Source organism: Phyllostomus discolor, chromosome 2, assembly GCF_004126475.2.
Source record: "Phyllostomus discolor isolate MPI-MPIP mPhyDis1 chromosome 2, mPhyDis1.pri.v3, whole genome shotgun sequence".
Classification (NCBI taxonomy): domain Eukaryota; kingdom Metazoa; phylum Chordata; class Mammalia; order Chiroptera; family Phyllostomidae; genus Phyllostomus; species Phyllostomus discolor.
In genome coordinates this window covers 167,415,765-167,541,762 of record NC_040904.2, presented here as the reverse complement: position 1 = coordinate 167,541,762, position 125,998 = coordinate 167,415,765, and the positions used below count along the sequence as shown (strand labels likewise).

At 42.5% G+C, this 125,998-nt stretch overlaps 4 protein-coding genes, 2 non-coding genes and 2 pseudogenes across 9 annotated transcripts; 2 read left to right on the top strand and 6 right to left on the bottom strand.

The window, feature by feature from the left end:
- Window positions 1–10,399: 10,399 nt before the first annotated feature.
- KANSL2 (KAT8 regulatory NSL complex subunit 2) lies at window positions 10,400–31,721 on the bottom strand. 3 transcript variants are annotated; one of them, XM_028532617.2, is made up of 10 exons: window positions 31,589–31,721; window positions 30,760–31,018; window positions 29,799–29,977; window positions 29,276–29,390; window positions 22,990–23,153; window positions 22,592–22,758; window positions 21,672–21,768; window positions 15,963–16,216; window positions 11,773–11,892; window positions 10,400–11,106 (listed from the first exon to the last, which is right to left on the bottom strand). In XM_028532617.2, the coding sequence occupies exons 2-10, from the start codon at window positions 31,008–31,010 to the stop codon at window positions 10,975–10,977; spliced, it is 1,479 nt and encodes a 492-aa protein (XP_028388418.1). In that variant the 5' UTR covers window positions 31,011–31,018; window positions 31,589–31,721; the 3' UTR covers window positions 10,400–10,974. The 3 variants fall into 3 exon arrangements, with proteins under 3 accessions (XP_028388418.1, XP_035875002.1, XP_028388417.1); XM_036019109.1 differs by having other exon boundaries at window positions 16,065–16,216; window positions 31,620–31,659; XM_028532616.2 differs by having other exon boundaries at window positions 31,620–31,641.
- On the bottom strand, window positions 11,329–11,463 carry LOC114514267. The gene has a single exon (XR_003685991.1). It is a non-coding gene; the product is annotated as a small nucleolar RNA SNORA2/SNORA34 family (small nucleolar RNA).
- On the bottom strand, window positions 21,447–21,583 carry LOC114514265. Its single transcript, XR_003685989.1, has one exon. It is a non-coding gene; the product is annotated as a small nucleolar RNA SNORA2/SNORA34 family (small nucleolar RNA).
- A 3,623-nt stretch (window positions 31,722–35,344) lies between the features above and the next one.
- Window positions 35,345–71,778, bottom strand: CCNT1 (cyclin T1). The gene is made up of 9 exons (XM_028532615.2): window positions 71,530–71,778; window positions 66,959–67,040; window positions 59,927–60,055; window positions 57,429–57,489; window positions 56,694–56,756; window positions 55,424–55,469; window positions 53,664–53,827; window positions 53,444–53,514; window positions 35,345–41,360 (listed from the first exon to the last, which is right to left on the bottom strand). The coding sequence occupies exons 1-9, from the start codon at window positions 71,685–71,687 to the stop codon at window positions 39,951–39,953; spliced, it is 2,184 nt and encodes a 727-aa protein (XP_028388416.1). The 5' UTR covers window positions 71,688–71,778; the 3' UTR covers window positions 35,345–39,950.
- On the top strand, window positions 67,850–69,177 carry LOC114513329 (annotated as a pseudogene).
- A 6,601-nt stretch (window positions 71,779–78,379) lies between the features above and the next one.
- Window positions 78,380–100,014, top strand: TEX49 (testis expressed 49). The gene is made up of 4 exons (XM_028533003.2): window positions 78,380–79,265; window positions 96,909–97,031; window positions 99,101–99,245; window positions 99,695–100,014. Exons 1-4 carry the CDS (start codon window positions 79,187–79,189, stop codon window positions 99,741–99,743), a joined length of 396 nt encoding a protein of 131 aa, XP_028388804.1. The 5' UTR covers window positions 78,380–79,186; the 3' UTR covers window positions 99,744–100,014.
- LOC114514237 lies at window positions 97,931–98,024 on the bottom strand (annotated as a pseudogene).
- A 234-nt stretch (window positions 100,015–100,248) lies between the features above and the next one.
- On the bottom strand, window positions 100,249–120,122 carry ADCY6 (adenylate cyclase 6). 2 transcript variants are annotated; one of them, XM_036019107.1, is made up of 22 exons: window positions 120,100–120,122; window positions 114,595–115,453; window positions 110,880–111,029; window positions 110,372–110,493; window positions 110,167–110,278; window positions 109,896–110,023; window positions 109,209–109,367; window positions 108,991–109,132; window positions 108,750–108,878; window positions 108,499–108,524; window positions 108,124–108,271; window positions 107,794–107,891; window positions 107,516–107,603; window positions 107,234–107,350; window positions 106,812–106,970; window positions 106,326–106,504; window positions 105,428–105,463; window positions 105,215–105,344; window positions 104,658–104,921; window positions 103,757–103,961; window positions 102,892–103,016; window positions 100,249–102,672 (listed from the first exon to the last, which is right to left on the bottom strand). In XM_036019107.1, exons 2-22 carry the CDS (start codon window positions 115,450–115,452, stop codon window positions 102,547–102,549), a joined length of 3,501 nt encoding a protein of 1,166 aa, XP_035875000.1. In that variant the 5' UTR covers window position 115,453; window positions 120,100–120,122; the 3' UTR covers window positions 100,249–102,546. The 2 variants fall into 2 exon arrangements, with proteins under 2 accessions (XP_035875000.1, XP_035874999.1); XM_036019106.1 differs by lacking the exon at window positions 120,100–120,122 and adding an exon at window positions 119,526–119,668.
- Between the last annotated feature and the right edge of the window lie 5,876 nt (window positions 120,123–125,998).

Below are 125,998 nucleotides of genomic sequence, written 5' to 3'. Positions count from 1 at the left end.
GAAGTGCCAGAATATCAGGATGATTGTGTTGGCTAGGATAAATGACTAAGCTGCTTAACAGAGTTCCCAAAATATGGTGCTCTCACAAAGTAGTCCAAGACGCATAGAAAGGCTCCCTGCCCCACATATTCAGAAACCCAGATTCTTTTCATCTTGTGCCTCCACCATCCTCTACAGCAGTGCTACTCAAAGTGTGGTCCATGGGCCAGCAGCATCAGCATCACTTGGGAGCAGGTTATATTCCTCTTCTAGGCTCTAGGGTAGTCTGTTTCCTACCCATTCAGGTGTTGACAAAATTCAGTCTCCCGCAGTATAGGACCAAGGCCTGATTCTTTGCAGGAAGCCATATTTAGCAACTAGAAACCTCTCCCTGGACCCCATACATAGTCCCCTCCACATCTCAGAACCACCATCAAATCCTTCTCAGTTTTTCTCTGATCACAGCTGAGGCAGCTTCTCCACTTTAAAGGACTTGAGATTAGATTGGACCCACTGGAATAATCCAGGATACTTTTCCCTTCCAAAGCCTTTAACTGCAATCATGTCTATACAGTTCCTTTTGCCAAGGTAACATTCACAGGACCCAGGGATAGGATACGCACATCTTGGGAGATAACCATTCTGTTTCCCACAGGTGCATCTGTGGACTACATTGCCCAACTGTAACTGGGTGCGTGCAGCCACGGTATGATTACCAAAGGCGCAGGACTCTTCAGGAATGAGTCAGGATCACACCACCAAGCCTCCCAAGACCTACCAACACAATAACCAAGAATGAAGGGAATTTAGAACTTAGTGAAGGGAGGTGACCACAAGTCGTGGCCCCAAGAAAAACTGGCAGCAATGGAAGTTTTAATTCATTCCCCTAAGCTATCTTGCTATCTACCTTCTAAGAGGCCTCTCAGGAGTTGTGAACATGCACGGAAATTAATCTGTCTGGCACAAGGTAGAATGTAGTGGGCATTGGAATATGCCATCCAAATCTCAAGGGTACATACAACAAGCAGTTAACAGCTTCCAGCTCCCTCCCCTTTATATGTACAAGGGTTTCGGTCATGGTAGCAGCCTGAGGCCACACTTCCCTCAGGTTGCAAGGTGAATGAAAATAAAAGTACTAGGCCACTTCTAAGAGAAACACTTCTATGGAATCCAGTAAGCAGACTTCCTCAGATACGATGCAGTCTGAGGTTCTCTACCAAATCATGTTTTCCTTGTGCCTAATAGAAGCCAAGACCTTGGAGGAGTGGCAGCTATACGTGGCCTTGTCAAAACACCACTGCTACTGGGTTTGCAAGAGTAACCATCAAAATATCTGGATGCTGCCCCAGCCAAGTGGCTTAGTTGGTTGAAGAATCGTCCTGTATACCAAAAGGTTGTGGGTTTGGTCCCCAGCTGGGCCACATTTGGGAGGCAACAAATCACTGTTCCTCTTAAGAGTACTTCTTTTCGATCATGAGATCTAAGATGGCGTCGGAGTAGGAAGGAGCAGAATTGGCTTTCCTCTGCTCAGGGGAGAAAATCCTGACCAATCTATGGAGTAGAAAGGCAAGCAACCAACATATTTCAGCATTTTTGAAAACAGAGGACCAAGGATTGTGGCAGAACCGAAAGAACAAAGAACGGATCCTAAGGGGAGTGCTACAACAAGGTAGGGTCCCAGGACAAGCGTGTGGTCCTGGGGCTGCAGCCCCAGGCCCCGGGGCCGCGGCTGGGTTTACCATAGGGTTAGTGGGAGAGAGCCAGATCAAACTGCTCCCTCCCCAGCCGAGCAAGGTCTGAGCGGCTCTGGGAGGAATCCAGGTGCTAGCAAACACACCAGGGTGGTGAGCAGCAGAGGCGGTGCCCTGGAGGCGGTGGACACCAGAGCCGAGTCGTGCAGCGGACCCCCGGACTCCCGTGGTCACCGTTCTGGCTGGAGCTTTGGCGGTGAGAGAAGCCAGGCCACTGTGGGGAGCGGCGGGGCTCGATCAGGAGGAATTCCTCAAGAGGAAGGAGTGAATAGACACAGACACTGGGGAATTTCCTAAAGTGATTAGTGGCTCTAGCCTGTCTGCTCCCCAGCTGTGAGAGCACAGGCGCCTGTTCTCTGGAGCACCGGTCGCACCGCGGCGGCGGACGGGCCGCGCCGCTCGCGGGGGCACCGGTCGCACAGGCCGGCGGTGGACGGCGGACGGGCCGCGCCAGCACCCGTCACACTGGCGGCGGGGCCGGGCCGTGGACGACGGGCTGCGCCCGCTCGCGGGAGCACCAGCGTAGGGGAGGTGCCTGCAAGGAGAGCATCCCCGCACAGCAGTAACCCTGGGGAAGGACCTGATTCCCACACCCAGGGCCCAAAGCTGAGGAGCCAGTGGGAACTCCACGGGCCAAGGAAGAAAAGCCAAACAAATCATCCTTCAGTCTGCCTCAACCAGCAAGAGCAGAAAAACCAGTTTGGCCATTTTGAAACCAAGAGACTTTTTAATTTGATTCTATTTTTTAACAATTTTTTAATTTTTTAAGTTTTATTGTTTTTATTCTCTTTTGATTTCTTTTTCCTCTCTTACCTGATTTCTTGCTTTATTCCTTCCTCCTTCCTGTCCTCCAATTTTATCTCTTCTTCCTGCCTTCGTCTGCCTTTTCTATTTTTACTTTCTTAAATTTTTCCTAAATACCTACAAGTGTGACAAAATCCTGTATCAGTGAAAAGACCAAAGTTGAACCCAAAGAAGGGGCATCACAACAGCTGGGACAGTGAGATAAATGTCACTCTGCTATTACAGAGAACCTGCAAGTTATTGCATATTTGTATTATTATTATTATTTTTCCAGTGTTCCTACATCTTTTTTTTTTTTTAACAGTAATTGTATATCCCCTCTTATTTTTGTATAGTCTGCTTTGCTAGGCTGGTTTTATTGTATGACCTGACAGCTTTCCCCTGATATATTTTTCTATACTGTATTACTAATCTACTGTCCATTAACTCACCTGTGGCCCATCAGCCACACTACTAGATGTTCTGTACTCCCTATCCAAGTTACCTAGATCTCATAGACTCTGCCATATGAATGTTGCCATAATATTATTGTAAATAACTGCTGTTCCATGCAATTGTAATTACTTCACAACACCCTCCCCCCAGATCTTAGCCCATTTCAAAGCCTTCCTGAACGCTATTACTGTAGTGGTTAACTCTATTCTCTCCACACACTACACCTATTTACTATCCTTTACTATCACCTTACCCCAGAATCTGACCGCCCCCAACCTCTCTGCTTTATAGATCCAACTCACAATCCTTCCTCCCCCAACAAGAGTCTATCTTCTTTCCATCCTTTCTAAAAATCAGCTAGCTGGGTGGAAGACCACGGTTTAACACTATACATAGTGAAAGGATCTCCTATATCTTCCCTACTTGCTACTATTGTAAATAGCATAGAATTCTCTATTGCTGTCTTAAACCATTTTGCCTTCCCCCTCCAACTGATGACAAAAAAGAATAGGTGGAGGAGGTGAACACCAGGATACCCACTGGAAGAGGAAACCCAACAACAAAGGAACCACTAACAGATAACAGCAGAAGAAGGTGAAGGAGGGAGTAGTAGTAACCACACAAACCTCAATCCAGGACTTATCTGGAAATACAACTAAACAGTAGAGACAGTACCCAATACAAACAACTGAACAAGATTTCTTTAAACCTTGTACACACAGAAGAACCAGCTTCAACACAACCTGCCCTCACCAGCACAGCAAAATACAGAAGGTGGTGGACAGAGTGACCCACATTTAACCAGCTGGTGGGAAGGAACCACCAAAGAAAGGACTCAACAACAATCAAAACCCAAAGGCAAACACAAAGCCAACTTAAACGACAGCCCAAGACCAGCGAGCGTGGGGGTTCAAGGAAACAGCACCACTGAAACTCACTGCTACTCTACTAAAGAAGTTCACATCATAAACCCAGGGAGCCAGAACAGATCAATATAAGAAGCTGAGGTGAACAAGAAGAGTCTCACAAACAATGGGAAGACAAAGAAATAATCCCCAAATGAAAGGAAAGGAGGAAGCCTCAAAAAGAATGCTAAATGAAACAGAGGCAATTCAACTATCAGATATTGAATTCAAAGCAGTGATTGTCAGGAAGCTCAATGAGCTCACAATGAGCTACGAGAGTCTACAGGGAAGCTACAATGAACTCAACGAAAGCTACATCAGCATAAAAAGGAAATAGAAACTCTCAACAAGGGCCAAGAGGAAATGAAGAATACAATTTCTGAACTGAAGAACACAGTAGAAGGAATGAAAAGCAGGATTGATGAAGCAGAAGATTGGATCAGCGAGCTAGAGGACAAATAGAAGAAAACACAGAGCAAGAAAAGGAAAAGAGGCTCAGAAAAAATGAAGAGGGATTAAGAGAAATGCAAAACAATATGAAACGTAATAATATCCGCATAATAGGGATACCAGAAGGAGAAGAAGAAGAACAAGGGATAGAAAACCTAGTTTGAACAAGTGATGATGGAAAACTTCCCTAATTTGATGAGACAAAAAGTCACACAAATACAGGAAACACAGAGTCCCAATCAAGAGGAACCCAAAGAGGCCCACCTCAAGACACATCATAATTAAAATGGCAAAATTTAAAGACAAAGAGAGAATCTGAAAGGCAGCAAGGGAGAAAAAGGAAGTAACATACAAGGGGCCCCAATAAGGCTAATAGCTGACTTCTCAATGGAAACACTTCAAGCCAGAAGAGAATGGCAAGAAATAATCCAAGTAATGAGAACCAGAGGCCTGCAACCACAACTACTTTACCCAGCAAGGCTCTCAATTAAGATAGAAGGCCAAATAAGAAGCTTCTCAGACAAAAGAAGTCTAAAAGAATACACCTCCACTAAACCAGCTCTGCAGAGATGCTAAAGGGACTGCTTTAAGGAAAGAAAGGAAAAGAGAGAGTTAGAGAGGATCACACGTACATAAAAGGCAATGAATAAGTACCTATCAATAATAACCTTCAACGTAAATGGATTTAAACGCTCCAATCAAGACATAGAATAGCTGATTGAATAAGAAAACATGACCCACACATATGCTGTCTACAAGAGACCCACCTCAGGATAAAAGATCTGCACAGGTTGAAAGTGAAGAGCTGGAAACAAATTTTCCAAGCAAATGGACAGGAAAAAAAAAGCTGGGGTAGCAATACTCATATCTGACAAAATAGACTTCCAAAGAAGGTCCATAAAGAGAGACCCAGAAGGTCATTTCATAATACTCAAGGGAAGAATTCACCAAGAAGACATAAATATTGTAAATATATATGCACCCAACATAGGAGCACCCAAATACATAAAGAAAATCTTAGAGGACTTCAAGAAAGATATGGACAGCAACAAAATTATTGTGGGGGATTTTAACACCCCTCTATCAAAAATGGACAGATCTTCCAAACAAAATATCAACAAAGATATTGAGGCATTGAACAATACACTAGACAAACTGGGCTTTACCGATATTTACAGAACCCTCCATCACAAAGAAGCTAAATACACATTTTTTTCAAATGTACATGGAACATTTTCAAAGATAGACCACATGATAGGACACACACAAGCCTCAACAATTTCAAAAAATTGAAATCATACCAAGCAATTTCTTGGATCACAAGGGACTGAAACTAGAAACCAACCCCAAGGAAAAAAACCCAAACACTCAAATTCATGGAGATTAAACAGCATGCTATTAAACAATGAATGGGTCAAGAATGATATTAGGGAAGAAATCAAACGGTTTTTGGAAACAAATGAAAACGAACTCACAGCAACCCAAAACTTATGGGACACAGCCAAGGCAGTCCTGAGAGGGAAGATCATAGCGATACAGGCCCACCTAAAAAAGTTAGAAACATTTCAAACAAACAACCTAACCCTACGTCTACAAGAACTCGAGGAACAACAACAAAGGCAGCCCAGAGCAAGCAGAAGGAAGGAAATAACCAAGATCAGAGCAGAATTAAATGACATAGAGACTAAAAGCACAATTCTAAAGATCAATGATCCAAGAGCTGGTTCTTTGAAAAGATAAACAAAATTGACAAGCCTTTAAGCAGACTCATCAAGAAAAAAAGAGAGAAGACCCAAATAAACACAATCAGAAATGAAAGAGGAGAGATTACAACAGATACCACAGAAAATACAAAGGATTGTAACAAATTACTACAAAGAGCTGTATGCCAAGAAATTTGAAAACCTAGATGAAATGGACAAATTTCTAAAAAAATATAACCTCCCAAAACTCAACAAAATGGAAGCAGAAAGCCTGAACAAACCAATAACAGCAAAAGAAATTGAAGCAGTAATCAAAAAACTCCCACCACACAAAAGCCCTGGACCAGATGGTTTCACAGGAGAATTCTACAAAGCATTTAAGGAAGAACTAACCCCTATCCTTCACAGACTATTTCAAAAATCCAAAAAGATGGAAGACTCCCAAACTCTTTTTACGAGGCCAACATCATCTTAATTCAAAAACCAGATAAAGACACAACAAAGAAAGAAAACTACAGGCCAATATCGCTGATGAACATTGACACTAAAATCCTCAAGAAGATACTGGCAAACCGCATCCAACAGTACATTAAGAAGATCATACACCATGACCAAGTGGGATTCATTCCAGGGATTCAAGGATGGTACAATATTCGCAAATCAGTAAATGTAATACATCACATAAACAAAAGCAAAGACAAAAACCACATGATCATATCAATAGATGCAGAAAAAGCATTTGATAAGGTACAGCACCCATTTATGATAAAAACACTCAGTAAAGTAGGAATAAAGGGAGCATTCCTCAACATAATAAAGGCCATATATGAGAAACCTACAGCCAACATTATACTCAATGGGCAAAAATTAAAATCTTTTCCACTAAGAACAGGAACAAGACAAGGATGTCCACTTTCACCACTTCTGTTCAATATAGTACTGGAAGTTCTAGCCACAGCAATCAGACAAGAAAAAGAAAGAAAAGGAATCCAAATCGGAAAGGAGGAAACAAAACTGTCACTGTTCGCAGATGACATGATAGTGTACATAGAAAATCCTATAGACTCCACCAAAAAACTGCTTGACCTAATAAATGAATTTGGCAAAACAGCGGGATACAAAGTCAATATCCAAAAATCAAAGGCATTTCTGTACACCAACAATGAAACAGCAAAAGCAGAAATCAAGAAAAAAATTCCATTTGAAATAGCAAAAGAAAAATAAAATACCTAGGAATAAACCTAACCAAAGAGGTAAAAGACCTGTATTCAGAAAACTACACAACAATGAAGAAAGAAATCAAGGAAGACACAGACAAATGGAAACATACACCGTGTTCATGGATTGGAAGAATTAATATCATTAAAATGTCCATACTACCAAAAGCAATTTACACATTCAATGCAATACCTATTAAAGTACCAATGGCATATCTCACAGACATAGAACAAACACTTCAACAATTTATATGGAACCATAAACGACCCCGAATAGCTGCTGCAATTTTGAGAAAGAAGAGTAAAGTAGGAGGGATCACAATACCTGGCACTAAACTATACTACAAGGCCACTGTAATCAAAACAGCCTGGTACTGGCATAAAAACAGGCACATAGACCAATGGAACAGAACAGAGAGCCCAGACATAAACCCAAGCCTCTACGGTCAATTAATATTTGACAAAGGAAGCAGCAACATTAAATGGAATAAAAATAGCCTCTTCAACAAATGGTGTTGGGAGAACTGGACAGCTACGTGCAAAAAAATGAAACTCGAGCACCAACTTACACCTTATACAAAAATAGATTCAAGGTGGATAAAAGACTTAAATATAAAACGTGACACCATTAAAGTCCTAGAAGAGAACGTAGGTAGGAAAATCTCAGATATTTTACACAGAAACTTTTTCACTGACTTGTCTCCTAGAGCAAGGGACATAAAGGAAAGAATAAACAAATGGGACCTCATCAAAATTAAAAGCTTTTGCACAGCTAAGGAAAACAGTATCAAAATAAAAAGAGAACCAACTGTATGGGAAAACATATTTGCCAATGATACCTCAGACAAGGGTTAATCTCCAAAATATATAAAGAACTTACACGACTGCACTCTAAGAAGACAAGGAATCCAATTAAAAAGTGGGCGAAGGACTTGAACAGACACTTCTCCAAGGAGGACATACAGAAAATCCAAAGACACATGAAGCGATGCTCAATATCGCTAGCCATCAGAGAGATGCAGATTAAAACCACAATGAGATACCACTTCACACCAGTCAGAATGGCCATCATAAACAAAGCAACAAACAACAAGTGTTGGAGAGGATGTGGAGAAAGGGGGTCCCTAATGCACTGTTAGTGGGACTGCAGACTGGTACAACCACTATGGAAAGCAGTTTGGAACTTCCTCAGAAAACTAAAAATGGATCTGCCTTTTGACCCAGCAATTCCATTGCTGGGACTCTATCCTAAAAACACTAAAACACCAATACAAAAGAACCTTTGCACCCCGATGTTCATAGCAGCACAATTTACAATAGCTAGGTGCTGGAAGCAACCTAGATGCCCATCAGTAAATGAATGGATCAAAAAACTATGGTACATTTACACAATGGAATTCTATGCAGCAGAAAGAAAGGAGCTCATACCCTTTGCAACAGCATGGATGGAGCTGGAAAGCATTATGCTAAGTGAAACAAGCCAGGCAGTGAAAGACAAATACCACATATCACCTTTACCAGGAATCTAAACAACAAAACAAAACAAAAAAAAAATAGCAAAATATAACCAAAGACACTGAAATAGGGGATAGTCTGACAGTGGCCAGAGGGGAGAGAAGAGGGAATTTCAGGGGGGAATGGGTAGGGGTTACAGGAACAAATCTGGAGGACACATGGACAAAAAACTAGGGGTGGCGGGTAACGGGGGGAAGGGGGGAGGGTTGGGTGGGTGGGCTGGAATGGGAGTAGGGGGGAGAAAACTGTACTTGAACAATGATTAAAATTAAAAAAAAAAAAGAGTATTTCTTTTCCCTTCCTCCAAAAATTAATAAACATACCCTCAGGTGAAGATTTTTTTTTTAACTTCTGGGGTGCTAATTCCCTGGCCTCCACTTCCTCTCCCCTATCCCAGAAGTGTTCATGGGCCTGTTCACAGAACAATCATGAGTAACGGGTTGCTGCTAGTGGTTTGTAGATCACTCACAGCTGCACAAGTCATGTCTCTCCAGTGCATAAAGTATACTAAGTACTAGACAAGAAAGCAGTAGAAACCACAAACTGAAAGAGCATATTGCAAGACCTATGCAAGGTCCCAGGAATTCACCCCATGGGTCTTCTAAGTTACTTTCAACCATTCTGTGAATGTATATATTTAAACTAAAGCCAAAGTGATGGTGTAAATTAGCCATTTTCAACCAGTATGCTGCAAAAATTTTCAAAATGTCCAATACCTATTTAGTCAGGGGCACTGACCTTTGCCCTTAGGTTGTCAAAAAAGAAAAATGGCAACAGCCAGCATAATAGCCAACCAGTGTCAATGACTCCAAATTATACTTTTTTTTAATCAGACCAGCAAGAATATATTTCCTGGTGTGCTGCAGAATTTGTCATTGTGTTATGAGATGAAAAAGGTTGAAAATCATTGGTTTAACTATATATAAACTTCTCCGTTCCTCAGTTTGGCTCTTACTGGAGGTAATCTTTTGGCCTCCTTGTTATAATGCATCACGATAGGCAACTTCTAGCATAGGTAATTTAACCCCAACTGAATTTCTTTTAACCCCACCCTTAGATTCATCAAAAAGATCTTGAAAATCTACACCTATCTCTGTGATCCAGCATCAGACCCACCATCTCTGGGAGGCTTTTTTAAGATTTTATTTATTTTTTTAAACAGAGGAGAAGGGAGGGATAGAGAGGGAAATACCAATGTATGGTTGCTTCTCATGTGCCCCCTTACCAGGGATCTGGCCCACAACCCATGCATGTTCCCCGACTGGGAATCGAACTGGCAACCCTTTGGTTCACAGGATGGTGCTCAATTCACTGAGCCACACCAGCCAGGGCTGGGAGTTTTATTTTTATGTTTATGTATATATATTCCCAGACCTGGAGAATTTTTAAATGACAATCAGACATGGAAAGATGCACACGGGAGTGGGAGTAAGAGCAGGGAGCACCAAGGACAGGCAGGCTTTAATAAGGCCCCACCCCTTTCCCTTTACTCCTAACACGTCTTTATCTTATCCTGCAAACCAAACCCCAACTAAGTTACTAAAAATGTATTTACTTCTTGGGATCGAAATCTGTCTTGCCCCATTTTCTTTCCCATCAGAAACAGCTTAGGACCCCCCAAATACAAGCCAAACATTCAATCAAGTGATTGTTTTATATTTTCATAACATTTTAACATTTAATAGAAACTATATACAATAACTTTTTATGGTATTTTACATAAGATAGTCACCACAGAAATTTACATAGGTCAGAAGCAAGATGGATGGTTACCCAATTAGGTGAGAGGTTGAGAAAAGGCTAAAACACAAGCTGTCAGATAGCAATAACCAGATATTGTGCCCATCAACATCCGAAGAGTACACAGCTCCCACCTGAACACCCATCTGGGTTTATTCCAAGACTCAGGAAACCCCCTTACAAAGATAGCTTTCCCGGTAAGCAGAGTCCCAAATATTCACTCAATCCCAGCAACTCGGACAGCGTTCTCCTGTTTCTCTCTTCCTTGCCCAAAGTGGGAAGACACCCACAACTTTTAGACACTATTGGTCCCTTCTGCAAAAATGTAGTGGCTATTTGACTATAGTAGGAAATAACCCATAAGAAAAACAAACTAGTCTGGGTTGTCCTTTAGAGAGAGAGATGGTCGGAAATACTTATTTAAAAAATGAGATATTCAAATCCTCCAAAGTCAAATGGTTCCCAAAACAAACTATCAGCTGATAGAAGTGTGCTCTGGCTTCCCATTTGCAGTAGCCACTCCACTTCGAGGCAATGGTGCAGAGGCTTTCTCAGAATTTCGAGATCCTTGCGACCTGCACCCATCTCCAGCCATCTGCATCTGGCCCTGTTAAAAGAAAGTCACTTTGGTTATAAATGCATTTATTGTGATCTGAAGCGTGAATCTGACTTAATAATGTCCATGTATCGGAGCAACAAGGACAAGACAGTAGAAATAAAATAACTGTGGGCAGCAGTTCTTCCCCATACTAACTGTCCCTGACTCTTAAAGTCAGAAGTCATTACTTGAAGCATTCCTGAGGCTCTCCCAGTGGGAGGGAGAGCTGTGGGTTGTCTCTTCCCAATGAAAACAGCCATTCTGTGCTCATTTTCCAGAACCAATGGATCACAGGAAGATAGTCCTTTGGGCCTCTGCTTGAAACCAACAGCTATAGTGCAACTGCTGGTCTTCAGTCAGGGCCATTCAAATCCCTCCCAAGGCTCAGAGAAAGAAACCAAATCACATTACCTATCTTCACCCTATGATGAAAATAATCCCAGTGCTAACCTCTCCCTTAAAAGGAACAATTTACCTATATTCTTTGTCTAGTTAACTAAATAAATTTGGGTCCTGCTCTCTGAGATACGAGAAACAGGAGTTCTCTCTGGTGACCCGTCATCCAGGGCACCTTTACAGTCTCTGTGTGTGACAACCACACTCACTCCCTGTAGTGCACACTGCTGGCTGCGTGACTACATGAGGGAAGCCTGGCTGGGGTTGTTCTTCACTTGCCAAAATATCCACGGGAACTTCAACAGTGTCTTTGACTGAATGATCTTCAAGGGTGAGTGAAGGATCAAAAAGCAAGGGTGAAGGAGGATACTGCATACTGTCACCCACAACATCCAAGTCCTAGGAAAAGAAAGAGAAAAGCCTATCAGCAATACCAAAGGCACCAATCAGCTAAAGTTGGCATATGTTTCAGCAAACCACAAAGCAATTTTCCCATACTTCCCTTACCCCTTGCCTACCCTGAATAAAACTTTCCCTTAATGTCCAGAAAATGGGATAAGATCCAAAAGCACTAAGACTTTTCTCTTGCTGCCACATACAAAGCAGACAACCATAGTAGCTTTAAAAAGCATGTTTTTTCAATCAGCAAAATTGCAAATTAAAGTAAACAACTGCTTTAAAATACTAGACAATATGAGATTGCTTGATTAATGTCTTACGAGCCACAAAGCAAGCCAGTAAGCAAAAGTGGGAAAGGGAGAGAAAAAAAATGAAGGACAAAAAATTCAGTCCCTCTTAATGGCTACAAAATACTGTTTTGGTTAAGTCCCTATACCCACAGAGCAAGTTCCTGATTCTTAAACTTTGAACATAGTCCAATTGCTGTTTTAAAAAAAAAAAAAAAGCCGTGATATTCTGTAGGCTGTTTCCTCTAACTGAATTGGTCATTCCCACTGGGGTTCTGAATGGCCAACAACTACGATAAACCACTGGTCTTGATTCAGGGCCTGAAGCACTGCAAAGGCTCTGAAGATGTGTAGGAGACTTTCATGTCACCACTTTCTAAGAGGCTTCTCTTAAACTCTCCTGCCTAAGAGTGAAAACTACCCAAGGGCTTGCACTCCCTTAGGTACAATCTGCTTTATAGAGGTTCCATGTTTCCAGTAATCTAATTTCACAAGAAGCTCCCGTAGCTCACTTAGTTTATGCTTTTAAATAAGTCTTAGAGTTTCAAACCCTTTCTTTGGTGTGCAAATCACCAGAAACAGGAATCACATCTTCAAAAGGATTAAGGTTTAAAAAAAAAAAGAATGTAAGTAGAGAATATTGGACTTAAAGCTGCTCAATTTAAGCAGAAACACAGGGAAAGGGATACAGTCAGCTATATAACTACCTAATGTTCATCTCAGGTGTGTACTGTTCAGAAACTTCTGTAATATCCACAGAAACCAATGTTCTCACATGGTTAAGACAGTTAACTATTTTCTTCAATGTTTTTACTATGCACAATTATGATATAAGTAACTTGGAATTCAAAAGAACCCATTTAAGTGGTAAGGCAAAAGGTTTTGAAATCTCAAGATGATAATGGCTTGGAAATGTTTTCAAAGACAGACACTGAAAAGGCTTTTCTTACACATTCAGTGTTGTCTGTTACAAGAATTAAAATTGGGGAAAGGGCTCCGGCTGGCATAGCTCAGTGGATTGAGCGCGGGCTGCGAACCAAAGTGTCGCAGGTTTGATTCCCAGTCAGGGTACATGCCTGGGTTGCAGGCCATGACCCCCAGCAACCGCACATTGATGTTTCTCTCTCTCTCCCCCTCTCTCTATCTCCCTCCCTTCCCTCTCTAAAAATAAATGAACAAAATCTTAAAAAAAAAACTTATAAAAAAATTGGGGAAAGGATCCTAAAATAAGAGAGGAAAAAACAATCAGCAGAAATGCTTACCACAACTGGAATGTCTAGAGACACAAGGATCAAAACATTTTAAGAAAATCCATTTTTCTTCTGCTCTCAAAACCTCACTCACACACAAATAAAGCAAGCTCACAGTAATAGGATTAAGTTAGTAGGTTGTTACTTGCCAAACACCCTTGAATCAAAAAGCACAGAAAACAGACAAATGTAATATCCAGAATGAAAAGCTGAATTTTTACACATATTAATAGCTCATAACTGTCCCTCCCATGATAAGTTACTAACAAGTTATAGAAATGATACTAAAAATACACATAACAAAATTGCTTAGTGAAATTCATATAATTAAGAAATCGTTTCTTCCCAGCAAAATTTTATACTAATATATGATGAATTTGTAGAAAGACAAAAATCCTTTTCTTAAAACTGAATTTTGTCTCATCATTTTCTGGAGAACTTTTACCTCCAAAGATTAAGAATAAAACTACTTTTTAATAAGCTATGTAGTTTATCAAAAATACATTAACACGAACAATATAGAGTGCCAATTACAGATAGCTCATTGTTTATCATTTTTACTTCTAACAAAGGTTCACCTTAAAAACCCACTGGATTCTCAAAAGTAAGGTTTTTTCCTCATACATTCTTTTAGAAATCCATGCCCAAAATAAAGATTAAAAAATTTGATAACATATATTTTTAAATATTTTTTTAAAATTACGAGCCCTAAAATGTCAGGTTTTGCTTATGGTCACAACTTACAATCACTAATATTTTGTGTAAATATTCCCCAAAGAGCAAATACAATCTTCAAACATATTGGAACAGTCACACTTTCTTACCTCTAGATTATCAAAGGTTTGAGAAAGAAAACATCATTTAAAACATGGGGAAAACAGGTGAAAGGGGAAAAGCAAATGGTCCAAACAGAAATGGTTCTGGACATGACCAGGTGACACAACATTAATAATCTAGTACATCTATGTAAAACACATGCTAATTTTTACATATGTACATTAATATTTGAAGAGAATTTGGTGATGTAGTGGTTATTTTTTACACCCTATAAAGCTTTTTGTGTTACTAAGTTTTAAAACTAAAGGCGCCCCTCTGGGTTTTCTTCATGTGGAAAATGAATAAAGTGGACAAAAACCTGTCCTCAATCGGGGGTGACCTGTTCATTCCCTCTCTTCAATGTAATCTCAGTGGAAGTTTGGGAAACACTGGAGTATATAACCTCTAAAGTCTTTTTCTAGTTCTCACAGTCTGAATCTGTGTGAAAGAAACTTTTAAAACAGTGACTATAATCAGGATAACAAAAATTTTATTATGAATGAATAAAAATCACAAGTTTATTATACTTGTACACTGTATTATCACCCCCAAAAGGGAGTCGAAATCATGAAAAAAAATGACCATCAGTTTATTCTTAATGCCTTGTTTTCAGATATTACCCTAGCCTAGTGCATCTTTTTTAGCACATCATGAGGCCACCGGAACCTTGCTTCTATCCTTGGAAAACAATCTTGCAACCTACATGGAATTTCCCATTTATATTTGTCCCCTTAAACATATCATAGTAATATATGATACCTTTATTATGAAATGCAAAAGACTTGTTTTCAGAATAATGAAGACCTTTATCCAGAAGATTAAGCAAAGTGCCAAGACAGAGATGCAATGTCAACTGATCCCTAGGCAAGTAGTAGGGTAGTGCCAATTAGGGAAACAAAATCTGAGCTGGTTTACAGGCTGGTACCAATGGGAAGGACAAACTTCTGAGAAAGGCAGAGTAGTGTACATACTTAGAAGGCTATAAAAGTAAATACTCAGGGAGATCAATGTTGTTCTAGTCCTTCACAACAGAATATGTAATAACATATCAAAACTGAAAATCGGTAACCAGGGCTGATATGGCTCAGTGGATTGAGTGCTGGCCTGCAAGCCAAAGGGTCGCCAGTTCAATTCCCCGTCAGGGTACATGCCTGGGTTGTGGGTGAGGTCCCAAGTAGGGGGTGTGCAAAAGGCAACCACACCTTAATGTTTCTCTCCCTCTCTCCCTCCTTTCCTCTCCTCTAAAATAAATAAAATCTTAAAACAAAAACAAAAGCAGTAACCAGAGGTAAGTTTACAGTAATTTATTTGGGACACACATTAATCTGAATATGAAACCACTTACTATAGAGCCAAAATACAAATTTACACTGTCAAGAGCAGAGAGAGATATCAGAACTTGTTGGTTATTAGTAAGATTCTGGTGAATCACTCACCTTGTGGATGAGTACCGAATTTTCTGGCTACACCAAATCCAACCATAATCTTGACTTTCCAACTTCCCTTAGTTTAGAGTTTCGCTTATCATTTTCTCAGAAAAACTTCTGCCAATTTAAGCTGTCTCTAAACGAATATGCTAACATACACATACAACCATGTATATATCATTTCAAAAACTTTATCAACTCTCCTGACCACAAAAGACTAACCTATTCTTACCATTAATAAATAGGGCCTTGCCTCAAGGGCCAACCAGGGCAGAGCTTCTCTAACTTACATCACTGAACTCCAGAGGTAAACTCTCAGTGGGCTGAAGCTCAGCAGCACTCAAGTACAGATCCATGGGGCCGGCTTCCAGATCGTCTGGCACAGACAGTACCTGCTCGGGCTTATACATCTGGGGAGGCAACTGGAAATGCAGTGGGCAGCAGGGATCCTCAGAGAGGCTTACAGGAACTGGTTTGTTGCAGGGTACCTCTTCAGAACCCTGGCAGCATTTGAAGAGAACTTGATTCATGTCCTGACAAATATCTGTAGAAAAATGGTCAAGGGAAATAAAATGGATCTACGGGAGGAACAAAATAGAGGAGGTGTCTGCCATGAAAACTCAAAGTCTGGACTACACAAGATAACTGGTTACATTTGATACAGAACCAAATGCAGTTGGCAATTTTTCTAATTCTAAATCTACCAGTAATTTAAAACTAGCCCCAAACCTCCATTTCAAAACCCTAGTCATTTAAACTGGAGACATTAATCTTGTTCTCTTTATAAGGTCAAACACAAAACATTTGAAAATACAGTGCTAAGCAAAGAGTAACAATCCTAGGAACCTACACTTATTCAGAAGAAACATGTCAAGAAAAATACAAATAGCTTACAGAGTCCTTTCCCAACGCCTTCTAAGAGTCAAGAGATACAAAGTTGTCTGTGCTCCATTAGGCAGACTGGCAAAAAGTTTGCAAAATCTCTTTGAACCTTGTTTCCAAAATGTTTATTTACATGATAAATTTGCTTAAAGCAACAGAGGACTAGGGAAAATGAAAAATCTAGTAATAGTGACTGGCTATCATATCCTGAAAGGAAGTAAAAATATTATTTCTCCACCCTTTTTTGGGGAGGGGTGTTAGTACAGGGGAGTCTCCTGTTATTATCCCAAAGAGGAAGGGAAGAAGATAATTTTGCTTATGAAAGCCCATGGAAAGAAAGTACCCCAGGATGTTCCAGCGCTAACACGACAGCCAATGCTAAGGCTAGAAGCGGAAAAGGGCTATTATTTCCAAGTTGACAAGAAGCTCTGTAAGATAAATCAAAATTGAAATCATGATTAGATAAAAGAACAAAACTCCAGTTCAAGTTACTCTACAAAGCACATTTTACTGAAGTGTTACCATTTCTAAAACTTCTGACTGCAAGGTTATTTTCCTATTATTTCAAATGTAGGCTTATTTTGAAATAAGAAAGCACAACTGTCTATAAACTGATTGTATCCAGGATTATTGATTGTCACCTGTAATTGAAAAATAAATTTTAAAAAATAAAATTATCCAGTCAGGATGGAGGCATAGGTAGAAACCCTTTACTTCCTCACACAACCAAAAGGAGGATAATGACCAATCTAAAAACAATAAACAACCAGAAGTGCCAGAAAATCAAACTGCATGGAACTCTGACAACAAAGGAATTAAAGAAACATTCACCCAGACCGGTAGGAAGGAGACAGTCAGCCCAGTAAGCAGAGAAGACCCGCAGAAAGGTGGAGGACCATGAGGACCATGAGGGCCTGTGGGCCGGGCTGGCTGAGAGGCCCTGTGGCAAGGCAGCGGATGGAATGGAAAACTAAGACTCGAAGCTAAATATAAACTACGGTAGGGGCTGCAACGGTGGGAGAAACTCCCATTCTCATAGGGAGTCCGGTGGAAAGTGGGGCTAGAGCTGAGTAAGGGAGTAGCACTGTTCCCTCTCTGGCCCTTCCCCCACAGGCAGTGCCACAGGGCAGCTAGCAGGGCTGCCCCACCCCCTTACAACATAACAGGGCATCAAGACAAAGATATGGGACCCAAATGAAACAACAGATCAAAACTCCAGAGAAAGAGCTAAGTGACAAGAAGATAGCCAATCTATCTGATGCAAAGAGATTAAAATTCAAAACACTGGTAATCAAGACGCTCACGGAACTGACTGAGCTTGGTTGAAAAATTGAGGAACAAATGAAGGCTACCCAAAGTGAAATAAAGCCAAATATCCAGGGAACCAACACCGATGGGAAAGAAACCAGACTCAAATCAAAAATTTGGAAGAAAAGGAAGAAATAAACTTCCAACCGGAAGAGAATGAAGAAACAAGAATTCAAAAAAAAATGAGGACAGGCTTAGGAACCTGTGGAACAACTTTAAACATTTCAATACCCAAATCATAGGGGTGCCAGAAGGTAAAGAAAAAGAAGCTGAAAACTTATTTGAAAGAATAATGAAGGAAAACTTCCCCAATCTGGCAAAGGAAATAGATTTCCAGGAAGTCCAGGAAGCCCAGAGAGTCCCAAAGAAACTAGACCCAAAGAGGAACACACCAAGACACATCATCACTAAGTTACCCAAGATTAAAGAGAAGGAGAGAATCTTAAAAGCAGCAATTAGGAAAGCAGACTGTTACTTACAAAGGAGTTCCCATAGGCTATCAGCTGATTTCTCAAAAGAAATCTTACAGGCAAGAAGGGGCTGGAAAGGAGTTTTTGAAGTCATGAAAGGCAAGGACCTAGATTACTCTATTCAGCAAAGCTGTCATTTAGAATGGAAGGACAGATAAAGTGCTTCCCAGATAAGGTCAAGTTAAAGGAGTTCATCATCACCAAGCCCTTATTATATGAAATGTTAAAGGGACTTATCTAAGAAATTGAAGATCAAACATTATGAATAGCAAAATGACAACAAACTCACAACTATCAACAACTGAAAAAAAAAGAAACAATGAAAACAAAACTAAGCAAACAACTAGAACAGGAACTGAATCAGAGAAATGGACATCACAGGGAGGGTTTTCAGTGGGAAAGATGAGGGGAAGAATGGGGGGGGGGAGGTACAGGGAACAAGAAGCATAATTAGTGGGCATAAAATAGATGGGGAGAGGTTAAGAATGGTATAGGAAACAGAATTCAAAGAACTTACAGGTACAACCCATGGACATGAACTAAGGGGGGGGGGTTCTGGAGGGCTGGGGGCTGCAGTGCAGAGGGGGAATAAAGGGAGAGAAACTGGGACAAATGTAATAGCACAATCAATAAAATATACTTAAAAATAAAACAAAATAAAATTATAAGGTAATTTTTAAAAACCAAAAAAATCTAATTAACACATTTTAATTTTTAAACCACATAAAAATTCTTGAATAAAGCCATTTCTTTCAATCCATTATTCTAAGACAGGGCTTCACAAACTTGGCACAACTAATGACATTGGCTGCCCTATGCACTGCAGGGTGTTCAGCAGCATTCTGGCATCTACCCACTAGATGTCAGTAGCATCCCTATTCGAGTTATCACAAGCAAAAATGTCTACACATTGCTAAATGGGACAAATGAGCCCGGATGAGAATCTACTCTAAAGGAAGAATAAATAGTACAAAATAAAGAAATACTTGTTGAATGGAAATGATGGAATGAACATATGAATCCAATGGGAACACAGTTTCTATGTGCTAAAAAAGCCCCATCTTAAATTACTAGTATTTAAAAATGTTAATCCATTAAAATTAAATGTTTTAATCAAAATTTTTTCATGGAACTTAAAAGACTTTCACAAGCCTCTTATTTAACACCACATATCCTGGAAAACCTTCCCCTCATCCTCTCCACCCCCTTTCCTTTCAGATGGGGACAACAGAGAAGGGAATGGCTGACCTACACCTAGTCTGTGGCCTTCACTGTCAGTCCAGTGCTGTCTCCGTTAGACCACAGCAAAGAGTTAACAGGTCACCACTGGCAGTTGCATCTTCCTCTGGGATAAGGACTTAAGGAAGGGTAAGTGACTTAAGCAACTATGGAGTGGAAAAGAAAAGAGCATAAAAGAAAAAATATTTCCTTCCTCTTTTCAAACATCTCATTCTCAACTTTGCTTTTTAAAATATTACTATTCTAATAAACTGTTGAGTATAGTACTATAAGAAGTCTAAAATACTCCTTAATACCTGTAAATTGGGTTTTTTCTTTGGTCTTATAAAGTAATCCAAACCCACTGAAGAAAACCTGAGTACAAAGCAGAGGGGAAAAGGGCATTCATAAACCCACCTTCCAAAAACAGTCACATTTCTATTATACTCCCTCCCACTAATTTAGTTCCATGTAGTTAAAACATACTTTACAGAATCCCATACCCTATTTTTGTTATTATCAAACGTTTCCCATGTCATTCATAAATTGTTAAATGTTTAATATGCTGTATCATAATTTTCCTCTTCTCCATCTTTAAAAATTTTAAGACAGCCTCCAATTAGAGAAATTTTATGTAATACTGATCTGCATTTAATTATCTCCTTCAAATAAATTCTCGGATGTTATCATCATATTAAAGAATCTGAGTATTATCAAATTGTTTTATAAAAAGCCTATAGTTTATATTACTACTGGCAGCATTTAGAGGGCCCATATCACCATACTGTCACCAACTTCTGAAATTGACTCTTATTAAATATCATATATAAGTATCAAATTTATAGATTAAAACACTTGTTTTATTTCCTATTTCACTGACTTAAAAAAATGATAAGCACTATTCAACTATCAGCCATTTCTATTTTTCAATCTGTCCAAAGGTAACCTTTGCCCAATTACATTTTGGGAATTCAATTTGAGTTTTTAATTACTTTGCACAAGCATTTTATATAAGGACAATAATCTCTTAAGCTGACATTTGTTGCAATAACAAATAAATTGGTAATATATTTGATCAAAATAGAAAAAAATAAGTTTCCCTTTCAAAAAACCAAGGGATGGTTCTCCTCTTTCTATTGAAAAAAAAAAAAATACTTTTTACTTTCCAAATGTTTTATCCCTTGCCAGGTAAATGAAATCCAGCAACACTTATGCCTTTCATATAATAAAGATCATACTGAACAAAGGCTTTTAGAGTGAAAAGTAACTTCCTTAAACAATGTCCAAATAAAGATGTACTTTCAAGCCCTGGCTGGCGTAGCTCAGTGGATTGAGCGCGGGCTGGGAACCAAAGTGTCCCAGGTTCGATTCCCAGCCAGGGTACATTCCTGGGTTGCAGGCCATACCCCCAGCAACCACAAATTGATGTTTCTCTCTTTATCTCCCTCCCTTCCCTCTCTAAAAATAAATATAAATAAATAAAATCTTAAAAAAATGTACTTTCAGCCTACAATAAACAGTTCAAAAAGTTTTGTGGCCTGATAGCAGGTGCAATCCCAAAACACAATCAAAAGATGCTATGATGGTTCAAAGGCAAATTAACTAGAGGGTAATCATCCCATTTTTGTAAATAGGAAGCTTCCAATTTAAATGAAGTCTAAAAATACAAGTTAGGGTTCTGACCATATAAAAGGGTAATACTCAAAGGAAGCTCACAGTTCAGAACTGTCCTGTTGTTATTGGTAGAAAACTCACAGTAACTTTTTTTTGTAATAACTGAACTTAACAGTATTATAATTCTAACAAAACAGGTTAAATCAGAGACCTCTGTATTTTGGAATCCCAGTATTAACTGCCTACAAATAAATGCTAGCCCACGTCTATCACCAATGACCCAGATGTTTCTTTCCAATGAATTGACCATTACATTTCCTAAGTTCTGAAATGGCCAACAGACCATAGAAAGACAATGCTTTAGGCTCCTGCTTGAAACCAGCAGCTTCAGCCAACTGCTGGCCTTGATTCAGGGCCAAAGGAAAACAAAGTCCTTGAATTTCGCAAACTATCAGTTTCCCACTAGCCTTCAGTCTAGCCAGCAAACTGAACAGAGTAAAAAGATACGGGTAAGGCAGTGTCTGGTCATTGGAAGAGACTGATTAGAACAACGAACATCATCCACAAAGGCCAAGCACCTCTGACTGGAACGAGTGGTATGGGCCTAAAATGGAAAAAAAAAAAAACAGGTAAGTAAAAAAAAAAAAAACAAGCAAATAAACAATAAAAAAAATAAAACAAACCCAACCAACCTACATAAGAACATACAACCAATTATCTGAGAATATTTAGTTGTAATATATAAGAAAGGAGCATCTTTAGAAGCTAGAAAATTCAGCATTTAAATTCATTCACCAATACTATATAAAAGGAAAAAAATTTTTAATCAAAAATTTAAAATTGGCAAACGAAATCAACCCTAATTTGATTTTTACTTCTCCTTATTATGAAAATGTGATATAGACTAATGGTTTTAAACTAGTTTGCTTATCTATTAGCAGAACCCTTTCCAAATTTTAATCTTATGTGGAATCTCAAAAACATAAAAATGAAATGACTCTTAAGGGCGTAAGAAACAAATTGAACAGCGATCATGAATTCCTCTTCCTATCAAGCCTCACTCTGCCACATTCATTGCTCCTATTATTCTGCCTATCTTCCTGCCCTCTAAAACAAGGTTCCCAAGGAACTTGGGCTTAACCTGTGCCTATCTCTGAACTGATTTTCTGAACCAAAGAGCTGAGAACTCTATGGCAGCCCCTCAATTTGCAGATGAGAACAGAGGCCCAGAGAGATTACCAGTGCAGGCACAGAACTGGTCAGAAGGAACTGAGATTAGAAGCCAGGTCTCCAGACTTCCAAATAGGGTTCTTTTCAATATATACCCCCGTCCAGTAAGTCAGAGCCGAGACTGTCCAACAGTGCTTGGATGATTACCCAACTTTTAAAGCAAATGTATACACCTTAGATGTATACACACAAATTACCTGTTGGGCAGCACCATCCGTGGCCAGCATTCTACGTTCCTTCAGCTGCCTATGTAGTAAGGCTTCCACTCCATAGCGCTGACGATACCTCCTAAGACATTTTAGACGCTTTAAGTTCTCTCGTTCTTTGGCTAAAAGTCCCTCTGGACCAGTCAAGAGACTATTACCTAGAGAGACACAACGGTCAAGATGTTATCTGCCAAGCAACCAATTGAAGGCTCATCTCCAAAATAACAAGAAGTAAACAGAAAAATCTTGGGCCATAAGATAGGCAGTTTCATCAAAAGCAAACTCTTCTCCACTACAGATACCAACACAGAGATATAACTCTAACTAATACCCACATGCAGGTACACAATGGACCTACAACAGGTTGTTGGAACTAGCATAAAACTTACCTAGAGCTTCGTGTTCCACTTTGCGATTATGTAAGTAACGTCGCTTCTTTTCTTTGAGCAGATGCTGAAGTCGTTTAAACTGATCAATGTATAACGACTGTAAGCGAATTAGTTTCTCACGCATGATCAGGGCCACTTCTTCAGCTGTGTAGACACCAGCATGCCTGGAATAAATAGAAAATTCAGCAAAGCATAAGAAAACACAGTAATAAGACCTAAGCTTAAAAAGAGAAAAGGGTAAATATTAGACATTATTTAAAAAGCAATCAACTGCTGAGGCAATCACCTTATTAAAAGCAATTTTTTCACACATTTTACCAAATTGTTATAAAAAAAATCTCCAAGAATGAACATTAATTAATGTATGATATCACAATATGAGGAAGGAAAAGAAAGATGTTTCATTATTCTCCCCAGTTATTTGCATTATGTTTAAAAAGAAGTAAAGATATAGTACATTCAAAATTTTTACTCATCTACATCTTATTTCATCTAACACAGAAAAATCACTTATCTGTCAGGACAACCTAAAAGTGTTCAATTTATTGTAGCATGTAACTTAACGTATTTTAATTAAAGTACAAAAGATTAAAAAATTACACCATCTAATTTAAAAAATATGCCCCTATTTAAAAAAATACATTCCTATATTGGAGGTTCCTTATGTGGCCCCTCAAACACTGGCCACAATGGTTTGGCTAATCACTGTCCTCAGCTCATTTTCTTGATAACATTCTCAAAATACAGTACCCTGGGTTAAACCTAATTATCAAAACTCTTAGATGATCCACATCAACTTTATTAAATTTTGCTGCCAATTATAAGTTAATAGATCTTTTTTTAAAAGGCTATTCCAGTGACTAACGAGGTTATAAAGAAACTCAAAACCAATAGTAACTACAAATTCAAAAGATTTTCGGTTCTATCTGTCCTTTGTGATCATTATATAACAGGAAAAGCAAGCCTGCTATATACCCTAACCTGGTGTTTTCATATTTTAACTCAGAAAAATTGTTTCTGTTATTTAAAAAATAATACACACAAATTACACACTTAAATTTTAAGTCTAAAATTATGCTTTCTTTAAAAATTAGCTGTTAAGTCACTGAAACACAGATAAATAAAATTATTAACTTTAGAACTGAATGCATAAGCTCTGCCACAATTTTTTCTTCTAGGAACACAATTTTTTCTAATAGGAACCAATGATACCTGTGTATAAATATTGTATAACTATAAAGTACTCTGAAGTAAAAATAAGCCAAGAGAAATTAAGAACAGAAATATGAATAAAACCAGCAAATTACAGAAGTGGTAAGACCCAAGGTTATCAGAAAATATGAAAAGGTCTTAAAACTAATGTCTAAATCAGGTGTCTAGGTTAGGTCTTCAGAAAAATGAGGTATGCTTGCATTAATTTGTCTGCCACCCTAAAATAGACAGGCCTTAACCTAAGTGTTCAGTTTATTAAAATAAAATTAATTTCACTGTACCCTATCCAAAGAGAATTCAGCTAATGGTTTGAGAACTAGAATTTATAAATGGAAAGACACTACAATTAGAATTTACTACAAATCAAATAGGGAGATGAGGGGTGAGCACCCTGACTAACATGAATTCCTGGTGCACGTGACAAATGTCATATATTTAAATATGGATGTTTTATACAGTCACAGCTACTTGTACAATACTAAATCCCCTTACTCCAACATGCACAAATATAAGTCAAGGTTTTCTATCTTTTTTTAATCCTCACCTGATGATATATTTATTGATTTGAGAGAGAGAGAGAGAAACATCAGTGTAAGAGAGAAACATCAATCGACTGCCTCCTGTACATGCCCCAACAAGGGACTGAACCTGCAAATCTAGGTGTGTGCCCCAACCAGCAATCGAACCCATAACATTTTAGTGTACAGGACATCACTCCAACTAAGCCACCCAGCCAGGGCAATGTAAGTTAAGGTTTTAATGTTAGAATTCATCCTCAAGAAATAAGCTTCCAGTCAAGATGGAGCTGGTAAATGTGGTACTCAGAACCTCCCACAAGCACATCAAAATTACAACTCAACTACAGAACAACCATCATTCAGAACCACCTAAAATCAGAAGTCTTGCAACTAAAGATATAAAGAAGTCACACAGAGGCCCTCACCAGGTAGCTCAAATTGGTCAAAGTATCATCCCAACAGACCAAGTTGCGGGTTGGAACCTGGGTCAAAACTGACCGAGAGGTTCCTAAGCCTCTCCTCATTTTTTCTGGATTCTTGTTTCTTGTTTCAATCCTGGGTCAAGGCACATCCAGGATTCAACCAATAAATGCCTAAATAAGTGGAACAACAAATTAATGTTTCTCACTCTTTAAAAATCAGGCCTGGCTGGTGTGGCTCAGTGGACTGAGTCTCGGGTTCCATTCCCAGTCTAGGGCACATGCCTGGGTTGCAGGCTAGGTCCCCAGTAGGGGGCGCATGATAGGCAACCACATATTGATGTTTCTCTCCCTCTCTTTCTCCCTCCCTTCCCCTCTCTAAAAATAAATAAACTTTTAAAAAATAAAAAGTAAAAAAAAAATCAATCAATAAAAAAAATTTAAAGAAGACATCACATAGAGACTAGAAGGGGTGGAGACACTGAAAGGGCTAGTCCCCAACCCACATGCAGCAGTTAAAAATCAGGGGGGATATCTTGGCCTCGGAGGTCTCCCTGAGGAGTGAAGGCACCAGCCTCACACCACATCCCCCAGCTCTGGGTGATCCACAGCCAGGAAGACAAGTCCCCAGACCTTCCGGGGTAGAAATACTTAGACCAGACAAAACAGACTTAAAAAGGCAATAACAAGAAATAAATAAGGACGGAGCAATTCCACTTCTGGGTATTTATCTGAAGAAACCCAAAACACTAAATCATATATATGAAAGATTTTATACACACACACACACACACACATACATATTTCCACATATTCATTGCAGCATTGTTTTACAATAGCCAAGATATGAAGCAACCAAAGTATCCATCAACAGATGAATAGGTACAGTAATAGCACATAACAATGAAATATGACTCAGCTATGAAAAACAAATTTTGCCATTTGCAACATGGATTGACTTAAGAGGGTATTGTGCTGAGTAAAGTTAAGTCATACAGAGAAAGGAAAATGCTGTATGATTTCACTTGTATGTGCATCTAAAAATCAAAATAAACAAAGCAGAACAGAAACAGACAGATGCATAGAACATTCTGACAACTGTCAGATGAGAAAGGGGATAGGCGAAAAAGGTGAAGAGATTAAGAAGTACAAACTGACACATGAACAAAACCAAGGGGTAGGGTGGAAGCAAGGGAGGGAGGTGGGTTTGGAGGGGGTAGGGGGGTGGGGAGAAAGTACAGACAACTGTAATTGAACAACAATAAAATAATTTAAATTAAAAAAAAAAAAAAAAAGAAGTAGTACAGCCCTGGCTGGTATAGCTCAGTGGATTGAGTGCCGGCCTGTGAACCAAAGGGTCCTGGTTTGGATTCCCAGACAGGGCACATGCCTGGGTTGCAGGCCAGGTCCCCAGTAGGGGGCATGCAAGAGGCAACCACACATTGGTGTTTCTCTCCCTGGTATTTCTCTCCCTTTCTCCCTCCCTTCCCCATTCTCTAAAAATAAATAAATAAAATCTTAAAAGAAAAAAAAAAAGAAGTACAAATAGTCATGAGGATGTAAACTACAAATAGTCACGAGAATGTAAAGTACAGCATTAGGAATAGAGTCATAATACTGTAATGACTATGTATGGTGTCAGATGGGTACTAGGATTTATCAGAGTGATCACTTTGTAAGTTATATATAAATGTCTAATCACTGGATTGTACTCCTAAAACTAATACAACAGTGTACATCAACTGTAATCAACAACTAAAATAACTTTTTTAAAAGGAGTCCCCTTATATTCCATTAAATAGTGTCCTTATTGAAAGGCATTCTCCCAAATTTCTTTATTTTGGTAACAATGTAGACACAATAACCTGAAATGACCTTTACCAAAACAAGTTCTGGTTGCTTGCAAAGTCATATGATAAAACTTCCTCCTCCCCCCAAAAAGTGAAAGAAGCTCTGGCACCTGGTGTGTGGCTCAGTGGATTGAGTGACAGCCTGCGAACCAAAGGGTCACCAGTTCAATTCACAATCAGGGCACATGCCTGGATGCGGGACGGGTCCCTGGGACTAGTGAGAGGCAACCACACACTGCTGTTTCTCTCCCTTTCTTTCTCCCTCCCTTCCCTTCTCTCTAGAATAAACAAAATCTTTTTAAAAAGTGAAAAATATTTTAACAATTACTTTTAAGCTAAAACTTCACCAGTATTGGATGTTGCTATAAATGAGCTTTTAAAGATCACTTTTTACAAACCAATTAAGTAAATGGTCACTCTGAGGGAAATCACATAAAGATATATACCGACAGGAGAGGGGGGCTATGCCAACAGTAACTCCAGTTAGAATACATCTCTAATGACATCATCATTAATACAAATAATACCCTTTCTGAAATAAGCAAGTGAATATATATACTGTAAATCATCAATCATTCAAAAAGTGGCCTCAGTTATGACCAACACTGGCACCAAAGATGAACATTTTTAGTTAGAAGAATTTCATTAAACACTTGTATTAAATATAAGAAGGCAGTAATATGTAACCACATAAGTACGAACAGACATTTAACTCTATACACATTCCTAAAGATGCAAACTTTTTAAAAAATAATCTCACTAAAAATTAAAGACAGCCTTGTATTTCATTGCTTAGTAGCTGCACGTATTTAAGGTTTTATTTTCCCCTTTGGATGTTCCCTTTAGGAGGAACTGACATCAAGTACCTAGTCATTTTAATATTTATACATCTCATAATAACTTAACTCGTATTTGGTTTATATAGCAGTCTACTGTAAGTTAGGTTAGTGTGAATGTGTCCCCTAAAGACGAATCTTCTCTAGGTTACTGACAAAATTAAGTTTCCGGACTTTCCAAGCTAAGTGTGTACTGCACCAGCAGTTACTTTGTGACCCCTCAAAGCAGCAAGTTTGGCATTTCTAGAAGCACAATGAAAAATTTTTTTAAAATACACTTGGTATAAAGTTACTACTTGTGAGAGAATCTTGCTACAAATCAAACACTCCTTCTTGAACTACTTAGCTGACTGTCCACAAAAGTACTCCCCGAACTGCTGACTACGGAGATTACTCAAAAGACAAAGATGAAATTACTCAGAAAATGTAACCCTAAATGACTTCTTATAAACCTCAGAGTCCAAGGTAATGAACAAAACTCTAAAAAACTGAAATTCAATACAATCTAATCTAGAAATTCATTACCTCTCCCACTACTTACATACTTCTACCTAAACTTTTGGTGAAAAGTGTTCAGAGACAGCAGTCAGAAAGGGAAAAAAAAACCCTAAACTAAACCCAAACCATGAGACAGAGAAACAGGAGACTTTGGAGTAGCAGTGCTTTAACATTTCTGCAACTCCTAAGATGATCATGGGTTAGGTGAAGAGAGGAACCTTTAAGTAAGATATAATTAGGCTGATTACTCACTTCCTGGTTTCTAACTCAGTTTGTCTGTCTTAGGCATGAAACCAAAGGAAACTCCTGGCACATCTTTTTATTTTTCTTCAAAACAAACAAACAAAAAACACAAACATAAAATGTAACTGCAAAAATATAGCTATTCAAATAAAATCTCCTTATTATTCCTGGGGTTTTAACCAAGAATGCACTCTCATCAACTTTTTCTTCCCGCCCTGGCCGGATGGCTCAGCTGGTTGGAGCATCACCCCATTCACTAAAAGAATGCGGGTTTGATTCCCAGTCAGGGCACATACCTAGGCTGCGGGTTCAGTCCCAAAGGGGGTGCATAGGGGAGGCAACTGATTGATGTTTCTCTCTCTCATAAAAAAAAAATCCTTTTATCTAACTCATGTAAGCATTCCTCAACCCACCTCCCACTCCTATGTCCAAGAAATTTCCTATTTTCTCCCCTATACTTTCTCAAGTATAAAATTTGACATCCAAAATTTTCCCAAATTACAAGATTTCTAAAAAAGAATCAACTCCTGCCTTGAAACAAGATGGCAATAATTTGTGACATTTTAATTTAGAGAAGCTGTTTCTGCTCACAAATAGCTAAGCTATCTTCAAACCTCTTAGGTTATTAATCTTTTAGTAGTATGCAACACTACATTCCACATACTAACTACATAAAATACTTAAAAGCCTTATGTGGAATTACAACTTACTTTAAGGGATCTTCTTGATCACTGTCTATGCTATCAGCTTCACTGTCAGGGTCACCTCTCCATGTCTGATCCACAGTAATGGGTTCCTGCTCCCCATCACTCCAGCTGTCTTCATCTGAGGCAAGGAAGGGAGAGCAGCCATTAAGACTTCCCACCTCTGTAACTCCACCACACAAAACTAGATTACTCAACACATCAACCCAAATCTTAAAATTAAGTGAGTTAACCATGCTCTCAAAAGGACAGGAAGTCCAACTCAAAACTGTTTCCTGAAATTACCTTACCTAGCAAAGATAAGTATAAAAACAGCAATGGAGAAAATAGTCACAATAAACTCAGGAACATAAACCTAAGCACACACTACTTCAGAATTGGTGAACAGCACAGCAATCCTGGAATCTCACCAAATTGATAATGAATTATTGTTATCAAGCACCATATATGTTCAAGGTACTGTGCTAAACCAAAATAAGTTTTTTGTTACTTTTCTTCCTCCTTTTTAATTCTAGGAGAAGATCCTTACCCAGAATTCGGCTGGCTTCACTGCGACTACTTTCTGGAGTCTGAGACCCCAGCTCTGTCTTAGCATATGAGCTCAGCTGGCACAAGAGAGTTTCACCCATAGGCCCTGGATTGTTCTTCTTCATTTGAGCATGAAGTGCCAGGGCATTTCTACGGGCATGTTCAGCACAGAAGGACACCCTATGGAGACAAAATATTAACATTTTATACTGAGTTTCTTTCTTGAGAAAGTTCAATGATTTTCACATTCAGTGATCTTTAGATCGTTTTTAGGAAATTAAAATGACCATTATCTTCATTTAGAAATACTTAAAAGTCCAGTGAGGCAGAGTAATGTACTGGCCCAAGGTCAGCTCAACTATGGTTTTACTAAAGGGAAATGCTGGTAGCATAATCTAATGTTCTACCCATTGAACAAAAATTCCAACTATAAAAACGATGACACCTCACAACAAATCAAAGAGATCCACTTTCATCTTTCAAAACTGATTCTGGAAGGAAATTCTACATTTCATTTCATTATCAACACAAAACAGGTAATATGATGTTGCACACAATTTTAAAATCAAAAGGGTATACACAAAATTACCTAGCCAAGTTATGTTTCCGCAGGGATATTTGCACATAATGAAAGCCATTAAGTCTTTCCCAGAAAAATAAACACTTTGCATATTATTTAACAAGGTTCAGAAATGGCCAAAAGAGCAAGGGACGTCAGGGTTAAGAAAAATTTAGAATATCCCTTTACTTTAAAGATAAGAAACGATCCAAAGAGATGATCCTATCCTTCCGATTTTCACCGTTTTAATTATTTTTACTTTCCAAGGATATATTCATAATCCCAATTTTACATGCAGGTAAACTAAAAACTCGGCAGCTACACCCAAGCACACATCTTACCCCGTTCCACTCTCTCTTTAAAATTACAAGTACAAACGACAAAAACATTTGCACATATATACCCATCCTTCTTCTCAGGCTTTGGGGCAGCACAAGGGCATCTCTTCCCATTCTTCGTCGAAATATAACTACACTGCTTGAAGGGTGCATTCTTGTCTTCAAGGATATGCTTAATGCAAAACTCCTGCCCCTCCAGACGAGGTAGTGAGCATGGACGATGAGTGAATGAACAAGAGAGGGGCTCCTGAGACCTAGGTACTGGGGTGATCCTCCCCCTATTGGTCGGCAAGACGTGGATCCGAATCCTGTTCATATCAAAACCTGCAGGATAACACAAAAGATCAAAAAGCCCTCACCCGTGCCAAAAATGCCTCCTCCACAATACCCAGGCAGACTGCGGGTAGTTTCTGAAGGACAGAGAGAAGTCACTCCCCGCATCCCGCCTCGGTCCAGGTCTCCCAGGCATTAGTGATTTTGCCTCACCTCCACTTCTCCCTCCAGGCCATCTGCCCACCCGGAACACCAACCACCACGCTGAAAGTAATATCGCAAGAACTCGCAATGAAGCAGCACGAGCAGGAAGCGTCAGCGCCGGCCCCACGCGGCAGCAGCAACGCCGCAAAGCCGCGATTCGTCTCCGCCTCCGTGCAAGCCGCCTTTGTCCCGGCCCGCCTCAGAGCTCACTGCTTAGCCTAGCCATTCCTCAGCTACCCGTGCAAGCGCCATTTTGTACTTAGGCTCTGGGCACCAGAGAGAATCTGGATTCTACGAGCCTATAGGAGGAGAAAGACCCCGATGCTGACCGAGGCAGCGTAGCAGCCCAAAGGGGGCAAAAGTGGTACGCAGCAGCCTCACAGCAGAGACGAAAACCAAGTACAGCGGCCTTCTTACCCCTGCCGCCTCACCGCGCCACGCTGCTCACCCTTTCTGGCGCCGTCAGCCGCTTCTAACTGGGCCACGCTCCTTTCCGGGCTCCCAACCGCCGATTGGCTACAGAGCCTGCGGGGCTGCGTCACCATTGGCTAAGGTCAACTACCTATCATGCCTGGGGGCGGGGCCCTGAGAAAAAGTGCGGCAGGGATAGATGAAAGGACCTATCCGTCTGCCAGCGACTCCGCCCCGGGCAGAAGAAGGTGGCCCGAGCGCGGGTTGCGCGGTGTTTCCTCCCCAGAGCGTGGGTGGTTTGCAGACTGTTTTTGGGCGCTCTGTGGCTTTGCCTGTAGTTTCCTCAGCACACCTACACCACAGGTTAAAAAAAAAAATCAGATGTTTGACACGGTCTATACAGGAAAAGGCCTTAGTTTTGTTTTGTGAGAAGTTCATTTACTGAAACATTTTTCTGAGTTCTGAGTGTGGAAATTACATATGTAAACACTTAATTTTCCAAACAATTTTAAGAGGTAAAGGCTATTATTAATCCATTTTACAGATAACAGAGGAAAAAAATGGGCTCACATGTAGTAAATGGGGGAAAGAGGCAAATTTGAACCCAGCCCTCATTCTTTATCCCTTTTTGCCTCATCGTAAAGAGCATTTGCCTCTAACAATAATGGAATACGAGTTGCGGTTTAGGCCCTGATTCTCTAAAATTCTCTACAGTTCCATGCCAAATAATGTAAACGGCAGGCACGATCCCAATTTTATCATCCTTTGAGAGGTTTTTGGTTGTTAAAAGAATGTCTCTTTTTCATCTCTTGTAGAAATGAACCAACACTTTTTCCCCATAAATTTTCTGGCTCTTTTTTTGCACTGCAACCTTCTCAAACACTGTTATCTGTGGTTTCATTTTAGTAAGAGACTTCTCCATTATCGATGAGGAGGTGAGCATAAAGAATTCACAACACTCAGGAACAGCAGTCAGTTTAGCCACAAGAAATGATTATAACAGCAGGCAAGTGGTGGGGCAGGTGAAGTGCTGTTTCCAAAGATTAGAGTGGCCTTAGGCCTCTTCTGAAATTTACTCATCTAACAAATTATTTACTGAGCACCTAAGTGCCAGACACTGGAGATGCAGAAAGAGCAAGAAAGATAACCCTGCTTTTTTGGAGTAAACATTCTACAGCAGTTTGGAGTTGTAGACACAGTACAAACATAATAGCAACTATGATTTATACATATAAGCAAACACTCCAATCCTCAGAGGGGTACAAATAATATATTTGTTATAAATACCCTGACAAGGGTGTCCCACCCACGGGCTGCATGCAGCCCAGGATGGCTATGAATGCAGACCAAGAGAAAATCGTAAATTTACTTAAAACTTTTTTTTTTTTTGCTCATCAGTTTTCGTGTTTGTGTATTTAATGTATGGCCCAAGACAACTCTTCTTCCATTGTGGCTCAGAGACGTCAAAAGGTTGGACACCTCAAAACTAGCCTGAGGTAGTTACATTACAGAAAATCCTGGAATCAGAATCTGCAATCAAATATGGTAATATCAAAAAGGAATATTAAAACTACTATAAGGAGCAATGTAAAGAGCCATTAAGAATGAGATAAGGATGCAACAAAGATTTTGTAAGAGGTTCTTCTTCAGGTCTTAGTTTAAAAAAAAAAGATCCTCTTGCTAAGCCTAAAACAAACAAAACATTGCTATTTAGAACCACTTCATTCTAAGTTGGGAGGGACAAAGTATTATTGACGGGTCAAGATGTTAGCAAATTTTGTGTTGTGTAGCAAAGTAGATAACCATTTTTAACCCACTGAACACTTTGTTAGCTGTTAATTAAATAGGTTAAAGTGGACCTGAGTGAGGGTGTTTGTAAATAGAGGTTGGTAAATATAAATTCTGGAAGAAAATTTGGAGCTTTGGGGACTAATTCTAGAAATTGTGTGTGTGTGTGTGTGTGTGTGTGTGAGAGAGAGAGAGAGAGAGAGAGAGAGAATAAATGAATGCCAAACTCTTGGCTCTTTCTGTAGTCATCCTCATCTCAGTATGACAACTCCATCCTTCCAGTTGGTCAGGCCAAACACTGGGAGTCATCCTTGATTTTTTCTTCCAACCTTGTAACAGATCCCACTGCCTCCAACTTCAAGGTACATGTATGTAACTTCTCTTCAGCACTCCCAACCTGGTCCAAGCCACTCTTAACCTCTCACCTTAATTATTAGGAGCCTCTTTAACCTTGACTCCTACAATCCACTTTCAACACAGAAGCCCAAATGAACATTTTTAAACCTAAGCTAGAGCAAGCATGTCACTTCTCTGCACAAAACTTTAAAATGGTGCCCTATTTCAGTCTTCATAATGGCTTACAAGGCCCTACAGTATCTCAAGCCTGTTCTTTCTCTGGTGACCGCATATCCTACTCCTCTCTCATTTATTTCCATACTAGCTACACTGGCCTTCTTGCTATGGTTACCTCAAAACCTTTGCACTTTCCTGGAAAACTTGCCTGTCTCCTGGAATGATCTCAACCCAACTATTCCCATAGCCTGCTTTCTCATCTCTCAGGGTCTTTGCTGAAATTTCATGAGGCCTTCCTCCCTAGCCATCTTATTTCCAATTTCAACAACTCTACTTACACGTGCACGCACGCACACACACACACACAAAATCCCGTCCCATCTTCCATGCTTTACATTCTCCAAAGTACTTATTAGCTAACAGTTTTACTTGTCTCCCTATAACCAGAATGTAGGTTCTACAGGATGCTTGTTTTGTTTACTGCCATATTCCCATCAGTAATCAGTACATAGTACTTGGTAGTTACTATTTTCTTGTGAAGGAATAAATGAAAGGCAACAAAGTGCCTGAAACTACTTTTCAGAAAAGATGTATCTACTATAGCAGGTCCTCAATTGACTTCTTTGTGTTCAACATCGTTTCATTGTAATGTTGAGAGAAAAAAAGATCACTTCCCCATAGGGACCACTGTGTGTGGAGTTTGCATGTTCTCCCAGTCTGCGTGGGTTTTCTCTAGGTACTCAGTTTCTTCCAATGTCCCAAAGATGTCACCAGTCTTGTCTAAATTGTCCCATCCTGGCACTGGCTGGGTAGCTCAGTTGGTTAGAGCATCATCCCAGTACACCACCATTGTGGGTTCATTCCCCATCAAGAATCAACCAATGAATGCATAGGTGGAACAGGTCAATGTTTCTCTCTCCCTAAAAATCAATAAGTAGTTTTTTAAAATTTGATTTATTTTTAAAGAGGAGAAGGGAGGGAGAAAGAGAGGGAGAACATATGCCTCCCACTGGGGACCCGGCCTGCAACCCAGGTATGTGCCCTGACTGGGAATCGAACCAGCGACCCTTTGATTCACAGGCTGGCACTCAATCTACTGAGCCACACCAGCCAGGGCAAAATTATGAATCATGTTGATAGTGCTCGCTAGATAAGCAGTACATATTGTGAGCATTTGTTTGAGCTGTGCATTTTTTGTGTGCATGTAGCAGTTACTCTTCCATGTAGTCACACAATATTAAATGAGGGTTTTCCCCCACTCTGACCACATCATACTTTATACTTTCAGGTTCATTGTAATAACTAAATCTTAGGTCTTTCCAGTAGACTCAATCCCCACAGGATCTTGTGCTGTAAGAAGGTACATATTATCAAAACTAAAACAAAGTTATAATCATATCAATAAAATGACAGTTAGAGACTAATCTGAAGACTCAGTATGCAAAAACAATAATAATCAGATAAGTTTTGTAATGAACATTTATTGATGGGGTGGATAAATACAGATTGAGAAACATACTTGACAGCAATATATCAAACTGATAGCCAGACTATAAAATGTATACAACATTCTTTTTTAAATTTAAAAAATTTTTTTTAAATTTTTTACAAAGAGCCCTTACTGTAATGGTCACGTACATCCTACCATTCACATAACAGCAGTAGAGATACCAGGGGTAGCATTCAGAACTGAGATGCCCCAAGGAGGACAGAGGCCACAGCAGAGTAATGTGCTGAGAAAAGACTCAAGAGCAATATAAAGAAAACAGACAAAAATATCACCACAAAATTGTACCTGAGTGACAGATTGGTAAAGTGTTTTGCTTTTTTTCCTTTTCCTTCTTTTGCTCTTTGGTCTGACAAGAAACGGACAATTTTAGGTGTGTGGAGTAAGGTGGGGAAAAGGTCAGTTTCAAATCCAGAAACCTAGGTTAACATTAAGTTAGGCTGCTGCATTCTTTTCTTTGGGTGCTTAACCTAGCCAGCACCTCCATCTTGTAATCAATTCTAATGTGATCAACCACTAATCAGATCCTCAGCTTTCCTGTGAAGACTCCCTGATAATCTGATGGACATGCACTTGCTCTGGCTTCAATTAGCATGCTGTCAAGCATCCCTCTCCACACTTAACACGACAACAGAAAACCCAAGAGTCTTTCTCTTTTCATTCAACCAGGAATACACACTCATAAAGGGGACGAGTAGACACTGCTTTTTAGTAAACATTCTCTTTCTTTTCCTCCCTTTTCCAATGCCAAGTTCATATTAAAATCTTTAGAAACATTAAAATGGAAGAGTCTCCCACTAAAAAATAATTCTCATTCTAGACCATTCTATCAGGTAGGATTACAGTACCATGTTTGTTTCAAACTCACATCCAGAGGGATACGATAAAATAAAATTTGACAGAATGATACCACATGAACATTTAACCCATCAGGAGCAAATATTCCGTTAAAAGCTAGGTGTTAACAAGCAGCAAGATGAGAAATTTGGGGAGGTATCGAAGTCACTGAAGGCCTAATGGGATTGCAGAGGGCTTATTTCTCACCCTGTAAAGGGTTGCATAGACTGCTTCAATTCTCCCAAACCCAAGAATATCTTGAAATTGTAGTCCAACTTCAAGATATTCTCAAATCTCCCTTTTCCTAGTATTAGTACTAGGAAATTTTCCTAATATTTTCCTAGTATTAGTTATCAAAATAACTCATCAACAAAAGAACTGTTCTAAAAAAAGTAATAATTTCCCAAGTTCCCACAGTTCCCATGTTTCTGTGGGAAACACAGATATGTTTAAAATTCTACCGTACTGGGATAAAACCACCCCTAACTACTGCCTTTATCCAAGAAGCAAGGTATGAGGGGAATTTAGGTAGCAGAGGCTTAAAGAAATCCAGCACTAATGTTACCATGATTTTATTCCTGTATCCTACCTAATCCATTGCTGTTTCCAACTGGAGAATTTAAAATTTTCTATCAGCACAGGTGAAGCCAATACTACAGAACTAAAAAAAGAATACATTAAACCAAAAACACTAAAATCATTAACAAGAAAAAAAGAAGCTGAGGGCCTCAGATATGGAAACACATTGATTCATAAATTAAAAGACTAAACTAATTCCTATGTATTTTCTAAACCCAAAACGCAAAACTGATGCTTCAGAAGACCAATTCAGCTTTAGATTAATGCTTCATTACAGTTCAGCTAAGAGCAACACAGGTATTGATTAAAAGCCCTAAGGACAGTCCACAGGTATTTGTTTTTGCCAACATGAGATTCAAACACAGTTTACAATCAGATCCAGAACTTGAGGCTTCAGGCCCACTTACCACTACTTGCCCTCAATAGTTTAAGTTAAAAGGAGGAGGGAAAAAAACAAGTTTACTAGACTAACTTTGGATTTATAAACCCCATTTCTCACCCTTTGAAGGTATGAGGATAGAGAAGACACAGTTTAGAAACTGCACAGCCCTTCAACTAAGTTTGTGCGAATTTGGACAATATACATGCTAGCTGACAGGCACACTGCTCCCCAGTGACAATGCAACAGCTTCATGCAGAGCCCATAAGGTGGTTCAGAACATATACACAGATCTAAAAGCAGACATGGTAGGTATCTTAAAACATTATCAGGAGGCAATAATATAAAGTCTCTAAACTGATCTATACCAGCAGTGATCTAGTTGTGTGCATAGGCCAGACTACACAGCATAAAGCAGCTCTTAGGCTCTAGGCTCTAGTAAGTACATTTTTCTAATTCACTCCTGACAAAGTTCTAAGGAACTAACTACACTGCTGTGGAGCACTGCTAATGAAGCCAAGCAGACATGTATGTCTCTGTGGTGAGGGAGTCCATGTAACTAGAAAATATGTGACACTTGATGAGAAAAATCAAAAGCTGAAAAGACATTTTCATACTCAAATCAGTGATCAACTCCACAAAAATACAAAGCAAGCTAAATAGCCTTCTGGGAAGGTCAGGAAGGCAGGCAGACACCACCAAACAAAACCTAAACAAACAGAAAGCCTATATTTAGTAAAAATATCACAGATCTACTGATCAGCACAAGACAAACTATCAAGGAGAAAGACGACGTCATCTATAAAAGTGAAAGTGACATTCCAAGTAAAAATTATACTAGTTTATAGGTTGGCAGAGAGCTCATTTTATACAGCAATGGCAGGCACTCGAGACAGTTCAAATATGCAAAGATGCTGGACACTAATTCATCTTTGATTAGGTTTACTATACAAATTCCTTCCTGTATTAGGCCAGTGCATCATTAATTCCAACTGCTTCAGTGTTCTCCCCAAACTGTTCCTGACAAGCAGCAGCGCGTGTACAACTCCCATCTCCCTATGACTTCCAATAACAATTTTAATTTGTCCAGAAAGAATATTTGGTGTGAAGTGAATGGCATTAAAAAGATACATTCAAACTGCATCATATTTCCACAGCAAAAATTGCCATGAAGACCAAAGAATATCATATCAAATGATCTGTGGCTAGGTGGCATTCTCAGGTAACTTGATTTGTTAGAATTCTTCTAGCCCCTTAAAAGATTTCTATTCTCAACAAAAATGTTCACACCTATAATCTGGGATAATCAAGCACCCATGAGAAAAGATACCTCATCCATTTTTTAAAAGGATTCTTAGAAATCTGAAGAACCTCTGCCTATCATCTAAAGCCACCAAAAATGGACAATCCCACATAATAGTGTATGTGGGCTAGGACTACTAATTTTCATGGCATCAGTACTATTAAATTCACAAGCTCTAATCTCTGAAGACATGTAGGCTGCAAAAACTGAGGATGCAGCTGTTTCTCTTTAGCTATACAGATAAAAAAACAAGTCTCACATTTATAATATAAAATACATTGTCCCAAAAATTCCAAGTCACAATTTCATTGTTTTCAGGATCCTCTAGCTCCATGGCTTCTCCCAGAACTATTCCCACACATGGTCTGGGCTTTCACAATTATGATGTATAGCACATATCTCTTCCCATCAGAGACCCTGAGACTGCTCTCACTTGAACACTTCCCCAAGGCCCAACTTGAAAAAAGACACACCAAACCAGCCTTGCTCTACAAACCTTCCTCAACCCTACCTTTATTCTGAATCAAAAGAAACAGGATAAAAAAGTTTTCTAGTGGAGTCCAAAATCAGGCCACTGGCTGCATTTGCCCAAACTAGAATTTAGAAGGCTACCACTCAATTGCAACATAAAGAAAGGGGAAAATATCAAGATGAATACATGCCTCTTCCTTCATGTTCTAAAGGCCACACTGTATTCTCACTAGTAGACTGTTGGGGAAACAGAAATGACGAGGGACAGGAAGGGAAAGAAAAAACATGATATTTAAACACACACACTCAAAAACACACATACCCATACTTACATACACTTAAAAGGTCTCAACACTTCAAGTGGCCAGGGACTATCTCAGAACTCATGGCCAAAAGCCGACCCTCCCATCCCCCCTACACACCCTCCACCCTCCAATCCCACCCCCAGGACTCACTGCTGTGTATCCCATACACACAGCAGAATCCCTATCCCTTCCCCATTATATAAAAAACTAAACAGATAACTTACTTTCTTTAAATTATTTTTTTAAAGTCTCTTAAAAGATGTTGATGTTTAAATACTTCCTCTTTTCTGACATACCGAACACCAAAAGGATCCACAACTGTTTGACATAACAAACCCTCCATGTTTTAGTCCTGGCAAGAAGAGGGAGGATATCAACTCTAAACAGCCTAAGTAGGAGGTGGAGAGGCCAAGAATAGAGAAAGTATTCTTAATCTTTCACAGCTTCAACACATTCTCAGCTCTCTAATACCAGTAAAAACTATAAAATAGTTAAATTTCAGAGGCAGCAGGTACAATAACCAAGGCCCTCTACCATCCTCCCACCTATGTCTCAATATTAATTTATTCCCTAGTCCAAGAAGGGAGACATATTTCATTAGGGAAGTAATTTTCTTAGTCCAGAATCAGTAGTTTAAAAAAGTGTGTTTTTAAAAGAAGTTTCTTTTTTCCTCTTCTTTTTCATTTTTACTTAGGAAGGGGTGGAAGTGGTGGAGGAGGTTCTGAAGGTAGAGGTGGTGGTCGGGGTTTGTCTGTATTGCCAGATCTGGAGGACATTCCTCCACTAGCCCGTGGATTCAGGTATTCACCGTAAGAATGAACAAATTCAAATGGAGGGGGCGGAGTGGGCTGAACACCCTGGGCAATGAGGAGGGAGTGAAGCATATTCACAGTATCTTGATGGTCTATTGTCTGGGTTGTATTGTGACCATTGGCCCCAGTGGGGCCTTTATCCAGTTTCATATGAGGAACTCGAGTTTTACAGCTAGGCTGTGAATAATGAAGGCCACTTGTGTCTGAGCTATGCCCTGGCAACTGGGCCATTGTAGGAAGAGAAGGGAAAGAGAAATTTATGGAAGAGGATTTAGTACTTTTGGCAATCTTGGCGGGATGATCAAACACAGCCCCTCCAGTCTCTTCAGGGGGACCCCTTTTACGAGCAGAACTGGAAGAGGAGAAAGAACTAGACAAGCTATAGGTTTTGTGTGCTAAGGAGCTTGTCTGGCTACTATGTTTTGGATCACCTGGCCGTTTGTTCCCAGTACCAGCTGGAAGCTGTGAGTGAGAGTGCTTATGTGAGTGGTGATTATGATGATGATGATGATTAGATGGGTGAGTTTTGTGCTTTTCTTTGTGCTCTCGGCTCTTTATGATACTGTCATCCACAGAATTGTGCTTGTCAGTTGCAGCATGGACTTTAATGCGCATTTTTATCTCCTCTGGTTTTGAAGAGGCAGCTTTATCCCCACTTGCCACTGGAATTCTCATTTTGAGAGCTGTTTTGTCAGATTTTTCCAGAAAAGGACGCTCAGAATTTTCCGAGCCCTCTATGGGCATTTTCAGAATGACTGAAGAATGGCTATCATGTTGAGACAGGAGATTCTGGGCAGCATATGCATACTGTGACTTCACATTGGCCTCCATGTTCTCCAGTTGCCTCTTCTGGGCAGCCAACTCTTCTGCATGCTTTGCACGGTATTCTTTCAGTGATACTTTAGCTGATGGTGCACTCTTACTATTCTGCTTCTGGGAAATAAATGCATTTGAACTATCCTGCTGCAAGGAATGATCAACTCCTATAAGTGCTACATTCTCACTAGTCCGATGACCCTGGGTGGATTCTAGTTTAAAAGGAGGTTGGGAGGACAGCCAACGCTCGCCCTGCAACATCTCCGCACTGCTTATGTTGCTGGATGACTCTTCAGTGGCTGGAACAGAAGGCACTGCACCTGTGGTGGAAGTTGTTGACATGCTCATTAAACCTGCAATAGTTTTGTCTGAAGAGCTTTGGGAAATCATATTGAGGATTGTCTGCTCCGATGTGTTTGCATCTGCTCCTCGGTCATCTGCTTTTGTTTTCCTGGCAGCTTGGCATGCCTAGAATGAAGCAAATGATGTATCTTTACTTCAGGCAACTTATTATATGGAAAAAACACTGAAATGAGTAGACTTTGCTTGCTATGACATTGCAGTTTTTCACAGTGACTAAGCAGGAGGCTACTCTAACATAACATTGATAATTATTACCATCAGGAGGCATAAGATTTTTAAAAACTTCAATAAAGAGTTAGCCCTGGCTGGCGTAGCTCAGTGGATTGAGCGCGGGCTGCGAACCAAAGTGTCGCAGGTTCGATTCCCAGTCAGGGTACATGCCTAGGTTGCAGGCCATGACCCCCAGCAACCGCACATTGATGTTTCTCTCTCTCTCTCTCTCTCTCTCCCTCCCTTCCCTCTCTAAAAAATAAATAAGTAAAATCTCTAAAAATTAAAAAAAGCCCATTAAAAAAAAAAAAAAAAAAAAAAAAAGAGTTGGACAAACAGGATCTCAAAGAGCTACCTGCATCCCCATGTTCATTGCAGCAGTATTCACAATAACCAGGATATAAAAGCAACCCAAGTGTCCATCTATGGATGAATGGATAAAGAAAATGTGGTGTGTGTATAACTGTGCATACACACAATAAACTATTATTTAGCATTAAAAAAGAGGAGAAAGATTCTAGGAAGATGGCAGAGTAGGAAGCTCTAGGAATCTGTCTCCCCACCTAAACAACTGCATTGGCAGAATCTGTCTGATGCTAACTATTATTTTATTTTGAAACTCTAGAGTCTGCTGAAGGCTTGCAACCTCCAGGGTAAGCCTTGAACAGAAAAATGGGGTTAATTTCATTCCTCAGCACAATAGAAACTATCCATCACCCACTGCCAGCTATACAGCAAGCAGCTGTGCACCTATTTCTGGAATAGCTTGCACACAACCTTGTGAAGCCAGGGTGAGCAAAAATTACTCTTTCCTCCAAATATTGGAAATTTGTGCTGTGATCACTGATTGCTTCTTCTGATCACAGAGGTACACACCAAAGGCAGGCAGCCATTGTTGTTGCAAGGCCCTCCCCCTCTGGCTGAAGCAATTGCCAGGGGATTTAAAAGACCAACGCCCTTCCTCCTCATCAGTTTTTTTGTTTTTTCCCCTTTGGGGAGCCACACATTAAAGAGAAGCACATTCAAAAACAACTCCATATATAGGAAAAATTAGGAAACAACTGTACATGTCCTAGGAAAAGCTCAGAAAAGACCTTAAGTTATACTCCAGGCTGATCCTCAGCAGAAAAACACCCTACAAAATCAAGCCCCCCACCCCAAAGAATGAACAAAACAGTAAGGAAGACAGCAAACCATGGGGGAGAAAAATCTGACTTCCAGAGTTACCACATCATTAAATTCTAATGTCCAGTGTTCAAAAACACTGAACAAAAACAAAAACAAAAATCACAAAGATTATTAAAAAATAGGAAAGTATGGCTCATTCAAAGGAAAAATTTAATCAACAGAAACTGTCTCTGAAAAACACCTGCTAGCAAATCTACTAGACAAAGATTTTAAAATAACTCGCTTAAAGATACTCAAGGATCTATAAAAAAAGATGAGGGGAAAACCAGGATATAAAAGCAACCCAAGTGTCCATCTATGGATGAATGGATATCTTCTTGTTCACAAGAAAATAGCTTGTGAACAAAATGTAAATATCACTTATCAATAAAGAGACAGAAAACAAAAAGAAATGCTGGAGCTGAAAAGTACAATAACTAAAATGAAAAATACACTACAGGTATTCAAAGACAGGTGTGAGTAGGCAGAAGAAAGAATCAGCAAACATGAAGATACAGCAATGCAAACTATTGAATCTGAGGGACAGAGAAAAAAATTGAAGCAAGTAAACAGAGCCTAAAGGACCCGTGATAACACCATCAAGAGGACCGACTTATGCATTGTAGGAGTTTTGGAAGAAGAGAAAGGAGCACAGAAAATATTTAAAGAAAAAATAGTTGAAAATTTCCCAAATTTGATGAAAGATATGAACATAAATATTCAAGAAACTTAACAGACTCCAACTAAAAAATTAGAGACTAACACATTAAAATCAAACTTTCAAAAGCCAAAGACAATGAATCCTGAAAGCAGCAAGCAAAGCATATCATCCCATACAGAATCACAAGCTCAGAGCACGTGTTTTCTCATCAGATACTCTGGATGCCAGAGAGAGACAGTTAATACAATCCAAGTGCTAAAAAGAAAAAAACTGTCAAACAAGAATCTAGAAAAAATATCCTTCAAAAAAGTGAGGGAGAAATTAAGACATTTCCAGATAAACAAAGCTGAGGGAGTTTGCCACGACTAAACTGGCCATATATGAAATGCTCATGGGAGTCCTCCAAGGTGAAATAAAGGAGACTAGACAGTAACTTGAAGCCACATAGGGGAAAAAGGATCTAAATAAAGATGAAAAACATGGGCAAATATAAAAGCTAGTATTATTTTAATAATGGTTTGTAACTGCACCGTTTGTTTTCTACATGCTTTAAGAGATTAACAAATTTTGCCCTGGCTGGTATAGATCAGTGGACTGAGTGTGGGCCTGTGAACCAAAGGGTGGCTGGTTCGATTCCCAGTCAGGGCACATGCATGGGTTGCAGGCCATGGCCCCCAGCAACCGCACATTGATGTTTCTCTTTCTCTCTTTCTCCCTCCCTCTCTAAAAATAAATAAATAAGATCTTTTAAAAAAAAATTATTAATGTAAAACCTAGTATTACTGTAAATCTGGTTTATTATAACTTCAAATCTTATTTTCTATATACTATAAAAGCCTAATGAATTTTAAAGAATTATCAGTTTATGTTTTTGGGTACACAATGTATAAAGATAAACCATATTTTGCCATGTACAATGCACATTTTTTGCCCAAGTTTTTGAGGGAAATATAAAAGTCTACATTATACATGGGTAGTAGTAATTCCCCTGTATAATGCGAATTATATACGGTAATTTTGTCACATCAAGAACTGAAAGGGGTAGGAAGGCGGGTATAAAGGAGTTTATATTTTATTGAAGTTAAACTGGTATGAATTCAAATTAGAGAGTTGTAACTTTAGGGTGTTAAATGTAGTGCCCATAATAACCACAAAAAAAGAGCTGCAGAATACACAAAAAGGAAATCAGATAATTTTAAATTTCACTATAAAAAAATCAACTAAACACAGGACAGTACTGCAGACAATGAGGAACAAAAAAGCTAGAAGGCACATAAAAACCAAACAGCATAACACCAGAAGTCCCTCCTTATCTGTAATTACTTTAAGTGCGACTGGATTAAATTCTTAATGAAAAGACAGAGATTAGTAGAATGAATAAAAACATATGATCCACCTGTATAATATCCAAAAGCACTGAGATCCATCCAAAGACCCAAACAGGATGAAAATAAAAGGATAAAACAGATATACCTGGCCTTCCGGTCAAGATGGCAACATATGTAAACACAGCTCACCTGCCCATACAACCACATCAAAATTACAATTAAATCATAGAACAACCATTACTCAGAACCACCAGAAATCGAGTTGAATGGAGGTCTGACAACTAAATTAAAGAAACTATATCCTTCCAGACTGGTATGAGAGGTGGAGATGTACAACTGGCTGGTTCCCCATTCACATGTGGTGAATAAAAATTTGGGAGGGATATCTCAGGAGCGAGGAATCCCAGTCCCATACCAGGATGCCGGGGAAAGGTTCCAGTGCCATAACTTCTGGCTGCAAAAACCAGTGGGGACTGAAATAGTAGAAGAAACTTCTGGAATCCCAAGCAGTTTCTCTTCAAGAACCCACATACATACTTACTCAGATTCACTCCCTCTGAGCTCCAGCACCAGGGTAGTAGCTTGAAAGACACCAGTGGCATACAAGGAGGAAATGAAGTATATGGCATCAAGGTAAGAGCAGGGGGACAGCTTTCTCCCCCACAGAAAGGCAGGCACAGGCCATTGTCCCTTTTCTGAACCCTCTCTGAACAGACCCACAGAGCCAGCAAGTGGGTGCCATATCTAAGACTCTATCAACCTGGCTAACACTGTTTGCTCCATCCTGGAGGTCCCTTGAGACTCTGCCCCACCCAACTTATAGACCCACCCAAGCTGTTAACAGAGACTTTTCCATTGAATGGCTGGTCTTGGCTCATGCTTCACAATCTCATAAATACTCTCAAACAAGCAAGAGCTGACCTCAGTGAGCCCCCAGCCTCAGTACCTCTTGCTAAGTGGTCCCAGGCCTGGTACTAGGAGCTGCCAGCCTAGATTCACAGCTTGACTTTGCCTGCGAATCTCTAAGCCCAACACAAGCAGCAGACATATTACATTGCTTTCCAGCACAGGCAGGGTGGCCCTGGACAGAAGACAGGCAGGCAGAACACAAGAGCTGAACTTGGTCTACACTACCCCAGAAACCCCAGAGCCTGCATACTCAGTGGATAGCTACAGACCACAGTGGAGCGCCACCACCATACTCCTGCATAGCTGATCATCCACAGACAGTGGAGGTTGGTGGTCAGTAGTCATAGCCAGTACTTGCAGCTGACTGGCCTGGGTAAATCCCTCAAGTACCCAGCTTGGGTGATAGGGGAGGCTGTACCAGTGGACCCTAGAAAATACCTACCACCATAGGCCACACTACTGAGAGAGGGAGTCATAGCAATTCTATTTAGTACACAGCAACAAACACACGGAGGCTGCCAAAATGAGGAGACAAAGAAACACGGCCCAAATGGAAGAAATCAAAACTCCAGAAAAAAGAACTAAACAAAAGGGAGATAAGCAATCTATCGGATGCAGAGTTAAAAACACTGGTTATAAGGATGCTCAAGGAACTTAGTGAGGACATCAACAGTATAAAAAAAATCAGAAATGAAGGATACACTAATTGAACTAAAGAGCAATTTACAGGAAAACAACAGTAGAGTGGATGAAACTGAGAATCAAATCAATAATTTGGGACATAAGGAAGCAAAAAAATAACCAATCAGAACAACATGAAGAAAAAAGAATTAAAAAAAAAATGAGAATAGCCCTGGCTGGTGAGGCTCAGTGGATTGAGTGCAGCCTGTGAACCAAAAAGTCACCAGTTCAATTCCAAGTCAGGGCACATGCCTGGATGGCAAGCCTAATCTCTGGTTGGAGGCATGCAAGAGGCAACCAATCAATGTCTCTTCCCCTCTTCTGTCTCCCTCCCTTTCCCTCTCTCTAAAAATAAATAAATAAAATCCTTAAAAACAAAAAAGAGGATAGTTTAAGTAGTCTCTGGGACAACTTCAAGCATTCCAAAATTTGCATCACAGGGATGCCAGAAGGAGAAGGGAAAAAGCAAGAAACTGGAAATCTATTTGAAAATATAATAAAAGAAAACTTCCCTAATTTGCTGAAGGAAATAGACATGCAAGTCCAAAAAGCACAGAATCCCAAACAAGATGGATGCAAAGAGACCCACTCCAAGACACATCATAATTAAAATGCCAAAGGTTAGGGATAAAGAGAGAATCTTAAAAGCAACAAGAGAAAAGCAGTTACTTACCTAAAAAGGAGTTCCCATAACACTGCTAATTTCTCAAAAAAACTTTACAGACTAGAAGGGACTGTCAAGCAATATTCAAAGTCATGAAAAGCAGGGACCTACATCCAATATTGGTCTACCCAGCAAAGGTATCAATCAGAATGTAAGGGTAGATAAAGGGCTTCCTGGACAAGAAAAAAATTAAAGTAGTTCAAAATCACCAAGCTTTATTATTTGCAATATTAAAAGGGGCTTATTTAAAAAAAAGAAGATCAAAATAATAAACAATGAGAGCTTCTGGGGACTTTCGGCCAAGATGAAGATGTAGGTAGACACACTGTGCCTCCTCGCACAACCAAAAGGACAACAAAAAATTTGAAAACAAAAAATAAACAGAGCTGCCAGAAAATCAAACTGTATGGAAGTCTGACAATGAAGGAGTTAAAGAAGAAACATTCAGGGGACTTCTGGCCAAGATGGAGATGTAGGTAGACATACTGTGCCTCCTCGAACAACCAAGATAGGGACACAACAATTTAGAAACAGAGTAACAACCAGAAATGACAGAAAACTGAACTGTATGGAAGTCGGACAACCAAGGAGTTAAGACAGACACATTCATCCAGACCGATAGGAGGGGCGGAGTCAGGCAGAGAGGGGTTGTGGCATAAAGAGTGGTATAACAGGGTGCGTAAGGCATCGGAGGCACACAAGACCACAGCAGGCAAACCCTGGGCACCCAGGCAGGGCTCGGGGTGGCAACCTGCAGACCCAGCAAGGAGGCCATTGTGAAGCAAGGCACTGTGTGCAACCCAGGATCCCAGTGCCAGGAAATATAGCCTCGGGGCACTGATTGAAAATACCTGTGGGGGTTGAGGCGCAGGGAGAGACTCCCAGCCTCACAGGAGAGTTCACTGGAGAGACCCATGGGGTCCTAGAATGTGCACAAGCCCACCAATATGGGAATTAGCGCCAGAAAGGCCAAATTTGGTCTTCAGCAGAAGGAACTGAAGTCCGACAGAGAGCAGAGTGGGCCCCACTGTTCCCTCTTGACCCCACCCCCACATACAGCATCACAACCCAGTGAACAAGCATCCCCACCCTGGTGAACAAGTAAGGCTCTGGCCCTCATATGTAACAGACACAACAAGACAAAAAAAAAAAAAAAAAAAAAAAAAAAAAAACCCAAACGGAAGATCAAAGCTCCAGAAAAAATACAACTAAATAATGAAGAGATAGCCAACCTATCAGATGCACAATTCAAAACACTGGCAATGAGGATGTTCATAGAAATAGTTGAATGTGGTCACAAAATAGAGGAAAAAGTGAAGGCTATGAAAAGTGAAATAAAGGAAAATGTACAGGGAATCAACAATGAGGGGAAGGAAACCAGGACTCAAACCAACGGTTTGGACCAGAAGGAAGAAATAAACATTCAACTGGAACAGAATGAAGAAACTAGAATTGAAAAAGAAAAAAATGAGAAGAGGCTTAGGAACCTCCAGAAAAAATTTAAATGTTCCAACATCCAAATCACAGGGGTGTCAGAAGGAAAAGAGGAAGAGCAAGAAATGAAAAACTTATTTGAAAACATAATGAAGGAGAACTTCCCCAATCTGGCAAAGGAAACAGTCTTCTAGGAAGTCCAGGAAGCTCAGAGTGTCCCCAAAAAATTGAACCCAAGGAAGCACACACCAAGGCACATTATAATTACATTACCCAAGATTAAAGAGGAGAGAATCTTAAAAGCAGCAAGAGAAAAGGAGACAGTTACCTACAAAGCAGTTCCCATAAGACTATCAGCTGATTTCTCTAAAGAAACCTTATAGGCAGGAAGGGACTAGAAACAAGTATTTGAGGTCATGAAAGGCAAGGCCTACATCCAAGATTACTCCGTCCAGCAAAGCTATTTAGAATGGAAAGGCAGATAAAGTGCTTCCCAGATAAGATCAAATTAAAGGAATTCATCACGACCAAGGCCTTATTATAAGAAATGTTAAAGGGACTTATCTAAGAAAAAGAAGATCAAAACTGTGAACAGTAAAATGACAACAAACTCACAACTATCCACAATTGAACCCCAAAAAACAAAAACAAACCAAGAGAACAACTAGAATAGGAACAGAATCACAGAAATGGAGATCACATGGAGGGTTATCAGCAGGGAGAAGGAGGGGGGACAATGGGTGACAAGGTACAGGGAACAAGAAGCATAAATGGTAGGTACAAAATAGATGGGGGAAGGTTAAGAATAGTATGGGAGCCAAAGAACCTATATGTATGACCCATGGACATGAACTAAGGTAGGGGAATGATGGTGGGAGAGGCGTACAGGACAGAGGGGAATAAAGAGGAGAAAAAAAAACGGGACAACTGTAATAGCATAATTAGTAAAATATATTTTTTAAAAACTATGAACAAAAGCCCTGGCTGGCATAGCTCAGTGGATTGAGTGCGGGCTGCAAACCAAAGTGTCACAGGTTCGATTCCCAGTCAGGGTACATGCATGGGTTGCAGGCCACGGCCCCCAGCAACGGCACATTGATGTTTCTCTCTCTCTCTCTCTTTCTCCCTCCCTTCCCTCTCTAAAAAATAAATAAATAAAATCTTTAAAAAAAAAGCTTAAAAAAAAAAACCTATGAACAATAAAATGCCAAAAATATGTATCTGTCAACAATGGAGTCTAAAAAACTAAGCAAACAAGAACAGAGACAGAACCATGGATATGGAGAGTATTTTTATGGTTGCCAGGAGGGGCATGTGGGGGAATGTATGAAGAGATCAGGGAATTAAGACATACAAATAGGTAGTTACAGAATAGCCATCAGGATGATAAGTATAGTATAGGAAACAGAGTAGCCACAGACATGAACAATGGTGTGGGGATTGCCTGAGGGAGTGGGAGGGTCCTTGGTGAAGGGGTCAAAGGAGGAAATATTGGGAAGACTGTATAGCAAAGCAATAAAATATAATTAAAAACAACAATAACAACAAAAAAACAAGATATACCATGCAAAACAATAACCAAATAGAGCAGGGTGGCTATACTGCTATCAGACAAAATAGACTTTAAATTAAAAAAGGTTTCAAGAGCCCTGGCTGGTTTGGGTCAGTGGATTGAGTGCTGTCATGCAAACAAAAGGGTCACCAGTTCAATTCCCAGTCAGGGCACATGCCTGGGTTGTGGGCCAGGTACCCACCATGAGGCACGTGAAAGGAAACCACATATTGATGTTTCCCTCTCTCTAAAAATAAATATATTTTTTAAAAAATTATATGATCATCTCAATAGAAACAGAAAGCATTTGACAAAATACAACATCCGTTTATGTTAAAAACTTTCAACAAACTGGGACTAGAGAGAACATATTTCAATATAATAAAGAGTATATATGACAAATCCACAGCTAACCTCATACTCAATGGTGAAAAGCTAAAAGCTCTTCCCGTAAGATCAGGAACAAGACAAGACTCTTATTCAACATAGTATTGGAAGTCTTTGTTACAGTAATCAGACAAAAAAAAGAGAACGCAACCAAACTAAAAAGAAGCAAAATTGTCACTGTTACAGATGACATGATACTATTTATAAAAATACCCTAAAGAGTCTACCAAAAACAAACAAAAAAACTATTAGACTAATAAATGAAAGTTACAGGATAAAAAGTTAATGCACAAAAACCAGTGGCATGTCTACACACTAATAACAAATTATCAGGAAAAAAGATTAAGAATACAATCCCATTTACAAAGACCTGCTGTACTCTGAAAACTCAAAGACATTAATAAAAGAAACTGAAGATGGCACAAATAAATAACAGGATATACCATACTCATGACCTGGAAGCATTAATGTTTTTTAGATGTTCATACTGCCCTCATACTGCCCAAAGCAATCTACAGATTCAGTGCAATCCATATCAAAATACCAATGGCATTCTTCACAGAATTAGAACAAATAATCCTAAAACTTACATAAACTCACAAAGACCCAGAATTAGTCAAAGCAATCTTAAGAACAAAGTTGGAGGTATTATGATCCCTGATTTCAACGTATACTACAAAGTTATATAATCAAAGCAGTATGATACTGGCACAAAAACAGACACACAATTCAATGAAATAACATAGGAAGTCCAGAAATTAACCCACACTCATATGGTTAACTAGATCACTTTCTTATAGCATATACAAAAATATTTAAATGTAAGACCTGAAAACATAAAATTCCTAGAAGAAAATATAGGCATTAGATGCTTTGGGATCAGTCTCAGCAATATTTTTTTTGGTATGTCTCCTTGGGTAAGGACAACAAAAGCAAAAATGAATAAATGTAACTACATCAAACTGAGAAGCTTTTGCCCAGGGAGAAAACCATTAACAAAATGAAAAGACAACCTACTGAGTGGGAAAAGATACTTAAAAATCATATATTCAATAAGAGTTTAATATCGAAATCATAGTAGCTCATACAACTGAACATCAAACCCCCCTCCCAAACAATCCAATTTAAAAAATGTGCAGAGGATCTGAACAGAAATTTCTATAAAGGTATACACATGGCCAAAAGACATATGAAAAGATGCTCCATGTCACAAAGTACCAGGGAAATGCAAGTCAATACCATAAGGTTATCACCTCACACCTGTCAGAATGGCTGTAATCAAAACGTCAACAAAAAACAAGTACTGGCAAGGATGTGAGAAAAGGGAATCCTCCTGCACTGTTGGTGGGAGTGTAAACTGGTGCAACCACTATGAAAAACAGTATAGGGGTTCCTCAAAATTTTTAAAATAGAACTACCATATGATCCATCACTTCTGGGTATATACCCAAAAGAATCAAAAGCAGGGTCTTAAAGAGATATTTGTACAACCATGTTCATAGCAGCATTTATTCACAAAAACTAAAACTTGGAAGAAACCCAAGTGTCCTTTGATGGAAAAACTGATAAACAAAATGTGGTATATATATATATATATATATATATATATATATATATACACACACACACACACACCTATTGCATAATGGAATATTATATTATTTGGCTTTTAAAAGGAACAAAATTATATAATATGTTACAATGTGTATGAAACTTAAGGACACTGTGCTAACTGATATAAGCCAGTCACTAAAACACAAATACTGTATGATTTTACTTAGGTGAGGTACTTAACAGCAGTCAAAATCATAAACACAGAAAATATGATAGTCATTACCAGGGCCTGGGATCTGAGGAAATGAGTTATTTGTTAATGGAAACAGAGTTTCAGCTTTACACAATGAAAAGAGTTATGAGGATAGATGGTAATTTAGATGGATGCATAACAATATGAATGTATTTAATATCAATGAACTGTGTATTTAAAAATGGTTAAGATGGTAACCTTGTATTTTTCCACAATAAAAAAAAAAAAGGAAGGAAATACTGCCATTTGCAACAACATAGATGAACCTGCAGCCTTTGGCTAAGTGAAATAAGCCAGACACAGAAAGACAAATACTGCATGATCTTACTTATTGAGCAATCTAGAATAGTCAAACTCAGAGAGGCAGAGTAGAATAGTGGTTGCTAGGGTCTGGGGAGAGAGGGAAACAAGGATGTATTAGTCAAAGGGTATAATTTCAGTTATATAAGATGAGTAAATCCTAGACATCTACTACACAGTATAGTGTTTACAGTTAACAATACAGTAATGTATGCTTAATCGCTTCTCAGCCTTTTGGGTAAGATTGTGTAGTACTGAACACTTAAAATTTACTTAAGAGGTCACCAATTTACTCACCAAAAAGAGGTCACAGCAATCTATACCAATGCTACAAAGCAACTTAAAAAATGAGATACATATATAAAATTCATTCCTGAACATCTATGCCTAATGACTGCTTGTGACTGCATTTAGTCCAAAAGCAAATTCTAGAAATTTTAGTGAGGTTTTATACACAATTAAAAGATGACCTATTTGCTCAAGTTTCCACTCAACCTTAGGCAAGCTCATTTTCTGCAACTCATTCAACTCAGAAAAAAAATTAAGTTTATCAGTCTGGATTTCTGAGAAATATAGGAAATATTTCTAAACAAACTTTCTTGACATTGGAAAAAAAGAGAAATGATTCCATTATTCATGAAAGACTTTGAAAAATATTTAAAAAACAATTTAGACCTCAATCTATATAAAAAAATTCTAAAATCCATTTCAAAAGTAGGTAATGTCAAAGACAAAATTATGGCATCAGCTCTAACCTTGTAACTCTGTATCTTTCTTCTACCAGAAGCCAACACTCTATGACTCAAAGAAGCCACATTTTTTCCCCAAGAGCCTCCACAGAACATACTCAACCAACATTGCTGACCAAATGACTATCACAAGAGTCGCAAAACACAAAACAAATTCTGCTATCACCTACAGCCACTGACGCTCGGCCAGTACTCAAGACATGAAGCTGAAATCATGATTACTACATGACTACAAAAAGGGAAATTCCAAAACTAGGTACATATCCAGTTCCAGTTTATTCACTGATGCAGTCAAAAAAGAAATTGGTTTGTTCATAAGCTGACAACAGTAATTCTTACCCTCCAATTCCGAATTCGTTTGAGCCTGTTGGGGGTTTTCTCCAGAATCTGTAGAAATTCATGTGTCAGTTCTACAAATGAAATAGGACATTTAAGAAAAACAAAGAGGCAGAAGTAATGAAACAGGAATAACCTCAACTATTTTCATCTGAATCAAGTCACCTTCGACCAGACAGTGACAGAGCAAGTGCTTTTCAAGGACCCTTACTCTAAAACTTACCATCTAAAAGTTCCAAGGTCACAGTGGCGTCAACATACTCCCACCAGTGCTTCCCATCAGTTGAGACTGGGATCTCCCAGTTGGACCACTTGCAAGCCAGATGAATGCAGACACAGGCCACTACAGGAGGTGTGTACTGCAGGCTAAATGTGGTCAAATGCAGGCTGACATCAGAGGAAAGGAAACAAGAGAGTATCATGAGCTCTCAATTCTGAACCCAAAGTTAAAACTCTCCATTATTTAAAAAAGAAAAAAAAAAGTAAAAAAACACTGGCAAGATAGAAGGTTAAAAAAGATCCAGTGCTCTGATCCAGCACTAAACATTACTTTCTATTAACCCACCTGCTCAGTTAACCCTTATAAATTTTCTGACTACACAACATTCAATCCACATAACTGACAGACAAAAACATTAAAATTAAAACAAACTGAGTACTCAGTTTTTAAAAACAAGGATCAATTACTCTGAGACTAAGCTCAGAACTTAAGGAAAATGATACATTTTTTAATATGTATGATCCCTATTTCAAATACTTAAGGGAAATACCCTAAAAATTATCTTGTGTCTTGTCAATCATAGGTCTGGGCTACTGAAATAATAGACAATCTCTCTCAAGTGTGAATATGCCTGACTGATGGTTTATTTTAAAATTTCTCCTATCAGCCCTGGCTGGTGTGGCTCACTGGATTGAGTGCCAGCCTGTGAACCAAAGAGTCACTGGTTCGATTCCCAGTCAGGGCACATGCCTGGGTTGCAGGCCAGGTTCCCAGTGAGGGGGTGTTGCACAAGAGGCAACCACATACTAACGTTTCTCTCCCTCCCTTTCTCACTCACTCTCTCTCTCTCTAAAAATAAGTAAATAAAATCTTTAAAAAAAATTTCTCTTATCAGTCTATTAAAAGGAACTTTTTAGCCCTGACAGTCATTAAAAATATCTCTGGTTTCCAAGAACAAACAACTGATTGTAAATGAGAATGAGCAAGTCATCTGGTAATACAAGCTATGTATTAATTTTTTCTTTAAAAAGGGAAGAAGAAAAAGTATTACAACTCTTTACACATATACATGTCCATTTATCTGGGAGTATGGGAAGAACAAAGAGTCTTTCAAAATATCGTAAATATTGCCCTCACTGGTGTGGCTCAGTGGATTGAGTGCCAGCCTGTGAACTGAAAGGTTGCTGGTTTGATTCCCAGTCAGGACACGTGCCTGGGTTGCAGGCTATGTCCCCAGTTGGGGGCATGTGAGAGACAACTGACCATTGCACATCGATGTTTCCCTCCCCTTCCTTCTCCCTCCCTTTCCCTCTCTCTAAAAATAAATAAAGTATCTTAAAATACCCTAAATATTACAGAATTCTCCAAATCAGGTTTTCAGGTTTTCATTTCAGAATTCCTGATTCAGAAAAGGAATCGGGAATTCATTTCTGTCAATAAATTCTAAGTTTACCAACTTTCAGGACCATATTTTTGGATATTTTAAAGCTAAGTAACATGCAGAATTAAGTAGGTTATCAATAAGCAGTAAAAGATTACATCACCTTAACAAAAAAGCACTATGGAAATTTAAGGCAGAACATTAAAACTGCATAAAAGTCAACATTTATCATAGAATTATGGGTAAGATACTGTATCAAAGATCCATGCCTGGGTTTTTGAGTTCTAGTTTACTAAATGCCAGACATCTTTCCATATGCCCCTCAAAAAGTGACAATCCCAACCCAAGTAAAATCCTATCCCAAAAATATTAAAATATAAACCTGTTGGTTGCCATGAAGTAAGAAGTCTGTGCTAAGTCCTTGCTTGCTGGAAGAAAAAAAAAAAGGTGAAGGGGAAGGAAAAATTATTAGTTCCATTTACTCTCAACAATAAATTAGTAAGCATTTAATATGTGCAAGGTAGAGAATACAGTGATAAAAGAGGCTGGCATGGTCCCTGACCATCTAAAGTTTACATTCCACCGAAGAAAGATAAGCAATTTTTAATTTTTAATAAATGGATTGCTTACAGACCTAGGGACTCAAGCTTTATCCTGTGTACCGAGTATCTGACACTTGTTTTAAAATGCATCATGGGCATCCTCCTTAGAGTTTGACTCAGATTCTGTTGGGAGAAGGACGTAAGCATTTTTAACAAGTAACCCAGACATTCTGATGCATGGGTTCACTGAGAAATACTAAACTAGGGAACAGACTAATTTGGAGGCAAGATCAGAATCCAAAAGACCTTGGTCTGTTTGGAAAAAGTGATTTGTGATTTGTTTGTTTTTTTAAGTTTTAAATTGAGCAACCTCTGACTTAATCCTAACATAACCAAGTAACAAAATACTTAATATATTACCAAAAGAAAGTTCCTTCTTCTAAAACAAAACAAATGCTCTGGCTGACAGAGCAATTTTTAATCTCCCCTAGATTAAACATTAGTATAAATCCATCTCTGTTTAAGCCTATCTTTGCTCAATGTCAACCATTTAATGCTTTCAAAATATAAAGAACTCAGAAAACTTGGAATTTTCAGATAAAATACACATAAGCTAAATTCAAAATAAGACCAATTATCAGTTTGTTCTACAAAAGGCACTGAAATGCATGATGGTGTATTGACAGTCTTGATACTACTATTTAAACTGAGTAATAGAAACCAGGTTTCATGCAATTATAGCTATTAAATTAAATTAAAATAAAAAGAAAGTTCTGCCAAAGGATTGCCAATCATGGGAATAAGTTCAAATAATTTCTAAATGATCCTCTGAGTGGTCTTTAAGAATGTCTAGAACAATCAACCCTAGTATCAAATTAAGATCACTGACTCCCAAGACATCCTTTGTTAGTTATAATCTTAGTTATAATCTAGTGATTATTCAAAGTTTGCCTCCAGCTTTGCCAAATATTCTCAAGAAGATCATTCTCTTTAAATAGAGATCACCTGAACATATTAATTAGCAGCTGTGTTATGAATTTATACACAGCAATCATAGCCTCTAAATGGTAAAACAATTCAAGAATACCGTTTCAAGATGGGATTCCTTACCTCGAACAAGTTGAGTGCACTTTACCACATGTGTATGTGGGTGATCAATTGTTAGCTCAAAGCCTAAAAAAAAGTAACTGGTTAACAAGCTAAAGTACTCCAGGTATTTTATACATCTTTTATCTGAGTCGTCATTAAAGGTCTCCCTCATTTTCATACCCCAAAATTATTATTCAGAGGCTAAGTCACACAAAGTATGCAGCATGTTCTTCTCCAAGAAACATTATCTCCAAAGCTGCTTGTGTTTTGAGCTAGAAGGTACCACAAAGACAATAAAGCTAACGCAGTCTCAAGATCCCTGAAAACCAATAACCTCTAAACACAAAACAGTGTACATGAATTCTCCCACCGACATTGTTGTTCTAAACTGATTACCAATTTAAAAATAAATGCTATTATCTAAATATGATGACAGACTATAAAAATCCATGGAAGGAAATGAGTTCTTTAAATAGTTTCTGCCATTAGTTACATTAAAATTAAATACTGCCAAACCTTAAAAAGCAAATCATAAATCCCAGGATGGGCGGGTGGGGAGACTGTGCTATTTCTAAGGTCAGCTGTGCCTTCATTTTTTTTTTTTCAGTATAGGCCACGGTAAAACTGAGCTCTGTAACCTCAAAATTTGCAAACCTTTCCAAGAGATTTTTCTCCTGCTTCCTATTTTGCAAATTTTAAAAACTGAATCATATTACATGTAAATTTCTTTAATATTTTAAAGGGAAAGAAACTTACCTAAAGTCTGCAGAATTATACTTTCTAGTATCACCAGATCTTGAACTTGTTGCAGGTAAGCCTGCAGGTAAGAAGACACAGAAGGTACAATATATCAAGTATAAGCAACTCTAACAACCCTTTCCAGAGAAACAAATGCCACAAAAAGCAGGGATGGAGTTATGAAGTAGAGTAGGAACTGAAATTATGCTTTATCCCTAATCCAGTACAGATTCTCCTTTTAAATGAGGGGGGAAAAAGGTTGGTATACTAAGATAAAACACTTTATTCATAAATAGATACAGAAAAAGCACCTGAGATTTGGTTCATTTACAGACTGACGGTTTAAGTTTTAAAGTTCATTTGCTATAGATACAAGAAAATTAAAAAATATCTCTTCTTAAATATAATGAAAGGACATCTGCAGTCTTCCTATAGGCAGTGTAGGCAGTCTGAAACATTTGACTCCCGTTAAAACTTCCCCATTGGGCCCTGGCTGGTGTGGCTCAGTGAACTGAGTGCCAGACTGCGAACCAAAAGTCACTGGTTCGATTCCCAGTCAGGGCACATGCCTGAGTTGCAAGCCAGGTCCCCAGTGGGGGGCGCACAAGAGGCAGCCACACACTATGTTTCTCTCTCTCTTTCCCTTCCCCTCTCTCTATAAATAAAATTAAAAAACAAAATAAAAACAAAAAAAACCCTTCCCCTTTGGGATAATGCTATATTTCCAAAACTTTATAGGAGAGTTCAAAGAAAAAGGAACAAATATTAATAATGTAAACTACTTCATTAATGATGTTTTAATATTGATTATATACTGAAGTGATATTTATGATTAAATAAAATATATTATAAAAAATACATTAAAATTAATTTCACTTTTTTAAGTTAAAGATTTTAAATGAAGTGAAATTTTTTCAAATTATGTCCTGACAAGTGTGGGTCAGTGTGTTACGCACTGTCCCATGAACCTAAAGATCACTGGTTTGATTCCCTGTCAGGGCACATGCTTACGATGCAAGCCAGGTCCCCAGTTGAAGGTGTGCAAGAGGCAACCTATCAATGTTTCTCTCAAACATCGATGTTTCCCCTCTCTCTCTGTCTCCCTCCCCTCCCCATTCTCTAAATAGAAATAAAATCTTAAAAAGAAATTTGTTTTTTAAATTCCACATGACTCCCCTTATATTTCCACTGGACAGCACTGGCCTAGAACTCTAGGAGAATGAGACTTAGGTCAAGAGTTAAGAGACTTTGTTAGTTAACATTCCACTTAACTTTATGATCTTTAGTAAGTGAGAACTTCAGCTATGCTAGTTCTCTGCTCCATATAGTGAAGAAAATATCTTCCCCTAATCACCTCACAAGGAATTGAGACTCAGGTGAGAAATTATATAAATATTCTTCAGAGAAGGAAAAAAACACAGGAAGTTTTGTTTCATTTTATTAAAATAAAATTGTTTTATTTGGCCAATTCTATAGACCAGTGATTTTTAGTAATTAGTCTCAAACCTAAATGAAAGTCCAGAGCAATAATTATTTTCAAGAGCTACTGGTATAGCCCAGAGAGAAAATGAAGGAAGTCAAGACAAATGCCATAGAAAACACTTAATCCACATAATTAGGGCTTATTATCAACACACACAAAAAATAAATACTCCCCCCCCCCAAAAAACCCACTTTCTCCATTTGATCAGAATGCACAATTCTATTTATCTATTTGATAAAGAGTGACTCATGCATCCACTGTAAGAGACTTAATCTATAATTTTTCTCCAAGCACTTCTGAATGTCAGACTTCTTGATTTCTCACAACTCACCACTCCCCAGTCACTGACTTACAAAGTCAGGAAAGATCTTCCCTTCTTTAAGAAAGTCAAGATGGAAGAAAAAAAAGTTGTATGTATATGCACACAGATAAAGGTCTGGAAGAATATAGTATACTAGAACTGTAGTCAGCAGTATTCTCCTAGAAAGAAGAGGGGAAATGCTTTAACTTTTACTTTAAGTGATTCTTAAGTGTTTGGATTCTTTTATAATGAACATGTATGACTTGTAATTTCTTAGAACGTTCTCGTAGAAACAGCGAATGGTTAAAATATATATTAAATATAAAATGTATATATATTTTACATTAGATGAAACACTATCTCCATATTTAAAGCAAGTGGAAAATTAATATACTGGGAAAATATTTGGGATATAGTAAGTGAAAAAACACAATATATACATGTATAGTTATTCACAGAAAAGCTGGAAACAATAATGCTTCGCTTATACTATATCTATGGTCCACATTATATCTAGGTTATATATTCTTTGTTTTTCTGCATTTTCCAATTTAACTACAAAGAATACAATTAACCTCTGCCATAAAATTTTTATGATGTTTTCGTTAAGGGAAAAACAAAACTAAAAGGTTCCTTGAACAGTTCCCATCTAGACTTCAATAAATCTAAGTTGCAAAACTAAGTTACAATCAAAATAAATTAAGAAAAACAGATGTATAATTAATCCCCTACCTCACTCCTAGTATCGGGAAGTGATTCCTGCGGATGGAGACAAGCATGTGCTACCTTGATGACATGTTCCAATTTCTTAGGCTGCTCCTCTACTTTAGCTGCTAGAAATAAGGCCGCTGGAGCCACACACTGGATGGAGAGAAAATAAATAATATTTATTATTTGTTTATTGCTAGATCTAAAAGAGAACTTAAGTCTCAAACCAGGTTCTTTGCTTCATTTCATCACCTCGTTTATGGTTTTTCCTGTACTTAAAATGTTCCCCCCTCCTACCTATTAACTATATCCACTTTCTTGAACAAACTCTCATTAAAAGCTACCTATTCAAGCCCTGGCCAGGTGGCTCAGTTGGTTGGAGCATTGTCCTGTACACCAAAAGACTGACAGTTCAATTCCCAGTCAGGACACATACCTAGATTCTGGGTTTGATTCCTGGTCAGGGCACATGTGGGAAACAACCAATGTTCCTTTCTCTCTCTGGCCCCTTCCTTTCTCTCTAAAATCAATAAACATATCCTCCAGTGAGGATTAAAAAAAAAAAAGGCTAGCTATTCAAGAAGCCACTAGATATAAATAAATAAACAGCTTTCTATAAATGAGATTCTTTACTAAGTTTGTATCAAAACTTTACATACTTTTATTTTTTTTAAGATTTCATTTATTTTTAGAGGGAAGGGAAGGGAGGAAGAAAGGAAGAGAAACATTGATGTAAGAAAGAAACATCAATCAGTTGCCTCTTGTGTGCTACCCAGAAACCAAATCTGTAACCCAGACATGTGCCCTGACTAGGAATCCAACCAGTGACCTTATGCTTTGCAGGATGATGCCCAACCAACTCAGCCACACCAGTCAAGGCTACATACTTTTTTAAAAGGAGTACATTGAAATGTCCAGAAAAGGCAAATCCATACAGACAAGTAGATTAGTGGCTGCTAGGGGCTAAGAGGAGAGGGGAATGGGAGTGACTGCTTGAGTGTGAGGAGTTTCTTTTTCTGCAATGACATAAATGTTCTAGAATTAGATTGTGGTGGTGGCACAACTCTGCGAATATACTGAAAACCAGTGAATTGCACAATTTAAAAGAATTTTACTATATGAGAATTATCACAATTATGCTTACATATGGGGGCATAAATCTTAAAAAATGAATTCAAAGTATAGTAGTATATTCAAGAGGTTATACATAAAAGACAGACTTGAAAAATTCAAGTCAATACACAAGTACATATCAAACTCAGACACTAAACAATATAAGTAGAGCAATATAAAATACAAGGTCTCTGGAAAAGGTCCAACCATTGTTAATATAACGAGAAGGGTCTGCGCAACATTGATGTAACTTGGCAGCCAGGGAAAGTGGACTGGAATGTGCATGTGTGAATAATTACAGCTTCACTATACGAGTCAGTAGGGGCGGTAGATGCCATAGAGCAGGGCTGTCAAACTCATTTTCACCAGGGACTAGAGCAGCCTCACGGTTGCCTTCAAAGGGCCGAATGTAATTTCAACTTCTTAACAGTTAAGGAGTAGTTACATTTATACAGTCCTAAAATTATTTCAGCCCTTTGAAGGCAACCGCAAGGCTGATGTGGCCCCAGGTGAAAATGAGTTTGGCACCCCTGCCACAGAGTGAGCATGTGCTCTGTATGACCATCGCATTCAAAGCGACTGAGCAAGTACAGCAGCAAATCTGCACCAAATTTTGCATTAAGCTTGAACATTCCCCCACAAAATCTATTTGGATGGGCCCCAGATATGGGAAACTGGTGATTGGCAAGTTCATCACACTCATGCATCATGCATCACGTTTCATGTAATTTTTTTGTGAAACATCAAATCACCCAGGTGACTAAGCCCCCCTACAGCCCAGATTTGGCACCCTGTGACTTCTGGCTTTCCCCAAAACTAAAACTGCCTTTCAAAGGGAAGAGATTTCAGAACTTCGTAAGATTCAGGGAAATATGATGGGGCAGTGATGGCAATTAGGAGGACAGTGTGAGGCCCCAATCTGCCTACTTTGAAGGGGACTGAGGAGTCATTGTCCTGTGTACAGTGTTTCTTGTATCTTGTATCTTCTTCAATAAATGTCCCTATTTTTCATATTACATGACTGGATACTTTCTGGACAGGCCTTATATATGTAGCCTTGTAATCTAGAGAAACTCAGGAAGTAGAAGTTCCCTTGAATCTTAGTATTTCAATGAATCAAAGATGGCAACAACAAAAGATTTCACCAGGAATAAAAGAAATTTTATAGAATTGAAATACCTAGTTCATTTTAGTGAACAGAATTGATATGCATTCTAATGCAGAAGTCCCCAATTATACTCCAGGGATACATTCCAAGGCCCCCAATGGATGTCTGAAACTTCAAATACTACCAAACTCCACATAGACAATGTTTTTTTCCTATACATACATACCTATAATAAAGTTTAATTTCTAAATTAGGCACAGTGAGAGATGAATAACATAATAAAACAGAACAATTAAACAATATACTATAATAAAAGCTACATAAATATGGCTCAACTCCCACCTCCCCCCAATTAAGATGGCTACTAAGGAGGGCCCGGGGCTACAAAAGACCTCATCACATTACTCAAAACAGCAATCAATTTAAAACTTATAAATTGTTTATTTCAGGAATTTTTCATTTAATACTTTCAAGCATGGTTAACCACATGTGGCTGACCATAAGCAACTGAAACCGCTGAAAGCAAAAGCACAGATAAGGGGGGACTACAGTTCTATCTTTGCTGTTCTGTTATGCTTGGATAGAACCAAGTTTTCTTCACAATTCATAATAACAATTCTCTTCCTTCGTGTTTGTTGCAGTTGCACATGGAGCTTGCTGCATATACATTCCTCGAGTTTAGGATTAAGGAAAGAACCAGAGGAAAAGGAGCATGAACAAATGTATGGGAATCAGCAGGAAGTACATTTTCAACACTAAGCTGAGTTGTTATAACTTAGTGATATAGGTGTGAGACACAAAAGATTTTTAACAAGAGTGACACTAAAGATTTTAGAAAAATATGTATAATTTAAGAAATAGTTAGGAAGATTAATCTGGTGGTAAGCAGCACTGAAAGAAGGGATAGGATACACTTAATTTTTTTTTTTAAATCAGGGTGTTTTTTGCTTTGTTTTTTTTATTTTTTAAAGATTTTTTTAAATTTATTTTATTTTTAGAGAGGGAAGGGAGGGAGATAGAGAGAGAGAGAGAGAGAGAGAGAGAGAAACATCAATGTGTGGTTGCTGGGGGTTATGGCCTGCAACCCAGGCATGTACCCTGGCTGGGAATTGAACCTGCGACACTTTGGTTCGCAGCCCACACTCAATCCACTGAGCTACGCCAGCCAGGACTGGATACACTTAATTTTTTACAAAGAAAACAATGTAATAATCCAGACAATGGAAATAAAATTTAGAGTAGGTGCTAGCAGTAGAAATAAAGAAAAAAAGTTTCCTGGTATTACTTGGAAAACTAATAGGGTTTCATTAAATACATGTATATTTGAATGCGGAGAAAAACATTCTAATGGGATATGTTCCAAGATGTTAACAGGATTATCTCTGAACAGGAGATTATAGGAAAACCGTCATTTCCCCCTTTATTCTGTTTTCTTTTAATTTCATGATGACGATAAGTGTGAATATACATGTATAGGGAGAGAAAAATCAGTAACACTATAAAAATTAAAATAAAAGGACTTTAAAACTGAGCAGAGGGGAAAAGGAAAAGGACAACTCAAAGACAACACTAAGATTTTAAGCCTCCAAATTTGCCTTCAGGGGCTAAAAATATATTTGAAAGGAACTAAAACATGATACACAAAAAATGGCTGACAAGGCAAAACAGTATCTCAGTCAGAGTAAGCCTGAAAAAGGTAAATTTTAATCTAATTTTTGTGCAAATCAGGCACACAAATACTCATTTTTCCTCATGGAATCACTTATCAATCTGGCTTACCAAAGCCATTTACCCATCAAAGGCAGTTTCTCAGAGGAATTCTTACACCAGATAGGAGTATAAGATTTTTCTCCATTTTAAAAGAACTATAATGCCAGCTAGTATTTGTTTGCTATGTGCACTTTGTAAAATAATTAAGTCAAATCCAATTAACCACTTACAGTTTGCAATAGGCACTGACTCCAAAAAGATGAGAAAACTGAGGCCTATGGTAACTTACCCAAAGCCATATAGCTAGAAAGCAAGGCACCAAGGATTCAAATCTAGACAAGTCTGACTCCTGAGCCCACTCTTTTAACCATTAAGTCTGACTTCCTAAGAGTTAACTAGTAAGAGTAAAATACACCCAAATTTGATAGCCATTAAAGTATAACACCTGTACTTTAAAATATATAAAATACAGTACACATACTAAGTTGCTCACCACTATTTTTACACTTCCCCACTTGAAAACATTTAAAAGGGTACATGTAGAAAATCAGGTAATGAGGTTCAATTTCTTCTCAAGGACAGAGGAAATGTTAGGCCAGAATTTAAGTGGAGGAAAAAACAGTAATTTAATCACATCCACTAAAGAAATAAAATGTATTTTAATCAAAAGGCAAGTTTTCTACCTTCACTGGAAACATACTGTACCTTGATCGGAATATGTATATATACTTGATATATAAAATAATGCAAAAAGTAATTTAGTTGGACACCATATCTTTGGGCTTTACTGTATGTTATACCTTAATAAAAAGGAATTTGTTTTAGCCCTAGCTAGTACAGCTCAGTGGATTGAGCACGAGCTTCAAACCAAAGCATTGCAGGTTCAATTCCCAGTCAGGGAACATCCCTGGGTTGCAGGCCACAGCCCCCAGCAACTGCACATTGATGTTTCTCTCTCTCTCTCTTTCTCCCTCCCTACCCTCCCTAAAAATAAACAAATAAAATCTTAAAAAAAAAAAGAAAAACATTGCTTTAAAAAAAATTTTGTTTTAAAAAGCAAGACAAGCCCTGGCTGGCATAGCTCAGTGGATTGAGCGTAGACTGGGAACCAAAGTGTCCCAGGTTCGATTCCCAGCCAGGGTACATTCCTGGGTTGCAGGCCATAACCCCCAGCAACCACACATTGATGTCTCTCTCTCTCTCTCCCTCCCTCTCCCTCCCTCCCTCCTTTCCCTCTCTAGAAATAAATAATAAATAAAATCTTTAAAAAAAAAAAAGGCAAGACACTCTAAGCTCCAAAACACTATCAACGAAGGAACCCAACAAAATGAGAAAAGTATTCACAACACATGGCATACAGATCTAAAATATAAAGTGGTCATATAAATAAAAAAATTAGAATAAGGGCAAAATGAACTGACAAACAATTTTTAAGTTAATTCTTCAATTTCATGAGAACAATAACCAACAGGCATAAGCAGCTCAACTTAACTAATGAAGAAATGTAATTAAGAAAGTAAGTTAGGACTCCCTCTATCTTGTTCACCACTGTAACCCTAGTGCTTGCTGACAAGCAGTTATAACTTAGTATTTCCCAAAGTAACAAATACTTGTTAGTGAGGATGTTGAGGAAAGGACCCACTCCTATAGTGCTGGAAACAACGTATATTGATGTAATCCTTCAGGAGGGCAATTTGACACAACAAAAAGTTTTTAAATGCATGCCCTTTGACATAGCAATTCCACCAACAGGAATTTAAAGTAAACTAGAGCCCTAGCTGGTGTGGCTCAATGGATTGAGCACTGGTCTGTGAACTGAAGAGTCGCTGGTTCAATTCCCGGTCAGGGCACATGTCCAGGTTGTGAGCCCAGTCCCCAGCTGGGGGCACATGAGAGGTAACAGACAGATGTTTCTTATACCTGGATGTTTCTCTTTCTCCCTCCTCAACCCTTTCTCTAAAAAAAAAATAATAATAATAAAACTTTAAAAAAACATATCCCAATATCCACCATTAGAGATCTGGTAAAATAAATGATAGCAAAAACAAAGAAATGCTATGCAGTCACTGAAAATAATGAAAAATCAATATGAAAAGATGCCCAATATATACTATTAACTGATAAAGGCAAGTTGGTAAAAGTAATATAGTAAGAAGTGATTTTTATGAAAATACATAAATGCCAGTGTATGTACAGAAACATGGTCTAGGACACAACATGCCAAAACATTTATCAGCAGTTACCTCCAGCCCTGGCTGACATGGCTCAGCAGACTGAGTGCCGGCTTGCAAACCAATGGGTCACCAGTTCGATTCCCAATCAGGGCACATGCCTGGGCTGCAGGCCAGGTCCCCAGTAGGGTACGTGAGAGGCAACCACACATTGATGTTTCTCTCCCCCTCTCTCCCCCTCCCCCCCTCTAAAAATAAATTAATAAAATCTTAAAAAGAAGAAGAAGAAGAAGAAAAGTCATCTCCAGTTCTGACCAGAATGGCTCAGTTGGCTGGTTGGGCATTGTCCTGCGAAGTGAAAGGTCACCAGTTCGATTCCCTGTCCAGGGACATGCCCAGGTTGCAGTTTCAATCCCTGGTTGAGGTGCATATGAGAGGCAACCAATCTACGTTTCTCTCCCTCCCTTTCCCTCTCTCTAAAAATAAATAAAATCTTAAAAAAAAAGTCATCTCCAGTCATCACATAATGTACCTCTACCTTCCCCCTCTAATCTGTCATTGATTGGAATTTTATCAAAGGCTCTTAAATCTAAATAACATTCATTTGTTTTCCTGTGGCCATATTATTTACCACTTCAAAAATTACACTTAAAATTAAGCAGTTTCCCCTCAAATGCTACTCTCCCAACCCAAATGTTAAGTTTAAGTGTTTGATAATCTATTCTTTATCAATGACTCCACCTATTCTAAGGATGCACTCAATCTACCAAAGTAGACACTTCATAGGAAAACTGGAAGGCTGGATTCAGAACGGCAATGTGAGCATAATGAAAGTGACCAATCCTAAATTCTAAACCTTAAATCTCAGTTCAGCAGCAAAGGTCAACAACAAAAGAAATATAAAGTTTGAATCAATCACAAAACGAGTACACCATATAAAAAATGTATACTTACATTTCGATGGAACTGTGTAAAGGACTGAATCATGTAGAATCGATGCATGTACACTATAGCAGTGTTGATCGTCAACTGTGAGCTAAAATGTTCAAATTAAGGCCCCAAAACAGACAGGCAGTACAATTCCCAAAAATACAACCTCTGTACCCTCCCATAATGACCATGCAAGCTGAGCACAGTAGATGCTCCCAAATGAAAATCATACTTACCTCTCCACCAAATTATTAACTACCAGTTGACACTGAGCATACCTTAAACATAACGGGTATTCAACATAAATCTGCTGAATATGAATAAACAAGCAAGCTTATCAGCACGTGTGAATCAAGAAGGAATACAAACAAAACTATAGAAGGCCTAAACTTGTCAACTGCCTATTAAAAATCCTGCAACAGTGATTCATTAGCTCAAGATATCTCTTCACATGGTTGACAATGTCCTCCCTGACCTGGTCCCAGAGATATGTTTCACTGTCACCTCACCTTCTAATCTCCAGCAATTAACTTTCCAGTTCCACTTCTCGCTGGCAACCAAGCCTTCTCACATGACAATCCGTGGGACAAGAAACACTTCGGAATTATTTGATATTCATTCACTCAGAAAAACTTTTAAATGCTTTATTTCTAAAGACCTCAGAAGACAATGCTGGGTATGCAGAGATGAGGCAGTCCCATAATGGCAACAACCTTAATAACAACAAACACAAAAAAGGAAGGGCTAGGATGCACTGAAACAATTTCAGACAAAAGACTTAACTCTACACTGACTGGATGCTTAGGAAACAAATTGGATAACAGCAATAAAAAGAACATCTCTTGAGGTGAGTACTTAAAACACAAACTTTATACAGTCAGCAACACATTTAAATGGAAGCTACACCCAAGGGTAATTTTTCACTTCCATAGTGAAAAGAACTTTAAAGCTATTTTAGCCTTTTCTGCTACAAAATGAGTATATTTTCTGACAAAAAGGATTGAATGCTTAAATTCTTTTCAGCCCCATCCATAGATCAGATGGCCGTGGCAAGGGTGGGCAATGGTGACTAGTGCCAGCATAGGCACCCTGGTGGCTGTGGTGGTGCTGACCCAGTGCATATTCACCTTGAAGAGGAAGACAGGGCAGAAGACCAAGATCACTGAGATGCCTACATGCAGGCCCAGCATCTCTAAATATTGTTTACCACCAATACTGCTGTTCTAGGACTAATTCAAGGAAAGAACCCAAGAGTACCTTATGGAAGACCAAACAAACAAGAAATGACTAAGATTCTGCTATACATGTGAAAATGATGCCAGAATTCCAGAAAAGTTCAACTCACATGAAGATCCTTATGAAATTATCTGTGGTCTTATCAAAGGAGGAGTGGCAAACTTCAGATAACAGACTTTGATTTGACGGAGTAGATTTTCTTACAAAGGAAAAGATGTCCACATGTCTTATCATTGACAACTAACTGTAAGCTGGTTTCAGATGAAATGTCGAAAAAAGTTACTATAACTGAAGGAAAAATATTATGCTATTTAAACTGATCCTATTCTTGCCATAGAAGAGTAGTACCCTTATATAATAGAATGGTAAGTCACATGGTCTGCTTGTTGAACAGGTTTTTACCAAAACCTCAAGAAATTGTGACAGAATCTGTCATTATGTCTAAGAATTTCTCTGATAAGCTCCCATATAGCATCCCTGTGTTCATATTTTCATTGGTTATTAGTGATATACTAAAGATTATTAATCAAGCTGGTGTTTATTATCCAAATGTGAAAGTAGTGTCCAACGTCATAGATTTTGATGACAGTGGGGTATTCAAAGGACTTAACAGAGAACTAATTCCTGTATTTAATAAACATGATGATGCCCTGAAGAACAGAATATTTCAATCAACTAAAAGACAACATAATTCTACTTGAGACTCCCAAGGAGACTTAAGGCAGATGGAGAAGACAATGTTGAATACATCCTGAAAATTGGATATCTAAATGACAGAATGGATGAGCTTTTAGAAAAGTATATCGACCCTTATGATATTGTTCCAGTAAAAAACAAATCATTGAGGGTAGCCAATTCTAACTTACAAAATATTTTGTAAACAAGCAATCTTCAGGAAGACCTCTCTCCTATGGGTGAAACTGATGCAAGAACTACTAATTTGTTCATCTTGCTGCAAGACTCATATTCTTGCTCTGCAAATTTTTCTTTACATTACTGAACTATCAAGTTGGCCAAAAAGTCTGTATGGTTTTTTCCCAAAAAATAAAAGACACATTTTCCATTTTCACCAATAACTTTATTGATCTGAATATTTTGAGTATGTCGGCTATCTCCCATGTGGTATAATGTTGACTGTTCTCAGCATGTCTCAATTTGATCACTATTAATTTTTTCAATGTGTCTACTGGACCATGGAGCATTGTCCAGCAAGAAATCTCCAGCACGAAACTTCCCAAACCACTTTTGACACGTCTAATCAGTCATAGCACCTTCTCCATACACTGTACAAATCTTGTTTTACATTTTGGTTACATTTTCACCTTTCTTGAAATAATAAAGCATAATATGCCAAAAATGTTGTGTATCTTCTTCCATCTTCAATATTAAAATGGCTACACAAGAATTCACCAATGTTTTTTTTAATGCAAACTGATATGACAGCTATCACAACACAATCTAGCAAAATTGTTTTGAATGAAGTTAAAGACAACTAAGTGCTACTAGAGCCATCTTAAGGAAAAAAAGCAAATGAACTTTTTGGCCAACCCAGTATTTTCAGACATGTTGAATCCATCAACTAGAAACTCCTTTTTTTCCCACCTCTCTCAACAGACTCCTCCCCATATCTTTTAACATTAAAATAGAAAAATCTTCCTTTTTGTCTGACATCTTAGCAAGGCTGCAGTGATAGCAGGTGCTCTCCAAGTTTCGATATGCCACGCAAAGACAACAAGAATAGATGCTGGAAAGTCGGTAATGAAATACAAAGACCCAGTAAACAAATCTGGGCACAAGGCCAAAAGAAGTGGTCCAAAGGGAAAACTCAGGACAAGCTCAATAACCCAAAACTGCTTGACAATGCAACATATCACAAACTTCATAAGAAGTACCCAACTATATGCTTATAGCCGCAGCTGTTGCCTCAGAGACAGAAGATCCACAGTTCCTTAGCCAAGGCAGCCCTTCAGGAGCTCCTAAGCAAAGAACTTACTAGTTTCAACGCACAGAACTCAAGTAACTTATACCAGAAACACCAAGGGTGGGGATGTCCCAGCTGCTGGTACAGATGCATGAACAGGACCCACCAGCTGTATATTTTTAAAAATAAAACTTTATTAAATTTTAAAAATCTTAAAATTTGAAAAAACTCCATTTTCAGAGTGTACTTTGTAGTTAATGTTATGATGTTTTTGGCCTTTTTACAATGAGAAAGTTTGTAGAAGTTTAGAAAGAAGTTTTGTGAAATAGTGAAGTAATGTGTATGATTTTAAGTACTGCCATTTGTGTAGTCTGTATGAATTATGCTGATGGTATCACCATCCACTGAAATTGTGTTATGTTGATTAATTTGTTTCGGAAAAACTGGTATTTACCAGAAAATACTGGCACTTGGTGTTTCAAAATCTGCTGGTATACACAGGTTGAAATAATGATGATAAACATAAAAAGCCAAAAAAATGCTTGGAGGAAAAAAAATCAATAAATTATCTCATCTTTGAAGTATGAGAAGAACGAATATACATTCGCACTCTGAGTATGTTAAAAATCCAATATTATTCTTTTTTTATCTGTGGAGAATTTTTATGAAAAATTTATTTAACCCTAACAGAGGATATGCCAGAAAGCAAGATGTTAACAGACTCAGTAAAATGCTTCCAAAAACCTCATCACTTTTCAATAGTTTTTTTAAGCCGTTAGATCTGTAGGTCTACAACCCTACAAATCTTAACTGACATTCCCCTTTCCTCTGAACTTCTATGAAACTCTTAACAGTAGCTATTTGAACTTAAGTGCCACGCACTGTGTTGGCCACACTAATTAAGTGCAAGAGGTACCACCTCATTTTACAGACGAGAAAACCAAGAACTTGACAGGTTTCTTAAACAACTAGTAAGTGGGAAAAACGGACTTTGAACCAAAGCTGGGCATTAATTCTAGGCCACCCTTTATAAGACCTTCAGGTACTGAATTTCTAAATTCAAAAGGCAGCCATCAACTGTGAAACCTTTACCAAACCTTCTAGGACATAGCAGAAAAGCAGAATCTCAAAGTCACCACAACAGTAGATCAGAATACACCGAAAAGGGTATAGGAAGGACGGGTTAAAACACAAAGCCGGGAAGCACACGAATTCCCGGCAAGGTTGGTGGCACCGGTGAGCGAGCGGGAAATTAACTCCGCCTCGCCACCCTCGCGTGAACACTTAACTTCAGTCTGCCCCATCATAGTCTCTCCCTCCTAAACATCCAGCCCCTGCCCATCTTCTTCCCCCTTCCGTCCCTGACAGAGCCTGAGGCCTGGACCCGAGAACAAGGTGGAAATGACTCCAAGGCCGAAGGCCTAGGCCGCAAGGATACACGTTAAGACGTTGCCCCATGTCCTGGAGCAGATTGGCCGCCTGCTGACGATAAGAAAGTTCTTTATCTGGGTCCAGACCAAAACGACGGGATGGGCTATTTTCCAGCTGTTCTCGAGTAAAATACCACCGTTTGTTGTTCCTCCTCTCTTCCTCCATAGTGCTTCAACCAGAAGGCAGCAGCAAAGGCTGCAAGCGCTTCCTAGCGTCACTTGAGCGGCGACACACATCCGCTGTGCGGGGGCAACTGCGCCTTGACGAACTTCCGGTAAGGGTAGACGGCTAGGTTGTGATACGCTTCCGACGAGAAGTATAGTTGAAATGCCTACTTCCGGAATGGACCTCGAGAAAGCCTGTAGCCGAGTAAACAGCCAGTAGGCGAGCAGAAAAGACCTGGGATCGAGAACGGAAGCGCCAGTCGTGTGACTCCGGAGGTGGGGCGAAGTTATAAACTTACATTTTAAAAAATTAAAAAAAAAAAAAAAAAAAAAAAAAAAAAAAAAGCACGTCTCCTCTCGCGAGAACTGGTTTGAGCGTTCGCGCCTTGCGCAAGAGGGTGAGGCAATGTTTGTGGCGGGATGAAACGCCCGCCCACGCGCCGCTGTGCGGCTCCACGGAGAACTTCTTTTGGGGCTGAGGTGGCCGTATAAAATGGGGCAGATGAAGATTTGGCACAAAAAATAGGTAAGGCTGTCAAAAACTGAAAAAAACAATCAGAGTGGCCCTATCGTATATCATGTAAAGCAACTACAGGGGTTTGGCGTTGTTGACGACAATGTAATGACGCATTTAAAAAGCGGGTGCACGGTATGTAGCAAAAGCCTTTCAAGCATTCCTAGCTTCAACACAGTGGTCCAACTTAAAGGAATAAAATGAAATTAATAGCATTAATTTAGTGCTTAACATGTTCCAGACACAAAACAGACTCTGAAATATACTCCTTAATGGGCACAACCTCAACAGGTAGTAGTAATTTAATTCTGTTTTGCGAACGGGTGAACTAAAACTGCTTCTGTGTGGAAAGCTTTACCACCGCCCCGGACCACCCTGCACACGTGCGAATTTGCAGTGCCTGTCCCCTGTCAGGAGTCAGCCCAGCTCCAACGTTTAATGGCTCTTTGATCCTGGGCAGGATACTTAACCTCTCAGTACTTCTTGCACAAATGTAAATGATAGTAATAATACTTCCCTTTTAGGTTGTAAGAAGACTTTCAAATGAAGATGTAATGAGTCAAAAGCGTTTATAAGTAGCTGACACATAGAAGACATGCAGTGGGTATTACAGTAGTTATCATGTATTGATATTGAAGGCAAGGCCAGTGCCTTCCTTCTTTGATCCCTAGCACCTACCTAATACAGTCCTGGCCCTAGTAGTAAATAATTGTGAAATAAATGTTCACAATACCCTATAATAAAGAACCTGAGGCTCAGGGAGATTAAGTGGCTTGCCCTACACTATATCACTTATATGTGTAGATCTTAAGATTTTATTTATTTTTAGAGAGAAGAGAAGAGGGGGAAAAATAAATGTGTGGTTGCCTCTTAGGAGCCCACAGCTGGGGACCCAGCTGGCAACTCAGGCATGTGCTGTGACTGGGAATCGAACCAGCAACCTTTTGGTTCACAGGCCAGCACTCAGTCCACTGAGCCACACCAACTAGGTCTATGTGTAGATTTTAAACGCAGTCTAATTTTTTTTTTCTTTCAATTCTAGCAAACTGTGTCCTTGCATTTTTGGAACATTCAGTTTATCTTGATTAAATCAGAGCAAAAGTAGAATCATTTGTCTTTTATAATGTAGTAGAATAAAATAATAACAACAAACTCACAACTATCAACAACCAAACCTAGAAAAAAAAACCTAAGCAGATAACTAGAACAGGAACTGAATCACAGAAATGGAGATCACATGGAGGGTTAGCAGTGGGGAAGGGAAGGGGAGAGAATGGGGGGAAAGGTACAAGGAATAAGAAGCATAAATAGTAGGTACAAAATAGACAGGGAGGTTAAGACTAGCATAGGAAATGGAGAAGCCAAAGAGCTTATGTGTACAACCCATGGACATGAACTAAGGGGGTAATGATGGGAGGTGGGGTACGGGGCAGAGGGGAATAAAGGAGAAACATGGGACAACTCTAATAGCGTGATCAATAAAATATACTTAAAATATAAAAATCATAAGTCTTTTTTTAATGTTTGCAAATCACATATCTTTTTTTTAAGATTTTTTAAATTTATTTTATTTTTAGAGGGGGAAGGGAGGGAGATTAAGAGAGAGAGAGAGAGAAACATCAATGTGCAGTTGCTGGGGGTTATAGCCTGCAACCCAGGCATGTACCCTGGCTGGGAATCGAACCTGCAACACTTTGGTTCACAGCCCGTGCTCAATCCACAGAGCTACGCCAGCCAGGGCTAAATAATAAGACTTTCTGACTCCATCTTTTTTTAGTCCTCAACCAGAGAATTTTTTTTTTTTGGAAGGGGGAGAGAAAAACATTGATTGGTTAGTTACCTTCCATGTTCCTAGACTGGGGGTCAAACTCATAACCTAGGTATGTTCCCTGACCAGGGATAGAACCTGCAACCTTCTGTACCTCCAACCAGCCGAGACACCTGGCCAGGGCTTTTTGACTCCATCTTTCTCCCGCCAGATAGGTCATTTAGCTACTTCTGTTTAGTCCTGCAAATAGATAATGCTTACCAGTAAAGGAACCTTACCTATAACCAAGAAATTACTGAAGCAGCCTCCCTGCTTGAAACTACCTTCCCAAGGAGATATGTACAAAAATAATTTATAGGAACCATGTGACTGAGTTTGAAACCCCTCTCATGGGTTGACATAAAAGAAGCATATCTTCCCTTCCCCTGACGTAAAAGAAGCATATGTTCTCTATTTTCTCAGGATGGTTCTTTAGGACACTAGTCCACTATCTTCTCCACTTGTTGGCTTTCCAAATAGTCACTTGCCTTGCCTCAACTCCTGTCACTTAGTAGCTGTTGTGCAGCAAGCAGAATGCGCTTTCAGTCAATTACAATAATGTTTTGAGTTGTGTTCTTTCTAGACGGCTGTTCTAACACAGTAAGTTTAATTTTAATTCATTCTCTATAGTATTTCTTTCCATTTCAGGCCCTGTTTTGCCATATACTGCCTACAGTTAGCCTTAGCTCTATTTTACTCTGGAAAAAAATTGAGATTCAGGAAGATTTAAATTACATCAGGTTATAACATTGAAAAAAACCAATGCCTTCACACTTTTTTCATCATAGACTTTTTAATAGACTAAGCACTTTTCAATCATGTATATTGTCTTTTAAAAGTCAAATTTATTTCTCCCAAGTCCCCTTTGCCTATTTCTCTGGCCTGTGTTTGTTTCTCCACTTAATCTCTTTGATCAGTGATTTTCAACTGATGTGCCCTAGAATTTTTAAAATCTGAAATACCTGACTGTTTAGTCATAGGCACTGGCCTTTTTCCCCTTAGATTGTCAAAAAATTACAGCAACCAACACAACAATGTTCATCCAGGTAGAATCAAAATTATACCTGTTATTGTCAGGTCAGCAAAAAAATTTTTTTTTGGTGTACTGCAGAATTTTAGTTAATTAGTTTATGTATGCCATGAGATGAAAAAGGTTGACAATCCCTGTCTTGGATTGATGACTCCATTTTGAATTTACTATTCTGGCTGAGTATGCCAGTCTTCCAAGAAAAAGTTCTGGTATTTGGTTTCAAATACTAGAATGGCTTCAGGCACTGCACCTGCTAACCAGTGGCTTACTACCCTGAATACAGAAGAGGAAGACCTGTGTAAATCAGAGAAAGGAAATATTCTTTGACTGAAAATTAAATTACTCTGAAGTAGGCAGTAATGAGAACATAATTAAAGAGTTTTTGAGTCAGGCCAGACTTCAAATCCCAGCTATTTATTTTAAACCATCTTAGCCATTTTTAAGTGTGCACATCAATAGCATCAACTACATTCACTTTATCATGCAACAGGTCTCTACAACTTTTTCATTTTGCAAAACAAATTCTGTACCCAATAAACAAGTCCCCATTTCCTCCTTCCCCCAGCCCTGACAACCCCCATTCTACTTGCTGTTCCTATGAGTTTGATTAGATACCTCATATAAGTGGAATCATATAGTATTTTTCTTTCTGTGACTAGTTTACTTCATTTAGTATACTCTTCTCAAAATTCCAAAAATTCTATTCTTTTAACTAACTGTAGTTATAAATGTCATCTCTGCGTCCTGACAGAACACCATCTGGCACATAATCGTTCAATACATGTTTATTGTCAAAATAATGTAAAACCCCAGCCAGTGCAGCTCAGTTGGTTGGGTGTCCTCCTGCAAACTGAAAGGAGGATTCCCTGGTCAGGGCACATACCTGGGTTACAGGTTCAGTCCCCAGTTGGGGAGCATGCAGAAAGCAGCCAGTTGCTGTTTCTCATGTCAATGTCTCCCTCTCCTCCCTCCCAATAATAATGTTAACCTTCTGCCCTTAAAAACAACTGACAAAATCTTAAACCAAAGGAATTTTGTTGTTAATTTTAATAGGATTTCATTTTCTGTAAATTGCACCTACAAGGCTACTCTTCTTATTCACTAGACTAATCTAGTACAGGATTATACCATATTTCATGGTTTAATCTTATTTTGCATTGTGCTTATGAACATCATTTCAGTCTTGTCAGACATTACCATTTACTACTGTTAAAACAATGTTTCCCAACATCCAATAGTCTCCAAATTAAAATGTGAAATGGTGTGCTCTTCCAAACTATCCCTAATTCCACATTCAGTAATATGACGTGATAGTTTGTGAGATTGGCCATGGCACATGTGTGTTGGTAAATTATTAACAACCAGGTATCTAGAAAAATAATTATATGTGCATGCATATGTACATAAAGTTTATTTTAAAATTTACAGATATAAAGGATGTGCAGCACACAATTTATAAAAAATGAAATACACAATTTTATTTATTGAAACTTTTTATAGGCAACTGATTCTCACAGAATATTTTCATTGCATTTTACCAAACTCTTGAATCAAGAACAAAACTTATGATTGCATTTGACAGGTAAGTATAGCTTTGACTGTTGGTTGACATTTTCATTTGCATTATTCAATAAGATGAAAGTGAAACAATGAGACTTATGTTGGAACTTACTCATCAGTGATTTGGGCAATATGTTTGCTAAACTAGATAATAGTTTTTGAATCCTGGAAGAATATTTCAATTTTTTGTGCTGTTTGTAATATAATGGATACAGACATGATACACTTTTAAACTTAATCTACATAATTAAAATTTTCTCTTTCTTAACTCTAGACAATCAACAAAACAAATCAAGCCTTTGTTTGTGGCATTTGCCAATTTCTGTTGTGTTATCTCCCACCATCACCAATTTTAAGCTAACAATGTGACATCACTGACCATGAAATTGGGAAGAAATGAACACACAATTATATAGTATACCCAAATAGACAGGGACTTTTGGTTTCCAGTGTGCCATGTAAAGAGCATGAAGTCATCACCTATGTTCCCACAATCATAAAAAGGCTGAACAAACTGATAATCAACAGACCTTCTTAAATGCATCAGAGAATTTAGGTGACAGTTCAACCTCTACCACAAAAAGCAGAGAGACAAGAAGAATCACAACAGAAAATCATGGCCACTGGAAGCAAAAACAATTACTGAAGCCAGCAACTGGTAGGAATATTTAAAAGGCAATTGACTAGTTGCTGATAACTTGAAATTGGACTACACTGAAAGATTTAAAAAAACTCCTGGAGGCTCAGCCTTAAAGAGTCCCCCACATTTTTGTTTTACCTCCAGAAGCCCCACAGGTATTACTATCATTATAGTTAAAATATTTTTAGAAAAGAATTCTGTAAAAAAATTTTCATCCTTCCCACAAGGAAAGAGGGAAAGTAACCATTTTGAAGTACACCCAGAACATTCAGTTCTTAACAAATGCCTACCCTCAAGGAAAACTATTTAACAGAGCTTAACCAATGTGGGAAAAGGAAAACAACCAACTCCAGCCTCCTGTAGCTTTCTTGTTTCACTTAAAGGGAGAAAAAAGACAAGAAACATTTGTGAAGGTCACAGTCCAGAACACAAGCTTACTGAAAGACTGAGGCCTAATAAGATTAGAAAACATTTCTCCCCACATTTTACTGACATATCAGTACAGTTCCTGTGTAGTAACAGGGCATCCCAGCTGGAAGAACTATAAGCTCAGACTATTTAAGGAGTCTCTAGGGAAACCCAAAGACAAGGAAATTTTAGCTTCTGACACCTACAGCTATAACAAACAGGAAACAGCCTAACTCCCAGCCAGAGAACCAGTATATAATACCTGACTTTCTACCAAAAAATTACAAGGCATGCTAAAAGACAAAAAATACAATCTAAAGAGACAAGGCAAACATCAGACCCAGATTCATACATAGCAGAAGTTTCTGAATTATCAAATGAGGAATTTAAAATACTAAGATTAATATGCTAAGGGCTCCAATGAGAAAAGTGCACAACATGCAAGAACACAGGAGTAAAGTAAGCAAAGAAATGAAAATTCTAAAAATTAAAGCTACAAATCAAAAACTGTAACAAATGAAGAATGCCTTTTTTAAAATTTTATTTATTTATTTTTAGAGAGGGAAGGGAGGGGGGGAGAGAGAGAGAAACATCAATGTGCAGTTGCTGGGGGCTGTGGCCTGCAACCCAGGCATGTGCTCTGACTGGGAATTGAACCTGCAATGCTTTGGTGTGCAGCCCGAGCTCAATCTACTGAGCTACGCCAGCCAGGGCTTTGAAGAATGCCTTTGATGGGATTAGTAACACAACCAAGGAAAGAATGAGTGAGTTTGAAGATATGCCTGTAGAAACTTCCCAAAGTGAAAAGCAAAGAGAAAAAAGGAATTTAAAAAAACCAGAATGTCCACATACAATAGCTGTAAATAACCTCATGAGCATAGATAATAATAAAACGAAATAGAGTTTTTAATATTTGCTACTGTTATTTTTAATGTAATTTATTCAGTTCTAATTTTTACAATAATGGCAGTTTAAAAGCCAGCTCAGAAAATTCCTGCAAGTTTAGCAAGTGGCTCTGAAAAGTAAATACGAACTGGCTCAGCACTTGAGATAACTTAGAGACTCACTGGAAGTACCATATTCAGATTTAAATACTATTTTCCAGGTTCCATTATATGCTAAACACTATGCTGAAGAAATTTGCATACATTAGCTCATTTAATTCTCATATCTCCATGAAATAGATACTATCTCCATTTGCTTATTTAAAAAAATGAGGATTACTCTATTGAAAGTCAGGCAACTAGAATATGGCAAAACTAAGATTTGAGCCCAGGTCAGTGCTCTTTCTACTCACTGCCTTCTGGAGCTTACAGTATAATAAAACTGGGGACAAGTAAAAAGATAACTAACACTTGATCACTCCATTTTCCTGAAGTTATTTAGCACACTCCCAGTCCAGCCCCATCATGAACCCATAAATCATGAGCCTCTTTAGACAAAGGGAGTGTCAATTATTATAATTCTTCAGAACACTACCATGGTTACCAAACACAGTGCTCCAACCTGGACATTCCAGAAGAGGACAGGGAGAAGCTGAGATGGCCTTCTTCAATTTACATCTATTGGGATATCAAAATTCCTTTCAGCACAAGAAAAGGGACACAACTGAAAAAACAAGTAAGGGGAATATAGAGTAAGGTGTTAGAAGGCCCGCTTCATGGCCATTTCTTTTCCTACCTTGAGTTAGAGATTTATCTATCTCCCAAGATTAACAGCTACACTAGTTAAAATTACGGAGTAGGCAGAGTATCCATTCAGGCTCCTCCTCCTATCACTTAATTTCCTTGTTAAGACACCCAGTTTGTTCAACCAAATGAATGTATTCCTTTGCTCATTTAGCCAACATTTACTAAGCACCAAGTTTGTGCCAGGCTTTATGTTGGTGACTAGGGTTACAAAGACAGATAGGATAATGCTTTTGTCATAAATTGGCTGACTATCAAATAAAGATAAGTATGCAATGAGAAAATTTGCATTATTGCATGAGATTAAATATGAAATGCTATGGAGACACAAAAGAGGAAATACCTGATACTGTTGAATTTGAAGTGAGAATAGGGGGATCCTTTAGAGCAAACTTGATACACAAATGCTTCTAGAACTGAGTGTTAAACGATGACTAGAGTTCACCAAGTAGACAAGAAAGGAAGATAGCACAGACAAAGGAACAGAAACTTGAGAGTTATATTACGTGAACATTCAACTCCTTGGGTACATATAAATGGTGAAGTAAACAGATGCTGCAGACAAGCCTTGAAAACTAGGCAGGGCCAGCCCTAATAGGTGTGGCTCTGTTGGGCATCATCCCACAAAGCAAAAGTTCACCAGTTTGATTCCCGTTCAAGGCACATGCCTGGGTTGCCAGTTCAGTCCCTGGGTCAGGGTGAATACAAGAGGCAACTAATCATGTTTCTCTGCATCCCTCCCCCTCTCTAAAAATAAAATAAATAAAATCTTTTTTAAAAAAATAGGCAGGGCCAGATAAGTGAAGATGCTGTTAGTCATGCTAAGGATTTTAACTTTATAGGGAGCCGTTGGATTTTTAGTTGGCAGTGAGTATCAGATTTGTATTATATCCACAACAACTAGCAGTGCCTCATACATAATAGAGGTTTAAAAAATTCACGGTTGGGCAAAAGTAGGTTTACAGTTGTTAGTATGGAAAAATGTATAATACAAGAATAAACTGTTGCACATACTCACAACTATAAATAAACTTTTGCCCACTCCATACAGTGAAGGATTGAGTAAATCATATAGAATGACTAACCAAAACAAGTTAGGGAAGGATTTGCAGGAGATGTGACAATTGATTAAGGTCTCAGAAGATGACTTTGAAAGCACAGAAATGGAAAAAAAAAAGGTTTTCTGTGTATAATAGAGAGCATGTGAAGGAAATTAAGTATAGGCAGGTACTAAGGCAAAAGTTATATTGGGGTGAGGGATGGGGGTTACTGGGAAAGTATAAAGGACAAAGTTAAGATTGTGAAGGACTGATCTTGTATAGGCCTCCACTGGGCATTCTCTGTCCTCTTCTAAGTCCATTATAGAAGTTGTGTTTTACATGCTCAGCTTCCAGGTAAGATTTGTAAAAAGGGTCCCGCTGGTAGGCCCTAGGAATCCCTTAATAGCCCTACACCAGCCCTGCTCACTTGCCCTCACTTATCTGGGTCCCAGCATTATGCCACAGGGCTACTATTCTCTCCAAATAAGGAGCTCTTCATCCTCAGAGAAACACACTTGGCCTAACCCACAAATTCCCCTTGTTTCAGGCCAAGAGTAGGCCTCTCCTGGCTGCTCCAACCCTACTTGCCACCTACTAGATGGGGCTTCTCACCATGAGAGAACTAAAAATCAAGTCTGGGATTTTTCCTACCCAGATAGTTAAACACTGGTGGATAAGACTTGGTACCACCCCCAAAAGGACTGGGTCTCATTTCTGATTAATTTCTTTTAGGGTAAGCAGAAAGACTTCACTTCATAAAAACTGGGGTCCTCTGTGGGATGATAGGAACGTATCCTGATATCATCTGCTTACCCGAGTTTTTTCATTCAAATATCAGAGGCTAGAGTCTAGACTAAACTGCTAGCCTAAAACATCAGGTTAGAGGGAAGACTGGACATCAAATTTGCCTCCACTAATCCCCTGCTTGCTTCCCCCACCCCCTTCTATTTTACACACTCTGGTTACCTCTCAAGATGTGAACAGAGGAGATCCACTTGCTAAATTCTAATTAATCCCTAATTTTGTTGATTCACGCATTTAATAATAACTACCTATTTAGCATGTACTGTGTTCCAGGCATTGTGCTTCGAACTCTACATGCATGATTTCATTTAATCCTCTCAACATTCCTGTGAGGTAAATGCTACCATTCCCATTTACCAATAAGGAAACAGGCTCAAAGAGGTTCATTTATTTACCCAAGGTCTCAGTGACAGAGCCAGAATTTTATTCCAAATTATCAAACACCTATGTCTGTTCATTTTTAAACACTTAGTTATTTAAAGAGATGAATGATACAGGTTTTTTGCTGTGAACAGATCACTGTACAAATGATTGATGGTCAGCCTTTATAGAAAAATCTATCAACCTCTAAACCCTGAAGTTTGAATGTCAGTTGAGCTTTACCTAGAGTTATTTAATTCACTGTTCACCTACATATGGTTCTCAAGATTGTCAGGAGCCCACCATTCACTGGAGCTGAATGGTAACTTTTTGCTCAGCTAATGGCCAGAATTGTTGACTTGGGAACTTCCTTATTAGAGTCAACACCTTGGAACCTTCTCCCAGAGCCCCTGAGCAACTTCCCAAGTAGTGTTCTGCAAGAACAGAAAAGAGTAACTGGGTGGGTTCCTTGTGGTCTTTGTTTTTTAAACACACACACACTCTACAGAATCATCATTATGGGGTCCACCTATTATATGCAGGTACCAAAACAATGGTTTGATTTGTTTTCTGTGCTTAAAACTCAAACCTTGCTGGACTTATTAGTAAAAACTCAATGCTAAGAGTTCAACCATATCTTATTTCTCCATATAAAACTACGAACTTTCATGTCTAGGACAAGAATTTAGTGAAATCACTATTTGACAAGGCAGCTGGTTACCACTACTCCAATCTTTCCAGGAGGCATCTTGAAGTAAATGTGGCGCATCAGACCGGGGAGTGTGACTCACCTAATCAATACCCATAAACTTCTAACCACCAAGTAGGGACCCCTGATATAAACCAGCCAATAGACATCAAGTCATCAAGCTTGGATCAGTTAATAAGTCCTATATAATACAAGTTGAGTGAAATTACAGTAGAATCTTATTGAATAGTTGGTTAGTTAAAGGGAGATTACAATGTATATTGGAGAATCAAGGAAAGATACATTTCTTACATTTTTTAGTTTCACTTAATATGTGTAACTGTAGTTAAACCATTTTTTAATACAGTGTCAATCTCTTTTCTTTCAAAATGTGTCTACTGATGACTTTTTTCCCCCTCAAGGTATCATCCACAATTTCCATTTGGGCTTATTTAAAGTGGATTCAGGGACCTGCAAAGCAAATTTATGTTTTAATGATTTTCCTCAAATCTTTTAGTTGTCCCTCTCATGTCTAATCAACAGAAATATTTAAAAGTTATCTTTTATTTTTATTTTTTCAATCCTCACCCAAGGATATGCTTTTCATTAATTTTAGCAAGGAAATGTAAGAGGGGAACATTGATAGGTTGCCTCCAGCACACACCCCGATTGGAGAACCTACTGAACCTATAACCTTCGGGTGTGTGGAACAACACTCCAACCGAGCCACGCAGCTAGGGCAAAAGTTATCTTTTTACTTCATTTTCAAAGTATTAAATATGAAGAACAGTGCTAAAAATGGCTTATAATGAAAAAATAAGAATTTCCTTCCCCAGGTTTCTCAGCTCCACTCTTAAGAGACAATACTTTTCAACTATTTTACTTTCTTTTGGTATTTACCTTTATACTTCTAAAGAAAAAGTTTACATGCATGTATTGATTTATCTATTTGTGGTTAATTATATATTGCCTTCCTGATATGACAGTTGAAAATTTAGCTTTCTTAATCTATACCCTGTTCTCTCTCCCACCCTAGTTTTTCCAGTATAGTTATATTAAGCAAAATTTTAAGAATGGCCCCCAGTGAAACTTCCCCTTGTATAATCTCCATCTCTTTGTGGGATGTGGTGGAATCTCTGAATATGATGGATGACACTCTGGTGATTGTTACTTCATATGGAGAAAGGGAGATTATCTGAGTAGGCCTAATTTATCACACAAGCCCTTTAAAAGCAGAGTGTTTTTCCCAACTAGCAGCAAAAGTGGAATTCAGAGATTGGAAGCATAAGTGGGATTTGACACATCATTGCTGGCTTTGAAGATGGAAGGGGCCACATGCCAAGGAATATGGGTGGCATTTAGGAGCTGAGAGGAGCCAGGCTTACAGCAGACAAGTCCTCTTTAAATTCCACATGTAAGTGAAAACATACGATATTTGTCTTCTCTGGCCGACTTATTTCACTTGGCATAATACCCTCTAGGTTCTTTCATGTTGTCACAAATAGATTTCATTCTCTTTTATGGCCGAGTAATACTACATGGTATATGTATGTATGTGGTCAATTAATTTTCAACAGGAGTACCAAGACAATTCAATAGGGAAAGAATAGTCTTATCAACAAATGGTGCTGCAAAAACTGGATATCGACATTTAAATAATGAAATTTGACCACACCTCACACCACACACAAAAATTAACTCAAAATCATAGACATAAATTTAAGAGCTAGAACTTTAAAGCTGTTAGAAGAAAAATCTTTATGACCTTGGATTAAGCAATGATGTCTAAGATATGACCCCAAAAGCATAAGCAATAGAATGAAAGATAAATTGAATTTCATCAAAATTTTAAGTTTTTTAAATGTTTGGATTACAAGGCAGATTTTACATAATTAAGTATAAACCCTTATTAAATTAGTAATCATGAAAGAAAATTAAAGTCATTAAACAGCTGCATGAATAAAGGCTGTGGGCAGACTCATAGATACAGAGAACAGACTGTCAGCTCTCAGAAGGGAATGGGTAGGGGGCTGGGTGAAAAAGGTGAGGGGAATTAAGCTAAAAAAATAAAAACAAAAAACCTCATAGAAGGACAACAGTATGGTGACTACCAGAAAGGGGAGTAGGGGAAGGAAGGAGAGGGTAAAGGGGGGATAAAGGGTGACAGAAGGAGACTTGACTTGGAATGGTGAGCAACACAATACAATATGCAGATGATGTATTATAGAACTGTATCCCTGAAACCTATATAATTTTATTAACAAATGTCACCCAAATGAGGTCAATATAAAACAAAATAATAAAAGAAATGTATAAATTTTAAAAAGAAAGAAAAAGATAAAAAGGCTGTGGGCCCAGATGATTTTGATAAATTTTTTTTCAAAATTTTAGAACAGATAATTCCATTCTTAAAAGCACAGAAAACAGCCCTGGCTGTTGTGGCTCACTTGGTTGGAGTGTAATACCACATACCGTAAGTCACAGGTTCAATTCAAGGTCAGGGCACATACTTAGATCACAGGTTTGTCTGAGGCAGCCAATTGATGTTTCTCTCTTGTATCAATCTTTATCTTTTTCTTTCTCTCTCCGCCCTTTTCCCTCCCTCCCTCCTTTCCTCTCTATCTAAAAGCAATGAAAAAATGTCCTTGGCTGAGAATTAAAAAAGGCACAGAAAACAATGAAAATAATGAACACGAAACTGAGTCAATAATAAAACATGATACAGAACATAGTATAAGAGAACCTATAGACCAATGTAAATATAAGTGGACAAATCCTACTAACAGGTCAGATTCAAAAATGCATTTAAAATCTAGCCAAGATAAAGCTAATGCAGTTCATTGCTATCAAACCAGTATTACCAAAAATATTTTTTGAAGATTTTATTTATTTATTTTTAGAGAAAGAGTAAGGGAGGGAGAAAGAGAGGGAGAGAAACATTGGTTGCCTGTTCCGTGGCCTCAAATGGGGACCTGAACTGCAATCCAGTTATGTGCCCTGACCAGGAACGAAACCAGCAACCTTTTGGTTCACAGGCCAGTGCTCAATCCTCTAAGCCACACCAGCCTGGGCAAGTATTGCCAGAAATATTGAAGGAACAGGAGTAGGAGGAGGAAGTGGATGAGGTAGAGAAAATACTAATAAAAAATGTCAATAACTACATACCTATCAATAATTACTTTAAATGTGAATGGATTAAATGTCCCAATCAAAAGACAGAGTGGCTGAATGGACAAAAAAACAAGACCCAAGTGTTCACTGGTACATAGATGTTTGGATAAAGAAGATGTGCATATATGCAATGGAATGTTGGAATATTACTTGGCTGTGGAAAAGTATGAAATCTGGCCATTTGCAACAACATAGATGGACCTAGAGGATATTATGCTAACTGAAATAAGTCAAAGATAAACACCATATAGTTTCACTTATCTGTGAAATCTAAAAAATAAAACAAAACAAACTCATAGATACAGAGAACAAACTGATGGTTGTCAGGTGGGAAGGTGTTTGGGGGACTGGGTGAAAAGGATATAGGAATTAAGAACTATAAATTGATAGTTATAGAATAGTCACAGGGAGGTAAAACAGAGCATAGGGAATACGAGGGGAAACTCCCCAAAATGGAACTTATTTACAAAAAAATTGTGTATTCTTACATGTTTAAACTTCAGTCACCTTCAAAGTACTCAACATTTGATGCAATACACCTATCAAGATGTTTTTTCCACTCCGCTAAACAGTTTTTGAATTTGTCAATTTTGATGCCTTTTAGAGCTTCTGCCATTTTTTGTTTCACCTCTTCCACGCCAACAAAATGTTTCCTTTTCAGGACTTTTATATCCGGGGAAACAAAAAAAGTTGCTCAGGGTGAGATCAGGAGAATAGGGATGGGGGGGGGCGGGGGGGGGGTCATGCCATTTTTGATCCAAAACTGCTCAACACTCAGCACAGTGTGGGCAGGTGTGCTTGTAAATCACCCATCATGAAATGGGCAAATACATTGAGTCTTCCAAAAAAATTCACTGAAGCCAAACACAGACTCGTACAACAGTGCCAGCTGGTACACTGATACAGGTGGGTTCCTAGAACACTCACCTAGCGAGGGAAGCCTGTACTGCAAGGCGCCAGCCTCCCAGAAGGTTATCCAGGGTTTTAAGGGGGTCCTCCCTTGTATAACTGTGTAATGACTATGTATGGTGTCAAGGAGGTAGTGTACTTATAAAGGGAAATCACTTCTTAAGTTATATAAATGTCTAACCACTATGTTGTACTCCTGAAACATATAATACTGACTGTCAACTGTAATTAAAAAGTAAAAAAAAAAGCCCTGGCTGGTGTGGCTTAGTGGATTGAGCACTGGCCTATAAACTGAACCATCACTGGTTCAATTCCCAGTTAGGACACATGCCTGGGTTGCAGGCCAGGTCTCTGGTTAGGGGCATGTGAGAGGCAGCCACCTGATGTTTATATCTCACATTGATGTTTCTGTCCCTCGCTTCCTCCCTCTCTTCTCCTGTCTCTGAAATAAAAAAGTTTAAAAAATTAAAGAATATATTAAAGACAATCATCTACCATCAAGTAGATTTATTCCAAAAATACAATGGTGGCTTACTATTAGAAAATGATTAATATAATACATCACATCTATATGTCAAATTAAAAAGATATATACAACTATCTCACTAAATATTAAAGTCATTTGATATTTTAAAAAATACTTTGTAAACTAAAAATAAAATTATATTCCTTAGCATGATAAAGACCTCCCAACCTTATACACAGAAATAAATTCCAGATAGATTAAAGCCAAACATATAAAACAAAACTATAGAACTATTACAAGACAACATAGAATATTTTTACAACCTTAAGGTGGTTTTGAAAAATCTTTCCTTTAGAACATAAAGCCCAGAAGCCTAATAGAAAAGATTGATAATTTTTACTAAGTAAAAAATTATAAATGATGTATCAGAAGATATCATAAAGTTAAAAGGCAAGAGACTAAGATAAAATATTTGTTATATATAGATGTGTGTATACATAAACACGTGTATATAAATGCATATATAATCATATGTATAATTCATATATATAATATTCAGAATATACCAAAAGCTTGTAAGTAAAGCACCAATCCAGATTATTATTCTCCTCCAACATCAGATATTTATTTATTGAGAACGGATTGTGACAGACACATGTTAGGCACTGCCAGTACAAAAGTGACTAACACAGAAAATGAATAAATAAGGTACAGATCATAACAAGTGCTGAGAAGGAAATAAGGGGGCAAAGCAATAAATCCAAAGTTATAAATTGCTGGCCAGATGACCAGACACAGCCTGCAGAGTGCTTTTAAAAAAAAAATTGGAGCAACATTTAAAAATCAGGAGATTTTATGTAAAGGCTCCATTTCTAACTTCTCTTTAAAAAAGTAGAACTAGCCACACTGGCCCTAAATTCCCACATGACCACAAACAGCCAGAGCAAAGTAGCAGCTGCTCCTTTAGGTGGGACAGGTTTCTTACTCAGCTTGCTTTACTCATAAACATTATCTTCCTGGCTCTTACAGGCAACTGTATTTGCAGATAACCATGATGGAGAGTGGGCCTTGGGAAGGCCCACTTTATAATAGTGATCAAAGAAGTAATATTTGAGCAACGCCCTCAAGAATGAGGACAAGTCAGCCATGTATAGAGCTTAGACTAGAATTTCATCTTTAGGAGAACAAATTTCGAAACCTAGAGCAGTTCAAGGCCAAAACTATAGCAAAGCACTTCCACCTCCCACTTTGAGGCATTGCTTTCGCTGCATCCCAGATAGATGCCTGTTACTCATCTCCCATTTCTGACACGCCATTTTATTGTACACACCTGCAATGCATATACGCTCTCCCCATCATCCAGACCTCATTACAAAAAGAACTTTAGAACAATATTTCTGATCATACTATCCTATCCACAAAGAAATTCAGGCAACCTGGCTACCCTCTGCCAACTTTGGCTTCGACCATGTGGTTCAGACTTCTGCCTGAAAATTCCATTCAGTAGGAATGAGTAACACTGTGATGGGAGACTTGTCTCATATCTTTCTGTGACTTCAGAACTGGCTTGGGAAATTCACGAAGAGGGAAGGGAGATTATGAGTAAAAGACAGCATTCTATTTGGCTCCTAGCAAGGCCATACCACCTTACTCATCTTTCTAATTCCAATTTCTACATTAATTCAAGGAACCCACAGTTCCTAACTCTACACTCACTCTTAGCTCCACAATCCTAATGATCTTGCAGGAGTCTAATTTTTAATCCACACTTATCTTCAGAATGATTCTCTGGGCCCACTCTCTTTGTAGCTGATTTCACCTTGTTAATACATTCAGTCAAGTGGTTTGATTCTTGCTCTTCAACCTGTTCTCTGTGCTCAAATCAAGCACACTCTTACCTGGACCCTAAACTAGGGCTTTAATAGCAACCATAAAATGAACCTGTTCATATTGACACTTTTCATTCTTAACACTGTAACTAGAATGATACTTTGAAGTCATTCACATTTTTCTTTGAAGACAGGTGTTTTTTCCTTCTAGTAGATGTGAGTGTATTAACATTTAATTCAAAAAGCCCCCTCAAGCTTTCCTTATTATAATCATAATGGAAACTCAGAGGTGAGTCACCACGTGTAACTAAATATTCTGCCAGTGTCTGCCCCCTTTTCTCTCCTCCTGCCAATAAAGAACCAAAATAGAAAAACCAGAGAAGAAAACAGGGTGTAGGAAGCATACTTCGGTCTATCCCCAACTTCAGAAACTCAGTATTATTAGGTTCCCAAAATTTTTCAGATTCAGAGGCTAAATCACACTAAGCAAATTCCGAGTGCTTCAGTTTCCTCACTTGTAAGTAGAGATAATAATGCCTTTCTCATAGGTTTGCTGTGGAGAGTAAATAAAATAATGTACAATATATCTAAGACCTAGCACATAGAACTATACAATAGATGACTGGAAGAAAAGTTCTAAACCATAGTATGCAAGTTACTATTTATTGTACATGTAGAATATATATATACCTTTCCTATGACTGGAATATCTTTGTCTACTTCTCAAGACATACTTCCCAGGATAAGCCTGGGAAGGAACATTTTTAACTGTAAGATTCCTTGAGAAGAACAATATTCTGGCTGGCATCAAAGGATATTTCACACAGGCCCTTAAAGAGCCTGCTGCCCACAGAAGAGCACACCTGACCATGAACTCTGGTTCTGTCAGTAGAATTCTCATGTCTACCAATTAATGGATTCCTGCCCCTCCCAGACCCACCCTTCCTGATCCTAATACTGGTTGCCCCTGCAAGTTCAGCCTAGCTTCCAGAGTTCACTCACCTAATGCCCAAGTCTCTTAAGTACCAAAGCTTTCCCTTTCCTGTCTTGCCCAGGGGACCATGGCCCTATATCTGTCCTTTCCTTTGCTGAATGACTCTACCTGCTTTGAACCCTGCTCTCCTATACACTTTTTATCATCTCACCTGGACACTTCTCTTGGTCCAAGAGGGTCTCTGTCTTGATTTTAGACAAATTAACTCTTATCTGGCCCTTTGCTGAGACAACTCCCTTGCCTTGTTATATGAAAACCACTGGCCAAGCTAGACCTTATCAAAACACAAATATATACTCACTGCTCACTGACAGAAGTTTCAGAGGCAAATTGATAGGAGTAGGTGGTAGAAAAGATTATGCTTGTTCTTGTCTAGAGACAAATGACCTCTCCCTGCCAGACTTGCCAGCGACAGCTCTCTAGCCACAGACACAGTGACATCCGAGCTATCCACATCCAACGGGCCTCACTCCATCTTCCTCCACTGCTGCCTTTATTATTCCTCTTCCCAGAGGAATTCACTAACTAGTCCTCACAGTTGCTCTTACTTCTAATTCCAAATGAATCTCTTCAAAGAATGACAAGTCTCAAGTCTCCGGTAAAAACTGAGCACATCTAACTTGCATTATCATTTTCTGGATCCTGTCAGAGGATGTAATTGGTGATTTTCCCCACCTTGGCTGGAGTGTCCTCTGCTCAATTTCCTAGGTCTTCTAGCCTCTCCAGCTGCAGGTTCAGTGACTCACTAGTTAGGAGCCAAAGCGGGGCGGGGGGGGGGGGGGGGGGGGGGGGGGGGGGCGGATACCATTCTTAGATTCCAGCAGAGGGCACTGCACTTCTGGCTTTTCAAACACAAGCAGGAAATCAGCCAAAAATGAATTGGGCAAAGCCTCTGAGCCCCTCTGCCTTTCCAAACCGATAGACCTACTATAGTTATAGAAATGTATCTTTGAAACAACCCATATGTCTTGTAGCTGCTACAGACCACCATCCTCTATCTGCCCGAAACTGGAGGGGAGAAAGTACTCAAGCTTCTCATAACTACAATCACCCAAAGCCTAGGGAATGCACACCTCCGGGGTAGGTGATTGCACTGCTGCAGACACGCCACTTTTCCCACATTGGCTCAGCCTTGCCCCACTGATCTTCCCCACTGGGACTGATCCAGTCCACTGCAGAGTGGCCACCAGGTTCCTGTCATCTGTGGTCCCTGATGCTGGCCATAGGAAGTGATATTACACATTTCAGTGGAGCTCAGGAAGTCAGGGTTCTGTCTCTGGATCAAAGTAACGATATCATGTCCCCTGCCTAATTCAAGACTGCTCTGGGGTGAGCAGGATACCCTTGACAGCACCCACACTGACCTGTGCAAAAGAGAGCCCATCGGGAAGCTAGTTCTTTTAGTCCATGTTTTTCCATAGTCCTTGATCTTTACTGGATTCTCTGATTAGGTTATTCCAAGAGTCAGTCTGGAGCAGTGGTTAAGAGTATGGGCTCTGGCACCAAACTGCTTCAGTTAAACTCATGTCTCTGCCACATGCTAGTTATGTGACCTTGAGGAAATTACTAAATTTCTGTGGGCCTCTGTTCCCCTATTTGTAAAATAAGATAATAATAGTACCTACCTTCTATAGTTGTGGCAAGTACATTTACTAAATATTAGCTTTTTTATTGTGACCTCTAGATTCAGGGGTATCTAACCTGTGGCCCAAGGGGCTACAGGTGGCCCGAGATGGCTATGAAGGCAGCCCAACACATCATAAATTTACTTAAAACTTTTTTTTTGCTCATCAGTTTTCATTAGGGTTTTTATATTTAATGTGTGGCCCAAGACAATCCTTCTTCCAGTGTGGCCCAAAGACACCAAAAGGTTTAGACACCCCTGTGAGTCTAGAAGACCCACATAACCCATTTTAGGTAAGCAGTCTGCAAGCAGCACTATGCCTCTGTGTTATCTCACACTCCATCTCCTCCCCACTGTGTTCAGGACCCTGAGCAAGTGCACCACTTTGAGGAAGATTTTTTGGACATGGAAGCAAAGGAATTCCCCCAAAGGTGAAATGTACCCTGAGGATTGGTCCAGTTCCCTGATCTTGCACTCCTGTCCACTTCCTCCCAAAGCACTGGCAATTTCCTTGTATCAGGAAAGACAGTAAGTGCAAGACAGCCTTCCAAATATACATCAGCCAATTTCAACCCATTTTAACGTCCCAGCCAACTTTGAGCGGTTTATGCCCAGCATTGGATATAACCTCTGAGGCAGGAGTCATTTCATATGTACAATACGACAACATTTCTCTCAAACTGATCTTACATGATTTTATAGTCAGGGTGGTACTATTCAGTTAGCAGTAACACCAAGTGTAAGACAATTACTAGTAATGAGTGTTAGATATTATAACCACTATGTACTAAGCATCTGAATAGGCAGGCAAGCACCCTAACCTGGAAGTCAGAATTCTAGGAGCCACTTAGGCACACACATTTTAAAAATTCTCCAACCTGAAAATATTGTGGCCAGTCAGCCTCAGTTCCAACCAACAGAGGCAATGGGCAAAATAGTAGATAACTAAGATTTTGTGATGACTCCAGTGGCCCTGGGAAGCCTACAATATTGAAAAACCTGCAACATTAATTAGGATGAGTGCGAGATCCAGCCAAGTTCTTTTGCACCATTCCAGATGTCCTTTATGGTCTATCCAAAGCAGTTAAGTGTGGTCTTATGGCAACTCCCATTTCACATCCCAATTCTAGAAGAAACTGTTTACAGTACTCCATATCTATTTAGCCCCCAAAACTATATGAAGCATGGCATTGTATCAACTAGGTGGATGAATATCATCTACCAACAAAATTATGGATTCTACTACCTTGTCACTGTGGAGTTTGCTTATAAAGAGCTCAGTGTATCCCTCTACCCAAAACATGCCCTTTCACAGAGTCTGTGACATGATTCTTTTACCTTCCCCTCCCCACACTGCACCCTAGGTAGCTTCCAATCCTGGAAGTTTGGGAAAGCTATGATTACCAAAAATTATCTTCCAGCCTGCCAAACACTGATGTGAAGAGTATGTCAACCAGTGCTTGATTCAAAAGGAAGGCATCAAGTGGGTAACATTGTCCAGCACGCCTCCAAGCACACAGTAATGACCTACGTGGAAAGCTGGGAACCTATTATTTGGAAATTGATGAGATAATAGAGAAGATTATCTGACTGTACCCTTAAGGACAGTCAGTCTGAGGCCAGATGAAGAGCCCCCACCGTCACATGCACTCAGACCAATGGGATCTCAGTCCAGATCCCATTTCCTTCAGTCCACATCTACTGAGCCATGAACATTCTACCACCTGTTACTTGCCCAAAGTCAAACCACCAAACTCAAATGACACTAGTTCCAGGAACTAGCCCCTCCCATTGCTGTAACTTGTGATGAAGGACAGATCAGCCCCCTGGTTCAGCCCAGGCTTCCAGAACTCTATACTCTGCTGCCTCTCCAAGTCCTCAACTGTCTGTAGGGGAAAGTTATTCAAACTGTGTGCCACTCTGGCAGTGTCATTATCTCAGAGAATACTAAAGGAGACTTCCACAGGCATGCAAAAGGGAGGGAAGAGGGACAGAGGGAGTGGGGCCAAGCTAGAAAGAAGGCAAAAAGCTGGAGCTGGGGAAGAACTCCAGAAAGGATGAGGCATCCCCACGCTCCAACAGAGGTAAGGCAGCAGTTCAACAATTTCCAGAGAGAGTGGCTAACTTTCATCCAGTTACTGACAGCTCGGGATCCAGAGATATAAGCCAAATCCTATTTAAGCAGAACATGAATTTATAAAAAGAATATTAGTGGGATTTTATCAAACTAAAAAGTTTCTGCACAGCAAATGAAACAATAATGAAAATACAACCTGCAGATGAGAGAGAATATGTGCAAACCATACATTTGGTAAAGGGTTGATAACTGAAATATATAAGAAACTTATAATTCAATAGCAAAAAAAATCTGGTCAAAAAATGGGCAAAAGAACTGAAAAGACACTTCTCCAAAAAAGACACACAAATGGCCAACAGGCATATTAAATGATATTCAACATGATTAATCATCAGGAAAATGCAAATTGAAAACACAGTGAGATAACACCTCGTGTTAAAGGGGTTATTATTAAAAAAAAGAAAAAGATAAGTGTTGGTGAAGTGGAGAAAAGGAAACCCTCATGCGCTGTTGGTGGAAATGTGAATTGGTACAGACAATATGGAAAACAGTATAGAAGTTCCCCCCAAAATTAAAAATAGAACTACCATATGATTCAGTAGTTCCATTTCTGGATATATATCCAAAGGAATTGAAATCAGGATCCCAAACTGATATCTCACTTCCATGTTCATTGCAGCATTATTCATAATACCCCAGACATGGAAGCAACATAAATGTCCATAATGCATGGGTAGATAAAGAAAATGTGGTATATATATACAGTGGAAATCCTGCCATTTGCAATAACACGGAAGAACTTGGAAGACATTATGTTGAGTGAAATAAGCCAGACACAGAAGGATAAATACTATATGATACCACTTATAGAAGGAATCTAAAATAAACCCACAGGAGCAGAGAATAGAATGGTGGTTGCCAGTGGCAAGGGGAAAGGACAAGGGTGGAGAGAGTAGTGAAAGAGTACAAGTTTCAGTTATACAAGGTAGGTCTGGAGATCCACTGTGTACACAGGGCCTATACTTACACTTAACACTGTATTAAATACTTAAAAATTTGCTAAGAGGGTAAATATTGTTAAATGCTCTTATCACAAAACAGTAACAACAATAAAGAGGGTGGGAGGCAATCTCTCAAAGGGATGGATATGTTTATGGTATACATTGTAGTGATGGTTTCACAGTTGTGTACTTATCTCCAAACTCATTAAGCTGTATTTACTAAATGTGTACAACTTTTTATGTCAATTATACAGTAAAGTAGTTTAGCTGTAGAAGGAACCACGAACCAAGCTTCATGGATGATAACCAAAAACATCGTTGAGAATTATGTTGCAGACCTGGTTTGGCATGGACACTACTGCGCTCAACACTGGGGTGGGCACTGCCGGCACCAAGGACACTGGGCCCTGCATACTGCTCCTAGACACAAGTGCAGCCTTGCTGCTGCAACTTCCCATCAACAGAAAAACAACTTTACATGTCCCTGCTTCTTTCCAATCTCACCTTTGATTCAAAAGCTGAAATAGGTGTATTTAATTGCCCTGGCCAAACTCTTTACCCATGCCCTAGCTGCAAGAGAGGCTAAGTATATTAGTCCCACAATTTTCAACATTTTTCATCACATGGCACACATAAACTAATTACTAAAATTCTGTAGCACAACAAAAAACATAATTTGCCAATCTGAAAAAAAGTATAATTTTGATTCATTCACACTAGACAGCTGGTGTTATGTTGGTTGTTGTCATTTTTTATTTGATAATCTAAGGGAAAAGAGGTCAGTGCCCCTATGTTTTAAAAATTCTTGCAGCACACTGGTTGAAAATCGCTGTCTTAGTCTGCTAACATAGATTGGGTGGCTTACAAACAAGCGAAATCTCTCACAGTTCAAGCAGCTGAAGTCCGCAATCAGGATGGCAGCATGGATGGGTGAGGGCCCTCTTCTAGGTCACAGACTCCTCTTTGTGCCCTCACATTGAGGAAGGGGTGAGGGCACTCTCCCAGGCATCTTTTATTTTATTTTTAATTGAATTTATTGGATGACACTGGTTAATAAAATTATATAGGTTTCAGGTGTAGTCCTATAACACATCATCTGTATATTGCATTGTGTGTTCACCTCCTCAAGTCCAAGTCACCTCCTCTCACCACTTATCCCCCCTTAGCCTCTTCTACTTTCCCTCACCACTCTTCCCCTCTGGCGATCACCATGCTGTTGTCTGTGTCTATGAGTTTGCCTTTTTTTTTTTTTTTTTTTTGCTAACCCCACAAATCCCCCTCCCCTGACAGCTGTCAGTCTGTTCTTTATCTCTGAGTCTGTTTCTATTTTGTTAGTTCATTTTGTTCTTTAGATTCCACATGTGAGTGAAATCATACAGTACTTATCTTTCTCTCACTGGCTTATTTCACTTAGCATATTGGTCTCTAGGTCCAACCATACTGTCACAAAGGGTAAGATTTCCTTCTATTTTTATGGTCTCAGGCCTCTTCTATTTTTTATTATTGTCGTCATTATTTTAATCCTCACCCAAGAGCATGCTTATTGATTTTAGAGCATGGAGAAGGGAGGAGGGAGAGAAACATCAATTGGTTGCCTCTTATAATGCATCCCAACAGGGGACCAAGGACTGACCTGCAAACTAGGTATGTGCCCTGACCTGGAATCAAACCCACAACCTTTCAGTTTACAGGATGTCACTCCAACCAGCTGAGCCACACAGCACTAGGGCTCAGGCCCCTTTTGTAAGGGCACTAGTCCCAATGCTGAGGGCTCTGCCATCATGACTTAATCACCACCCAAAGCCCCCACCTCCAAGTACCATCACCTTGGGCATTAAGTTTTCAACATATGAATTTGGGGGAGGAGATAGACATCAGACCATAGTACTGGGTAAGTAAGATTTGGTCTTTTTGGCCTAGAACTGGTTTTGCCTCAGAAGGATTTCCAAACCCTCATAAGAACACTAGATCTACACTGTACTACTCTGCCCTACCACATGCTGCCCTGCCCTGCTTTGCACTGCACCCATCCCCTGTCCCTCTCCACTTGACCCAGCACTAGTCAGGCTCCAAGTCAATAGCAAACTGAGTCTTCCCTAATGCTTCTAACACTTGCTATCTTGCTGCCTGAATTACTTTTCCTGATACTATCATGTCCCACGTATTTTTTCTTAAGATCCAAGACTCAGCTCATACATAACTTCCCCTATTGGACCAATTAAAGCTCTGCAAATATGCCAATCCCAGAAAGGTAGTGTCTATCCAGATAAAGTGCCTTTCTTTTTTTTTTTTTTTTTTTTTTTTGGCCTGCACTGATCCTAAGTATCTGTCTATATCTTGATACCAGCAGGAGGCCACTCAAAACTCAGGAGTCGCTGAGGCTGATGAATAAGAGAGTGGTGAAGAGAGGTCTCTTGATCACTGGGTTCTCCCTCTCTCCCCTCTGTCACAGGCATTGTGATTTGACTCCTGATATCCCAAGAATCGAGAATCAGACTTGAGTGGCTAGGAGAGATCCCTGCCATATGCCGGGTTGTCAGGAACACTAGAGACTCAGAGGATCACGTAGACCCATTTGACAAGTACTCAGTTCTAGTTTGCTGTCATTTCAGACCAGAAGGAACCGGTGCCCATGAAGCTTCCCCCAATTAACTCAGAAGATGGGAATTATTCTGTGCACAAGAATAGCCACACAAGGTACCACAAAGCAGTACGGAAGGTGTTGTTAAAGACATGTAAGTATCTTCGAGTGGGTCATGTCTGAGTTCCTAAGTAATGGCTTGGATGAGGTGAGGCATGGTTCTGGAACAGGAAAAAAAGAGCCAAAAAAAGAGACTGAGAAACTGAGGGAGAAAGTAGATCTGAGTGGCAGAGTGAGCAAGATAAAAGTTGAATCAGACTTGGAAGCACAAGATCCAGGTTTGAGTCCTAGTTCTGCCTCTTTTAAATGTCACTTATCCTTAATTAACCTGCTTCCTCATCCATTAAAAAAAAAAAAAAAAAGCCCTGGCCTGGTAGCTCCATTGGTCAGAGCACCATCCTGATGTGCCAAGGTTGCTGGTTCAATGGCTGGTCAGAGCACATACAAGAAGCAACCAATGAATGCATAAATAAGTGGAACGACAAATTAATGTTTTTTTTTCTCCCCCCTCCCTTTCCTCCCTTTCTCTCTCTGACTCTAAAATAAAATTTTTAAATGCAAAAAAAAAAAAAAGAAAAAGAAACAAAATGCCTGCTCTACCAATCTCACAGAATTGCTATGTGGATCAAACTAAAAATGAGACAACTTAGGAAAGCACTTGTATATTATTATGTGTTATGCCTGTGAGGAGTGGCAGAGCAAGTACTAGCTTTGGAGTTTAAACTGAGTTTAAGTTCCAAACAAGCCATGTGACCTTAAAAAAGTTCCTTTAAACACTTACCTGCTGTGGACCATCTGGAAAAGGGAATAATGCTCTAGCATTGCATAAAAGTTAGAGAAAATGTACATTTTAAAAAGCATCAAGGACAAACTACTGACAGATGTGATAACTTGTAGGAATCTCCAGGAATTATGCTATATAAAGAAAACCAGTCTCTAAAAGATCACATACTGCATGGTGCTGATTATATAGCATTTTTTTCTTTCTTTTTGTAAAATATGGAATGCTGCATAGATTTGTGTGTCATCCATGCTAATTATCTCTGTAGTATTCCAATTTCAGTATATGTGCTGCCAAAACAAGCACTATAATATTCTCAAGAAAAACAAGATTATAGAAATGAAGAAATGATTATAAATTACCAAGCACAGGTGTAGGCGATGGAGGGAGTAGCTGTAAAAGGGCAACTCCAGGATCGTGTAGTGATGGAGCTATTCTCTATCGATATGCTAATACATGGTTGTAATATCGTGCAGTGGTTTCCCAAGATGTAACCACTGGGAGGAAATGGGTGAAGGGTACACAGGATCTCTGTGCATCATTTCTTACAACTACATGTGCATCTATAATTATCACAAAGTTAGTTTAATTTAAAAAACTACAATGCTTTCAGAACTTAAAGAAGACATACATGAAGGAGTACTAAGAGTTATTTCTAATAGCAAAACTTTTTAAAAGCTTATTATTGATTAATAGGAAAACCACTAAGTCAAAATGGTATATTATGGATTTTTAAAATGTTGATTTTAAATGCCAAATGCCCAGATTATTAGGCTTTAATTCTAAATTTTTTAAATACAGAAATTTTATACAGTGGTATAATTAGATTTATCCAAATAAATAGTGAAAATACAAAAAAATCTAAGTAAGTCTGATATTCTTTCAAAAATTTAAAAACACCTCTAATACAACATTTAGAACATGATAGATACTTGGTAAATGGCATCTATGAGGGTAAGAAAACGTGAGGTAGTATGTTTGCTATGTTTCAGAGATTTAACTGAACAAAGGAGGGAACTATTTCACAGAGAAGGGCCAGGAATGAGGATAATTAAGCCTTAAAAAATAAAAGAACCTGGGAACCCATCTTGCACATTTGCCAACCTGAGCTGACCACTTCTTTTCCACAATCATAGCCCTTGGGGAAAGCTCTCTTGGAGATGGCCCTAGTAGCAGCCTGAACCAAAACAGATTCAACTGACCGAGAAGGGTGTGAAATGCTGGAATCCGGAAGTGAAGCTGGGTGTGGTGACCGAATTCCTAGGACTTCTCAGCACCTGGTCCGGCCCAGTTGCTAGGCTGGGCTCATGCTGCCCTGAGGCACAAAAGGGAGTAGAGAACTAAAAGAAACTGGATAACCTGTTCTTCCCCAAAACTTTCAGTCCCCAATCAAGTCTTCAGAATGCCCTTGACTGATGCTCAGAACTTCAGCTTCTGGAGGTCCCATGATCCAGGAGTGCGCCCAGAGGATACCATGCCCTGGATCCGGGGCCCTCACCACTGCCTCATTAAAAGCCCGATGACCAGGTTAGGCTGGGAGGGGTGAGGTGGGGAGACCAAGGGAAGTACTCCCTCCTCTCACTTAAATCCTCACAGACTATTTTATCTGTATTCAGAGTTAGTGAATAGAAGAGGTGGTTTGGGTCTTGGCAGGGAAAGCTGGCCCCAGAATTTGGGCAGTAGTGGCGTTCAAAGAAGTTAAAGATTTGTCTGTGTCTTTGTGCTTTGCCTTGTGGGCAGGACTTCTAGGCAGACACGAGACAAGTGTCTATAGCATTCCCATGGGGTCCGGGCAGTGTCTGGTCCCTTCCTTGCTGCCTGCCCTCCCCCCAGCCACCATCCATTGGCAGTAGCCCTACTTCCTCAAGACCACCCCTGCCCGGTCAGCGCTGAGGCAGTCTTGGGAGCTGTGTGTAAGGACCCCACCACGCACACATGGCCTGGCCTGGCTGAATCTGAGGCCTTCTGTTTTTCAGGTTTATGGAGCACTGTGTCCTCAGTGACAGACTCTTCAGTCTGTACTGAGCAGGATGTGTTTGCAGAGGGACTCAATGGACTGTGGCAGGAGGACAAAGAAGCGGAAAGAGGAAGAAAGTGGCCTGGTTCTGACGGCTGACCAATGGGGAGAGGGGATTGAAAAAGCAGAATAAAATTAGACCAGACTAGAAGTCACTTGTATGCACTGACAGTGAGGGGACAGAAATTATCCCAATGCCCAGATTCCTGTGCGATCAGGTATGGGAGAGACTGCTGAAGCAGCCAGAACTTGGTGTTTGCTTGGGGAGGAGCCAGAGCACTGGAAGGGGCCAACTCTGGGAAGACGTTGATCCGCGTGATGCTGAAGGGCCTAGAGCAGCTATGCTTTCTGGAGATACTTCGGCTTCCCCATGGCAGGGAGAAAACCAAAGGAAGCCTTCTGGCCATGGGTGAGAGGGGTCCACCGAGTCCTCAGGCAGGTGGCTGCCCCTACACCAGGCTCTGCCAACTCTGACCCAACCCAGGATCCAGAACAGCTGCAGAGAACAGGGGATTTTACAAAGTTTGATTTTATTGATATTTAAATATATTAAATATTTCACTGAAATACATGGTACATTACCCTCCCCATTCCCTCAGTGGTTACAGTATAAAACCAAGTCCCTGGGCCTCCCATCCACTGACATCCCCACCAGCTGATGAGGAAGGGGACAGTGGAGCCCGGGTGAAGAGCATGGCTGGCACTGTGGTATGGGGAGCCGGGTGTGGACAGGCCCTACCCACCTAGCAAGAGGCAGAGACAAGTCACCCAGACTGGGGTCCTCCCACCCTGGTCACCTTATACCTTCACCCCACCCCGTGGCTCCAAGCAGTCCCTTCCTATCCAGGGATATGGCTGGGAGGAGGGAAGCTGACTTTCTGTCTGGACCAACTAGCCTTTTCCCCTTTTCCTGCCTTGTCTAGTTGGTTGGTGCATGGAGACTTCCAATCAGAAACCAGGCCTCTACAGGAGCTACAGTCAGAAAGGGCATGAGGAAGGACCAGAGTGCCACCTTCTCCCAACCCAGCAACTCTGGGACCCTCTTTCCTCTGCCTCTAATCACCTGCAAGACAAAGCAATCTTCAAGCAAAATTCAGGCTAATGACTCTGGCTTAAATAGGTATAGACAGAGAAACCAAGGCACTGGCTAATTCAGGCCAGAGGCAAGGAGGTTGCCAGGAAAAGGATAAAAAGAAGGCAAAGGCAGGAAGGGAATCTAGAGTCCAGCCTCCTAACCCTCCTGCCAGCCCTTTCAGGCTTCACCAGGATTGGGGAGCCAGGAACATGCTAGACTCAGGCTGAAGACTGGGGAAGGCAAACTTTCGGGTTCCCCTTCCCCATCCCCTAGTACCAATATCTGGGTCCTCAGAGGGATCCCATGCTACCCCTGTCCCAAAGCATACCACATCCCAGGACACAAGCTGGAGAACCCAGGAAATTCCTGAGCCTCTGCCCACCAGACCCCAGACAGTTCAGCCTTGGTCCCCACCCCAGGCAGGGACATAGTCATGCTGCACACATGGCCCCCAAATGGCACTTAGGGATTTGGCACAAAAAGGACTCCTCTCCCCAGAAACCTCTCCTCTTGCTATGACACGGAATCCCACTGCTGTGCAACCTGGGCATCTCTCTCCATCCCTTGAAACTGGAAACCCTGCCTTATTCCTAGAAGACAGAGGCCCACAGGAGAGAGGCAGCCTGGGGTGGAGAGCTGAAGACGAGGAGCACGAGGACACGCAGCCCCACAAAACAGACACACACATAAAGACAGACATGCACACGCACTGCACAGACACACAGGCCCTCCCCAGTACCAAAGGCTTGGGAGGACAGGTTTGGGGTCAGGGTCATCTTCCTCCATGCCCTGGCCCTTTGCTAATTTGGCAACAGAAGGGGTAGGGATGCTCCATGCCCCTTACCAGCAGACCACAAGAGAGCACTGGGGCAGAGTGACCGGATCCTGACCATCCTGGGCCTCAGGCCAGTCTCATCCCCCCGTCTCCCTGACCAGCCTGCTCTCTTTGGCACCTGCAGGTGAATTTCCAGCTCCTGGTCTGACATCCGCACACAAATGCCTGCTGTCTGGCTGGGCATTTTCACAGTACCAGTGAAGCCAGATGCCCCTTTTTCCCTGGAGCTTTTCAGGAACTGGGGCTGAATCTGAGCTGTTAGAAGTCCCTTTGTTCCCCTTTGGGGACAGATCCTGGGACTAGGATTTGGCAAATGGAAACATTCCCCTGAAATATGGGCAGAGCTGGGTCCCAGGTGCATCTCTCTCCTCTGCCCTGTGCCTAGGAGGGAGACTTGGCTGGGGTGGGGGGCCCCCAGGACCATGCTGGAGATTCAGGCATAGCAAAGGCAAGCATGGAATAGGCACTCTTCACACCTACCCCAGTCTTTGTACAAAATATTCCCAGGAAAGAGGGAAAGTGAGGGCCCACCCCGGAGCCTGTCGCCCAGACAGGAAAAGGGCAGGCCCAGCAAGCTGCCATTCTCATCTTTCAGGCAGGAGGGCTCCCACTGCCTCTGCTGCTGCCCCCTCCCCTGCTCCCAAAAGCTGGAAGAGAGGAGAGGGAACAGCCCTTTTCCAATTTAAAAAGAAACTCACTTGCAAAACCCTTGCAGTAACCCCTCGTTCTCCAGCCTGAGGGCAGACGGAGCATGGTCTGAGCACAGCCAGCTGGGGTGTTCCCTTTTGTGGTTAGCAGGGTCTTGAGGCTCGGTGCCCCTGCCACAGCTCCACCCAGCGAGCACAGAGTCCATTCGAATGTCCACCTTGGTCCCTTCAGTTAAATTTGTGGCTGGGCCCTGTTAACTATTGGGGCCCCCATTGAGGAAGTAGGTGGTCATCTCCCCCTTGCCCTTCACCTTGACCACCCCTCGACACTCCAGCTGGTAGCCCTTGGCAGCTAGAACCTGGTACAGGTCTGTGGTCACCTAGGGGATGAGAAGGGAGACTACTTAGCCTGGGATTCTTCCTGCTCTATATGCAGGGGCCCAAGGGTCCTCTCATCACACTGGCTGCCCTCCCCCAGTCCCCACCCCACCAACCACAGCACACTGCCACCCTATCCCTGTCCTAACGACTGCAGAAAGGGACCTAGAGAAGCCCTCTGGACCCACACCCATCCCAATCTCTGCCCACAGTCCCCTTACCTGGATCCGGTCGGGAACCCCCGTGCTGTCCATCCTGCTGGAGACATTCACCGTGTTCCCCCAGATGTCATACTGTGGCTTCCGAGCCCCAATGACACCTGCCACCACCGGGCCCATGTTCAGTCCTGGGGTGGCAAGAGCAGTGAGACATTGAGACAGGGGGCTGTCCCAGGGTCAGCCCAGGGAGTCACCCCACTCCTGGCCCCTTTAGAAGAACCCAGAGAGTTGCAAAGGGACAAGTGTGCTGGTTGTCAAGAATGGTCCCGTCACTTGAGGAGCTCTTGAGTTAAGACAGCTCTGCTGCTACAGTAGCAAACCTACTGAGTGCACACTCTGTGCCAACCACTCTGATAAGCATTTCCATTAGTATTTCATCCTTTCAACAACTCTAAAAGATAGGTATTATCATCCCCATTTTGCAGATAAGGCAAGTGAAGCTAAGAGACATTTGAAGACTTATTAAATAAGCCAGTAAGTGGAACATCCAGAATTCAAACCAGACAGTCTGACTCCACAAGCTGTGTGGCATTAACCACTCCCATCCTCAGTTCCCCTGAGAGGAAGTGCCTCTTATCAGACGGGCAGACAGGTCCTGCAGTTGACAGAAACCTGGTTGTGACTCCCAGGTGAACCACTTCCCAGCTTCTCAGCCTCTGAGAGTCAGTGTATCTGTAAAAGGGGATGACGATGTGAGGACTAAAGTGTGCTCACAAATGTCTAGAGCAGAGCCCTCAGTGAATGACCTCTGTCCTTCCTATCAGACAACACAGCGAGAGAAAGGAAACCCACAGGGGTCCTGGTGGGGAACGTGTGGTGTGATCCTCCTGCTCCCTTGGGAAACCCTCTAAGCCACGAGGCTCCTCACCAATCTTCATCTGGAAGTTGTTGAAGGAGTGCTCATTGATGTACTTCATCTGCTCCATGAGCCGCATGGCGTAGTCAGCGAGGGCAGTGATGTGGGAGCGGCCCACCTGATCGTAGGTGCTAGCGTTCAGCCCGGAGGCAGCCATGTAGGTGCTGCCAATCGTCTTGATCTTCTCCAGCTGCCGGAATCGCTCCTCACTGATGATCTGCACAGCACAGGGGGACCAGCTGTCAAGGCAAGAGCCCAAACCCGGCCCTGCCCCAGGCTCAGTCCTTGCCATGCCCTGGCCCACCCACTCCCCACTTTCTTGTCTCAACAGCTCAACTCCTTTCAGGGAGAGAGCCTCCCTCCAGCTGCTGTTCTTGGTGCAGGCCTGAGGAGCCAGGAAACGGGCCTCCTTCACCAGGCCACCACCAGAAGCCAGGCCAGGGCTCGAGCAAACAGCATCAGGTCAACTCAATAGCTCACTCACAGAATCCAGGACCACAGAAGGGATACCGGGCATCAGTGAGTCCAACCCTCACCTTTCAGGAAACTGAGGCCAGTGGGAGGAAGTGCCTCCCCTCCAGAACAGTGGAAGGCCCATTCCTGGCCTGGGTGTTCAGGACACTTCCTTACATGTTGCTTCTATTTCCTCTACTCAAGGGGACCATCTTGCTTACTTGGCCTCATGGTGCTCTGTCCATAGACTCTCACCTTCTTCTTCAGTAACATTCACATGGTACCTACCCTGTCCCCTTCAGATCCTCTTGTTCTTCTCTGCTTCCCAACCATGATGACCCTCACTGCCGGGGGGCTCGCCTCCTTGCTGCCTCCCTCCCTCCCCCACTGACCCCCTCCTCCTGGCCTTCTCAGCCGAAGTTCTCCCCCCTCTGTCAGCACCAGCCAACTGGACAAGCACCTCGTCAAAGTCAGCGATGATCTCGTTGAGCAGCCGCAGGCACTCGACGCCCTCATTGTTTGCCTCCAGCTCCACATAGAACTCAGAGAAGTTGGCAATGGAGGCGAACATGACAGCCACGCACTCACACGACTGATAGTAGAGCTCATCGTTCCGCCTCTCCCGGGCCAGAAAGTGGGCAGCCACGTCCTTGGGCAGAATGTTGTGCAGCAGCCGCCGGTTGTATGCCTGGAGCTCCTCCATCTCCTCCTTCTCCCCTGTTGCCTGTGGACACCACACCCATCACCCACTGCCCAACCCTCACAAGGGATGGATGCAGCAGCAAATGCCTGGAGATGGGCAACAGAGGGCACCATGTGGAAGAAGAAAGGCATGGACAGAGGAGGCCTCAAGAACAGGCAAAGCAGTGAAGGGGGCTTGAACAGGGACAGAGAGAAGGCACAGAGCCAGGGTGGGCTTGGGGCAGCCAGAGCCTTGGCCAGCTAGGAAGATGCACTTCCAGCTAGCCCAGGCCCTGCTTCCAAAATCCTGCCTCCCTCCCCTGCCCACCCAGTCACCTGGAGCTTCCAGAGGAAGTCGAGGCGGGCGGTTGATTCCACCTGCTGAGCATGCAGATACAGCGCCAGCGCAAACACCAGCAGAATCACAGGCGTCATGTATTTGAGTGCCACCCTCCCTGAAGCTGGGCTACAGGTAGGCAGAGAGGCATGCTCAGTGTCTGAAGGAGGCACTGGCAGCCCTGCCCTTCACTGCCTCAGAGCCTCACTCACCAGTCCGGCCCATCGAAGGTTTCATTGGAAGAAGCCCTGACAGGAAGACAAGAGAGACAAAGTCATCAGTTCTGATACCAAGTGGGGGCGTAGAAGGGGAGACAGAAACTGCGCTTGCTGAGCACACACTATAAACAGACACTGGGCCAGGGCTTTGCTCATATTCACTCACTAAGAGCAGAGGTTCCACTCCTGGCTCCTCTACTTACCAGCTGTGTGACTTGGAACAAGTTGCTTAACTGTCCAAGCCTGTTTCCTCATCAATATAGGAAGAATCAGATCTCAGTAATGTACACACAAGGCTTAGCACAGCGCCTGACACGCAGTCTGCCTCCTGCAGCAGTAGCTACCATCACCTTCTCGACCACCCTGGGATACAGGTGGCACTGTCATGTTACAGAGGAGGAAGTTCAGGCTCAGAAAACACAATTCACCTGTCCAAGTCACACAGCTAGTGAGGGGCAGAGCAGGGACTCAAACCCGGTGGACTCCAGAGGCTTTTTCAACTACGCCAAGCTATGGCCACATACGACAAGGGGCAGGGTTTTACAGAGGAGAAGCCGGTGTGGCATCCCAGGCAAAGCCCTCAAGGAGGAGTCAGGAGTTTTGGTTCCTAGCCAGGGCTCTGCCACCCAGCAGCTGTGTGACCTATAAGAGTGGATATGAAAGCATCATGCAAATTCAAAAGGGAATTTTTTTTAATGTCTAGACTAAAGATACAGGGATTTCCCAGGACTGGTGTTTCCTTGGGGTGACAATTTGGGGCCTTATGCAGGGAGCTCCTCCACTACCTCCATTCTCCCCACAGGTGAGGGGTGAGTAGTGCCATACCAAGGTCACAAGGGGCCTGGGTACAGAGAGGCTTCTGGGAGATGAAAGGGTCCAAGGGTGAACTCACAAGCCATGGACGCCAAGCAGCAGATCATAGTTGTCAAAGATGGTGGCTGGGGGGCCCAGCAGAAGCAGCACCAAATAGATGAGCCCCAGGACAAAGATCATGGCCAACTTCCCGATGCTACTGATGTGCAAGAAGACAGAGCTGGCCAACAGACTCAGCAGCACGTTCCCGACGAAGTACTGGGGGAGAAAGCAGAGGCAGTGTTGGGTGAAGGCAAAAGCTGAAGTGCCCCATGTGCAGAGAGCCCTACACTCCCCTGCCTGACTCAGGTTCCCCTGCACAAGCCCAAACCTGAACCCCCCCCACCCTCCACAGTCAGCTGCTATGGCACACAAGGGCCCCGGCTGCTCTGGCTGCTCCTCAAGCTGGCAACTCTGGTGAGGCCCTGGGTCCCCAGTGCCCATCACCAGGCCTGGCACAGAGGGGTCAATAACTGGTGCCAATCAGGAACCCTGCCCCCACCCTGCCTGAACACCGCTTGGACACCTCGGGGAAGCTGCAGGTGGGTGAGGTGCCTTCACAGAGGGGAGCATCGAGGCCCAAGGAGTAATTGAGCTGCTGCAGGTGGCAGATGGTGATGTCGGCAGGTGTTAAATTCAGCATCCGGGCTGCACAGGTCCGAATGGGGGTGTGGTTACAGGTGAACTGCAGAAGTGGGGAGAGGTCTATCAGAGCAACCAAGGAAGGGAGGGGTTACAAAGGCCATGCCCAGGCGCCTTACACCCCAGGAGCCCAAGTTCTCACTGAGGGATGACAAGGGGTGGGAGGTCACAGGCGGGGGAAGACTGGAGTTGACCTCACCCCCTTTTCAGAGAGAACAGGCTCCCTGAAGGCAGGAAATGTGCCTCACTGGGCCCTGTGCTCTGGCACAAGAGCAGTGCTCACGCACGGGAGGGATGGACCTTTACCATGCTGGCAATGGCAGAGGTGAACACAAGCAGGACCGAAAAGATGCCAACTGCCGTGCTGTGGGCCCGCGAGCGGACAATGCTGCGTGACAGACGTTGCAGGGCCTTAGGGAAGAGCTGGAGGTAGGCAAGAGATGAGTTAGAGACCACATCAGCCAGGGGCTAAGGCCACCCAGGGGTGGGGCCCCAAGGAAGAGACACGACCTTCTCCTCCCTCACCCCACATGCCCACGCCTGGCCCAGCCTGCCCTCCTGCAGGGGCCCTGGAAGGCCCCTACTCACAGAGCCGCAGGAGTACAGGGCGCAGGTCAGCACAGTGATCAGCAGCAGCAGGAAGATCCCGGCATAGATCCCAAGCATCAGCGTTGAGCTGGGGCAGAAGAGGGCCCGAGGAAACGTTACTCTGGAAAATTGGGTGTTCTTGTCCCGCTCCCCGCTCCCCGCTCCCCAGAAGGGCAGGGCTCAGGCTCAAGGGACTATGGGCTCATGTGGGTGTCTACAAAGGTCCTTGGAAGTGCTGGAGGGAAGAGATGCTGAGCAAGAAGGGGCAAGGCTCTCACTGTGGGAAGACGAGGAGCTGGATGAAGCAGATGAAGCAGAAGACCAACAGGGCACAGGCCACGTAAGCTCCGAAACGGGGATCCACCTTCCGTGAGTACTGAAGGAGAGGAGGCTGAGCTGCACTGGGCTGTGCCCTGGGGAGGCAACGAGCTACGGGGGCCTCAGGGGGAGAAGCAGTTGGCCTGATGGATAGGAATCCCCACCATGCCCTGTGGTCACCGCCCCATCGCCCAAAACCCTCTCCGGTTCCCTCGCCTGTGCTCAGACTTCCCTGCCTGGACCCACCTCCTCCCCAAGCTCCGCTCCTTCTGCCCCAGTATCCTCCAAACCTTCTTTTCAAGATCCTCTCTCTGGAAGGTGAGCAGGAACCGGCGCACATGGTCCTTGCGCAGCTGATCAATGCTGCGGGCATCGATGGCACGGCCCAGGAACTCGTCTACCTCATCCTCGGGGTTCAGGGCATCTTGTGCGCCCCGGCTGAGGGCAGAGGACACGGTTTCACCAGGCGTGTGAGCACGGCCAAGTGAGAGGCAATGAGAAGGGAAGGGAGTGGGCAGCACCCCGAGAGAGAGGCAGAGCAAGACCTGCTCCCACATGACACATCTCAGGTCAGGAGAAGTGGGGCAACTCTGCTCCCCACAACCCTACCCCAGTTGCAGATGCCTGCCCCCACCCTCCTTTCCCCCTTCAGGAACCCGACTCACTTGTCTTTGCTGGAATCATCAATGCCCTGGAGAAAGGGACAGGGTGTGCGAGTGAGGTGAAAACGGTCCGCCCTGCTTCCCCGCCCCAACCCTGTGCTCAGGGGACAAAATCAGCCCTTCTGCCCCCAGCACCAGAAGGCATTCACAGAGATGTAGCCACAAGGAAGGCAGGAGAGGGAAGGGGGACACAGAAAGGTAAGGAAGACAGGAATGTGAGACGCGGTCCCGGTCCCAGTGCGGCGGGCTCTCACCATCTGGCGGAAAGCCTTGGAGTCCTTGGTCCGGGAGAAGGCGCGGTCGGGCACCCAGCGTGGCACCAGCCCCTCCATGGAGTTGGCCCGGGTCCTCTGCAGCTTGGCCAGCATGGCCTTCTCCTCCTTCTGCGTGGGCAGCACGGGTGTGGGCTCAGAAAAGGGGCCCGGAGAAGGCCTCTTCCTGCAACACTCTTGTCCTTCTCCCAGCCTGTCCCTCCCCTGACCGCCCTGGCCTGACCCGTTTCTGGCTGGTGCCCAGGATGAGGAAGGTCTCAATGTGCTGCTCCTTGAGGTACGCGTTGCGTTCACCGCCATGGCCCGGCTCCACCTCGTAGTCCCCGTTCAGGTACTGCAGCGTGGCCCGAGTGATGTGGATGCGGCTGCGCGGGCACCACAGGGTGAGACCTGGGCTCTCCCACCGGGCTCCCACCCTCACCACCCGGACCCCACACTCACCCGGCTCGGCCCCCCGCCTCCATGTGGTTGGCCAGAGTCACGTCATTGGACCACACGTCGAACTGCCATTTCCGCAGGCCAAGGACACCACAGTGCACGCGCCCGCTGTGGATGCCCACGCGCATGTTCACGTTCACACCTGTCACCTCGCGCACCAGCCTGGGAGGAGGCAGCTCCGGCTCAGCTCCTGGCATGGTCTCCCCGATTTCCACCCCAGAGCCCAGGCCCGCTGCGCCCCCCGGAGCCAGGTGGGCAAGGACAGACCCGGAGGCGGGAACAGGAGCACAGCCTTGGCTGGATGTGGGCAGAAGGCCGCGCAGTGCTCGAGGACAAACGTTAGAGGACCGCGTCCGCCTGCAGGGCCCCACGGCATCTGCGGGACTGAGCTAGGAGCGGAGGCGTCACTCTCCTCCCCACGGGCCTGTTCAGCGGGCCTTCTCTCCAGCCCTTGACCCCCTCACCCTGGCTGCCCCCACCCGACCCCCAGTGGCTTCAGTCTCAGGTACTCAGGGGCTTTACAGGGGCTGAGGAAAGATCCACCCTCCTCCCCGGTGACAGACAAATCTCAAAAACAAAAAACTGGCCAAGGTTAAGAAAAAGCGACATTCGATGTGAGGACATATTGAAGAGCTGGAGCAGTGGGGGGCACCCTCAGTTCTAGGAAGCCCGAGAGGGGGCGCTGCTCACGAGATGGCCTCGATCATGTCCACCCCCATCTCCACACAGCAGTGGGCATGGTCTGCCCGGGCCTCCGGCAGCCCTGACACACAGTAGTAACAGTCCCCTAAGATCTTGATCCGCAGGCAGTGGTTTTCCTGAGGGGGAGAGAGTTGGGGAAGAGTTGCCTCACTCTCTTGCTCACCCCACCTGGCCCACCACCTTCACTGCTGACTCCATCTGCCCCCAACCCCCCAGGCTGCCACACAGAGGCTGTGCCCCCAAGCCGCAGCACCCTCACCGCGGCCAGCTTGTCGAACCGGGCAAAGAGCTCATTCAGGGTCATGACCAGTTCCTGTGCGGTGCACTGGGATGCCAGGCTGGTGAAACCTTCAATGTCTGCAAACAGGATGCTGTGGAGGATGGCAGGACATGGAAGGTGTCACATGGCCCTCAAAGACACCCAGATCCCACGCTTTCCCTGGCACCCTCCCACCCCACCCCACCTGACGTTGTCATGCTTCTGGATGTAGATCTTGTGGAACATCATGTCTTCTTTCTTTGTGTTGATGTCTTCTTTCATCTCCATGGCAACGTGCTGGGGCAACACGGACAGCAGCAGCCTCTCCTAGACCAGTGGTTTTGACAGGGCATCGCTGTTCTCTTGGCCTCACATTTTAGTCCCTCCTGGCGTCTCCACATCCCCAGAGCCCTCCCAGACCTTCCTGGAGATCTGAGCCTCCCTCCTGGACCATGGCCTGACCCTCCTCCACTACAGCGCTCAGCACGTGGACATCCCAATCGTCTCTGACCGACTCCTACTCAACCGCCCCTCAGAGGTGCTCCCACCTGAGACAGGACAGAACCCCACTGTCACAGGGCCTCCGAGACACTCGGTCAGGGAACCACTCTCCCTTATTCTACAGACTGTAGGAGGCATAGGAGGCAGCAGACCCAACCTGCGTGTTATCTGGGGTGAGATGGGGGAAGGCCCCCTCAGGGAGAGCAACCCACCTGCTGCCGATTCTCATGCTGCAGGTGCAGCCGGGCTTGGATGTAACCACGAGTCTCCTGAAAGGCCTGGCGCTGAGACACCTCTGCCGGGTAGTGCGTGCAGATGCCGATGACGTTGGTGCAGAGAAACAGCAGCACGTTGGCACCGAGCTGCGGGAGGTGGCAGAGGCAGGCGGTGACCACCCTGCCCATGCACAGGCGCGACTAGTGAGATTTCTGTAGATGCACTCCTCTGCAGAGGAAGCCAGGATCCTGTGCCATCGGTCCCCAACTGTCCCCACCCCTGCAGTACACCTGCCCTAACCCCCACAAGACTCCGGCTCCCTTCCCGGATCACTCCATGGCTAGTAATGAGATCTTCTCACAGCTCTTGGGAGCAGAAGCACCAACCAGGGCCAGGCGGGTCACAGGCCTGTGCCCAGCACACAATGGCCTACTGCCCCACAGAAACAAAAGCAAACGCTGCTGCTTTCGTGTGTGGCTCTCCTCACAGGGCAGTGCCCTGGAGGCCTGCGCTCTCCCTCCTCCAGTGAGTGCCCGGGATAAGCCATCTCATCTCTGGGCTTCTGTCTGCTCACAGAGAACTGGAGAGGAAGCACAGGAAGATCTCCAAGGCACCTCCCTACCCTGATATAATAATAATAATTATTATTATTATTACTGGAGCTAATTTGTTTGCTGCCTACGATGTATCTAGATTCCATATACACATCTCCTACAAATTAAAAAATATATTTCTTACAACTCTATGAAATACGTAACACTGTATCTCATTTTAAAGGTGAGGGACTCGGGCCCAGAGAAGCTAAGTAACTTGCCCAAGATCACACAGCTGGCAGTGATTGGTGTGGGACTTGAGTCAGGACAGTCAGACTCCAAAGTGTCAGTCCTAACCCCACTGTACAGTACATTCCAGGTGTCTGAGGTTCCTACTCACTCCACTTACCCAAGCTCTTGAGGCCCCGCCTTGGAGCCCAGGCTGGGGAGTCATCGATTCTACAGACTCAAAGAACCCTTCCTAACTGGGCTAGGGTGCCACCACGCCTAGCCACCCCCAACACTTGGCCCAGCCAGGCCCCACGACCTCCTGAGACCCTGATCCCAGGATGTTCAGCCCTCAATCAGCATCAGCAGCACTAACTGGAGAGCAAGCTTAAAGGGAACCGACCTCAGTGCTTATGGAAACCCAGGGGTTAACCTGGCATTTGTGGCTCCACCCGAGTTGGCTGGGGCAGGGCTCTGGTTTGGGGAGAAGGGAGGGAAAGAGCACCAACTGGAAGCCAGGAGCTCTGGCCTCTGCCCGCAACCATAACTAGTCCTGCAAACTGGGCAGGTCACTTCACCTCGGGGACCTCAGCTTCACTTTTCCTGGGTGAGACGGAGGGTCTGGCTGACCCCTGGGCCATATCCAGCTCTGACCCTCCAGCGCTGGCCTCCCAGTCTCCCTTCCGAGTCCAGCTTACAAGGCCCCCCTCCCAGCAGCAGGGGTGAAGAGGGGGGTACACTATCTCCCTCAGGGGTTTCTAAGAATAGCCCCCAGTGGGGGAGAAGGAAAGGGGGGGCAAACCAAGCAACTTCCCTTCCTGGCCCCAGGAGCCCAAAAGGAAAATGTGAGTCATGGTAGAGGGAAGGGGAAGGGGGACGAGAGACTGAAATAGATCTGTACACAGACCCCTATCGGACTGTGAGAAAAAAATGGACGCCAGGCACCACAGGAGCCTCCAGGCTGGGCAGAGTGAACCGAGTGAAACTCTCAGTGTGTCTGAATGAGTGCAGACTGAAGGCTCCTTCCTGTGCGTGTGAGGGAGGCTGGATCTGGGAAGGGGCTGCCCCAGGAGCCTGGAGAGGAGGCCACAACCCCACCCCACCCAGAACCCATGGGCCAACTGGGCCTAGGGGCAGGGGCAGTGTGCTCAGAGAGGCGGTAGGGGTGCCCTGGCCCAGGAGACTAGCACAGGGCAGGTCCAACTTTCTCCACTCATCCCAGGAATGAGCCTGCTGGGACCCACTGGGTGAGGCTGCAGCCAGTCGTCCCTGGGGAGGCAGGAGGCTGGCAGAGTCTGGGCCTCCATGGGACTGTACCTCCCCAGTCAGGCGCTGGGCCTGGCTCTAGGCACCATGCCAGGTGAGGACAGGGAAGAGACACCCACCCACCCCTGGCCAGCCGGAGAGGACTTGGGTGCAGGGGGACGCACCACCTCCAAGCTCCTCCTTCCCCAGAAGGGCAGTCCAAGTTCAAAGCCAGTTTGACAGCTACCCTGGAGTGGAGTGGGGGGCTAGCAGGGGCAGAAGAACCTGGCCCTTTAAGAGGTCTGACAGTGCCCTGCAGGCACATGCTTCACAAACAAAAGGGCTATAAAGTTACTTCTAAAAAAGTACATTCTGTTCCGGGAGCACAGGCTAGGCAGGGAAGGGCATCAGGCCAGAGCACCCAGCTTCTCACTCTGGGAGCCCCAGGTAACTTCTTCTTTGTGGGTGGGGCTAGGGTGAACTACAGGCCAAGAGCCCTGGGAAAGGCAGAGGCTGGCTCCCTGAAACCTTGAGCAAGACAGGGGATGGTGCCCTCTAAATCAGGGCACTGACAGCAGGATCATGAGGTGTGCTGGTCAGGGTCGGTGCCTACAAGCAGCCCCTGAAGGGCCACCTGGGCAAGGCAGCCTGGCTTGGCTCCCTGAGCAGGGGACAGCGTGACATGGCAGACTCCACAAGCTGATGTCTCTCAGAAAGGAACTCTCACTGGCCATCAACCCCTACACATCCCGCACACCTCCCTGCCCAGGTGAGACGGCCGCCCTGCCCTGTTGGTTAGATTCGTTATGGGAGATGGTGGGGCCCTCACAGCAACATCTTGAGGTAGATACTATTTTTATCCCAGTTTTATAGACTAGGAAACTAAGGCTGGGAGAGGCGAGGCTAGTCTCACAGGGAAGAACGGCTCACAGGACAACCAGGTACTCCTGCAGCCGAGCCTTTATTTCTCACTCAACACCACACTGCCACCACGGCCCTCCTCACACACCACGCAGACTGCAGGGCAGCAGCCGGCACAGGAACTTAAGGCAGAGCCGCCAGACCTCTGGTGCCCAGTGGGCAAGGGCAGGAAGAGATCAGACCCTACCTAACACCCCTCTTCTACGGTCCAACCCCACTCAAAGCACTCCCAGCGCAGGAAAGAACGGACCCCACTCCTCACCCTCCCTGCCCTCTCGGAGATAACTGTGGTCCAGGAGAGAGGCCACTTCTCCCTTGCTAACTCCATCTAAAACCTGCTCCATCCCTCCAGGTCACCACCTAGAGCTACCTTGCAGGCACCAGGGCCTGAGTCTCAGGTATCGCCTTGGGGCCAGACTTGTCCAGGCCTGGATGGTAGCCTACACTGCCCTCTGGGCCTGAACGCTACAGTGCCACCTCCAGCCCTACATTATGTCAAATATAGGCAACACCACACTATTTCAAGGACCTCAGGCCAAAGAGCTGAAGACTGTGGCTTCACAGTGAGGATACAGGCTTGGGTCCTGGAGCCCTCCCTCCCTTCAACAGTGCCCTCTGGCCCAGACCCCAGATGGAGGCCAGCCTCCAAAACTTGGCCTCCCATCACTTGCCCCTCCTCCCAGGCATGGCGCTCAGTATCCACACAAGACCCACCCACCATCAACTACAAGACCCGCCTCATTCCCAGCCTGGTGCCCCCACACAGCCCTCCCCAAGCACCCACCTGCTTCCAGAGGAAGGCATCACCACGGTTGAGTTGCCAGGCCAAGATCAAATGCAGGGTGGAGAGGCCCAGGCCGCTGAAGACAGCTGCCCGCATGCGGATGGGGAGGAGCGTGTAGGTGATGTAGACAAAGAACACAGGGCACCAGAGGCCTGTGGACGGACTGTGGGGGTTGGCGGCCAGGGCGCCTCCGACCTGAACGGCTGCCAGGATGCCCAGCACCACGTAGCTCACCACCCACATGGAGTCCTGGTGGAAGCTGTGCCGGTTACACACCACCATGAGCACCACGAAGAGGATGGCGGCGCAGGCCAGCAGGGCCACGTACGCAGACTGGGGGCGGGCGGGCGCGGCGTGGAAGGCCAGCAGCACAGCCGTGAGCAGCACGAGCACCGCCATCAGCAGCGTGAGGCTGCTCTGGTTCATCTGGAAGAAGTACCGCTGGTACAGCCGCTCCAGCTTGGCGGAGCGGAACTGCTTCGACTGGAACACCCGCACCAGGCGGCGCCAGCAGGACCGCCTGCTTCTGGGCGCTGCGTCCGGCGACACCTCGGCCACCCCGCCTGCTGCTGCCGTCTCAGCGTCCTCAAAGCCCAGGGCCACGGCCCGCAGCCCCAGCTCAGCGCCCTTGCCCGGGCCACCCCTCCTGATGAAGGCCTCATCCTGCCAGGGGCACCGAGATGGGGCGGCAGGAGTGGGGCTGGGCGGCTGAGCGTCCTGGAGGCAGCTCATGTAGCGGGGCGCGCAAAAGCCGCCGGTCTGGGTCCTGTGAGGAGGGCGCTTCTGCCCATTGCGTTCACCCCAGGCTGTTTTGCGCTCATCCACTTTGGGGACCAGGAGGCCACTGAACCATGACATGCTGCAGGGAGGAAAGGAATGAGATGGTATTAATACCACGGCTTGCCACCACCAGCAGCTATTATTAACTGAGCACTTCCCATTGCCAAGTTTAGCACTTCAGACACATCACCCTCATAAAATGACTCTGCGGAAGACAATGGTGTCCCCACGGAACAGTTAAGGAAATTGAGACAGAGGGAGGTGAGGTAACCTGCCCACCATCAAGCAGCCCCGTGGGTGTGAGAGCCCAGATTCTAAACCAGGTCCATCTGATTCCTGAGCAGCATATTCAAACACTCACCTCTCCCCTCAAAAGCACTGATGGTTTCGTGGTGCTTACAAACCCAAGTGCCTGTGCCAGTGAGCAAAGCCAATGGTTCAGGGGAGTGCACACCCTGGCACAGAGGCAAACACCAGCCCAGGTGAGGAGACTGTTGCCCCTGGCATCCCCGTGGGGCCTGATCTGATTTTTCAACAGAAGCTGAAAACAAATATGCAGATTTTAACGCAGACGGCTCCTGACTTTTAAATGTTGGCAAGTCATTCACAAATTTCAACGCTGCAAGCCAAATAAATTGAGTCTATGGAACGGATTCGGCCTGTGAGCTGCCAGTCGGTGACCTCTGTACAAAAGGGAATCTTTCCACATCCTTCCCCATCACGCTCACACAGACACTCACATGTTGCACACTCCACTACGCTAACTTCAACTTCTCCCCCAGGTCACAGCTTACATGGAACTTCCTCAGGAAAGATGTCCCAGCTAAGTTTGGTCCCCTGTTTACCCTCTGTACATTTCCTCCACGGTACTTATCACAATTATAATTAAATCACCCTTTGTTTAATGTGCCTCTGCCCTCCTGACTATACATAGATTGTATCTATTTGGCTCAAGTGCTTTATCCTCAGCACCAAGTACTAAACTTGGCTCCTAGTAGGGAATCAATGAATTTATGTTGAGAAGATAGAAAGCTCAAGGGCTTTGGAATAGAGCACCAAACATGAAATAATAATAATGGTAACCCTATGACTCCTCATCTTTCCCACTGCACTCCAGTCCTCCCAGCCTCTGTGCTGGCCCCCACACACCATGCGCAGCCTGAGACCTTGCTGCCTGCTGCCCCCTCCGCCTGGAATATGAGTTCCTCCAGGTCACAGCTCAAACATCCCTTATCGGGAGTTTTCCCTGACCACTCTACTAAAATAGCCACCCCTATCCTGGAGCTCCTATCTCTCTTCCAAGCTTTTTGCTTTATTTTTCTCCACAGCTCTCATCAACAACAGCCATTCTATATAGTATTCTTATTTGTTCATGGTCTGCCTCTCCTAACTGGAATGTCAACTTCCTAAAGGCAAGGATTTTGGCCTGTGTTGCTCACTGCTACATCTGCAACCTTCCCAGGGTCTAAATAAACGCTCATCAAGCAGATGGATGGGCGGATGGATGGATAATACTGCCATGCACTTTCTCTGTGCGGTAAGCTTTGGAGGTCCTTTCACACACCCAGTTCCATCTGATCTTCACCCAAACCCTGTGAAGCACCTGGGGCACAGGACAGACTGGACAGGAAAACGAACCAAAACGGAGGTCCACTGCAGTCTTACACGGCTGGCCTGAGTTACAGAGGTCGTGAGTGACCACATCTACCCCAGAGCTCAGGTCCCCTGGAGTGAAGTGCCTTAACCGGGTTCGAGGCTCCATGACACCAACCTCACTGTGCCTCCTAGCTAAGCCCAGCTCCAGAGGCAAGGATGAGGGCATCCTGGATGCCTGTGTCCCCACCAAGGCCACCCTCCTCCATGCCCACAGGGCACCCTGAGGGGCTCCTTGTACTTAAATCTGCAGGTGGCAGCACTGACATTTGTACTCGCTGGGGGACAAGGGGAGACTACCCAGCGCTCGCCCTAGGTGGTCACAAGACCGTCTGGCCAGGGGCTCACGGAGCAGAATGCAAACTGGGATCTCTCTGCACAGAGGAAGCCCCCGTGCCTGGTCCACCCTCAGCTGGTTTTCCCGGCATCCCTCCTCCTATGCCCCACGGAGCGGCTGGCCCTCCAGACTCCTTCATATGAACGACACCATCTGGGGGGGAAGGTCAGAAACCCAAGACTTTGGTCAGGCTGTCATTCACAAAAATGTCACCAAAGAAAGCCTGGCTCTTCAAAATACTTGATTAGAAGCATGGTCTTTGAAGAGAGACCAGGTTTCAAACCTGTGATTATGTTATCTTCATAGCCTCGGACAAGTTACTTAACCTCCCAGTGCCCACCACCTCATCTGTGACATGGGCAGAGCGAACGTCGTGAGGAAAGACTAACAGAACCTGTCACATGCTACACGCCCAACAGTTCTCCCACCTGCGCCACTTTGACCCCAAAACTCTGCTGGTGTCCAAGAGATGGAAAGACAGAAAAGTCACAAGCAAGAACACGCGCCTCCCCAGCCAGTCAGACGCCTGATCCTATCAGTCCCTGTGTCCCGGCTGTCAGTCCCCAGAGCCGCTGGAGACAGAGCCCAGCGTGAGCAGGTTTCCCACCCCACCCCATGACATTTTGCCTCGGCCTCCTCCCACTTACCAGGCCCCTGACCTGTTACTGCCCAGCCAGCACCACTGGCCCAGACCTCTGCTCCCAAAGGACCTGCCTCTGGCCGTGTTCCCAGTTCCCTGGAAGCACATCCTAGCATCTGGCTCGTACCCACAGAGGAAAGGGCAGATGCGGTCCAGAGGAACACATGACCCTCCCAAGAACACTCGGACTCCCACATAGGGGCGGCTTCAAAGCTCTGTAATTGTCCGGCCAACTACTCCAGGCACGGTCCATCTTGGAGATCTCACCCCGTAACTTGCTGATATGGCAGGGGACAGGGGAGGGCACTGTTCAATGCCACAAAACCTCCCTAGATGGTCCTCCAACCCTCCTTGTCCAGGAACCCATCACTGTGAACCACAGACCACCTCCCTCTTCCCAAGACAGGCTGCTGAGCTTGTGCCAGTGGTCTCCTCCTCCCCTGGCTTCCTGTACCTTCACTCTGAACAGATCTGCTGCTCCAGGCACCATGGGCTCCCACAGCCAGAGCCAGTCCATTCGGCCTGGCGGACTGAGGCCCAGGGCCTCCCAAATCTCGAGTCCCTTCCAAACCCTGATCATCCAGCCTTGAGACCCAAAGTCCGAAGCAGGTCCAGGCCCAGCCCCAAGGATGGCTCTGTCCACTGCTTTGCCCAGCCCCTCTCCAGAGCTCCTCTGTCCCTGCCCTCCGTGGCTTCAGCGGGGTTAATACAACTTCAGAAAAGTTCATGGCAGAAGGCACTGCCCAGGCAGGGCCCTCCCATGCCAGCACCACCCACCATGCTGGGACATGGGCCTCAATTCCAGGCCCTTTCCAGATGTACAGGAGCCTCCCCAGGGCCTGTATCTGGAGGTTCAACATTACCTTCTCCTTGTTACCCCAGCCCTTGGTCCACCCCCACCACAGAAGCCCCATCAGGCTGCTTCACCTCGGAAGGGACACTCTGGAAAGGGAGGGTATGAGGAAAGAGTCCCGCCGCCTCATCCACTCTAGCTTTGCAGTTAAGGCCCCAGAGCCGGCTATTCAGCCTGCCCCCTTGCTCACCCTGCTGGGGCCCGGACACCACCCCTCTCTTTCATTCCCAAGGTCTGCGGGGAGAGGAAGGGGACTCCTGCAGACAGATGCACCCCTCCCTCTGCCGAGACTGCCTTTCCTTCCCCGAAACATAATCACACTCCACCCCAAATTTGGAGGCTCGCCCCACTGCAAAAAACCTTGGGACAGCGCAACCCGCAGTGCACGCCTTTCCCTGGGGCAGGGGTCCGTGCCAGCCGAGAATCTGCTCGGGGTGGAGGAGGGACGCGTGCGGCCGCGACTGAGGGCCGGGAGCCCTGAGCCCGCACCTCCGCCCAGACCGCCCTCGGCCAGCCCCGGTGGCCTCGGGCTTCCCCCCGCAAACGCTCCCGAGAATCCGCATCCCCGCTTCCGCGCCCCACCGAGAAACTCCGGGAGCCGGGCGGGAGCGCTGCCGCCGCCGCCGCCGCGCCGAACGCCCGCTGCCCACTCCTGGGGCGCGTCTCACCTGCCGGCCAGGGTCGGCGCCTCCCCCGGGCCCCCGCCCCGCCGCCCCCGCGGGCTCCGGCCGGCCGTCCCGCGGTCCTGCTCCGGGCCCGCGCGTCCCAGCCGCCCCTCCCGCCGCCCGCCGCCCGCACGGCCCGCGCCCCCTCCCTGCTGTCCAGCGCAGCCGCCCTCTACCCCGGATCCAGAAGTCCCCTCCCCGCCGGCTCGCCGACTGCCCGCCTTAAAGGCACAAGCTCCTTTTGTCTGGGCACCCCTCCCCCTCCCCAGATGCGCGGCGCGGCGCGGCGGCCCGACGCCCTCCCCAGGAACAGGGCAAGGGCTGGGGAGACTAAAGAAGGCGACCCCTCCCTCCGTACGCCCCCTCCTCTCCTCCGGGCGCTCCCTCCCCCTCGTCCTGGGGAAAACAAGCGGCCACTGTTCTGGGATCGAGACCCCGGGGGGAGGGGGCCGTCCAGCCCGCTCCCGGGTCCCTCCCTCCTCCCGCTCCGCCCCGGGCTGCATTCTCCAGCCTTCCCCTCCCACCTTCACCCCGGGGTCTCCCAGCGCGCCCGGTCCCACCCGCGCGCCGCGATTACCCGGGCGCTGCACGCGGAGGGTCGTCTTCCTTCCCAGCTGGGACCCCTGGGGCTGAACCTGTGCCTGGCGCCCACCCCCACCCCTCACCCCTCACCCCTCCCTCAGACACCCCCCCCCCGCCCTGCCTGCTACAGCCCTGCTCCCTCCCGCGGGAACTCTGTTTAATAATTAATTAAGATTTCATTCCACAAGGCGCCAGGTGTGTGCGGCCTGCTTCCCAGCGCACCACTTTTTTTCCTCCTCCCCCAGCTCTCTGCGGCGCCAGCCGCGACGCGAACCCACCGCACCCAGAGCCCAGAAGGGGGACTGAGGGAAGGGGCGCTCTCCACGCTACCCGCGGGCCCCACAGTCTCTGGGGACTTCTCCCCGGCACCTGCCACCCAGCACAGCCCCTCCCCCGGCACCTTTTAAGCAAAGGGTAGTGCTTCCCTGCGGAGGGTGGGGGTAAAGGTGGGGGTAAAGGGGGATGCAATGCTGGCGCACGAACTGAGAGTTGTTTGATATCCCACGTTTCCGAGCACGGAGGGGCAATCCAAGCTACCTGGGTGACGGGACAATCTCTTGGAAGCTGCTTTAACCCTCTGAGGGTTACACCAGAAAGAGGAAGAGGGCTAATTCCCAGGAAGTAGGTGAGTCGGACTCGTCGGAGGGGGTGCCCTGTCTCCAGAGCTGGGAAGCCGGCAGCCTGCCCGGCACCCCTTGAGGACCACCCCTGTCCTCTCAGCCAGGCCCGCACCTCCTCCCCCACCCCCCCCACCCCCCACCCCCCCCCCACCCCCGGCAGCCCCTTCCCTACCTAAGCTCTTGCAAGGTACTCATCTCAAGCTGCTCCCCCCTCAGACACCGCCTGCATTCTTGTCCTTCAAGGCCCAACTCTTGCTCATGCCCCATCCCCACTGGGATTCCTAAGCCCCAGGACAGAGCTTGAGGCAAGGAACAGAGGGAAAGAATTGGGAAAATGAATTTCCATGATTTATCAGGCATATACAATTGCCTGATATATACCTTGGGTAAAACCATCACTCTCTTGGAGACTCATCTATAAAATGGGGGTGAAACTATCTGCCTTGGCTTTCTTACAGGATTTTGACGATCAACTGGAAAAGTGTTGGTTAAAATGTTAAAAAATGAGATAGGGATAGTTTATCTTACCATGTATGATATGCAGGGCTGGCTTGTAATTTAACCTTTGGGGTGTTTTGGCCTGACTTTGTCCTTGGAGTAGCCAGGGCTCTCATCGCTATTAAAATTTCCTCTCCACCCTGAATCCAGTATCAGCCAGTTACCTCTCAGAATAATATGCTTACAGGGTAAGTGGGGGAAATGCAAAAGACAGTTCGGAAAAACAAAGGTGAGCATTGTGAAGTTTTATATTTTGGGATGGAAGGCTTTGTCCTTTATTGTATTTCAGAATGAAAAACAAGCTTGGACACCAACCAGGTAAGCTGAAGAAATATGTTGGGGGCCCACCTCTGGGCTTCAAGTTACACTGGTGTGTGAGTCCTGCCTCCCTCCTGAAGGCCATTTCCGGCTACGGGAGGGCACGGCCACCTTCTGCACCTTGCACAGAAGATCTGTTTCTGCCACCACAGACTGTGCAGGCCTTAGAAATTACTCTAGTCTCGTACGTCGTAGATAGTGCTGGGCACACTGGACATACTCAATCACTGAATCTTTAAATGTATAGGGCAGAAGGGATCATAAAAATGATCTAATTTAGCTGCTATACTTTTAATCATTATAACAGGAAGCACTTATATAGCATATCGAGTGCACCGGCTACTCTTCTAAGCCCTTCTAATTCTCATAACAACTTCACGATACGATTATCATCATCCTCACCTTAGAGACAGGAAAAGTGAGGCACAGAGAGGTTCAATAGCTTCTCCTAGGTCAGAGAGGAAGTGGTAGGTCCAGATTTTGAACACCTGCAGTCTCGCTTCAGAGTCTGTGTTCGTAACCACGATGATGCACCGAGTACAGAAAACCGAGCCCCTGCGATGGGAAGTGACGTGCCCGGGCCACACAGCTGGCTGGTAATAATAGAAGTAGGAGCAAGATTCACAGCCACTGACCCCGACTCATTGTTCTTTCCACTCTGCCTCACTGACACGTCTGTGCGTATCACAAACACGGAGAGTGCCCGGCCTTCCCTGTGACTGCTCCCGGAGCACAGACGTTCTTCTGCTGGTGGGTGGGCTTTCTCCACATTCCACTGTGGGCAGTGTGTGCTTTGGAGGGTGGGGGCCATGGGCCCCGGATCTTTAGCTTCATGACCCAAAAAGTGTGAGAACTACTGCTACAGACCAACTGCCAAGGGCCAGCCAGCCCCCATCAGACCAGCAGGTGAGAGTCTGGGCCTTCCACCAACCCCTCCATAACAGAGGGTTGGGTGTGCGGGACATGCTTCAGCTGGGTCACCTACCTCTGAAACGCACCAAGGCCGCTTTACAAGCTTGCAGGGGAATAGTTTCAAGGGAAACATGGAGTCTCTCACACAGGGGTTCTTAGACCTCCTCTGTGCCCCTGAAAGGAGTGCAACACTCGGCAGAACATGATGACACATGAACACTTTAAAACAACTGCACAACGCAGTGCTGTGCCAGATCCAGCACAGTCCAGAATCGCAGGCACCGAAGACTTAGGGGAAAAATAGTGTAAAGCCTCACAATTGGGAAATTTCTGTCTATCACTTTTTTCTTTGAATTAGGACATGGTGGCCATCACTCAGTTTCCATGGCAGAGTGCCTTGGTCCAGCCAGTGTACCACCAGCCCTGCAAAGCCAAGTTTGAGAACCACTAGAATAAGTAAAATGTTCAGAAAGAACCTCCTTATCCCAGGATGGAAAATAAATAGCAAGGCAGGGATCAATGGGAAGGTTTTCAGTCTGACCAAAAAGAAGAAAAGAAGAGAGGGAGAGGCAGCTGGCATGAGCTGTTTCTATTTCTCCAAGTCTGACTTGGTCTCAAATGACCAGGTTATTTTTCTAATACAGAGCACAGTCACAGAGTGGCACACTCTCAACCTCTCATTTTCCGGAAGAGGAAATTCCTACAAGGACAGTATTATATGTAAATGCAAGTTCCATATAGCCGTAAGTGTATCTGGATCACACTCTGTGAATATCTAGTGTTGGAAACAGCTTGTAATGTAGCAAATGGCCGGGCTTGCGTCTCCTGAGCCTTCTCTGGGTTGTTTGGGAAACAGCTAAGCAAGCCTCTGCCAACTCCCTTTTACAAAGCAAGGATTCCTTTCACAGTGCACATAACCATTCCCTAACTTTTCTTTCTTAAAGATCAGATTTCTGCCGATTACATTTTCTGAAAGTAAGAACGATGTGTAAAGACAGCCCACATTTATTCAAATACACCCAGCAAATACACCCTGCCCACTTCACCATCCCTAACGTGACCACTGCTCCGGCCGCCGCCCAGAGGCTCTTGGCTTCCCCTGGGCCCCAGGGGTGGAGGAAGCCTTGGCCACCACCAGCCTCACAGCCACCAACACCCACAGCAATGGAACCATTGACTGTGAACTCCAGAGGGATACAAACGTCCCTCCTCGTCCTTTGGTTCCACATCCATTCTTTCCACAAATACTCATAAATAGTTGAATATTTATGAATGTTCCTACTACATTCCAGGTACTGTTCTATTAATAGGTGCTTGGGATGCAGAAATTGAACGCAGAAGACTGGCTCCCTAGTCTGGTGGGGTGCTAGTTGATGGCGACGAGTGCAATGATGACAATAAGAAATGAGGATGGATAGAAAGTGACTGGGAGAGAAACCCAGGCTGGCTTGTCCAAAGGCCTCTCTGAGGAAGTGACATTTACATAGAGACCTAAATGAAAAGGGATCAGTCATGCAAAGAATCTGAGTAAAGAGCATCCCAGGCAGCGAGGACAGCTCATGCAAAAGCCCTAAAGCAACAGCAAGCTCACTGTGTTCCAAGAAAGAGAGAGGTTGAAACCGGCTACTGCAGGAAGAAAGTACAAGGTGAGGTCAGACAGGAAGGCATGCCCTCGCTAGAGCACCACTCACAGGCCAGGGTAAGGGGTTTGGATTTCATTCAAAGTGTAATAACAAGGCTTCGGAGGACATTAAGCTTGGAAGTCACATGATCTGATGTGTGGTTTTAAAAGATCACGTTGTCTACTAGGTGGAGAATAGATCTAGGGATCAAGAGATGCAAGGGAAACCACATAGGAAGCTGCTATAATGGTGCAGGTGGAGAGAGGTTTGACGAGGATGGTAATAGCGAACTGAGAAGTGGAAGGACTTGGGAAATATTTTGGAGTTGGAGTAGCCTAATGACTGGCCTTTGTTCACTCTGCATGGTTTATCTGTATCAAATAATCATCAAAAACTAGTATTTATCGAGCACCTACTATATGCCAGGCACTGTGCAAGGCACTGGAAGTTAGGGTCCAGAGAAGACAAACCCCACCTCCTCCCGCTCTACTACCATAGGAAGCTCTAAGTTGGGGGAGCTCCTGCCCACCCCATCCCACCCCATTTTCAGGGCTAGAGGCACACCCTTCACCCCACCCCTGCACTCTACTCCAATGCTGAGCTGGGGTTGACCGGTGTCTGAGGAGTGTTTATAGCTGGAGAATTGATGCCATAAAAATAAGAGTCCAAAGTTCTCCCAAGATCTCAGAGCAAAAACCAGGGGAGCCCAAGGGCTCCTATGCTGGGGAGAGCCAGGGCCACAAGGACAAGAGAAACCTGTTGACGGCCACACTACTTACTGCTCATCCTTCTCTGGGTCCCCAGAGCTCCGCCTGACAGAGAGCTGGTCAAGGCAGACTTTCTCCACTTTCTCTACTATTCCCTAACCCCTTCGATTACCCGCATGCTCCCTTAGTAGATTTCTGAGTCTCGTGTGCTCTCTGGTGGCACCTTTGTGACACTGCAGCCCATAGTTAATCTTAGCTTTTCACTACTCAATCTACAAACTTCTCTGGCTACCTGCTCCAGGGAGCCACATGGGAAATTCTAGAAATACCCAGAAGGGTTGAGAATGCTATTGTATTAAGGCAAAGGTTCACACCAGTTTCTGAGCTTTAGAAGCACGAGCCAGCCCTCCATCTATTGCCAGGCTCACCTGTTGTTTACTGGTTAAACAAACCACTGTATCTTGCCATGTATAATGCCCACCCATGTTTTCGGCCCAAACTTTCAGAAACAAAATCTTTCATTTTAATTTTTAATTCAATTTTGTATTCATTTATATTTAGATACTTGTGTTTTTTTGTAATATAAAGGAATTTTAGCATTTATTTGTGAACATATTATGGTAAAAGAAACTTTATGTAACAAATAATTACAAAACACAAGAACAGATACAAGGTATTTCAGGTAGTACCCATGTATAATGCACATCCTCATTTTTCCCCCTCAAAATTCTGGGCAAAAAAACTGCACGTTATACGCACAAAATACGGTATCCAAGCGCCTCCTGTGAGCTGACCCCAGGCACCATGTGCAAAGCCGACTCCAGGTCAGATGACCAGACATTCCCACCAGGGCTTTGAGTCTGGAGCTGGTCATGTAAGGAAGCTAGAGTGGTTTTGAACCCATCCTGCGGTCAGGGACATTGCATCCAGTGATCATGGCCCCAAGTCAGACTTTGCCACGGCTCCTGCTGCCTAATTTCCTTTTGTCCCTGCCCCTTCGTTTAAGCCTAGTAGTCTGTCCTTCCCATCAATTCTGTGAGCAAGTTACTCACTATCCTTCCAATAAATGTCTTTCCTGCTCACAGTTGGAGTCTGTTTTTGTTTTTGTGAACAAGATAATGACTTGTATATCATACAGTTAGTCAAGCTTCTCTGAACCTTAGTTTCCCGCTCGCTAAAAAGGGATGATAACAGTGACTTCCACGTGCGAGGCTGTT

Coding starts and splice junctions, on each gene's coding strand:
- KANSL2 (XM_028532617.2), bottom strand. CDS start 31,010: ATGAACAGGATTCGGATCCACGTCTTGCCGACCAATAGGGGGAGGATC. Junction 23,154..29,275: donor GATCAAGAAGATCCCTTAAA/GTAAGTTGTAAT, acceptor TATTTATTCCAG/GCATGCTGGTGTCTACACAG. Junction 22,759..22,989: donor AGTGGAACACGAAGCTCTAG/GTAAGTTTTATG, acceptor GTGTCTCTCTAG/GTAATAGTCTCTTGACTGGT.
- CCNT1 (XM_028532615.2), bottom strand. CDS start 71,687: ATGGAGGAAGAGAGGAGGAACAACAAACGGTGGTATTTTACTCGAGAA. Junction 57,490..59,926: donor TTCCCGATACTAGGAGTGAG/GTAGGGGATTAA, acceptor TCTTACCTGCAG/GCTTACCTGCAACAAGTTCA. Junction 53,828..55,423: donor TACTTCATGGCAACCAACAG/GTTTATATTTTA, acceptor CTCTGATGTCAG/CCTGCATTTGACCACATTTA.
- TEX49 (XM_028533003.2), top strand. CDS start 79,187: ATGGCCTTCTTCAATTTACATCTATTGGGATATCAAAATTCCTTTCAG. Junction 97,032..99,100: donor GAAGGTGTTGTTAAAGACAT/GTAAGTATCTTC, acceptor CAAAACTTTCAG/TCCCCAATCAAGTCTTCAGA. Junction 99,246..99,694: donor ATTAAAAGCCCGATGACCAG/GTTAGGCTGGGA, acceptor TCTGTTTTTCAG/GTTTATGGAGCACTGTGTCC.
- ADCY6 (XM_036019107.1), bottom strand. CDS start 115,452: ATGTCATGGTTCAGTGGCCTCCTGGTCCCCAAAGTGGATGAGCGCAAA. Junction 108,879..108,990: donor TGGGCACCAGCCAGAAACGG/GTCAGGCCAGGG, acceptor CTGCCCACGCAG/AAGGAGGAGAAGGCCATGCT. Junction 103,962..104,657: donor TCATCGCTGACTTTGACGAG/GTGCTTGTCCAG, acceptor TGTGCTGTGCAG/ATCATCAGTGAGGAGCGATT.